At 43.2% G+C, this 144179-nt stretch overlaps 2 protein-coding genes across 8 annotated transcripts in view; both read right to left on the bottom strand.

Moving 5' to 3' along the window:
• The window catches only part of LOC130117541 (dolichyl-diphosphooligosaccharide--protein glycosyltransferase subunit STT3B-like), an 87200-nt gene extending 70734 nt beyond the window's left edge, over positions 1-16466 (bottom strand). Inside the window, exon 1 of the mRNA XM_056285643.1 lies at positions 15893-16466. Within this exon, the coding sequence (XP_056141618.1) occupies positions 15893-16164 (272 nt within the window). The 5' untranslated portion in view covers positions 16165-16466. The remainder of the gene's footprint in view (positions 1-15892) is intronic.
• Positions 16467-65293: 48827 nt separating this feature from the next.
• On the bottom strand, positions 65294-132234 carry ubr5 (ubiquitin protein ligase E3 component n-recognin 5). Of its 7 annotated transcripts, none has more exons than XM_056286006.1 (58): positions 132033-132234; positions 126720-126764; positions 126530-126611; positions 119924-120000; positions 118132-118251; positions 117204-117477; positions 113127-113286; positions 109737-109886; positions 106070-106281; positions 105760-105876; positions 105414-105524; positions 105029-105183; positions 104576-104693; positions 102537-102721; positions 100972-101081; positions 99855-99967; positions 98367-98513; positions 98015-98126; positions 97763-97917; positions 96481-96678; positions 95854-96064; positions 95462-95588; positions 95066-95217; positions 94837-94932; positions 94436-94559; positions 94172-94269; positions 93731-93888; positions 93386-93477; positions 93100-93246; positions 92361-92479; positions 92121-92247; positions 90759-90888; positions 90202-90362; positions 89797-90036; positions 89348-89471; positions 88713-88824; positions 88381-88512; positions 84504-84761; positions 83826-84094; positions 83498-83709; positions 82852-83085; positions 82467-82540; positions 81521-81693; positions 81073-81222; positions 80422-80639; positions 79803-79923; positions 79258-79630; positions 78979-79066; positions 78728-78872; positions 78512-78642; positions 70906-70966; positions 70492-70673; positions 69046-69130; positions 68774-68929; positions 66788-66901; positions 66390-66534; positions 66140-66225; positions 65294-66028 (listed from the first exon to the last, which is right to left on the bottom strand). In XM_056286006.1, exons 1-58 carry the CDS (start codon positions 132092-132094, stop codon positions 65816-65818), a joined length of 8541 nt encoding a protein of 2846 aa, XP_056141981.1. In that variant the 5' UTR covers positions 132095-132234; the 3' UTR covers positions 65294-65815. The 7 variants fall into 7 exon arrangements, with proteins under 7 accessions (XP_056141981.1, XP_056141982.1, XP_056141984.1 ...); XM_056286007.1 differs by having other exon boundaries at positions 70492-70670; XM_056286009.1 differs by having other exon boundaries at positions 79285-79630.
• Between the last annotated feature and the right edge of the window lie 11945 nt (positions 132235-144179).

The following is a 144179-nucleotide window of genomic DNA, read 5'->3' as shown; positions in this document are numbered from 1 at the left end:
GCACCCCCCAACATCCTACAAGCCCCAAAAACTATAGATTTATGACCCACTAGTTAAAAAGAAATTGGTTTGAAAATCACCAACTTAGAAATTCCCAATTGCCATCGTTTCAATCTTTTTTCCCTGTTTGAGTAAGAACGCGTTTGCTGCTGCAACCCTGTCAAAAATGTCTTCTGCAGTATAAGGACCGTGTCTCCAAACACAGCGAAGATGCTAATTTATACAAGGTAACCTGACACACCAAGATCTAGATGGATAAAATAAGTAACTATTCATTATTAGAGAAAAATCACAGATTTCAGCTTTAAGAAAAAAATCCAAGAGTTTTGAGAATAATCTTAGAAGACCACTTGTGGCTGTGTTGAAAAAAACTGAAGTTTCTGTATGATGGAGTAGCCATGTAGACAAACTTAAAGCTCGAGTATGTTTAACAGAAATTATCTTTTGCCTAATGAATTAAATGGATCATCCCAGATGCTTTAATTAGCGAGCAACAGCAAAAGCCGCTTTCAAACGTACATTCTGTAACACTGTCAGAATGATTTTTTACCGCACCACTGCTGGTTTTCCCTACTCATGTACATAGTGTTTATCTTTAATAAGATTTACAGATGCCTTTTGTTCACACATGGCGTGACAGTGTCTTCTGTCTCTTTCACGCTCGAGCAGGGTGCCTTTTTTATCATTAACTACAGCATCCATAACTCTAACATTAATGCCAGCCCGTTCGAGTCTGCTCCTAATTCAAATTAATCATACAACCTTTTAAATAAAACTATGCGGTATTTTCGAATCGTCATGCACACATTTCCTGCTGCATGCACCTCACGTCGGTGGCACACAGCAGAAATGGCAGATGGTCAAAACATATTGTAATAATGGCATGGCAACACCAGCAACACCATGGAATAAGCCACAATGTGACATAAATAACATTGATACAGAGAAAGTGTTACCCATACCTTTTAAAGATGTATTTTCAATGTAATCTGAGTAATTTACTCTTTGAATATTGTAACTGAATACATTACTGATTAAATTAAGGCCACAACAATGACTCGATGAAATCCGATTATAAAAACAGCTACCAAAAAATTTCCTTGTTGACTTGTAGGGTCTATGTTTGTGCATGCTGTGTTGCGGAGCTGGCTACGTCACTTCAAGAAAAGAAAAACAAAGAACATTTTAAACATGGCGGAGGTGGAGAAAAACTGTTTGCCCAAAATCATCAATAGTCTTGGAGCGCTTCACATTAAATTCGAGTAAAAAGTGTGTTAGCTGCAAACTATGTAAAACCGATCTTCCATGGAACGGGAGCCCCACGGTAATGAGAGAACACCTGAAAGGAAAACATGTCGGCGCCATGGATAATGGGTACTCCACAGCAGGGTAAGTTACAATAAAATGTTAATTAATTAAACGAGTTTAGACCCATGACATGCGTTGAGTTTTGAAGTAAGATATTGTTCTTCTCACAGCAGGTAGTTCTTCTCGTTTATCTAATAACCAGTGTTTGCTTGGGACCCAGCTTGAGTGGTCTGTGTCAAATTTCAAAGAAGAGAGCTAGCCTTAGCCAGGAGCATGTCAACGTAATAACATTTTTGCATTGCAATGTAAAGTTCCTGCAGAAACAGAAACAGTGTATGTGTGTGTGAGTGTGTGTAAGAGCGAGAGAGATAAAGTTTGTGTGAGTGTTACTACAATGTTACTGTTGTTAAAGCTATTTGATGTTGCAAAGCTTGTTAACACCGTTTGTGTTTCACGTTTTTATTTATTATTCATAATGTATATATTTATATGATATCTTTTATATAATATCTTTTGAACGTATGGTATAGCATACATTTAGGTCTGTTATTTATGTTAACATTGTCAATTTGGAATAACATTTTGTTTTTTAATAAAATGGAAATAAAATTACTTTTGGTGTCTTTATCCAATTCATCAATCAAAGCGATAATCGACAGATTAATTGATAATCATAATAGTTGTTAGGTGCAGCCCTAGATTACATTTAGGAATCTGTATTGAGATTCAGGTACAGAATCTCTCTTTTTTTTTATCCCCCCCCCCCTATTTCTCCCTAATTGTATCTGGCCAATTACCCCACTCTTCCCGGTCGCTGCTCCACCCCCTCTGCTGATCTGGGGAGGGCTGCAGATTGACAATATTAAAACAAATAACAGACCTAAATGTATGCTATACCATATGTTCAAAAGATATTATATAGATATTATATAAATTATAAGTAATAAAGAAAAATGTGAAACACAAACGGTGTTAACAGGCTTTGCTACATCAAATAGCTTCAACAACAGTAACACTGTAGTAACAGTTTCTCACACACACACACATACACTGTTTTTCTTTCTACAGGAACTTTGCATTGCAATGCAAAAATGTTAGCACGTCGACATGCTCCTGGCTAAGGCTAGCTCTCTTCTTTGAAATCTGACATAGACCACTCCAGTTGGATCGCAAGCAAACACCAGTTATTAGATAAATGAGAAGAACTACCTGCTGTGAGACGAACAATTTCACACTTCAAAATGCAACGCATGTCATGAGTCTAAACTCATTTAATTGACTAAGATTTTGTTGTAACTTACCCTGCTGTGGCATACCTTTCATCCATGGCTCCAACATGTTTTCCTTTCAGGCGTTCTCATTACCGTGGGGCTCCTGTTCCATGGAAGAGCTCATAAGCTACACCAATAATAGTGTGAGTCAAATGTAGAAATCTTGAATTTGAGTTCATGAAAATAATTAAGTACTGTGCTTTAACAGGGTCGTAAAGGTTGGCTCAACCCTGTAAGTAGTTGGGGTAGAAGCAACCATTGGCTCTCAATGTGATGCTAATGGTGTCAAACTAAGACTTGTCCACACATGGAAAAAAATTCTCCAGGAGACGTCAAAAGGAGCTAATTAGCTGCTGACAGTGGAAAACATGGCATAAAGGAAAATGAGATGGGAAGTAAGTTAGAAGGGGTCAAATTAAAAAAAACAAGCCGAATGACATTCAAAACGATGCGAGTTATGTTCATGATGCATCTTCACGTGCATTTTCTGAAGCTGAAACACAACTCTCCATCACATGCCTCCACTTCTCACAATGGAGTTCAACAATCAAATATCTTTTCTAGGTACAGCCAAATGATTATGAATCCATCTGTATGTCTGTGTTTATAGGTGGTATCATGGTGAGATTTCAGGTATGAATAGCAGAAATGAAAAACACTCAAGACTTTACATTTAAAAAAAAAACATCTTAAGCAAGTATCTATGTAGACCTCCACCCTTTCTAGCTTTTCTGCATGTTCAGTATCACTATATTCAATCATTTCTCAAGCTGTTAAGTAATTTGCCAAGGAAAAAGCAGAGCCTCAGTCTGTTTTAGTATTGTTCATCAGGAGAGATGTTTTAAGAGTCAGCCTAACAGAATAGGCTAAACCGAAAAATAAGGAAGAAAGTCCTTTAGGCCAATGAGGGTTTAAGGCTGGGCCAGCTCCATAGATAAATCAGGATACTTTGGTCTGGAAATAGGAAAGTTAAAAAGGAATGTAAAAAGAAGGAACAGGATCACAAGGTGCAATTAAAAAGAAATAGAGACAGGACGAGGGGTCAGAGAAGATCACACGACTCAATAAAACATAGTAAACAACCACAAGAAAGCAATAAAACAGTTCTTTGACAATTAAAATTAAATCAAATTGATCAAGTATCTTAGCCCAGTTTTACATTAGCTGCTTGATGAAATCCATACTGTCTGGCATTGGGAGTGAGAAAAAAAAAATCACCCTAAGGACAGTTAGAGAGGTCTGACATACAACCAAACCCAAGTAGTCACCTTACATTCTGCAGCTGTAGGCTCCTCTGACTGCGCTAATGCCACAGCCTGTCAGATAAACCTGGAGTGACATTGCAAAGACCAACCCAGAAGAAATGATCAAGAGATGTCTCACAAGAACATGAGGATTTATTGCACAGTTGTTTCATCATCCCTACCGGTCTGTATGAGTATATATGTGTACATGTGTATTTCTGAGACTGGAAGCTCATCCACATATATACTCACTTCATAGCGCAAGGAAAGAGAGAAAGAGGGAACCAAAGAAAGACATGGCAAAAGGCAAGAGAGAGGCATGTGGAGAAAAAAAAAAACAAAGATGGAGGGGAACTGTTAAGAGCGATAAAGACATGTTCACAGGTTCACAAGGGAACAGCCAGGCCATGGTACTGATAGATCAACATTCACATGCAGAAATTTAGCATCAAATAAACTGTGTTGGCCCAGCCACTGCCAAAGACACAAGTTTCATACTTCAACGGGTGCAGACATTTCTGAAAAAACACAGGTCAACCCTACTGCATAACCACCTTGGCACCTCAGCCTCCCAGGGCTATGTGTATCAGCCTCTGAACTTGAACCAAAGCAGTGTCTTGATATAACATGAAATGTAGCTAAACCAAAGGGAATATTCCAAGAGTTGAATCTACTGAGATGGTGATAGGGCTGCCTTGAGTCTCCTTCTCCAGTCCTATAGTCGACATATGGGTCAGTCATACTAAAAGGACCATGGCCTAAGGTTGTGGGCAGACGAACTAATGCTTAGAGTTAGTTTAATAACGTATGCTGGAGTCTATCAATTACGATTACTTTTGGCTGCTCCCATTAGGGATCGTCACAGTGGATCATCCATTTCCATCTCCTCCTGTCCTCCGTATCTTCCTGTCACGCCAGCCACCTGCATGTCCTCCCTCACCACATCCATAAACCTCCTCTTTGACCTTCCCCTGATCCTTCTCCCAAAATACCCAACATCTCTCCTCCGCACCATATCAATCTCACCTCTCTTGCTTTGTCTCCAAACCATCCAACCTGAGCTGTCCCTCTAATATACTCATTCCTAATCCTGTCCTTCTTTGTCACTCCCAATGAAAATTGTAACATCCTCAACTCTGCCACCTCCAGCTCTGCCTCCTGTCATTTCGTCAGCGCCACTGTCTCCAAACCATACAACATAGCTGGTCTCACTACCATCTTGTAAACCTTTCCTTTCACTCTTGCTGCTACCCTTCTGTCGCAAATCACTCCTGACACTTTTCTCCACCCACCCCACCCTGCCTGCACTCTCTTCTTCACCTCTCTTCCATACTCCCTGTTACTTTGAACAGTTGACCCCAAGTATATAAACTCATACACCTTTGTCACCTCTATTCCTTGCATCCTCACCATTCCACTGTCCTCCCTCTCATTCACACATATATATTCTGTCTTGCTCCTCCTCACTTTCATTCCTCTTCTCTCCAATGCATACCTCCACCTCTCCAGGCTCTCCTCAACCTGCTCCCTACTCTCACTACAGATCACAATGTCATCTGCGAACATCATAGTCCACGGAGACATCTGTCTGAGCTCGTCCGTCAACCTGTCCGTCACCATTTCAAACAAGAAAGGGCTCAGAGCCGATCCTTGATGTGATCCCACCTTCACCTTGAACCCATCTGTAATTTAAACCCCAAACCTCACCACTGTCACACTGCCCTCATACATATCCTGCACCACTCTTGCATACTTCTCTGCAACTCCCGACTTCCTCATACAATACCACACCTCCTCTCTCTGCACCCCGTCATATGCTTTCTCTAAATCCACAAAGACAAATCCAAAAAGACTAAAGGTCTTTTCTGACCTTCTCTATACTTTTCCATCAACACTAAGAGCAAACATCGCACCTGTAGGGCTCTTTTGTGGAATTACTGCTGCTCGCTAATCGTCACCTCTCCTCTTAACCTAGCTTCCACTACTCTTTCCCATATCTTCATGCTGTGGCTAATCAACTTTATACCGCTGTAGTTACTACAAATCTGCACATCACCCTTATTCTTGAAATTTGGTACCAGTATGCTTCTTCCCCATTCTTCAGGCATCCTCTAACTTTCCAAGATTGTGTTAAACATTCTAGTTAAACACTCCACCACCATCTCTCCTAAACACCTCCATAGTTATGTCATCTGGACCAGCCGCCTTTCCACTCTTCATCCTCTTCATAGCTGCCCTCACTTCCTCCTTGCTAATCCACTGCACTTCCTGATTCACTATCCCCACATCAGCCAACCCTCTCTCTCACCCATTTTCTTCATTCACCAACTCCTTCCACCTTCTCAACACACTCTCCTCACTTGACAGAACATTTCCGTCTCTATCCTTGATCGCCCTAACATGTGGCAAAAGTTAGGCTGAAGTCTATAATTTCCTTAAATATATAGGATTTATTTTGTTAACAATTTTGATGTCACTTTTTGTTTCTCTTCTGCTAATGTATCCTTGATTGAATAGTCATTTACTACATTTACATTCACTGTCATTTACTTTTTCTCTATCTCCACCACCGTAGCCTTTTCTTCTCATGTACTAATTTATATGCAGATTCACATGCAAATCATCTGATGACATCAACTAGAAACTTCTGATGACTTGGGCACTTCTGCAAAAGTTGAAATTGTTCCAACTTTTGACGCAACAAAAGTTAAGGAGGTAGCTTTGGTAGGGTTCGACTGTACCGATTCCAGCTGACCAATAACCAGATGGGTTAGTTAGTAAATGCTGTAGTGTTAAGTTACCTAATATTTACCTTAGAAGCTCAAAATACAGAGAACTTTTTTCTAAAATATGTTGACATGTAAATGGTCAAAAAATAAGTGTAACTGATCTGTAAAAATACAAAATGTCAAATGTGAAATAATTATTAAAAGCAAGTGTTTAACAAGAGAGAAACACTAAAGAGTTGTTTTCAGAAGGGGTTTGCCAAGGATTATAAAATCCTAGACAATTTTGATCCTCATGAAAGGATACAGATTAATCAGTTCTGTTCTATGGGGAATAAGATGAGCAGAAGAACAGGCTGTCAACACTTTCTTTTCAGAATCAACTGATTTAAAGTGTAAAAGTTGGCATGTTGAAACCGAAAAAAACTCAATTTTAAATGTGCTGATATGCCTCAGTTTTTTGAAAGGTCTGATTTGAACGGTCTTTGAATAAATGCTTAAAATGCATCATTTCTAATCCAGCAGTTACATAAGACAACATCTGATTGAAGATTATGTAAGTTGAATAAAGGAGATTCTCTGCATCAAAAGAGGGGAGGATTTCCTCGTAAACACAAGACACCATCATAAAAATAGATGTCAGAAACTGTGAATAACCCATACGCAAGTCCTAAAAATTGAAAACATCATGTGAGCTCAGTTTTACCTTATGACCCTCCACTTAGCTTAACACAACAGGTTTTTTTTTCGAAAGGTGATTCCAACTTGTCCTGTGCAGCTGGAGAACCAAACCAAACATGCCATAACCAGAAAGGATGCCGTTATGAAAAGATGTGGTTATGTATCCATCCCCACCCAGAGAAGACCAGGGCCTACAGAATTGCTAGGAAGATAAGTGGTGGTTCAAAAACCGTATAACAATAGGTCAGGTCACATGCTATATGACAGTGGAGACAGGACTATTTCAAGTCACTGGGATATGAAGATGTTTGATCTTGATTTTCAGACATAACTTTCTATGACTAAGCAATTGACTTAATTTCCATGTATGTGTGGCTACTTTAAGGGGACAAAGGTAGACAACGTCTAAGTCTCCACAGCTTCAACTATAAAACTACTTAACAGAAAAACCAAATTCCCTACTGCATTTTTGAACTGAACACAGAGCACCATTTATTATGGATGCCACTATGACGTGCTGCCACCCCCCCCCCCCAAATCCTATTGGGTAAGTGAGGCTCTTGCTTGCCTTTTATGTTCAACCACAGCTTTATTTGGGCATATTCTGTCAGTCCGGGTATAAAACAAGTCTTTCCCAAGGTAGATAGGCATGGCGACATACACAAGTCTTAAAAATGTCTGGCTGTACCAAATGAGAATAAGCACTTGGAAACTGATTTATTAGTAGGACTGGCCCCAAATATCAGGATATTTCAATACTCGTTTGGCAGGTTGATATTCATGATTTCAGTATTTGGATGCATGGTTTTGTTTCTTTTTCCACTTTTTTCATCTTTATAGACTAATGACTCAGGAGAGTAGATGATGACATGTATGCTGGGTCTTTGGTTTACTAACCTGCTAGTACATGTACTTAGGTTAACAGCACTAATGACATTGTTAACTTAGCATTATTATAAGAATATATGAACAACAATCAATTATCTCGACAGAAGTGCAGGACCTTGTCACCATGATGTCATTGTAATTGGGTCTATATGGGCCATTCTGTTCCTGAGGTTAATTTGTTTCATAAAATTTTTAAAAAAAATGCACTATGTTGTTGTCACATTGTTTTTTAACGAATATCAAAATGGAACAAATGACCACTTGTGGTGGTGTTCGTTATCCGTCACCTGTCGAATGCCTTGATTTGTTTTTATTGGCTCTTTAGTTTAGAACAAACATTCGAACACTCATTCAGAAAATATGCCAAATATCTGAAGCCTGAAAAAAGGTATTCTGGATAGCCTTACCATGTCTGCTATAGTTTACTTCTTTACTATATAAAGTTCAATAGCCACATAGTGACCAGTAATGTGTTTTGTTTTTTTAAGAACGGGTAGCACTCGCATGGTTAAACCCAGCTGAGGTGTCATACTGAGCAATGAATGGCTTCCACTGGCATTACTGAAGCTTGATTCCTGATGTAAACTGATGTGATACAATCTGGATTCTAAATTTGCTGAGCTTGCAATTTCAAGCCAGCAACCATGTCTAGTCAGACATATAACACCTTTTCGGTTGCATTTCAACATGGATAACTAAAGAATTTCTCTCCAACACATTTTCGAAGGCATTTTTAAGGCGGTATAAAAAAAATTGCGAAGACTGTCTAAGACAGTTAAAAGCAGTGATATCCTTTCCTGATTGCCAACTGGCTATGATAAAAACCTGGTTTTTCAACTATGTCTGATCGTCTGTGGGGAGTTAGTATAGGCATAGCATACCGCTTGCTCAAATGGGAAAATCTAAATCTATTATGCTGTAAATTTACCATATTCCTGTTTTATTACATCATTAAATTTCAAACCATTAAAGATCCAGTCCAATGTAAATCATCTTTTCCAGTCTCGTAGTACTTTTTAACAAAGGGTTTGTTAATGTAAACTTATTATAAATAACAGAATTACTGTTGTGAAAATATGACTAAAGCCCCTTGAGAAGCTATCCTCCTGGTTGTTAACGTCATCAAACCGTCAGAAAAAAAAATCTGCTTTTGGTAAAAAAATTACATCATCTAGTGATTTGATACAACAGTCAATGAATTTTCTTAAGTCTGTCAATCGGTCTATTTTCAAATAGTTGCCTAGCAACATACTGCAAGCTAGTGAACTAGCTAGCTATCAATAAAGAGTCTTGTGAATGTAGGACTACGCCCCCTCCACTCCTTGAGGATTGGCTGAGCCCAGAAAGGGCACACTAAAACAGTTATAAAAATCAAATGATATCCCTCAAGGTGAAAAAAAGACACTTATAATAATAACATTCCACAATAATACTTGCTTGACTGAAGTGAAATCATTGGACTGGATCTTTAAAAATATTAAGTTTGTCCTTTTTATCTTTATAATGACTACCACAAAGTCAACAGACGTTGATATCTTGCGATGGTGTTTTGATGCCAGCTATCTCCATTGCCCACTTCCCTAAATCACCAACTTGTTGCTCATGATTTCAGGTTCCACATAAAGAATTTGCCACTTGATGCTATTTTGGAGGATCACAGTCAGTGGAAGCCCGCTGCGCATCAGGTTGCTTCAAAACAGAACACCACCACTTGTTTCTTTCATTATCAGAATTTGGTAATGGGTTCAACCAGATCTTATTCCATGTGATGAGTATTATATAGGACTATTATGTGACATCAAAGTTTTAGCTGTAAGTTTAAGCATGGGTACAGAGTAGTGTGAAGAGTTTTATTTTGTGCAGAGAGCCTTGTTGAGTCTGCTGCATGCTGGTGTTGACTGGGGTGGCTCCAGGATGCTGTTAAAACTGTTGCGCCTCCTTGAGGTGTTGTGGGCCATACTCAAAACATAGCCCAACATCAGAATCAGAATCATGTTTATTGGTCATGTAGGTTTGCACATACATGGAATTTGACTCCAGTTTCCTGGTTCTCAGTGTACTTAACATAGAATAACAAGACTACAACACAACAATCTTCAGATATATATATATACACACACACACACACACACACACACACTATATACAAGGATTGACTATATACAGGCAAAATAAGAGGTGATAAAGTGCAGTGGTGCAGAGATCAGAGATGCTGAAAGAGATGTTAGCAGGTTAGTTATATACATGCCTGAGGTAGATGGACATGACAGAGCATACCAGTATCCTACATGATAACCACAGATAGATTAGTACGGGGTCAAGACAACTTATCTATAATAAACTATTACAAAGTTTGTCATAGATCACCAGACAGAACATTTTTAATACATTACCCAATTGTAAGACATAATAATTGTGATAGCAAATGTACTAGTAAAAGCTTCCTTGGGGCAGACGGTCACATCTTATCCCCAATCACGCTGTCCTTTTTGCACCCTTTTCATAACACGACTGGAGCCAAGAGAGAGAGCCACTTCTAGCCTTCTGTCATTTTCTGACTTTTGAACACATTCTGAAGAAACTGACTTAAATGATTCATGAGAGGGAGGGTGAAATCAAAATAGTGTTAAAAGGGCGTCCAGGTGGTGTAGCAGTCACTCCGCTGCCTACCAACATGGGGATCGCCGGTTCGAATTCCTGTGTTACCTCCGGCTTGGTCGAGCATCCCTACAGACACAATTGGCCGTGTCTGCGGGTGGGAAGCCGGATGTGGGTATGTGTCCTGGTCACTGCACTAGCGCCTCCTCTGGTCGGTCGGGGCGCCTGTTTGGGGGGGGGGGGCTGGGGGCAATAGCGTGATCCTCCTACACACTAGGTCCTCCTGGCGAAACTCCTCACTGTCAGGTGAAAAGAAGCGGCTGGAGACTCCACATGTATCGGAGGAGGCATATGGTAGTCTGCAGCCCTCCCTGGATCAGCAGAGGGGGTGGAGCAGTGGGGTAATTGGCTGGATACAATTGGGGAGAAAAAAGCGGGGGGAATTAAAAAAAATTTTTTTAAGTGTTTAAAAAAAATGAAATCCCAATATCGTTGCATTTATTGTGGACTGAACTACTTTGTCAAGGCACACTTTTGCACAAGTTCTCCGTCACTCAGTGGCGCTATCAGTCAATTAGTCACAGTCAGCTACTCAGCCTATCTGCCTTTCCATACCCCCTGCCCATTTCTACCAGTCGGGACACAGTTTCTGCTGCCCTGGCTGGTAAAAAAGTCAATGCCTGCTGAAGTGTTACTGAAGGATCAGATTGCAGACGGATGTCAACATAGCTAACCAGCAGTACAAAATGAGACAACCCCAGCAACCAAGCCACACACACTACCAATAGCACAGAACGACAGGTGGAGGTTTTGCTTTCACTCGGGAATGATTAGACAACAAGGCCTGACTTCAGACCGCTGGAATGGATTTTTTTCTTTTTTAGTTATTTATGAGGTAGGCATTACAGCTTTTGTAGTTTCGACCTGGGAACAAATGAATCAGAATCAATTCCCCTGCAGGCACCTCAAGTTGTCGGTATTTTAAATGCTGCTGATGCCAAGAGAAGGGAAAAATAAGTTTGAAAAAAAATCTGATTTGTTGAGGCAGCCGGTGTAAATGATGCCAACAGGGCTAAATCTGGGATCTGCTTTCCTATTCAGTTCCAAGTAGACATTTAATTTCTCCACCCATGCCTGCCTACCTTCTCAATCTAAACCTTCGAAAAGTGCCTTTTCCTCCTCCCCAAAAATTACAACAAGAAACTAGAACCTTTCATACAAGATGTAAAACAACAACACAGCTCAGCTTTAATGCCTGCTCATTACAGAACACAAAACACTCACTCCCATTCTCAGATTGTGCCGTGTAATGTGGAACAACTGATAACCTATTCAGCAGCCCAGGCGCAAATGTGGCCCACACGAACACACACACACACACAAATCAAGAACCACTGGGCCATTCTCAAATATCTTCCATGGTCCTTGAACTTTTTCCTATTACGGTACACACATACGTTTACTTTTACTTCCAAGACCTTCTCGATTTACATTATTACCATCAATCATGCTGTCTTACTTAACATCTATCCGAGTCAAATAAGCTTGGACTGCCACAAACAGGTAAAACACTGGTTACCTTGTCCTAACCAGCCGTCCAAATATCACCCACGACTAGGGGTGAGGTGGGGGGGTCAACTCTTACATGCCTCGAAATTCTCTCATAAAAGATTATGTCTCGATGCAGAAAACTCAATAACCGGAAATTTAAAGCTCAGTTCTTGACTGGGCTGTACGCTCCGCTCCTTATGGCTGCCGCTGAACCAACTGGATGGTGAAACGTAAAACATGTGGGTCGTGTTTACATTCTACGCTAAGCTACTTCTTCAGTTTTGGTGAGGATGCATGAGCGTGAGCTACTGAAGTTGGATACAATCCAACCGGCACCCTCTGGCTTAAAAGCCTGTGTATGGAAGCATTTTGGCTTCTATGAAGTTCTAGGGAAAAGGGACCTGGACAACTGTATGCAAGTTGTGTCTGACTAAAATAAAATATTTTGGGAACACAACAAACATGAGAAACCATATTTCACGGCTCCACCTGGAGGAAAAAACAGCCGGTTGTAGTTGCTGCCAACCAGAGAACAATTGAACAAGTGATATCAAAGCTTCTGCCAAACTCGGAAAGGGCGAAGCAAATCACAAAGTCAATCACAACTTTTGCCAACAATTTGCTGCACCCGTTGGAGCCGAGATACAACATCCCATCTCGACATTTTTTCCACCGACACAGCAATACTCACACTCGACAACGAAACCAAAACCAAAGTCATGGAATCATTGAAGGAAGCAGGTAGGATAGCAATAACATACAATGCATGGACATCCATTGCTACAGAATCTTATGTCACCGTAACTGCGTACTTTATTACGGATGACTGGCAGCTCGTGTCTCATGTGCCGGAGATATAGTTCCTGCACAGCGGGGCACACTTACACCAGCGCATGTAGACCAACTCCTGTTCTTACACAAAAACTTCCACATTCCAGCATTCACCAGCTAAGCACATTTGCTATGTTGCACTTCCATGATTTCATTGTGGCCTAATATTTGTATTTTCTCCATTACTTATTGTTTTACCGCATACTCCACTAAAAGCGTTAGTTTTGTATGAGAGCTGGTACAGAATTATATGTTGTTTTTTGTATGAAAGCTGTTTCTGATTTTAATATACAGCAAAATGTTTTGCTTTGTTTTTTGTCTGAAGGATTCTGTGCTCATTACCGATAACAGGAGGATTTCGGTTGAAGTCTTTATCATTTGTGAATGAGGGCAGCTTTTTATGTTATCACGTGATTGCTGAAGTCTTGCTGAAGCCCATGTTAATTTACAACAAGGATGCTGCTACAGGCACACTTTTGTTTCTTTTCTTGTTGGTTCTTTGCAATGCTGGGAAACGTGATCTTTCAGTTGACACATCTCTACTATTTGTTACTGTATTATTAAAAGACAATGGAAGTAAATTCATCGGTTTATTTTAACTATAGATCATTACAAATATGCAATATTCTAAAAGTAGCAAGTAGTCACACAGTGAGAAAAAATAAATCATGTATAGAAATCAAAAATGTTGATGCATCAAGATGCATCAATAATCGTTTTATGATCGCATAGTATCCCGCTGAATCAGAATCAAATCGAATCATGAGGTGCCTAGCCTAGAGATTCCCACCCCTACCCACGACTGAGTACTGAGATTATTAAATCAGCTCTAAGTCGAAGACTTCTTTTCAAATGATAGAATAGTGCCCTGTGTGTTGACACTCAGCAATATTCATTCCTGCTGATGGGAAACAGGAGGCCAAATAACACCAGATAAACAGAAATTACAAACCAACTGTGTAGTTCACCACTGTTTCAAAGGAAAAAGCAGTTCACGCTTTCCCATCAAATCCAAAAGCTCCACTTAGCTCTTCTAAGAAGGAGGACTATTAACTGGCTACGTAATAACACATAAGAGAGAGCAAGAAAGAGAAAACAGGGTAGCAGAAAGGTAGTAAAACTGTTTTCTTGCTCTCTGCTTTAACAAGATAATGACCTTGTGGTGAGATCCTAGGTTTGCAGTTGAGGGAAATGCTATCAAATGATGGTCAGAATAGGCTGTAGGCCGTTTCACAAGTGTTCACTGCCTTTCATCTTCCTCAATGCTTTTCAACCCTCATAAGTTTTTTTTCCGACTGCAACCTTTTAAAGATACCACTCCATCAGTATATTTTCAAGACTGAATTCAAACTAAATTCTCTTGCATACCTGTCAGTCACCCAAACAGGAGGCTATGTCCATGTGTATCCCCTCCTTACCAACCTCTGATCCACACAGAAAAAGAAGGAGGCTTATAAAGTGTCACACATCTACTTAACAATCAAAACATCTAGATTACAAGGTCCAATCTACGTACCAGTATGGAAGCAATATAGACGGACGGACAGATAGATAGATAGATAAGTGAATGGAATAAATAAACGGATGCATTTCATGCTATATTACGTTTTGACTAGGATGAAGACAAATTCTGGAGGAATTTCACAACACCTTGCCTGTTCCTCTGGGTTAACGGACAGACATGGTGCCAGTAGCTTTATCCACCATCCTGATCCCTAAATAATAAATCATTAATACTCCCATTGTAAGCAATGATGCAATGCAAGCTTCAGCAAGGCAACAAAACCTTTGTGCACATACAAACAATATGATCAATGCAATAACAGCATCAGCTCTGCCTACAGACAGTGCAAGCTCACTCAGCGATGCTTTTTTGAATCCTAATTTAGTTTTGTAAACTACAGTTTTAACATGGGCATTCCAACAATAACGATGTAAACATTTAGCCAAATTCCTTTACTCATGACCACTTTACATGCCATCACTTATCCTGCTGAAAATCTGTCAAACTAACTGTCCAGTAATTAGTCGCTGCATGCATGCAGTAACTGCTCAGGAAGCATGTGGAAACTCACTTCATGTGGGCAGTAAACTGATGACAAATATACATCTCGAAAGTCGTCTGGGTTGGTCCAATAGCCAAACCTTGTGATGGTTAAGGATGCAAGTCCAAAACGTGCTGTGGTGGCACAGTCTAAAACTGTACGAGTCAAAGATAAGCAATGGCGTGGAGATATATTTGAGCAGATATCTGCGGTTGGAAGAGTGACAGGCTGTAACTCCTACAGTTAAAAGCAATTTACTGTAATAAACATTTGAAATTAATAATAAAACATTCTGGTTGAGGCCGCACCTCTGCGCAGCGATAAACCTGATGTTTATTTCCATATGGAAGTGAAGTGTCTGCCTCGCAATCATTGAGGAGAGCGCCGTTATCGGAGTATTTCACCGCAAGTACTCGCTTGGCATCGTGGTTGCCTCGTTCCGGGTTCACTCCGCCGTCATCAGTATCCGAATTATCGCTTTTAGACCCCCCCAAAACAAAGCAAAGGAAGACAAATAGTCGCTACACAAACTATGACATGAAGCTCCAACTAAAACAGCCTATAACCTACATGTGATAAGTTAACCCTATTATTACGGTGAGTGGGTGAAATCTTCCCCACGGTCGTCCAAGGAGTCGCGGGCAGTTTTGTTGTTCCTGTCATGACTTTGTGCGTCCGAAACATCTCACGTCTGTCAAACAACTTAAAGTGTGGTAGCTGGTGCGAGTGGTAGAGGGAGGGGGACTCACCAGGGGTCAAACTCGTGTATGATGCTCTCGAAGCGAATGACAGCGAAGAGCCTGGAGCTGAAACCTGCCAACCAGGCCAGAAACAGGATGGTGAACGACAGCAGGGACTGCCACCCGGCCGGCTGCGCCAGCCCGCCCGACAAACCTCCACCGGCGGCGCCGCCTCTCTCTCCGGCCAGCGCCGTGCTGCTGCGACCGTTCCCCGAGTAAGATGCTCCTACGTGGAGGGAAGATTTGTGTTTGTTGTCGGAAATTGGGTGATGTTCCGCCATATTCAGTCCCCTTCGTGGCTAACAAGCAAGCTATCTGGTACACACAGGGGAAAAAAGCCCCCCTCCCCTTTCTCTCTCTCTCTCTCTCTCTTTTCAATGCCACGCTCCACTTCCGAGACCCCCTCTCAGTCCGTCCTAACGTTTATCTCCCCGATATTGCAAACACAACAACTATAGTCCCAATTTCTACCCTCTCTTCCCACCAACCAAAAAAAAAAAATCAACTAAGTTTTCTTGGCGAGTCACATAGCAGCGAGGTTTCGCAGCACGCCGATGATGACACATGCGACCGGACTGGAGCAGCTCCTCGGAAGCGGGTGATGGGGGCGGGGTTAAAGTGGGAAGCAGGAAGTACCATCAGCCTCTCACAACGAGACAGGTACGGCTCGAGGGGGGGCCGATGCGCTGGGTGTCAACCAATCCTGGGACAGAAGCCATTAGAGAGACAAGTAACCCAGCTAGTCAGAAGAGAGCATTCTGACACGGAAAAGAAAATATCTCAGAACAAACCGCCGATAGTAATGAAAGACGGAGAGAAAGATGACTGGGAGCCAATGGAAAAATACGAGTTTCACAGAAAATACAGGGAGCGAATATGAAAGTAGCACGGACCAATGCTAAATTATGCCCCAAATCAAACCCATCCATATTTTCCCCATTCACCGCTGGCGGGATATTTTTTTAGCTTATTGCTTTATTTATGAATGAATGAATGATGATTTATTTGGAACATGTAAAAAACAGGATATAATATACAGATAAACCATTGCCAATAATCTGAAGTGATCAACAAATCCACACACCAAATTCAGCGACCAAATCTCCGTATTGCATCAGATTATGTTACATGTTCAAAAAGAAGTAGGAGGAAGTATACACATTTTCCCCACCCCTTCTCACCTACTCTTAAGTTAATTCAGCTACTATACATTTCAAGCAATTCCCACTGTACTGTATAGTTCAAATTCAATGCAAATTGTGCTGCACAGTACAAACTCAATTACTACTACGACTTTCGGCTGCTCCCGTTAGGGGTCGCCACAGTGGATCATCCGTTTCCATTTCTTCCTGTCCTCTGCATCTTCCTCTGTCACATCAGCCACCTGCATGTCCTCCCTCACCACATCCATAAACCTCCTCTTTGGCCTTCCTCTTTTCCTCTTCCCTGGCAGCTCCATGTTCAGCATCCCTCTCACAATATACCCAGAATCTCTCCTCCACACATGTCCAAGCCATCTCAATCTTGCCTCTCTTGCTTTGTCTCCAAACCGTCCAACCTACTCGTTCCTAATCCTGTCCTTTTTCGTCACTCCCAATGAAAATCTTAGCATCCTCAACTATGCCACCTCCAGCTCCGCCTCTTTCGTCAGTGCCACTGTCTCCAAACCATATAACATAGCTGGTCTCACAACCATCTTGTAAACCTTCTCTTTAACTCTTGCTGGTACCCTTCTATCGCAAAGCACTCCTGAGACTATTCTCCACCCACTTCACCCTGCATGCACTCTCTTCGTCACCTCTTTTCTGCACTCCCCATTACTTTGGACAACTTACCCCTAGTATTTAAGTACAGTAAAAACTCAGTTACTGTGAACAATAAGAGAAAAAATAAAAAACCATAAAAAACATGAGCGAAAGAAGAAAAACAAAAACACATCCTAATGTCATGTACCAAGAATAAACAGATTTAACATAGCAAGTTCACAATCGACACAAGGCAAATTCACATACGTTTCCTACATGAATTGTTACAAAGAAAAACCTTACGTTTACAACACAAACTGTACGCTTTGACGTAAGAAATAACGTTAGTGCAGATATGTTCATATAATTTAAAAAGGAAGTAAAACGTGAGCAGCCTATGACAAGTTACGCCCCCTTCTTTCTTAAAGGTGTATGACCCTCCGAGGGGTATTCTGGTTTTCATCCTTGCTTGCGTCCAGACCCTTGAATCCGATCTGGCGTCGTGGCATGAGGTTTTCAATTGAAACAGCGGTTTCTCGGTCGAAAAAAACCCCGATTATCCAATGAGCGCCGCGCGGGCGGGGGGGTGTAAAGGTTAAGGCGGGACTAACGCCGTTGTAAAGTTGTCGTCAAGCATGCGACATCATTGTTTGTTTTTACTGTGCTCTGTTATGTTGTAAAAAAAAAGACATGACAGGCGAAGCTCTAGTCGGAGCGTACTCCATTTAATCAAACAACACAACTAACAATGTTCACTCGTTTAACCGGATCGGAACACGGAATTGTCGCAGCAATGCCAGACGTAACACTTCCCCCTTCACAAGAACCTAAGTGTGATACTCGGTCACAAAGTGACGCAGGTGCACAGGTTTGGCTCCATGACTCCTAGCTGGACAGGAGGGGCTGAGGTGTCGAGCTACAGAGGGACTGGGGATGCTGAGGTGTCAAGCTGTGAGGCTGGTAGGGCTACTGTAGGGGCCGTCCCCAATCCAGGCCCAAGAGGGGCCTGTACCTTATGCAGGCAGCTAGCATGCCAGCGCGTGCCATCCATGAGCCTGAATGTGGCTGGGCTGAGCTGTCGGCTGACCTGGACAGGATCTGACCAGAATGACTGTAGCTTATTGTCGCAGTGAGGTCGCCGGATCCAGCTCAGTCGTAAGTGGCAATGGCAGGAGGCCTGGCTCGTTGTGTCCGGTTGAACCGGTTCTTCATCTGGTCTGACATGTGTTGACTGTGGCTTGAACTGGGTGAGTTGGAGCGTGGGCCAGGGCAAGGCGGAGCCTTTCCAGAGGTAGCTGAAGCTCCCGTCCCAGCATGAGGGAGGCTGGGGAGACTCCAATGGTGGCATGTGGGGTGGCGCAATAGTGTACGGAAATTCAACAGGTACATCACATTCCTGACAACCAAGATGGCTGGACTGTGAGGGACACAATTTGCAACAACCACTTCAACTAAGTGCAATATCACCCCAAGCAGTTTTTTTTTATTTCTTTGTTTTTTTCTTGCATGAATACAGATTCATGAATGAATACAGATTTCTCATGTCCTCTTTATGTACTGCAAATAAAAATGAAAGGATGCACTTTAAATTTATCGACACCATGCACACCAATGGAAAAATAAAATCGTTTTATTAACCTACCTTTAACTTGTGCTCCAGTATTTCAATTTCAAGTTTGTTTTTTTGTTTTTTGTTTTTTGCAGCTGTATGTAGTCCATCTGGAAGTCACATTTTTTATTTGCTTCTCCAGATGGACTTTATAAAGATCTTTTACCAGCATCTGGGAAGAGAGACGACATTTTGTTAGAGGAGGTCATAGCGTTCTCATTTTATGATTTCACATGGGTGATAAAGAGACATTTGAAAAGCTATTCTTACTGTGCTAAGATGTTCTCTGAATTTGAATGGGGATTCCTCCACAGGGGAATGGGAACAGCCAGCCGTGGTATAACAGCACAATGACAAGCAAGATTTTAATCTGTGACAAAATAATTAGAAGTTACCCCCTCTCAGAATTTAAGGTATACCCCAGGCCTCGCTGTAAATTCTGGTCTCATCATGCTCATCCTAGAACAAAAAAATGTTTAAATATAGGCTACTTGAAACCTATGCATCAGGTAAAATCTGTTGAAAATGAGGCACTTACTGATGGAGGAATGTCTTGAAGATTGAGGACTCCACTCACTTGAGATTAAGTTACTTAGATGTTAGTTAGATGTTAGTTAGATAAGTGTTAATCAGTGATCAGCTTTTATTCAAATATGATAAACCTACCATTTATATAGGTGCTTGTGTCCTGCAGAGTAGTTGGCTCTGATGAGCTATCCCCCAGAATGCCATCCATAAATAGCCTTTCTGCATTCTGGCAGAGTTCCAGCTCTTCGGCCAGGGTGAAAGGCGGTACTGGGGGCCCTCCTCCCATTTTATGGTCCTCTAAATTCTTCCTATTAGCTACAAAGTGAAACTCAACAATAATGCGTATAGGCCTACATTTACAATTAAATAAACAAATAAGCTAAAAAGCAAATAAAATATTTCCTGATATAATCATATTTGTACTTGGCCTTTACCTGCTGCTAAGTGCATTTCACGCCACTGGGGTTACTTACATCTGATTCAAAAACATAAAATACATTCAGTATTGATCCGCTGTGGCGACCCCTAATGGGAGCAGCCAAAAGTAATAGTAGTAGTATATTGTAGTGTACAATGCAGGCAAAATTACATCCAAATTCTTAAAAGTTACTTTAAATATTGAATGCACCATAACTACTTTACATAACTTGGCAATCTTATGCATTAACTCTGTAAACAAGTTTTTCCCCCCACCCCATCTCCTTTTTCTTTGCTGCTGTCGCCATATTACTTCTCTTCAGAAATACTTGCCAGTAGTCTTGGAATACTGTCATTATATTAATGTGATTTCCCTCTGTCACAATCCATCATTTATCACATCTTCAGTGTGTGACAGAAGGGTACCAGCAAGAGTTAAAGGAAAGGTTTACAAGATAGTAGTGAGACCAACTACTATGTTGTATGGTTTGGAGACGGTGGCACTGACAAAAAGACAGGAGGTACAGCTGGAGGTGGCAGAGTTGAAGATGCTAAAATTTTCATTGGGAGTGACAAAGGAAGACAGGATTAGGAACGAGTATATCAGAGAGACAATTCGGGTTGGACGGTTTGGAGACAAAGCAAGAGAGGCAAGATTGAGATGGCTTGGACATGTGTGGACGAGAGATGCTGGGTATATTGGGAGAAGGATGCTGAATGTGGAGCTGCAAGGCAAGAGGAAAAGAGGAAGATCAAAGAGAAGGTTTATGGATGTGGTGAGGGAGGACATGCAGGTGGCTGGTGTGACAAAGGAAGTTGCAGAGGACAGGAAGAGATGGAAACGGATGATCCGCTGTGGCAAGCCCTAACAGGAGCAGCCAAAAGTAGTAGTAGTAGTAGTAGTAGTAGTAGTAGTAGTAGTAGTAGTGTTCGACTGATGATAAATTCCCAGCGAATGTGTACAATTCAGACTCACCCTATCCGAGGTTGAGTGAACTTAATCTCCGGAGTTGGAATCATCTGTTCTGGAACCATAACTTCAGCACATGTAGGGTTTCGCTAACTCAAATCAGAATTCAAGTTTGAGTTTACGATTTTTCAAACCTTCTTTCTGGAACATACCCAAGAAGGGTAATTAGCCAAAGTATATATAAATGACTGTCAATGATGTAAATGTAACCAACTAGCTTCAGAGAACAGAATGAAATTTATTTGCTCGGTTTGGACATATATATTAAGGACATACTTGGGAACTCGCGCAGTAATCATGAACCCATTGATGGTAGAGTTGAAGAGGTTACTCAGAAAATGCCATTAAGCCACTTCATCTGGAAAATTCTTAAGCCTGTTTGCATTGCTCTAGCTCACTTGATGGTTGTTTCCCCAGGTGCATTGCTGTACATGTATGGGGTTTCTTGGTCCACAAAAAGGTCTTCCGACAGCGAAAGTGCCTTATTATGCATTGGGATGGAAGATGGTGATTTGATGTTATATCTGTATTTGTTGATGAGTAAGTCGTTGTGGTGAAGAGGGAGCTTCTTCATCTTTATTTCAGATCCCCGTTAGCTCACTAAGCTGAGCCGGAAGGCAAAACTCTCAATTTACCAGTCAATCTTCGTTCCAAACCTCACATATGGTCATGAGCTTTGGGTAGTGACCGAAAGGGTGAGATCATGGATACAAGCAGCTGAAATTAGTTTCCTCTGAAGTGTGTCTGGGCTGGGCTCAGCCTTAGAGATAGGGTGAGGAACTCGGACATCTGGAGGGAGCTCGGAGTAGAGCTGCTGCTCCTTTGCGTCGAAAGGAGCCAGTTGAGGTGGTTCAGGCATCTGATTAGGATGCCTCCTGGGCACCTTCCTTTGGAGGTTTTTCAGACACATCCAACTGGGAGGAGACATCGGGGTAGACCCAGAACTTGCTGGAGGGACTACATGTCCAATCTCTTGGGATCCCCCAGGAGGAGCTTGAGGGCATTGCTGGGGAGAGGGACGTCTGGAGTACCTTACTTAGCTTGCTGCCACCGCGACCCGACCCCAGAGAAGTGGCTGGAGATGAGATGAGATGAGATGAGATGAGATGAGATGAGATGAGATGAGATGAGATGAGATGAGATGAGATGGGATGATGAATCAAGTCAAGTAATTTCTATAGTGAAGTCTTAACAAAAACAACAACAACAACAACAACAACAACTTAGTTTTGTATAGCGCCTTTCAATGAACCCAAGGATGCTTTACACTAGATAAGAAAGAATTTTTTTAAAACAAACAAAATCAAAGGTGTCCAGGTAGAATAGTCAGCTATTCCGTTGCCTACCAACAGGGGATTGCCAATTTGAATCCCCGTGTTACCGGCTTGGTAGGGCATCCCTACAGACGCAATTGGCCGTGTCTGCAGGTGGGAAGCCGGATGTGGGTATGTGTCCTGGTCGCTGTACTAGCGCCTCCTCTGGGGCGTCTGATCAGGGGGGAGGGGGAACTAGGGGGAATAGCGTTATCTTCCCATACGCTGTCCCCCTGGCGAAACTCCTCACTTGACAGGTGAAAAGAAGGGGCTGGCGACTCCACATGTCAGAGAAGGCATGTGGTAGTCTGCAGCCCTCCCTGGATTGGAAGAGGGGGTGGACTAGCGACCGGGACAGCTCGACCGGAAGAGTGGGGTAATTGGCCGGATACAATTGAGGAGAAAAAGAAGGGGGGGCGGAAACCCAAAATCAAAATACAGACCACAGGCCTTAGTAAAAAGGTAGGTTTTCAGTAGTCTTTTTTAGAATCATTTTATTACATTTTTGCACAGGATTATAAGACAAATAGAACAAAATGTAAACGTAACTGGACTGAGAAATGATAGGAGCCAGACAACCAGGATAAAATGGTAAGTAGAAATATTTAGTGTTGTAGTTGCAACACTCAAAGGTACACATACAATTATACAATGCAATATACAATAATCCCTCAATGACCCGGGTCCTAATACAGTAAGCGCTTTTGGTTCAATAAAGAAAATAAAAATAAAAGTGTGTGTGTATGTTTTTCAGAGTCCTACCACACCAGGCGTGTGGGAGATTTGTGGGGTTAGATTCAGTGTCCTACCACACCAGACGTGTGGAAGATAGTAGGTGGAGAATCTTCTCTTTCTCTTGGTTCCGAGCGGTGGCTCGCCAGTTCCTCGTCAGGAACAATCAATCACTCAAAAGACCCAACCTGTATTACAAACAGGGTTTAGTCACTATATCAATTATCAACTAACTGTACAGTAAATATTCTCACACAACTGTAACACTAACATTATGAAACATACTGACATGTAAAATAACCCAAAGTGAAGACTTTCTCTTCAACCGTTTTCAAGTAAAATGCTTTTTCCAAATTCACATTATGGTGAGGTTAGCTACATCTTCCAGGCCGGCTAGTTAGTTAGCTTTTCATGCTAGCTACATCGTCTGGCTCACCAAGACGAACGTTTCTCACGCAGCAACGATGCAGAAATTCCACCGGAGCCCCGGTGGAAAACAGGAATGCTGGTGATGTCTCTAACTTTTATCAACTCAACTTAAGACTTCTCTGATAACAAATCAACACAAAGACACGAGAAGACAGGACGATTGTCTCCCCGCTGATGGACAATGGCGAATTCTTTCGTTCACTCTTTTTTCCTCTCACTTTTAGCTCGAGAGATCGCATGTGTGTTTTCTGTGGCGTGTTCTAACAATCTCGCGCACACAGCAGCTGACTGCAATGGAGGCGGGACTTCCAGATAGGCAGACGCTTCTCATTGGCTAGAAAGCATCGCTCTACACAAATCAATCAAAACACAATACTGACCCTTTGCTGGGATAACTGGATCACACCTAACCAGATATTATTAATAACCCATTGTGTGACTGGGTTACATATATATATATATATATATATAAGCCTTACAATACAAATACAATACAATATATATCAATATTACAATTTATGATATTGTAGCGAATTCGGGGGCTAACCATAGGAACTGCCGCGGCCGGGACGCGAACCCGTATCGCCCGCACCGCAGGAGACATCGCTAACCGCTAGACTAAAGGATCGGATTCGCCAATTAGCGGCCAGCGTGTCTTCTTATCCATGCACGTTACAATATTAATATAATTAATAATTATACATTTAATAATTTATACAATTTGTAATATTACAATTAATATGAATATTACAATACATATACAATACAGTAGTCTTTTAAAATTGTCCAAAGAAGCAGTGTTGTGGATCTCTGCTGGAATAGGGGTCCAAAGGGTGGGGGCTGCCACACTAAAGGCGCTATCCCCAAAAGTCCGCAGGATGGTGTGGGGGATGGAAAGCAGGCCCGTGTCTGCGGACCGCAGATTCCAGGACGGAATCTAGGGGTTGAGGGGGTCTGATAGGTAGTGGGGGTAAGGGCATGGAGAGATTTATAGACGAGGATGAGGATTTAATAAGAAATGCGGGATTTGACCGGGAGCCAGTGAAGGTGGATGAGGGTCGGAGTGATGTGTCGCCAAGGCTGGGTGCAGGTGAGCACCCTGGCAGCTGAATTCTGCACATACTGAAGCCTGTCTAGGGCTTTGCTAGGTACCCCAGACAGGACTCCATTGCAATAATACAGACAGGAGGTGATGAAGGCATGGATGAGGGTCTCTGCCACGGAGTCTGAGAGTAATGGCCAGACTCTGGAGATGTTTTTGAGGTGAAAGAAAGCAGATTTGGTGACGGGTTTGATGTGTGACTGGAATGAAGGGTAGAGTCCAGAATGACACCAAGGTTGCGCACTTCCGGGGATGGGCAGATGGAGCAGCCATCCACATCGAGGAGAAGATCTCCAACCCTCCGGAGTAGCGCCTTGAAAACCACAATGTGTATCTTGATGTTTTTCTTGTTCACAGTCAAATTACAGAATTTACATGTAATAATGATAATAAATTATATATATATATATGTATAGCACTTTTCTTAACAATGTCACAAAGTAATTTACAAAAGAAATGAAACCAGACAGGCAGATAAAATGAGAATAAGACCAAAGGACATGAGCACAAGGAGGTATAGACAATAAATGAATAAGATCAAATAAATAAGAACAAAAACAGAATAAATAAAAACAATTATCAAAAATTTCCAAAAACTTACATAAAAAGAAAAGATTTAAGACGAGATTTTAAAGAAGCTAGAGACTTGGTTTGTCTTAGTTCAATAAGAAGAGAGGTCCATATTGTGGGGCTCTAACAGCAAAAAGCCCGATCAGCCTTTATAACAAACTAAGACCTGGGAATAACTAGCAGGGCTCCATCTGCAGAGCGTATTGCTCAAGAGGGCATATACCAGGACAGTAAATCAGAAATCTATGTAGGAGCAAGACCATTTAAAGCCTTAAAAGTGAGCAATAAAATTTGAAATATAACAGGGAGCCAGTGTAGGGAAGCGTGCACAGGGGTGATATGGTCATGCCTCTTTGTACCGGTAATGAGCCGAGCAGCGGCATTTTGTACCAACTGCAGACGGTGAGCATCAAATATTACCCCTCAATTCCTAGCAGCCATCTTAATACTATTTGACAGACCACTAAGGTTGCCACCAAAAAGGCCTAACGAAATTTGGGGGACCGAACAGTATGAACTCAGACTTATCATCATTCAATTTAAGAAAGTTCTGGGGCATCCAGGATTTAGTATAGTTGCCTGATTCAACATATCCTGCAAAAATTGATGAAGTTCACTTGCTGTAACATCATTGTTGTTTTATTTTAACAACCATACAACCCAAACTACTAATCAGCTAGTCTGTCAAAAGTGGCCCAGTTTGTCTTGCAAACAATTACTTTTGGATATACAATAGTGCTGCAGCAGTACAGCAAGTTTATTAAAAACAGTGCTTCTACAAACCCACCTTTGTACAACTGCAGAGGCTCACCTGCCCAGAAACACTGGACACTGCTTGTAAGATTTATTATGTGTATGTAAAACTACATTGCTGTAAATTGCTGTACCTCAAAGAAGAAAAAAAGGCGCTCTCATATTGCATATCATTTATCGAAACCACCTGAGGCTTAAAGTAACTAAAGTTTTGAATATGCAAAACCGTCTGTTCTGTTGAAAATGGAGCAGCATGCACATCCCAGTGGGTTTTTATGTTATTTAAATAGTGAGCATTATGTAACCAATCCTTTCTTACACTATCTTACTCTGACACTATTTTTCTCTCTTCAACTGCAAGACAGTTCCAAAGAGTGCAATGAATATTTTCAACACACACCGTGGGTCCCATTTCATGTTTATTTTTTGTATTGAAAAGAGTTAATGTGACCAGTTATTCAGATGTTTCACAGCATTTTCATTCTTTTTCAACCCTGCCAACATCAAGTATAGTGTCTGAAAAGGAGAAATAAAGATTATGTGTGACATTTTCAGAGGGAGCACTGTGGCAAAATGCACCCAAACATTGTGATACTCCAGGGGCCAGCATGCCTATTTTGTCAAATATGATATTTGTTGAGGTTACTGTATCATGGATAAGGTTCATTGTGAATAAGGCTCAGGCCTATGCTGCAAACCTACATGAGAAACATGAGTCTCTCTGAGAAACAATACTGCTTCTTTTAGAGTGACTGGCAAGTAAGTTAACCATCTTATGTGAAAAGTAAGACAAATCTTACCCCCCCTTTTTTCCCCTCCCCAATTGTATCCGGCCAATTACTCCAATCTTCCGAGCTATCCCGGTCGCTGCTCCCCCCCGGAGAGGGCTGCAGACGACAAACATGCTTCCTCCGATACATGTGGAGTCGCCAGCCGCTTCTTTTCAGCTGACAGTGAGGAGTTTCGCCAGGGAGACGTAGCGCGTGGGAGGATCATGCTATTCCCTCCAGTTCCCCTCCCCGCCCCCCGAACAGGCACGCCGACCGACCAGTGGAGGCGCTAGTGCAGCGACCAGGACACATACCCACATCCGGCTTCCCACCCGCAGACATGGCCAATTGTGTCAGTATGGACGCCCGCCCAAGCCGACGGTAACACAGGGATTCGATCCCGCGATAGTAGGCAACGGAATAGACCGCCACGCTACCCAGACGCCCCCACAAATAGTCCCCCCCCCCCCATTATTTTCACAAATACACTATACGTACAAGAGCAGCGAGGAAAATATATTAGTCTGTCAATATTTTTGATATCTTGTTTGATATCACGGTATCTATCAGTGATTCACTGAAATGGAGGGATATGAGGTTTGCAATATGCGATTTGGGAACTGATGGATCATCAGTCTTACTATTATTTTCTAATCTTTCTTCAGTTGACGTTACCCACAAAAATGTATCTGTGATGAATAGTTTATCCCCCTAAAAATTCCTTCTCCAGTATCAAAGTTATGCCTCAGTGGCCAACTTTATTTTGGTGAAAAACAAATACAAATGTTCATCTGCTGAAATTAGACTGGGGCATAAAAAACATTATACTTTATAGCTTTCTGGGAAACTCCTACCCACTTGTCCAACACTGTGTGTGTGATTCAATCAGTAGAGGGGCGAGGGAATTATATGTTTAAGTTGCTGTAGAGCATTCTGGATGATAAACAACTCGACTGCAACGGGTTTACAAATGATCTTTTTTATCATTTGATATTGTTTTCTTCGCTCAATCCCTCTTCTTATCATAGACAAGAATACGTTGCACTTGCAGAGAGAAGAGACAGTGCCGCTCAGAGTATTATGATGGGGCAGAAGGGCTGCATGTTGAAAATTTGAATGGAAAAGTGAAATCAACACCAAAAATGCATGTGTGCACAAATCTGTCCTTCTCCAAGCAATCTGTCGTGTGATGTTACCAGAAATTAGCGACGTCAGGGAAATACGACTTAGCCATGGGTGAACATAGCTCCACAACGTGAGTTGAACGGAAGATGTATTTCTGACACATCCATATAAACAAGATACAGCTTATTATCAAAAACCCAGTCTATCTACTCCAGGCACAGCATGTCCTGTTCTCTGCAAGTCTTCCTGTGGAATGATTTTCAGATTCTATCACAGGGAGTTTGTAGAACTGTAAAAGATTAAAATCCTACAGAACATGACAGACTGTGAGTTGATTGATTTTGCTACTGAATAGATAGCACCCACTACCACACGGATGAGCCCGCTTGGTTCGTTGTCACTAACTCCAAGGGACAAAAGCTTGACAATCAGGCTGAAGGCTCACTGCTGTCAGCCTTAGATGTAGATGGATAGTTTGCTATCCTGTGGGAGGAAATTCTTTTCCACAGCCAGCGGGTTACAGAGAATGGAGCAGACAGAAACCAAACACACTAGACTCAAACAATGCACAGAGCTCAAATACAGAACAAGAGCCAAAAACAGAAACACACAGATGTCTACGGATACATCCCCCACAACTGCATACCCATGGCTATGCCCGAATATGTTATCTAAATTTCAAGCTGACACATCCAGCATAATCATAAAAATGAGCTAGCTGCAAAAAAAAAAAGAAAAAAGAAAACTCAATATATTTCTTATTGGGGCGTCCGGGTAGCATAGCGGTCTATTCCGTTGTCTACCTACACAGGGATCGCCGGTTCGAATCCCCGTGTTGCCTCTGGCTTGGTTGAGCGTCCCTACAAACACAATTGGCCGTGTCTGCGGTTGGGAAGCCGGATGTGGGTATGTGTCCTGGTCGCTGCACTAGCACCTCCTCTGGTCGGTCGGGGCGCCTGTTCGGGGTGGGAACTGGGGGGAATAGCATGATCCTCCCACGAGCTACGTCCCCCTGGTGAAACTCCCCACTGTCATGTGAAAAGAAGTGGCTAGCGACTCCACATGTATCGGAGGAGGCATGTGGTAGTCTGCAGCCCTCTCCGGCTCGGCAGAGGGGATGGAGCAGCGACCGGGATCGCTCAGAAGCTAGGGTAACTGGCCAAGTACAATTGGGGAGAAAAAGGGGGAACTTTTGTATATATTGAAGCGTTCCGATCCATTGAAAGGTCTTGACTATGTAATCTCAGTTGAAACAGCCAGGTTTATTGCCCTTTTTGTTTACAGCCATGACCCGCACTAGCTGCTTGCCGCTTAGTCCCAATCATAAGACCCCCCTCAATTCCGCCAAACACCTGCCTAAAAAACCCTTAATAAGCCCACCCCGAGTGGTAGTCCGCCCCTAGTGGTCGCCCCGTTTCCATATAGAAAGCTGATATGCTACATTGCCCCCCCCCCCACCCCTTTTAAGAAAGCATTCGTCCCCGAATGTGAAAATCTCTGTGCAGCAACTCGCATTGATGGCTCTGGTAATCTCGAACACACCTGGCACCTCGAACCTAAGAGACAGAGATAGCCAAAGACATAGGAGAGTGGGAAAGAAATATGGAACTTTTTTTCTCTCTGGAACTCTCTTGTTTGTCTTCAAATCTTGGTGTCTTCAGCTATTCTTGAACAACTGTAGCATTGGGCTGGGTGACGCTTTCGTTTTGATCTTCTCAATGTCCCCCAGGTTGTCGTCTCCTTTTCCTCCTCCAAACTGACCCCTGCTGGCAGTTCGCCGTCTTCATCCATTTCCATCCATGAAGGTGACTCTGACTCTCTTTCATCACAAGCTGCCATCGCTCCTGCCCCAAGGTCCGCCATAGTATAGGGCCCTGGTGGGATGGATTCTGGATCTTGGTAGTTCCAGTCATCTCTAGGGACTGGGTCCACCCCTCAGTTATGCTCTGACTCAACTTCTTCCTCTGTATGGGGTTAGATGGTCTTGGTGAACCACCACTTTCTTCCGCCGTCCACTTTTCTGTACTCGGTACACTACATCGGACAGGGCTTCCAGTATAGAGCAAGGCCTCTCCCAATGACTCATTAGTTTGGGTAATAACCTTCTCTGGCGCCGAGGGCAGTGTAACCACACACGGTCACCTGGCTGATACAGCTTTCCATGAGTGCAAGTATCGTACTGTTGCTTCTGTCGTTTGGATTCTCCTTGGATGTGGCTTCGAGCAAACTCGTGAACTCTCCATCCGCTCCTGGATGCGCTGTACATACTCGGGCCCTGCTTCTCCCAGCTCTTCTCCCGGACGGCGTCCAAACAGGAGTTGTGTCGGAGTGCGCAGTTCTTGGCCAAACATAATTGACGCTAGAGTGCACCCTGTGGTCTGGCGCACAACACTTCGATAAGCCATAATCAGCAACTGTACGTAGTCATCCCAGTTGCGCTGGTGCTTCTGGATGAAGAGCGACAGTTGAACCAGGAGGGTTCGGTTGTATTGTTCTACCATCTCGTCTTGCTTGTCTTCTTGATGTGTAGGAGACGGCACTTCTCTTTGAAGACTTGACTCTCGAAATTGCGACCCTGGTCCCTGTGGATTTCGTCAGGTATACCAAACCTTGTGAAGAACCCATTGACCAAGACTTCGGCTACTGTGGTTGCTTCCTGATTTGGAATGGCATAGCTCTCCAGCCACGTTGAGAAGTAATCCTTGGCAACCAAGATATACTGGTTCCCCTTTTCTGAGAGAGGCAGGGGACCAAGAATGATGATGGCCGCTCTTTCCGTCCGGACCCCACATTATATTGCTGCATCTCGGCCCAGGGGGGCTGTGGTGGACCCTTTCTGGCGGCACATGCATCACATCTCCCGCACCAGCTGTCTACATCACTGCGCAGCCTAATCTAGAAGAACCTCTGTCTTATGTGTGCCAGGGTTTTGTTGGCTCCAAAGTGCCCTGCAGTGGGTAGGTCGTGAGCTAGCCTGAGTATCTCCTGTCTGAGGGCTTCTGGTGCTATCAGTTGCCACACCACCCTCTCTCCACTGGGGGACTCCCATTTGCGGTACAGTATGCCTTCTTTCACTCCCAGGCAGTCCCACATGAACCATAAAATCTTCACCAGCTGGCCCTGTGCAACCACCTCACACCTGGGTGGATGTTGTCTGTTGAGCTTCCACTCCAAAACAGGTGCGATTTCACTGTCGTCAGCCTGCATCTGACATAGGTCTTTCAGCGTTAAACTCTCTAACTCCACAGGGATGCCTTCCACAGCCCACAGTAAGTGATACTCTTCCTGTCTCTTTCCCTCTCTTTTTTCTGGCATCTCTGCCCATCTCTTTTCCTTTCTCTCTCCTTGCCTCTCTTCTTGCATCTCTTCCTGTCTCTTTTCCTGGCTCCCCCAGTGCCGGCAGTTGGTCTCAAGACATGGGCATCTGTGTTTCCATGAAGCCTCCCAACTCTGTGCTGGATCTGGAACTGATATTGGCTGAGCTGTTCCAGCCACCGGGCGAGCTGACCCTCAGGGTGTTTGAATTTGGTCAACCACTGTAGGGAGGCAGGGTCTGTCCTGACTGTGAATGCCTGGCCGTACAGGTAGGGGTGGAAATGTTCCATAGCCTTCACCACTGCTAACAGTTCACACCTCGTCACACAGAAATTTCACTCCGACTGGTTAAGGGCTTAGCTGTAGAATGCCACCACCTGCTCCCTGCTCCCTGTCACCTGTGAGAGTACTACTCCCACTCCTTTGTCGCTGGCATCCATATCCAGTATGAAGGGACAGTCTGGTAAGGGGTAGGCTAAGACTGGGGAGGTGACCAAGGCCTCCTTCCGTGCCATGAATGCCCGATCGCACTCTTCTGTCCACTGGAATGGCTTCACCGTCTCCGCCTAGTGTAAGGAGCTGGCCATGTCTGCATAACTCCTCACAAAACGTCGGTAATAGTTCGCCAGACCCAAGAAGCTCTTCAGCTGGGGGACATTCACTGGCTGAGGCCACCCTGCCACCGCCTTGACTTTCTCTGGGTTGGTGGCTATTCTGGCATCACTGACGATGTGCCCCAGGAATAGTGTTTGGTGCTGGAAAAGCTGACACTTCTGAATTCTACCCATCCACCTTGTGTCACTTAAAAAAGTAAAGAGTGCCTTCCTGGTGCTTTTAATCCCCTCTCCCTCTCCTTCTGTTCTCAGTATCCCCACCGGATTCCACTCCCGTCCCGCCTTTCGGCCCCCCCTCACTTCCCCAAACACCCACCTAAAAACCCTTAAAAAGCCCACCCCTCGAGGTAGCCCACCCCTAGTGGTCGCCTAGTTCCCATATCAGAAAGCTAAAATGCTACATAATGTATGTATGCGTGTTTGTCTGTGTATATGCATGAATGTGTGTGTTTGTTTGTGTGTGTGTGTTTGTGTGTGTGCACACGTGTACATGTATGCATGTGTATGTATATACATGTTTTTTTATTTGTATTTTAATTTTTCTATGTACAGATTTTAGTAGACATCTAAAAACTGAAGACCTCCTGATTCTGAGGCACCTGTACCAATACGGGATTGAGGCTAAAACTGCCAGGAAGTATATGGACGGTTTGGTAAAAGTTAGGAAGAGCTTGCAACTGTTTAATACAGTTGCTATCCAGGGTATGTTTATATGGGAAGTTTTTATTTTCTGGGGATGGGGGAAGGGACAGCTTTGCTTCAACACTGGCATTCAATTAGGTTCTTTTGGGAGATGTTGCAAATGCTATTACATGGAGTCAACACCACACTACTACTTTCCAATACACATTCCTTACAAAACACAATGAATAGATCTCTTAATATCATGAGCTGGAATGTCAAGGGGTTGAATCACCCAGTTAAAAGGAAGAAAGTATTCACCCACCTTAAGCAGTTTAACACAGATATTGTTTTTCTGCAGGAAACACATCTGCGTTCTTCAGAGCATTCCAGACTTATGGTAGGTTGGGCGGGGCAGCACTTCCACTCTGCTTTCCAGGCCAAGGCGAGGGGGGTCTCTATCCTAATAGCTAAACACATACTCTTCAAACCAACCAAATTCACAGCTGATAAGAGCGGTAGATTTATAATTGTTTCAGGGAAACTATTTAACACAAATGTTGTCCTCGTCAACATATATGCCCCAAACAAAGATGATGCCAGCTTCTTTAATCACCTTTTCTCTCTTCTTCCTGACCTGGGCACACACTACTTAATACTTGGGGGAGACCTCAACTGTTGGCCGGACCCGATGCTGGATCGTTCTTCCACCAAACCTGGAGTAGTGAGTAAATTGGCCTCACACATTCAGTCTTTTCTCTCTGAATATGTAAAATGATATTGATCCTGAGAACAATTGCTACATCAACACAGCCATAGTGAATACTATAAAGAGGAACAGTTTAACAGAAATGTAAAAATGAATGGAGTAATATCAATTATACATTTCAGTAGTAGGAGCCTGAATTCAAATCTTTCAAGGATCAAACACTGTTTAAGTCAGCTGAAGAACCAATTCACTGCAATAGCAATCTCTGAGACTTGGCTTAATGAGGAACAAACTGCCATGGTCAACACTGAGGGATATGAGATGTATTCTATGAATAGGAATCAAAAAAAGGGTGGAGGAGTTGCTTTATACATTGACAAAAACTATAATAATAAATCTATCAATAGTATGTCACAAGTAGTAGACAATACCATGGAATATATTACTGTAGAAATATAACTAGAGAAATAAAAAAACATACTAATAAGCTGTGTATACAAAACTCCAGGATCACGTATTGATATATTTAGGGAAAAGTTATTGGAGATGTATGAGAACATAAATAATAAGAAAATTGTTTCTGCTGGGATAGGCTCCAGCATCCCTGCAACCCTGAGAGCAGGATAAGCGGTTTGGATAATGGATGGATGGATGGGTTTTTGTTTGTGGGGTCTTCAATATTGATTTGTTAAACCCACTTGAACACAATACCACTACGGTATTCATTAATTCAATGTATAGTATGAGCCTGTATCCCTCAATCACACGCCCGACCAGAATAACAACTCACAGTGCTACACTAATTGGTAATATATTCATCAATGTAATTGATAGGAAAGTAATAAGTGGGCTAATAATAAATGACACAAGTGGCCATCTGCCACTGTTTGCAGTAATTCAGAGCTGTACAGGGACAAATAAGGACGTTACAGCATACAAAATAATTGGACAAAAACAGAAGAGGCAATTAATTCTTTTAAAAACGATCTGATGGTACAAAACTGGAATAAAGTATATGTAAACGAAGCCTATGACACATTTTTGTCAGTAACAACGGGTCTTTATGAAAAAACCTCTTCTAGTTAAGAAAGTAGTAAAACAGAAAATTGCTGAAAAGCTATGGTTAACTAAGGGATTAATAAACTCATGTAAGAAGAAAAATGTATTATAAAAATAATTTTTAAAGAACAGAACAAAAGAATCAGAACAAATATCAGACATATAGAAACAAACTGACAAAAATTATGAGAAGCAGCAAAAGGGATTACTACAGCAATTTACTAGAGGACAATAAAAATAGCATAAAAAATACATGGAAAGTATAGAATGATATTATTGAAAATGAAAAGGAAAACTGGATACCCAAATTACTTCCTAACCAAAAATAATAAAACTATCAACGATATGGCCTTAATTGTTCATGAATTCAAAGGTTTTTGTTTTTGTGTGCGTGTGTGTGTGTGTGTGTGTGTGTGTGTGTGTGTGTGTGTGTGTGTGTGTGTGTGTGTGTGTGTGTGTGTGTGTTGGCCCTGGTTTGGCTGGGGAGATTGCAAGCGCTGGCTGTAGAAATGATGTGGCAAATAAAGATGTACGGGTAAAAGAATCTTTGTTTTTAAAGGGAACAGATGAAAAAGAAATGATTGACATTGTTAAAAGATTTAAGAGTAAGAAGTCAACAGACTGCAATGGTATTGAAATGTCACTAGTTAAAGATATTATTGAGCGTGTGGTGAAACCTTTTACATATACAGGTGCATCTCAAAAAATTACAATATTGTGGAAAAGTTCATTATTTTCGGTAATTTAATTCAAAAAGTGAAACTTTCATATATTCTAGATTCATTACACATAAAGTGAAATATGTCAAGCCTGTTTTGTTTTAAACTTGATGATTACGGCTTACAGCTCATGAAAATCAAGTATCCAGCATCTCAAAATATTAGAATATTACAGAAGACCAATCAAAAAAAGGATTCATAATACAAAAATGTCGACCTTCTGAAAAGTATGTTCATTTATGCACTCAGTACTTGCTCGGGGCTCCTTTTGCACGAATTACTGCATCAATGCAGCGTGGTATGGAGGAAATCAGCCTGTGGCACTGCTGAGGTGTTATGGAAGCCCAGGTTGCTTTGATAGCCACCTTCAGCTCATCTGCATTGTTGGGTCTGGTGTCTCTCATCTTCCTCTTGACAATGGTTCAGGTCAGGCGAGTTGGCTGGCCAATCAAGCATAGTAATACCATGGTAGTTTTGGCACTGTGGGCAGGTGCCAAGTCCTGCTGGAAAATGAAATCAGCATCTCCATAAAGCTTGTCAGCAGACGGAAGCATGAGTGCTTTACGGCTGCGTTGACTCTGGGCTTGATGAAACACAGTGGACCAACACCAGCAGATGACATGGCACCCCAAATCATCACTGACTGTGGAAACTTCACACTGGACTTCAAGCAACTTGGATTCTGTGCCTCTCCACTCTTCCTCCAGACTCTGGGACCTTGATTTCCAAATGAAATGCAACATTTACTTTCATCTGAAAAGAGGACTTTGGACCACTGATCAACGGTCCAGTTCTTTTTCTCCTTAGCCCAGGTAAGACGTATTATAAATACGTATTATATATGTATTATAGACGTCTTATAAAAGCGTATGTATTCATATGTATTATAAATCCTTTTTTTATTGGTCTTATGTAATATTCTAATATTTTGAGATACTGGATATTTTTTATTTTCATGAGCTGTAAGCCGTAACCATCAAGATTAAAACGAAGATAATATTCTAATTTTTTGAGATGCACCTGTATATGCAATCAATCTATGAAAACTGGTGTTTTTCCATGTAAAATGAAAATGGCTAAAGTCATACCCATATACAAGGCTGGAGATAGACACACACTCTCAAATTACAGACCTGTTTCTTTACTTTCACAATTCTCTAAAATACTGGAAAAATATTCTATTCAAGGTTGGATTACTTTATCACAAAACAATGTACTGTGTGAGCAACAATATGGAATTAGAACCAATAGGACTACATCATTTGCACTCATTGATTTTGTGGAAGAGATAACAGCTGCTATAGAAAACAAAGAATATGCTGTAGGAGTATTCATAGATCTAAAAAAAAGCATTTGATATGGTTGCCCACGACTAGTTATTATTAAACCACAAAAATATGGAATCAGATGAGTAGCTATTTCTTGGCTATCCAGTTACCTAAATAATAGGAACCAATATGTGCAAATTCATAATTTTAAATCACAATTCATGAAGGTGTAGCCGGGTGATAAATCTGTTAAATATGTTAAATGATTTTCCACTTAAATTTAGTATAGTTTAACTGTTAATATATGTAATCGTTACACTGTCAAGCCTTGTAAAATGTCATTTGATGTATTTAAATTGTGAAGCAGATTGTGAGTGTATTTTTATAGTTTTGGTTGTCATTGCATGTTTTGACCAGTAAGTGGCAGTGTTGCGGACTTTTATTGTAACTCCGTGCAAGTTATCCAAGTGCATCTTGGGTACTCTTTCTTTTTCTTGTGTGAACCACCTGGAGATTGCGGTGTGACGGTGCTCTGACTCCGTAACGCTACTGGAGTTGATGTTCGGTGATTTTGGGCGCGAGCCGTCGACCACTGTTCGCCATTGCAGGCATGACAAGGTAACTGACAGAGTGAGAAGTTGCGCAATCTTCAGGAAGTTCCACATGTCTTTGTTAAACCCTGTTTAACATACATAGTCCACTGCCGTATTTTGCACCGTATTTTGCACCGTATTTTGTATTTATTATTTTGTGGTGGACACGTATTGGGGACAGAATTCAACCCAGGAACTAAGGGTTAAGTCAGGGTTGCCCTGGCAGGTTAACGCAGGGTTAAGTTATGGTTGTTTAGCCAGTTTTCTGGTTATCCTTGCCGCCTCCGCTCAGTCGAGCTGTGGTTTTGTTGTCTCTCTGATTTACCGTGGATTAAAGAAAGTTGCCTACACGGCTAAAGTGTGAACCTACGGTCTTCTCCGTTCCTTCGGCACTACACTGGTGACCCCGACGTCGGTTTTCGGATAAGTTTTCTGAAACCACACATTATGGCTACGAACGCCGTTGCAATTAAACTGCCGGAGTTTTGTGAGTCTTCCGCGGCTACGTGGTTCGCGCAGGCTGAGGCACAGTTCGCGCTCAGAGACATAACAGCAGACGAGACCAGGTACTACTACGTAGTGGCAGCGCTGGGGGGCGCTACGGCTTCCAGGATAAGCGGTTTCATAACCAACCCACCGGCCGATGGTAAATACGCCGCACTTAAACATCTCCTCCTTGAAACTTTTGAACTGTCAACAACGGAGAGAGCACGTCGCCTCTTCGCAATTCAGGGCTTGGGAGATGGCAAACCATCGGAGCTAATGAGCAGGATGTTAAACCTACTGGGTCAAGAAAAGCCATGTTTCCTGTTTATGGAGCTGTTTCTGCGCAACATGCCGCCCCACGTCCAGACTGCGCTCGCTAACTCCACCATCACTGATCCCCGTGAGCTGGCAAAGGAGGCTGACCGATTCCGCTACACAACGTTCCTCCCATGCCGGGGTGCTGGCTCCTACCTTCACTGGCCCCCCGCCGACATCGCGGGCGTGGCCCGACGGTGGCGCCACAGCATCAGACCGCTACAAGCCCTCTGGACTCCGTATGTACCACGCTCGATTTGGTGCGAAAGCTAAACGGTGCCGTTCCCCCTGCAACTACAGGCCGACGGGAAACGAGAGGACCAACACTCAGTAGTGGTCATGAGTGTTGGCGATACGAGCAGGCTACTCTTCATCCTCGACACCATCTCCGGTCGGCGATTTCTTTGTGACACGGGCGCACAGCGAAGCGTGCTCCCTGCTACTGACGTCGACATCATGGGCGGGGAGCGGGGCCCCCAGTTGGCGACGGCTGACGGCAGCCCTATCCACACCTACGGCGTGCGGTCTGTAGAACTGTGTTTTGGTGGACAACGTTTCACGTGGGAGTTCGTCATGGCCAATGTAACGCTTCCCCTCCTCGGAGCTGATTTTTTGTGCGTTTACGGTTTGCTAGTGGACATTCAGAATAGCCGTCTGGTCGATGCCTTAATCTTCTCCTCCTTCGCATGTACGCGGAGGGAAGCGGCCTATGCAGGTCTAGCCAACTCTCTCTCAGAGGCAGACAAGTTCAACCGCCTCCTCGCTGAGTTCCCTGACCTCACCCAGCCTACCTTCTCTGCACCCACCGCTAAGCATGGGGTGGAGCATCGCATTGCTACGAAGGGGCCCCCGGTCTACGCCAGAGCCAGGCGTCTCGACCCCGCCAAACTCGCCATTGCCAAGTCTGAGTTCGAGCACCTGGAACGCATGGGGATCATCCGCCGCTCTGACAGCCCGTGGGCGTCCCCACTCCACATCGTCGCTAAGCCTGATGGAGGTTGGCGCCCATGCGGGGACTACCGCCGACTAAATGACGCCACCACGCCCGACCGCTATCCTGTCCCGCATATCCAGGACTTTTCTGCAAACCTGTCTGGCAAACGCGCCTTCTCAAAAGTCGACCTGGTCCGTGGTTATCATCAAGTTCCCGTGCACCCCTCGGACATCCCCAAGACAGCGGTGACTACCCCATTCGGCCTATTTGAATTCCTACGAATGCCATTTGGACTCAAAAACGCGGCCCAGTCCTTTCAGCGGCTGATGGAGTCAGTGCTCCGTGGCCTTCCTTTCATCTTCGTCTATTTGGACGACATACTAATCGCCAGCGCCTCCGAGGAAGAACACCTGTCCCATCTTCACGCCCTCTTCACACGCCTCAGCCAGCATGGGCTGATCGTCAACCCGGCGAAGTGCCGGTTCGGGCTGACGGCCATTGATTTCCTCGGGCACCGCATCACCGGGGACGGGGCAGTCCCCCTGCCCTCAAAGGTGGAAGCGGTGGCGGCCTTTCCGCGCCCCCAAACAGCTCGTGCGCTCAGGGAGTTCATCGGGATGGTGACATTCTACCACCGCTTCATTCCCCGAGCCGCCTTTATCATCCGGCCACTGTACGAGGCGCTGAAAGGCAAGTCCCCCAACCAGGCGGTCGACTGGACAGCAGAGCAGGACCGTGCGTTCATCGAGACTAAAGCTGCGCTCTCCCAGGCTACCCTGCTAGCGCATCCTTCACCTACAGCGCCTATTTCCATAACCACGGATGCATCGGACTATGCTGTTGGTGCGGTTCACGAACAGTGGGTGGGGGGGGGGGGGGGTTGGCAGCCTTTGGCCTTTTTCAGTCACCAGCTTACACCCCGAGAGCGCAAGTACAGTACTTTTGACAGGGAACTCCTCAGTCTCTGGCTCGCCGTCCGGCATTTCCGTTTCATGCTAGAGGGCCGCGAGTTTACTGCATACGTGGACCACAAGCCCCTCATGTTTGCCATGTCCAAGATGGCTGAGCCATGGTCCACTCGCCAGCAGCGACAACTCTCCTACATTTCGGAATTCACTACCGACATCCAGCACGTCGCTGGTAAGTCTAACCAGGTAGCTGACTGCCTCTCTAGGGCAGTGATTGGAGCGGTCCACCTAGGCCTGGACTATGCACAGATGGCCGCTGACCAGGCCACGGACCCGAGCATCCTCCGTCTCCGGACCTCCGACACGGGGCTCCGCCTGCAGGACGTTCCTTTCAGCAACACAGGTGTCACCCTCCTGTGTGACGTCTCCACAGGACAGCCCAGGCCCATCGTCCCGCACAGCTGGAGACGCCCCATATTTGAAGCTGTGCACGGTCTCTCTCATCCAGGCGGTAAGCCATCCGTGCGCCTGACCTCTGCTAAGTTTGTGTGGGAGGGACTTAAGAGAGACGTGAAAGCGTGGGCCGACTCGTGTGTTGCCTGTCATCGGGCTAAGATACACCGCCACATTAAGGCGCCCCTGGAACGCTTCGCAGTGCCGGAGAGACAATTTGACCATGTCCACGTCGACCTGGTTGGTCCCCTACCCCCCTCCCATGGGTTCACCTACCTCTTCACTGTGGTGGACAGGACTACGCGCTGGCCTGAAGCTGTTCCCCTGGCATCCACGACGTCTGCTGATGTGGCCCGGGCTTTTATTGGGTCGTGGGTCTCACGTTTCGGTACGCCTTCCGACCTTTCATCTGACCGCGGGCCACAGTTTACCTCAGAGCTATGGAATGCTGTGGGTGAGGCTCTGGGCGTCAAGCTTCATCGCACTACCGCCTACCACCCTCAGGCGAACGGCCTATGTGAGCGCTTCCACCTGTCCATGAAGGCTGTGCTTTGGGCTACTCTCAAGGACTGCAACTGGGTCGACAAGCTCCCATGGGTCATGCTGGGCCTGCGGACCGCCCCGAAGGAAGCCCTACAAGCCTCCTCTGCGGAGCTGGTGTACGGCACGCCGCTGCGAGTCCCAGGCGATTTCATGCCCAACGCAACGCGTCCCTGGTCAGCTGTGGACCAACGAGCCTCCTTGCTGGACGGGGTCAGAGCTTTCACACCCGTCCCTACCGCCCAACACGGCGCTCCGGTGTCCCAGGTGCCCCTAGGTCTGCAGTCAGTGGACTACGTGTTCATCCGTCACGATGCACACCGCCCCCCTCTGCAACCCCCTTATGACGGCCCCTTCCGCGTCCTGGAACGGGGAACTAAGCACCTGGTGGTGGATTTTGGGGGCACGGCCGAGCATGTTTCAGTGGACCGAGTTAAACCCGCACACCTGGACTTGACGCAGCCGTTGGAGTTAGCCCAACCTCCTCGTCGCGGTCGTCCCCCGGCTCCGCCTCCTCCCCCCGTGGAGGCCCGCGCTGCCTCTTCTGCTCCTCAGGCCGACCTCCACAGGCCTGCGTCAATGCCTCCCAGAGACACTCCGGCCGCTGTTACCCGGAGCCGCCGCGGACGGCCTGTCGACCCCCGCGCCTGCCTGACTTCGATTACAAGGGCGAATTCAGGGGGGGCTCATGTGGTGGACACGTATTAGGGACAGAATTCAACCCAGGAACTAAGGGTTAAGTCATGGTTGCCCTGGCAGGTTAACGCAGGGTTACGTTATGGTTGTCCAGCCAGTTTTCTGGTTATTCTTGCCGCCTCCGCTCAGTCGAGCTGTGGTTTTGTTGTCTCTCTGATTTACCGTGGATTAAAGAAAGTTGCCTACACGGCTGAAGTGTGAACCTACGGTCTTCTCCGTTCCTTCGGCTCTACAATTTTCCTTTTAAAATCTTTTCTGTTAAACTTGCCACATCTGTGAACATTTATGAGCTGTTTGCTCGAAAGACACAGGAATTTATGCACTCAGTAAAACGATCTGCATTCGAAGGTTCAATCAATAAAATTAAAGCTGCAAGAACTCCGGAAGTAATTGTGTCCTGTGTGGTATCTAATTCCACGGGCTACATAATTTTGGTACCAGGAGTGGGGTGTAGCTAAAACATTTTTTTAAAAATTGGCAACAGAGTGGCTTATTTTTACTTAAAAAAAATACGGCAGTGGTGAAGATTGCTGGTGACGTCCGTTGGTGTTGAGTCTGAAGCCATCCTGCTGTGGAGGTGGTGACCAGCGGGAGACGACGTGAGGGGCTCTAAGAGGTTCTGGTGCTTCCTGTTTCACACGACTCAGCCGTACCAGCGCAGAGGACTCCAGCGCTAACTTCAGCTACAAAGACCAAGATCCAGCAAGGCTCCAAGTTAAAGACTGTCCTTGTAGTATCCTTGAACCAGGTTTTGAACTAAATATCCTCATTTATACTGGACTGAGTAAAGATTAATATATCATTATGTCTAGTGATTCTGGTGATGAAGGGAGTTCACGTAATGATAATGGCCACACCTCAGGTGGCATAACGGGTATAGGTGAAGGTGCTACAGAAGAAATGCAGACCACCATGCAAGAGCTCGCCAGACTGCGAGATGAGCTCACCAGGTTAAATGGTGAAGCAAGGGCTCAGAGAGCAAGTGATAACAGTGCACCCACACGTTCATACATCTACGTTCCAAGAGAACGCCAGATCCAAGCATTTAGTGGGGAGTGTGGTACAGACAGAAGATCTGTCGAAGAGTTTATTGAAGAGGTTGAAAGGGTTTTAAGATCCAGAGAGCAAACAACAGAATAACAATGTGACTATATACTATCTCTATTGCGTGGCCCTGCATTAGAAGAGGTGGTACTATGCATGAGGGTTCAGGCAGTGGGGCCCAGTGATTTATACTCTTACCTGAGCAATGCATTTGGGGAAAAGCGCAGTTCCACACAGCTTTTGCAGACCTTTTACAACCGTAACCAAACTGATGGAGAAGACCTCCGTGACTACTCCCATGCACTATCCCAGATTTTGAGCTCTGTAGTGAAACAGTCCACAGATGTAATACCTAATGAGATAACTGTGCTCAGAGACCAGTTTATTGAGGGTTTAAGAGAAGCAGCACTCAGGCGTGAACTCAGAAAAATGGTTAGGGACAAACCAGAGAGCAGTCTTCTAGATGTGAGGAACGAGGCCCTCCTGTGGGAGATGGAGGACAGCAGGTCTCATCATCCCAGGGTCATAAAGAGCAACCAAGTTACATCAGAAGTTCCAGAAACCCAGTGCTCTACTATTAAAACAAACAATGACCAAGGTACTGCATTAAATGAAGTTCGGAGAGCAGTAGCCCATCAGGAAAAACAGCTAGCAGAGTTAGGCAAAACACTCGCTGATCTAGCCTTTGCTGTAGGTGAACTGAGTAAGCGCAGCACTCAACAGACATTCCTAGAGCCCAAGCCACGACCTAGACCCCAGCCAAAGTTCACACCAGATGGTCAGCCTATCTGTTTCAAGCGTAGAGGCATAGGTCACATTGCAAGAAAATGCCCACAGGCCAGAGGGGGTCAAGGGGATGCAACACCTTTTTCATCTGTAGTGCAGGAAAACTCGCACCCTCAGTTGTCATGAGCCACACAACTCGAGGGGAGGAAGCTGGCTCACCAAAAGAGACACCAGACAGAAGCAGGATCGTAGAGCGTGCAGTCGGAGAATGTAAAACTGTTGAGGTGAAACTACGAGGTGTTACAGTGTCCTACTTACTTGACACTGGTAGCCAGCCAGGTCAGTACAATTTCTGAGAGTTTTTTCAGGGAACACCTGGCAGTGAAAGGCGAAGACATTCACCCGGCATTTGAGTGGTTAAAGATCACTGCAGCTAATGAATTAGACATACCCTATATGGGCTATGTGGAGCTTGATGTAGAAGCCATGGGTCTGACTATCCCAGAGCGAGGTTTTCTGATAGTTAAAGATTCTGAACACTCTTCCTCTGTTCCAGGTCTAATAGGGATGAACATTGTCAAAAAATGCAGAGAGCTAGTACACACTGAGTTTGACACCACACTGCAGGAGAGGTTTGACTCAAACTGAAGAGAGGCTTTTAATCATCTTCATGCAGTATATGTAACAGACAGACTCTCTTTCGCTAGGGTAGCTGGTAAGGATGTAGTCCATATACCTGCTTCATCTGCTGCTACAGTTATGGCTAGGGGACTCAGGACCGTGAGTGAGGATGGTTCTTTTTTGTTGCTGGAGTCTGTGGGTGTCCCCGTTCCTGGAGGTTTGGTTGTTGTGCCTACTTTGGTTTCATCGGGCAATCACATTTTTCCAGTCCGAGTCATGAACATGTCTGATGAAGATATCTGGCTAGGGCCACGGACTAGGCTATGGGTTTTGACTCAGGTAGACTGTGAAAAGTGATGAGCTTTGTGAGGTACAGTTCCAGAGAATCTCAGCAGACACTGAACAAGTGAGTATCAGTGAACACCCTGAAACACCGACAGATGTGCAGGAAATTCTCGGCAAGCTCAATTTTTGTGGTAGCCCAGAACAGCAAGCACAGCTGACTTTGTTACTGGAGAAGTACTCTTTTGTGTTTGCAACAGAAGATGAAGATCTAGGCCACACTGACAAAGTACAACATGAGATCCATCTGACAGATGACATACCTGTAACACAGCCCTACAGACGAATCCCACCCACACAGTACAGTGAAGTCAGGGAACATATTGGCAAGCTGCTAAAAAAAGGTGTCATTCAAGAAAGCTCCAGTGCTTATGCTTCGCCCATAGTACTAGTGAGAAAGGCAGATGGTAGTCTGAGGCTATGTGTCGATTACAGGAAACTCAACTCAAAGACAAGACGTGATGCATTTCCGCTCCCGAGAATTGATGAGAGTTTTGATGCGCTGAGAGGGGCAAAGTTCTTTTCGACTATAGATCTGGCGAGCGGATACCACCAGGTAGCTATGCATGAGAGAGATCGGACTAAGACTGCATTTACTACACCGTTTGGTTTGTATGAGTATGTGAGAATGCCTTCTGGTGTTTGTAACGGTCCAGCTACATTTCAGAGACTTATGCAAGTTACTATGAATGATCTCATTTTTCAGATACTCCGGGTCTACCTAGATGACGTCTTGGTTTTTTCAGAGACATTTTTAGCAGCATTTGGAGAGACTTGAGACTGTATTTAAGAGACTGGCAGAGACGGGCCTTAAGGTGAAGTTGCAGAAGTGTGCTTTTCTACAGCAGTCAGTAAAGTTTTTGGGTCATCAGGTGTCAGCAGAAGGTATAGGAACTGACCCCTCCAAGGTCTCTGCTGTTAAGAACTGGAAGGTCCCAATCACTGCCAAAGAGCTGCAGTCGTTCTTGGGTTTCTGTAGTTACTACAGGAGATTCATTCGAGGCTTCTCACAGATTGCCGGGCCACTGCATGACCTAGTCAACAAATGTTCAGGTGTGAAGAAAAAAGGGGAAGTAGGTCACCAGTTTTGTAATATGTGGACACCAGAGTGTGACTCTTCCTTTGAGCAGTTAAAGGAAAAACTTACCTCTGCTCCCATTTTGGGTTTTGCCGACTTCACACAACCATTCGTAATTGAGACAGATGCTAGTCAGCATGGATTAGGCGCTTTATTGTGTCAGCAGCAAGGTGACACCAGACGTGTCATAGCATATGCTAGCCGCAGACTACGCCAGGCTGAGAAGAATGACCGTAATTATAGTAGCATGAAGTTGGAATTGCTTGCCTTAAAATGGGCAGTTGCTGAAAAATTCAGGGGTTACTTGCTTGGTTCAAAGTTTGTTGTCCTGACTGATAACAATCCCCTCTGCCACCTCAAGACAGCCAAGTTAGGTGCTATAGAGCAGAGGTGGGTAGCGCAACTGTCTGTTTTTGATTTCAAGGTCAAGTACCGTCCTGGTTGCAGTAATGCCGCCGCAGATGCTCTCTCTAGGCAGGAGTTTGCAGGGGAGCCTGAAACAGACCCTGACTCAGATTTTGACAACTGTATTGCTGTGTGTAACCAGATTGAGCGAGGAACAGTTCTGGATCCTGGTCTTGTCTCTAGAGGTCTGGAGTGTTACAAAGTGAGACAGATCCGTGCTGGGGAGTCGAGGTCTGGTGAGACAGGTACTAAACAGGGCAACACCCCCACACTGCCAGGTTATACCAGAGAGGAGCTGGTAGGTTTCAGGCCGGTGACCCCACCCTAAAAAAGTTTAGGGCATTTTGGGATCGGGGGAGGAGGCCATGTCCCAGAGAGAGAGCAGGCCTGTCTAGTCAAGTGAAAAGATTATTGAAACAATGGAGATGCATACAACAACGAGAAGGGTTGTTGTACAGGGTTATCACAGACCCACGTCATGGAGAAGTGTGGCAGTTACTCGTGCCTAGTTGTTTGAGGGACCAAGTTCTAGAAAATGTACATAACAACATGGGACATCAGGGCATAGAGCGCATTGTAAACTTGCTAAGACGGAGGTGTTTTTGGGTAGGGTTATGTGAGGATGTTGAAAGCTGGGTTAAAAACTGCGAGCGGTGCATTTTGACCAAGATGCCTCAGCCAAAAATCCATGCTCCAGTTCAGGCATTCCTGGCCTCCCAACCTCTAGAAGTGGTGGCTGTTGATTTTACAGCGTTGGAGGCAGCTTCAGATGGCCGTGAAAATGTCCTTGTTGTGACCGATGTGTTCACAAAGTTCACACACGCGTATGCTACCAAAGACCAGAAGGCTGACACTACAGCTAAAGTTTTGCTCAGGGAGTCATTCATGAAATATGGGGTCCCAGAGAGACTGCACTCAGACCAAGGTCGAAATTTCGAGAGTGAAATTATAGCAGAGCTGTGCAAACTCTATGGGGTTAAAAAGACACGGACAACTCCCTACAGGCCACAGGGAAACGGTCAGTGTGAAAGATACAATCGCACACTCCATGACTTGTTAAGGACACTCCCACCAGAGAAAAAAAAAGCATTGGCCAGAGCATCTGTCTGAAGTAGTATATGCCTATAATGTCACTCCTCATTCCACCACAGGGTACTCGCCTTATTATTTGCTTTTCGGGGTACAGCCACATCTCCCAGTAGATGCTTTAATAGGGCGTGAGTGTGTGTCAGACAGGAAACAGGATTGGTTGTCTGTTCATCAGGAGAGACTCAGACAGGCACACGAGAGAGCCAAAGAGTACTCAGAGCAGAAGGCAGCTGAGAGGATCTCACTGCAAAATGAGAAGGTGTATTGTCCTCCTGTAGACATTGGTCAGTTGGTTTTCCTACATCACAGACCCCCAGGTAGACATAAGATTCAGGACACATGGACCTCAACAGTCTACAAGGTAGTTGACATCCAGGGTACCACACACACCATTGAACCTTTTGAGGGAGGTCTCATTAAAAGAGTTCATAGGTCAGAGTTGCGACCTTGTGCAAAACCAGTTCCCAAACCCAGAACTAGAACTAGGTTACAGACCACTACACAGCCTGTAGCTGAGGATGAGCCTGAATCACCTGAGGCTGATTTTGTTATTGTTGAGGAAGTCATCCCTCGCCGGCTTGTGCAAGTACCTAATCTGCCTCTTGCAGCAGAAAGTGTTAGTTTACATGTGACAGCACCCACAGATGAGAGTGACAGTGAAGGACCTGAGGGAGGTTATTCAGATATGAGAAATTGTGGCACAGAAACAGAATGTGTTAATGATGTGCATCCAGACGTTAGCGACAGTGACTTGCCCATTATTGAAAACAGGGACAGGCCCGCACTAACAGATGATGCTGGTGGAGCAGGACGTAGAACCTATGCACCTAAACCTGCCGTTAGGAAAAGCAAGCGGGAAATGGCTGGATCTCATTCAAACCCATTTAATCTGCCAAAGTCAAAGCCTGTAATGCAGTCTCAGTCAGCACAGACATGGTCTCTAAGGTTTTGACAAGCCTGGGTGCTGCTCTCTTTGAAAAGGCCTTGCAGGGAGCATTTGAGTCAGTTCATGTTTCGTAGTCACCAAGGACGTTGACTATACTTGCAGGGGAGTATGTAGCCGGGTGGTAAATCTGTTAAATATGTTAAATGATTTTCCACTTAAATTTAGTATAGTTTAACTGTTAATATATGTAATCGTTACACTGTCAAGCCTTGTAAAATGTCATTTGATGTATTTAAATTGTGAAGCAGATTGTAAGTGTATTTTTATAGTTTTGGTTGTCATTGCATGTTTTGACCAGTAAGTGGCAGTGTTGCGGACTTTTATTGTAACTCCGTGCAAGTTATCCAAGTGCATCCTGGGTACTCTTTCTTTTTCTTGTGTGAACCACCTGAAGATTGCGGTGTGACGGTGCTCTGACTCCGTAACGCTACTGGAGTTGATGTTCGGTGATTTTGGGCGCGAGCCGTCGACCACTGTTCGCCATTGCATGCATGACAAGGTAACTGACAGAGTGAGAAGTTGCGCAATCTTCAGGAAGTTCCACATGTCTTTGTTAAACCCTGTTTAACATACATAGTCCACTGCCGTATTTTGCACCGTATTTTGTATTTTGTATTTATTATTTTCCTTTTACAATCTTCTCTGTTAAACTTGCCACATCTGTGAACATTTATGAGCTCTTTGCTCGAAAGACACGGGAATTCATGCACTCAGTAAAACGATCTGCATTCGAAGGTTCAAACAATAAAATTAAAGCTACAAGAACCCCGGAAGTAATTGTGTCCTGTGTGGTATCTAATTCCACGGGCTACAAAGGTTAAGTGTGGGGTTCCTCAAGGCTCAGTGTTGGGGCCATTGCTGTTTATTTTGCCCATCAATAATATATGTGAGGAAAATAATTTTATTTGCAGATGACAGACCTGCTTTGCAGTGGGGACGACTTGGATCAACTTTTTGATACAGTAGGAAATTAATTGAAGAAACTTAAGAGTTGGTTTGATTCAAATAAACTAACACTAAATCTAAGCAAAACAAAATTTATGATATTTGGGAATCAGTCAACAAACTCAAACAAGAAGCTCATGATAAATGATGTAGAAATCGAAAAAAGTGTCAGAAATCAAATTTCTTTGAGTAATGATAGACAGTAAATTATGTTGGAAGCCACATGTAAAGTATATTAATGCAAAAATATCAAAGTCAATTGCAATATTATATAAAGTCAAAGATCTCCTGCATCAACCAGCACTATACACCTTGTACTGTTCCTTATACTTCCATACATCACCTACTGGGTGGAAGTGTGGGGGAACACATACAAAACAAACACAGATCCAATCTTCATCCTTCAAAAAAGAGCCATAAGAATTGTAAACAAAACTACTTACAGAGAGCCTACAGACCCACTCTTTATCAAACTGAAAGCACTAAAGTTTAAGAATTTGGTTGACTTCAAAACTATTCAAATCATGTACAGAGTAAAAAAATCAACAGCTACCAAACAGTGTCCAAAAGTTGTTCCAGATGAGGGAAAGTAAACACGATCTCAGAGGAATGTGTATACTCAAAAAACAATTCGTGAGGACAAATGCAAAACTTCATTGTATAACCATCAAAGGAGTTAATCTATGGAACAACCGTAGAAAAGAAATGAAGATGTGTACATCAATAAGTAAATTTAAACAATTCTTTAAAAATAACATATGAACAGATATAGGATGGATGAACAAAGAGGTGGACTGGAATAACATGACATAATACATGACATGTAAGGTGCCTTGTTTGACTTGTGCTGTTTGGTTTATTTTGAATTCTATGCATTGATCTTTGTTTTCTTTTTTCACTTTTGTTTTGAAAGTTTGTTTTGGTTCGACTTGATTGATATTGTATAAAAAAGGGGTAGCACCAGAAAAGTTCTTTACTTCATCCTACACCCTTTTCGAACATGGACTAGTTATTACTTGTGTTATTACAGAGTTTTCAAAATATGTTTACTGTTATTTCCATTTGTTTTTGTATTCCTGCCTATATATTTTATTTTGTTATTTTATCATATTCGAAATAAAAACAATCATTCAGTCATTCAAAAATCAATCAATTTCAGATACATGGCGGTTCCTCCACCCTAACGAGAGAGAGAAAGTACTCCTTTTTTTCCAATGTCCACCATACATACTCAATAATAGACTATATTTTTACTGACACCAGACTAATTCCCCAAGTCCGTTCCGGTACATATCAAAGTATTGTTATATCTGATCATGGCCCTGTTGTGATGTCACTGCTGCTTCCCGGTACCCCACAGCCCATAAGGCACTGGCGTTTTAACTCAACCCTACTTTTTGACGATGAGTTTGTAAAATATATAGAAGAAGAAAAAAAACCTTTTTCTTGAAACCAGATGATGATAATCAGATGTCTCTGCTCTTGTGGTCTGGGATACACTCAAAGCTTACCTGAGAGGGCAAAGTATATCATTCCTTGCAAACAAGAAAAGACATTCTCAGAAGGAATGGCTAGATTTATCATCTAAAGTTCTAGATATTGATAAACAGTATGCATTAACTCAAACTCCAGAACTATTATCACAAAAGACTAGAATTAAAAACAAAATTTGACCTCCTTACTACTCACCAAATGCAAACTCTTTTATTAAAAACCAAAAGTACTTATTATGAGCATGGCGAAAAGACAGGGAAACTGTTAGCTAACCAACTAAAGGGACAGGGGGCAAAGCAATTTATACCACATATTGATACAGATAGCGGCGATATCACTGTAGATCCTATTAAAATAAATAATACATTTAAAGATTTCCACTCCCAACTATACACCTCTCAATTTGATGGAAACAAAATGACAATTAAAGCCTTTCTTGACCCTCTGCCCATTCCAACTATTCCCCCAAATTTGGTGGAGAAGCTGGAAGCACCTCTAACCCAAGCAGAAATAACCCTAGCCATATCATCAATGCAATCTGGAAAATCCCCAGGGCCGGATGGATTTCCAGCCGAATTCTTTAAGAAGTTTTCAGCGCTACTCTCCCCACAGTTAACAACTGTTCTACATGAATCCCTCAGGCTGGATTCACTCCTTCTTTCTCTAAATGAGGCTTGTATAACTCTCATAGCCAAGAAAGGGAGAGACCCTGTAGAATGTGTCTCGTATAGGCCTATCTCACTTCTGAACACAGATGCTAAGATTATAGCAAAGGCTCTGGCACACAGATTGGAAGAAGTTATCCCCCAAATAATAGCAAATGATCAGACAGGCTTCACTAAGAATCATCACTCCTTTTTTTAATGTCCGGCGTCTTTTTAACATACTGTATTCATCTTCTGAAAATGTCCCTGAGTGTGTCGTATCATTAGACGCGAAGAAAGTATTTGATTGAATCGAGTGGAAATACTTTACAGTTTTGGGAAATTTGGATTAGGGCAGTCGTTCATAGCTTGGATTAAAATATGATATACATCTCCCACTACAACAATTCAAACTAACAGTACAGTTTCTCAACCTTTCGCCCTAGGCTGTGGAACCCGTCGGGGTTGCCCACTAAGTCCGATCCTCATTGAGCTGGCTATTGAGCCGCTTGCTGCTTGCAGTAGCTCTTCGTAGCAGTGCAAACATTGCTGGTATTTGGAGGGGTGACATGGAACATAAAGTGTCTTTATATGCAGATGACCTTCTGCTATATGTCTCAGACCCAACAACCTCTCTGCAAGTAACACTTTCTCTGCTTAACCAGTTTGGATCACTATCTGGATACAAGATAAACTTGCACAAAAGTGAATTGTTCCCAATTATAGCAAAGCATTCGACCTAGACTATGATGACATACTATTCCACATTGAAGAAAGACAATTCACCTACTTGGGAGGAGCAGTTACACAGAAATTCAAAAATCTTTGTAAAGAAAATTTCATGACTCTACTAAATCAGGTTAAAACATTGTTACTGCAGTGGTCCCATCTTACACTGTCCCTTGCCGGATGAATAAACACTATAAAAATGAATATACTACCAAAGTTTACATATTTATTTCATTGTGTACCGGTGTTCATCCCAAAATCATTTTTTGTTTCATTAGATTCTATTATTTCCTCATATATATGGCAAAATAAGAGGACACACGTAAGCAGGATCTTACTTCAGATTCAAAAGAGGCTCCCTGATATGTGTCACTACTACTGGGCTGCTAATATTCGCTGTCCTGCTTTTTGTAACCACTTTTACCTTCAGCCAAACAGCCCAGAATGGACATCTCTGGAGCTGAGATCGTGCCAGGATATTTCACTTCCAGTACTCCTTGGCTCACTGCTCAACTACTGTCTGACTAAACAATCCGGTTGTATGTCATACACTTAAAGTGTGGGCCCAGTTCAGGAAGACTTTTGGTTACAGAGACTTCTCTCTTCAGCAGAGCTGGCCCAAGGCATAAGTGAACTAAGCGGTCGCTTAGCGCCCCCACGCCAGCAGGGGGCAAACCATTAGCACACCTTTGAACACCATATTTTTCCAAAAAACGTTTTTATTCATATTCTTTAATCTTTATTGTTATATTGTTAGATGTTAGAAGTTCCTGTGTTCATTGTATGCATTATTTAAGTTTCTACTTATTTAATATTTTCTGTTTTTGCATTTGAATTTTATGTAAGAAAATAATTTATTTCTTTGTTACTGTTCTGCACTTTTGCACAGTTCAAAAGCAATTAAAATAGTTAACTTGTTCAGTAAATGCATTGTCTGCTGGTTTATTTTAACACTTTCCAGCACAGCAATAAGTCATGACAATGGTATGGTAACACTCAAGCATGGACATAATGTTGTCGGTGGTGGGAGGTGGGTTTAGCGTGAGCAGAATCAAATTCTGCTTAGGGCCCCATAAATCAGAATACGTTATTTTTCTCCGGGGGGAAATTGAGTTCTATTACAGACAATCACGCTCTAATAACTAAAAACTAACAAGATACAAGATAAGAAAATAGAAACAGAATCAAACAGAAATATTAGATAAATAAGAAATAGAAATAAGAACAAAATATATCAACAAGCATAGTGAACATAACACACTATCTATACTGCACTACCGCAGCACAAACAAAACTCGACAGGGCCAATCCAATGACCATTAACTCGGTGTGTGACAGTCTGAGTCTGAGGGAGGAGTTGTTAAGTTTGATGGCCACAGGCAGGAATGACCTCCTGTGGCGCTCTGTGGTGCTTTTCGACAGAATGAGTCTATTACCAAAAGTACTCCTGTGCCCAACCAGCATGTCATGGAGTGGGTGGAAGACATTGTCCATGATGGCACGTAATTTCAACAGCGTTGTCCTCTCAGAAACCCCCGCCAGAGAATCCAGTTCCACCCCAACAACGTCACCGGCCTTGCGAATCAGTTTATTGAGCCTTAGGCCAGCTCTGCTCTTCAGTCCTGTTGCTTCCAGTCATCTTTTCACACCATCTCGACACAACTCAACCTCTCAGGATTGGCACAGGAAAAGCATGAGATTTTTTAAGGACATGTTCAAAAACAACTGTTTCATGTCTTTCATCCAGCTGTCTGAGAAATACGACTTACCCAGAATACACTTCTTTTGATATTTACATGTCAGACAATATATGCGTTCTATCTTACCCTGTTTTCCTGAAAAACCTGACACTAACCCAGTCGACACATTTCTCTCCTTTGACCCACTATCTACAGGTGCATTGGGGGGCGAACGGGTTCCCGACAGTATAACTGGGTGGGTCGATTGGACTTGTTAGCCTTGGTTGGCAGCCAGTCTAGGAGAAGGACAACTCTGATTTCAAACCCAGGTAGATGAAGCTCATTAGCCTTGACAGGCAGTTCATCTAGGAGAAAGTAAACTCTGATTCAAAACCTCTGCTGCCTTGCGGGTGTACTTGTCTACGGGAAAGGCTTCGGGAAGAAACCCTGAGGAAAAATCTGCATCCATCTCCATTGCCAGTTGTCTCACTAGTCTTGCCACTGGTAGTAGGTGATCTCGGATGAGAGAGTGGGGTTGATGATGCACAACTCTTCCTCACTTTAATCATTGCGTAAGTCATCAGTCATCTGTCACAGGATGACTAGATGGTCCTTATTGCTGCGACGGACAAATAACACCTGGGCAGCATTTTTTCTGGGGGCTGCAACACTGATCACGAAACTCATAATAGAATCAAACAAGCCTCTGTAGCCTTTGGCAAACTCTGATGTAAGGTCTTCCAAAACAAACACCTCCACACCAAAATTGCCATTTACAAAGCTGTCTGCATCACAACTCTCCTATACAGCTGTGAAGCCTGGGTCTCATGCAGCTGCCACCTAAGGTTGCTGGAGTGGTTCCACATTAGGTGTCTGCAGCGAATCATGGGAATCATGTGGCATGACTTTGTTCCTCATGCTTAGATTCTTGCTAGGACAAACTGCAAGAGCATGGAAGCCACGGTCACTGAACACCAACTGCGCTGGCTTTGGCATTTCATCAGGAGGCCTCAAGAACGCCTGCAACATCAAGTCCTGTATGGACAGCTTCACCTGGGCCACCGGTCCGCAGGTGGTCAGATGAAGCCATACAAAGACCAGCCATACAAAAACATCGCTGAAGAAGTGCTGTATCGACCCCTTGAGACTGGAGCAAGTTGCCATCAACCGTTCCAACCGGCAGGAGACCTGCCACAGAGGTATAGAACAGCTGGAAATTGAGAGGAATGTGAAAAAACAACAAAAAAGACTAAGGAGACACACAACCATGCCTGCCCCCACTAACTCAGACTTCAGATGCCCAACGGGCAATAAAACTTGTGGAACAAGAATTGGACTTTACAGTCATCAAGAACACACCATTAATGAGGAGGGATGTCATCATCGGACTCGATGGACTACCAACAAGCATGTGTAATATATATACGTATGTGTGTGTGTGTGTGTGTGTGTGTGTGTGTGTGTGTGTGTGTGTGTGTGTGTGTGTGTGTGTGTGTGTGTTGAATTACCAGATGGCAGGATAACAGCTTGGTGAGGAAGTGAGCCAGGTCCTGCAGAGCCAGCTCGAGAAGAATAAGATCCAAGCCATCAACACATATGCCCTACCAGTCATCAGATACCCAGCTGGAATAATACGCTGGCCAAAGAAGGAGATAAAGGCCACAGATACCAGGACACAAAAACTCCTCACAATGCACAGAGGGAGTGAGTGAGTACCTCAGGCAGCAGAAGACAGAGAGTGGGGAGGAAGAGGAGGTATCATGGAAGACCAAGCCCCTCTATGGGATGTACCATCGACAGATAGGAGATGTTGCTGATAGAGAAATCCCACCAGTGGCTAGAAAAGGCCTGACTGAAGGACAGCACAGAGGCTCTGATCATAGCAGCACAAGAACAGGCACTCAGAACCAGATCAGTTGAGGCAAGGGCCTACCACACCAGACAAGTCCCAAGATGCAGGCTGTGCAAATGCGCCCCTGAGACAGTCCAGCACTTAGTAGCAGGGTGTAAAATGCTTACTGGGAAAGCGTACACTGAAAGGCAGGGCCAGCCCAAGGCATATGCTAACTAAGCGGTCGCTTGAGCCCCCGCGCCAGCAGGGGGCCCCCAAGAGTGCTTGAAATGTCAAACACGGCCAGCTGAAATTGATAAAAACATATTTATGATCTTCCATGGCTCAAGAGAGATTGAGTGGACTGGCACATATAAGTATTAACAATACAGTTGGCCGTGAGATCTCCTACAGTGGCGTAATAAAAGACTTTGCCTCCAGAAAAGCCAGGAAACAAAGATTTTAAGTTTTGGGATATTTTCTGAACCATTAGCACACCTTTGAACACCGTAGTTTTCCAAAAAAGTTTTCATTCATCTACATATTCTTTAAACTTTATTGTTATATTGTTAGATGTTAGAAGTTCCTCTGTTGATTGTATGTCATTATTTAAGTTTCTATTTAATTTATTTAATATCGTCTGTTTTTGCATTTGCATTTTATGTAAGAAAATAATGTATTTCTTTGTTACTGTTATGCACTTTTGCACAGTTCAAAAGCAATCAAAATAGTTAACTTGTTCAGTAAATGCATTGTCTGCTGGTTTATTTGAAGACTTTCCAGCACAGTAGTAAGTCATGACAATGGTATGGCAACGATCAAGCATGGACCTAATATTGTCATGGTGGGAGGTGGGTTGAGATGGGGGGGGGGGCAAATCAAATTCTGCTTAGGGCCCCATAAAGCCTTGGGCCAGCTCTGCTGAAAGGCATAACAAAGTGGCTGGGATCATAGGCGCCAGCTCTGTGGGTGCTTTGGAGCTCAAGCACCCCCAATATTACAGAGTTCAACATATAAAAAATGAGCTAAGATTAAAATATATATATACTGTATACTGTATGCATTGTTGCTAAAATACGTGCTTCCTGGAATGCCCACGCGAGCGGGTGCTCTTGGTCTGGTATCTTCTTGTCCTAGCTCTCGGTTGGTCAGCTGTCACATGACGGTAAATTACGTGACGCCTGACGTAGGTTAGACTAAACAGAAATGACTTGGCGGCTAAATTATGTTAGCTAATGTTAATAACATCAGGTAACGTAGCTTTGTGCTGCGCCGGCAATGAAATTATATTGTGGTGGACACGTATTGGGGACAGAATTCAACCCAGGAACTAAGGGTTAAGTCATGGTTGCCCTGGCAGGTTAACGCAGGGTTAAGTTATGGTTGTCCAGCCAGTTTTCTGGTTATTCTTGCCACCTCCGCTCAGTCGAGCTGTGGTTTGGTTGTCTCTCTGATTTACCGTGGATTAAAGAAAGTTGCCTACACGGCTAAAGTGTGAACCTACGGTCTTCTCCGTTCCTTCGGCTCTACACTGGTGACCCCGACGTCGGTTTTCGGATAAGTTTTCTGAAACCACACACATTATGGCTACGAACGCCGTTGCAATGAAACTGCCGGAGTTTTGGGAGTCTTCCGCGGCTACATGGTTCGCGAAGGCTGAGGCACAGTTCGCGCTCAGAGACATAACAGCAGACGAGACCAGGTACTACTACGTAGTGGCAGCGCTGGGGGGCGCTACGGCTTCCAGGATAAGCGGTTTCATAACCGACCCACCGGCCGATGGTAAATACGCCGCACTTAAACATCTCCTCCTTGAAACTTTTGAACTGTCAACAACGGAGAGAGCACGTCGCCTCTTCGCAATTCAGGGCTTGGGAGATGGCAAACCATCGGAGCTAATGAGCAGGATGTTAAACCTACTGGGTCAAGAAAAGCCATGTTTCCTGTTTATGGAGCTGTTTCTGCGCAACATGCCGCCCCACGTCCAGACTGCGCTCGCTAACTCCACCATCACTGATCCCCGTGAGCTGGCAAAGGAGGCTGACCGATTCTTCGTCGCTACACAACGTTCCTCCCATGCCGGGGTGCTGGCTCCTACCTTCACTGGCCCCCCGCCGACATCGCGGGCGTGGCCCGACGGTGGCGCCACAGCATCAGACCGCTACAAGCCCTCTGGACTCTGTATGTACCACGCTCGATTTGGTGCGAAAGCTAAACGGTGCCGTTCCCCCTGCAACTACAGGCCGACGGGAAACGAGAGGGCCAATACTCAGTAGTGGCCATGAGTGTTGGCGATACGAGCAGGCTACTCTTCATCCTCGACACCATCTCCGGTCGGCGATTTCTTTGTGACACGGGCGCACAGAGAAGCGTGCTCCCTGCTACTGACGTCGACATCATGGGCGGGGAGCGGGGCCCCCAGTTGGCGACGGCTGACGGCAGCCCTATCCACACCTACGGCGTGCGGTCTGTAGAACTGTGTTTTGGTGGACAACGTTTCACGTGGGAGTTCGTCATGGCCAATGTAACGCTTCCCCTCCTCGGAGCTGATTTTTTGTGCGCTTACGGTTTGCTAGTGGACATTCAGAACAGCCGTCTGGTCGATGCCTTAACCTTCTCCTCCTTCGCATGTACGCGGAGAGAAGCGGCCTATGCAGGTCTAGCCAACTCTCTCTCAGAGGCAGACAAGTTCAACCGCCTCCTCGCTGAGTTCCCTGACCTCACCCAGCCTACCTTCTCTGCACCCACCGCTAAGCATGGGGTGGAGCATCACATTGCTACGAAGGGGCCCCCGGTCTACGCCAGAGCCAGGCGCCTCGACCCCGCCAAACTCGCCATTGCCAAGTCTGAGTTCGAGCACCTGGAACGCATGGGGATCATCCGCCGCTCTGACAGCCCGTGGGCGTCCCCACTCCACATCGTCGCTAAGCCTGATGGAGGTTGGCGCCCATGCGGGGACTACCGCCGACTAAATGACGCCACCACGCCCGACCGCTATCCTGTCCCGCATATCCAGGACTTTTCCGCAAACCTGTCTGGCAAATGCGTCTTCTCAAAAGTCGACCTGGTCCGTGGTTATCATCAAGTTCCCGTGCACCCCTCAGACATCCCCAAGACAGCGGTGACTACCCCATTCGGCCTATTTGAATTCCTACGAATGCCATTTGGACTCAAAAACGCGGCCCAGTCCTTTCAGCGGCTGATGGATTCAGTGCTCCGTGGCCTTCCTTTCATCTTTGTCTATTTGGACGACATACTCCTCGCCAGCGCCTCCGAGGAAGAACACCTGTCCCATCTTCATGCCCTCTTCACACGCCTCAGCCAGCATGGGCTGATCGTCAACCCGGCGAAGTGCCGGTTCGGGCTGACGGCCATTGATTTCCTCGGGCACCGCATCACTGGGGGCGGGGCGGTCCCCCTGCCCTCAAAGGTGGAAGCGGTGGCGGCCTTTCCGCGCCCCCAAACAGCTCGTGCGCTCAGGGAGTTCATCGGGATGGTGACATTCTACCACCGCTTCATTCCCCGAGCCGCCTTTATCATCCGGCCACTGTACGAGGCGCTGAAAGGCATGTCCCCCAACCAGGCGGTCGACTGGACAGCAGAGCGGGACCGTGCGTTCACCGAGACTAAAGCTGCGCTCTCCCAGGCTACCCTGCTAGCGCATCCTTCACCTACAGCGCCTATTTCCATAACCACGGATGCATCGGACTATGCTGTTGGTGCGGTTCACGAACAGTGGGTGGGGGGGGCTTGGCAGCCTTTGGCCTTTTTCAGTCGCCAGCTTACACCCCGAGAGCGCAAGTATAGTACTTTTGACAGGGAACTCCTCGGTCTCTGGCTCGCCGTCCGGCATTTCCGTTTCCTGCTAGAGGGCCGCGAGTTTACTGCGTACGTGGACCACAAGCCCCTCACGTTTGCCATGTCCAAGACGGCCGAGCCATGGTCCGCTCGCCAGCAGCGACAACTCTCCTACATTTCGGAATTCACTACCGACATCCAGCACGTCGCTGGTAAGTCTAACCAGGTAGCTGACTGCCTCTCTAGGGCAGTGATTGGAGCGGTCCACCTAGGCCTTGACTATGCACAGATGGCCGCTGACCAGGCCACGGACCCGAGCATCCTCCGTCTCCGGGCCTCCGACACGGGGCTCCGCCTGCAGGACGTTCCTTTCAGCGACACAGGTGTCACCCTCCTGTGTGACGTCTCCACAGGACAGCCCAGGCCCATCGTCCCGCACAGCTGGAGACGCCCCGTATTTGAAGCTGTGCACGGCCTCTCTCATCCAGGCGGTAAGCCATCCGTGCGCCTGACCTCTGCTAAGTTTGTGTGGGAGGGACTTAAGAGAGACGTGAAAGCGTGGGCCGACTCGTGTGTTGCCTGTCAGCGGGCTAAGATACACCGCCACATTAAGGCGCCCCTGGAACGCTTCCCAGTGCCGGAGAGACGATTTGACCATGTCCACGTCGACCTGGTTGGTCCCCTACCCCCCTCCCATGGGTTCACCTACCTCTTCACTGTGGTGGACAGGACTACGCGCTGGCCTGAAGCTGTTCCCCTGGCATCCACGACGTCTGCTGATGTGGCCCGGGCTTTTATTGGGTCGTGGGTCTCAAGTTTCGGTACGCCTTCCGACCTTTCATCTGACCGCGGGCCACAGTTTACCTCAGAGCTATGGAATGCTGTGGGTGAGGCTCTGGGCGTCAAGCTTCATCGCACTACCGCCTACCACCCTCAGGCGAACGGCCTATGTGAGCGCTTCCACCGGTCCATGAAGGCTGCGCTTCGGGCTACTCTCAAGGACTGCAACTGGGTCGACAAGCTCCCATGGGTCATGCTGGGCCTGCGGACCGCCCCGAAGGAAGACCTACAAGCCTCCTCTGCGGAGCTGGTGTACGGCACGCCGCTGCGAGTCCCAGGCGATTTCATGCCCAATGCAACGCGTCCCTGGTCAGCTGTGGACCAACGAGCCTCCTTGCTGGACGGGGTCAGAGCTTTCACACCCGTCCCTACCGCCCAACACGGCGCGCCGGTGTCCCAGGTGCCCCCAGGTCTGCAGTCAGCGGACTACGTGTTCATCCGTCACGACGCACACCGCCCCCCTCTGCAACCCCCTTATGACGGCCCCTTCCGTGTCCTGGAACGGGGAACTAAGCACCTGGTGGTGGATTTTGGGGGCACGGCCGAGCATGTTTCAGTGGACCGAGTTAAACCCGCACACCTGGACTTGACGCAGCCGTTGGAGTTAGCCCAACCTCCTCGTCGCGGTCGTCCCCCGGCTCCGCCTCCTCCCCCCGTGGAGGCCCGAGCTGCCTCTTCTGCTCCTCAGGCCGACCTCCACAGGCCCGCGTCAATGCCTCCCAGAGACACTCCGGCCCCTGTTATCCGGAGCCGCCGCGGACGGCCTGTCGTCCCCGCGCGCCTGCCTGACTTCGATTACTAGGGCGAATTCTGGGGGGGCTCATGTGGTGGACACGTATTGGGGACAGAATTCAACCCAGGAACTAAGGGTTAAGTCATGGTTGCCCTGGCAGGTTAACGCAGGGTTAAGTTATGGTTGTCCAGCCAGTTTTCTGGTTATTCTTGCCACCTCCGCTCAGTCGAGCTGTGGTTTGGTTGTCTCTCTGATTTACCGTGGATTAAAGAAAGTTGCCTACACGGCTAAAGTGTGAACCTACGGTCTTCTCCGTTCCTTCGGCTCTACAATATGAAATTTTAGAAAGGAACGACGAAAATTGATAAATTTGTCATCAGAAGACCAAAATCAGCACCTGCTGACCTGAGTACCGATGATAATGAACGCCACAAGGAGGATCGAAATGCTAGTCAGCCGCACCTGGTGTCCACAGAAGCCAGAGCAGAAGCTAATGTACATTACGGACCTCCACCGCGCAAATAAGGGAGAACATTCCAGCAGACATGGGTGAATACATATCCTTGGCTTGAGTACAGCAAAGAAAGTGGAAAGGCTTTTTGCCAAATTTGCAAACAAGCATACCAGAAGGGACTTATTATTTTTTCAACAAAACTCGAAATGGCATAGTATTGTAACGTGCATGGATAAGTAGACACGTTGATCTTTGGCTAACGGGTCTGACCCTTTAGTCGAGCGGTTAACGTTGTCGCTTGCGGTGCAGGAGATACGGGTTCGCGTCCCGGCTGTGGCGACGGTATTTCGGACTGCCCCCCGAATTCGCTACAGTATATTGATAGTGGTGTAATCTACTAATAAAACACGACTTCGTATCGAATCTCGCACCGGGCAAGAAAATAACCGGTTACATTGGTGGCAGCGCTGGGATCCGGAAGTGTGCACATCCTCAAAAGTCTCTTCGGAGCGCGGGAATAACAAAGCGCGAGGGCGCGCTTCCGGGGAGGGTGACGACTGTAAACTACTAATAAGACACGTTTAGCCCCAAGCTAACGGGTCTGACTCTTTAGTCGAGCGGTTAGTGATGTCGCCTTGTGGTGCAGTACACCCCGCATCGAATCCCGCACCGGGCAAGAAAATAACCGGTTACAGTGGGTTTGACGCATGGCAACATGCACTGGAAAGGTTCAAAAAGCACCAACAACCAGACTGTCACCGTGAGTCTTCAAGACAAAGGTCTAGCACTCAAAACGTCCTTGCAATGATGAGTTCAAGCAAAGAGAGCGACATGCAAGTTGCACGTGTCGTCTTGACAAAAGCATTTACCTCACTTCAGTACCTTGTTCGACAGCAGGGACCAGCTATTCGCGGACACACTGACGAACGGTCAAACTTTCTAAATTTGCTCAGATTAACAGGTGAAGATGTGCCTGAAATAATTGCATGGCTGGAGCAAAATAACTTCAAATGGCTGTCACATGATTCCACAAACGAAATTGTTAATATTATTTATCAAGATGTAATGAGGAAGCTGATCGAAAACATACAGGACTGTGATTGTTTTTCCATTACGATGGACGAAACCACAGATTTAAGCAGCACCCATGAACAGGTCTCTATTTGCATCCGCCGGGTCAGCAAGGATTTACAAATTCACGAAGACTTTCTCGGATTTTACGAAACACGCGAAACGACAGCTGAGGGGCTTTTTAAAATAGCCAAAGATGTGCTGACAAGATGCGGCTTAGACATAACAAAATGTAGAGGACAATGCTTTGATGGAGCTAGCAATGTAGCAGCAGGCAAACGGAACGGAGTTCAAGCTAAAGTGCGAGAGGTAGAACCACGAGCAATATTTGTTCATTGTATGGCATATTCCCTAGATTTAGTCGTGCAGGATTGTGTGTCCAATGTTCCCAGTTGCAGAGATGTTCTGAATGAAATTCGGGAATTAATCACTTTCGTCAGTGCATCACCAAAACGTCTGGGAAAGTTTCAACATCTGACGCAGACAAACAGCCCAAACCTTCGCCCATTTGCGCCCACCAGGTGGACCCTTTGCGCCGCTAGTTTGAAATCCGTAACAGAAAATCACAGTGAACTGATGGATTGTTTTGAAAATATGGCAAATGAAGAAACCACTGAAATTGGGGCCAAAGCAGGCGGGTTCTGGTCAAGATTGGGGACATTTGCTGTGTTTTTTATGCTGCACGTTGACGCAGCAAACACAGCACTACAGTCCAGTGCCCTCGGCTTCAGACAAGGGTCGATTATCACTGCGAATCTGAAAACCACTCTTCAGCATTTGAGGGGCATCTTTGACAGGTTTTGGACAGACATAACAGGCAAGGCAAGCAACGGAGGTGTCTCCGAACCAGAACTGCCACGAAGGCGACGAGCGCCAAAGCGAATTGAAATTGGCAGTGGTCCCAATCACACGTCACATACTCTACACCTGAGGACTTTTACAGGCTGCGTCACTATGCTGAGGTGTTGGATAATGCACTAGTGGCTCTACATGACAGGTTTTCTACTGAAAGCGTGGAACTTTTGGAGCAAGTGGAGAAATGTGTTGTTGGTCAGCAAATGGGAGAAGCTGTTTTTGATTTTTATGGAGATGATTTGGATCGTGAAACGTTGACAACGCAGCGTGGTGATCTTATGCTGGAGAGTTCACAGGCCCGTCAGATCAAAGTGAACAGCAGCGTGCAGGACGTTGTATCAACTTTTGAAAAGGATCCAGCCTCCTCCGCACTTCTGTACCCAGACCTTTTAACTTTCATTAGGCTTGGTCTAACTATACCAGTTACGACATGTAGTACAAGCGAGAGGTCTTTTTCTGGACTCCGACGTCTGAAAACGTTCCTGAGGTCAACGATGACTCAGACCAGGCTGAACAGCAGCATCGCTAGTATCACCCACATTCACTGCGGGGACGTACAGGTGGACATTGAAGGATCTGTAAATGAGTCCATTTCACGGAGTACTGTGCGGACAAACACGTTTGCGATGTCAAAGTAACTTGGTAGGCAATCCCCTTTTATCGTGCCCATGCTAAGATTGTATTTTGTGTCTGATTATAAGGACAATGTGCAGGGTAAATTGTGTGTATTTTTTTTTTAGCGGCAGCTAGTAGGCCTATAAGCCACTCTGTCGGTCGGTCTGTCGGTCCAAAATAGTTGGTCGCAGCCTATCACGAATTACGTGCTTGTTAAGAAGACATCAGAATTCTTAATATTCTTTTCCTTTGTAAATGTAAACTAATAATAAGACACGTTAGCCCCGAGCTGACGGGTCTGACCCTTTAGCCGAGCGGTTAGTGATGTCGCCTTGTGGGCAGTACAACTCGTATCGAATCCCGCACCGGGCAAGAAAATAACCGGTTACATTGGTGGCAGTGCTGGGATCCGGAAGTGTGCAGATCCTCAGCAGTCTCTTCGGAGCACGGGAATAACAAAGCGCGAGGGCGCGCTTCCGGGGAGGGTGACGACTGTAAACTACTAATAAGACACATTTAGCCCCTAGCTAACGGGTCTGACCCTTTAGCAGAACGGTTAGTGATGTTGCCTTGTGGTGCAGAACACCCCGTATCGAATCCCGCACCGGGCAAGAAAATAACCGGTTACATAAATATGGACATTTTGTGCAAGAACTGAAACGCAACCCTGTCATTGTGATTTGTTGTGATTAACATAAAGGCAGGACATTTTCTTCAAAACGAGCACCCCCGGTCATTTTGAAAAGTTGGCGCCTATGGCTGGGATAGTGTACAGGAACATCTGAAGTCCAAATGGGAGACACCGTCAAAGGTGGTTAAGAATGGTAGAGCTAAGATGCTGTGGGACTTCGAGTTCCAGACTGAGAAGCAGGTGCTGGCTAACCAACCAGACATTGTGGTGGTCGACAAAGAACAGAAGATGGCAGTAGTGATCGATATAGCATTCCTGAGCGACAGCAACATCAAGAAGAAAGAGCATAAACTAGAGAAATACCAAGGGATGAGGGAAGAACTAGATCGGATGTGGAAGGTGAAATCCACAGTAGTCCCAGCGGTAATCGGAGCAACTGGGAGTGGCTCCAGCAGAATGCAGGAACAACATCTGAGGTCTCTGTCCAGAAGAGTGCAGTCATAGAAACAGCTAAGATACTGTGCAGAACCCTCAAACTCCAAGGCCTCTGCAGAGGACCCGAGCTTGAAGAAGACACACACCACTCCGGGGGGAGAAAAAAAAAAGTTAAGAGGGATTTGTTTTACTTAAATTGTGTGCCAGATGGACGAATAACAAAAAGATTTTCTCCAAGCGCTCCACTGTTTTTTGATGGCATAATGAGGAAAAGCATACATTGTTTGAGCATTTTCTTTTTCATTTTTCAACTCCAAAGTTTTGAATTTTTCTAGGCCGAACAACAAAAAGCTTAAACAGCAGCTTAAATGTCTGCAAGTTTTTGAGAACGACCTTTAAAGCCCCCCAACCAAAATAAAAATGGCAATGGAGACAAGTCCTCATTTTTTGTTTGACTGAATGTGCTGATATTAAGGATTGATACTGGAGAAAAATTCGTTTAACTTGTATTTCTCATATTTTTGCTGTGAAAAGTTTACCACATATCATTTAAGATTGGCTGCATTCAACTTTTGAAAAAGCCGTTTTCATTTTGAGCCACTTAAGTCACAAAATTAATCTCAGATCTTTAAATTTCTTATAATTGGTACCCAATATACATTAACACTATATGGATAAGACCCACTACTTGCTGTTTCACCGATTTGCTTTTTTTTTTGGATGTTTAAAGTTAAAAATCTTAAGTTTCATTAACAGAAAACATTTAAATTTTTACATATATAACACCAGTGAAATAGTCAAAAGTACATAAAAAATGCTTTTGACAAGAGGCAGCCCCACTATTAGACATTTCATTCAGGTCTGGATTAGAAGCCCGAGTGTGAGATTCAAAAGATTCCATTTGATAAAATTATCCATAAAATTAAAAATCTGAAGGACCTCCACGAGCTTCAAAAATATTTGTATTCTGTAGTCAAAACCACCATCTCTCAAAATCTAATATAACAAAGTGATTCCCTTCCTACATTTTTTTAATACAAAATTTATAGTCCAGCTATGGCAACTGAAATAGTTAAATGTGAAGAGTCAGACAGATATGATGAAAAATAAGACCGAATACATAATTTGCGTCCAAGTTTATTTTGAAATTCCCTACTCCCCCTATACAAGAAAAAAATGACTTTTCCACAAAGGCAGCAGTGAACTGTCAGTGATATTAGGTATTTGTTTTTCAGGGCAGGGGAAAGAAATCATAATCACAGTGTGTCTTTTCTTCTTTTATGTTAAATACTGCTGTTATCTTTGGCTGGGTTTCGGCAGACAGTTTGCTGTCGAGCCAAATTCCTGGGAAGTAAAATGTTTCAGCCAATAGAGCAAAGCTGTGGGCTTTACATCTTTACAATGCCAATGCAGGAATGTTCTGGACTGTATACCTCTTCATAAACACTAAAGAAAAAAAAAAGAACAAGCCGTCTGTGTTTACAACACAAACAAATATTACCGCCAGGAGAGATAGCGACAGTATGTCAATTTCATAAAATTGTATTGACAAAAAAATCTACAAAAATGGCGCTAAGTAAATATTACACAACAGTAAACATGTTTTGTGTTTTGTACTGTCTTTTGTCGAACCGCTACACAAAACCAAAATTCTTGGTCTTAATGGCTAGCAGGAGTTTCTGTTTGAGGATCTGTTTGGAAGAATACAGTGGCACGTAGAGTCGGGAGATACAGGTGTTGGCTGTGGGCAGGTGCTGGTCATCTGGAGGGCGGATGGTGATGGAAGGCATTGGCTGGAAGCCCTCCTCACTGGCAGGCAGAGATGGGCTGGAGGTCCAGAAGTACACCTAGATGTGGGAGGGGGGTTAAGTAGGGTCATACAGAGTCATCATTGGTGGTTGATTTGTAAAAATGTAAATAAATAGTGTCACAGTTGCATAGAGGTGAAAAAGACTTACCAGATCTTGTCTCTCAGTCATGCTCATCTTCTCGACGATGGACCAGAACCAGCGTTTGAATTGTAGCAGCTTGTCTGCATTTTCCCCTGTTGGATCAATCAAATACAAATCATTTCTCAATGCATTAAAGCACAAATTGCACATCAGAATGAACATCAAAAGAAAATAATAAAAATAAACATCCAAAAAACTACAAACTGTGAATATAAACAAATTAAGAGGCCTCAAAAATTCAAACAAAGCAGCATACCGGACTCATCATTAAAGGAGGTGAAGCTGATGAGCATCTGCACGTTGACCTCTCCACAGCCATTAACAAGCAGCCTGAAGTCCTCTGCTGTCAGATCTTCCAGGGAGTTTTTGGGGAGTACATCCAGCAGACCCTTTCTCATCGCCTGGTAGTGAAGACGCAAAACATTTGCAAACAGTCATTGTTGGGTATACAACAAGAAATATTTTGTGTGCAGGAAAACAGATACAACACTCATAATTGGTGTGAGGAGAGGATGCTGGGAGAGTAACCGTGGCAGTAAGTAAAGGCAGAACAGACAAAAGCTTTGTTTAGTTGCAGCAGGTCCAAGAGTGGATGGGGAAAGAGGGAAAATGCTATTTCAACTAACAGCAAATGCAAGGGTGTTCGATACTTACATGAAGAGGTTGCTCGGCCACAACCAGCATCCTGTGCTCTGCATACTTCCTCACATACTCATAAACATTTAGAGGAGTCACAGGCATGTTGACCCCACCAGACAGCAACTCCACCTGCAGGAATTATAGATCAGGATGTTTCATCATTCTGTTACAATGTGTAAATTCATCTTCTCTATGGTTATATCAATACTCCATGACAAATGTTACTTGTACAGTGCATCCGTAAAGTATTCACACCCCTTCACTTTCCCCACATTTTGTTATGTTACAGCCTTATTCCAAAATGGATTAAATTCATTTTTTTCTCATCAATCTACATACAATACCCCATAATGATGAAGCGAAAAAGGTTTTGTAGAAATTTTTGCAAATTTATTAAAAATAAAAAACTGAAATATTGCATGTACATAAGTATTCACACCCTTTACTCAGTACTTGGTTGAGGCACCCTTGGCAGTGATTACAGCCTCAAGTCTTCTTGGGTACGAAGCTACAAGCTTGGCACACCTATATTTGGGGTATTTCTCCCATTCTTCTCTGCAGATCCTCTCGAGCTCTGTAAAGCTAGATGGGGAGTGTCGCTGCACAGCTATTTTCAGGTCTTTCCAGAGATGTTCAATGGGGTTCAAGTCTGGGCTCTGGCTGGGCCACTCAAGGACATTCACAGACTTGTTCCGAAGCCACTCCTTCGTTGTCTTGGCTGTGTGCTTAGGGTCGTTGTTGTGTTGAAAGGTAAACTTTCGCCCCAGTCTGAGGTCCTGAGTGATCTGGAGCAGGTTTTCATCAAGGATCTCTCTGTACTTTGCTCTATTCATCTTTCCCTCGATCCTGACTAGTCTCCCAGTTCCTGCCGCTGAAAAACATCCCCACAGCATGATGCTGCCACCACTATGCTTCACTGTAGGGATGGTATTAGCAAGGTGATGAGAGGTGCCTGGTTTCCTCTAGACGTGACGTTTGGCATTCAGGCCAAAGAGTTCAATCTTGGTTTCATCAGACCAGAGAATCTTGTTTCTCATGGTCTGAGAGTCCTTTAGGTGCTTTCTGGCAAACTCCAAGCAGGCTGTCATGTGCCTTTTACTGAGCAGAGGCTTCCGTCTGGCCACTCTACCATAAAGGCCTGATTGGTGGAGTGCTGCAGAGATGGTTGTCCTTCTGGAAGGTTCTCCCATCTCCACAGAGGAACGCCGGAGCTCTGTCAGAGTGACCATCGGGTTCTTGGTCACCTCCCTCACCAAGGCCCTTCTCCCCCGATTGCTCAGTTTGGCTGGGCGGCCAGCTCTAGGAAGTCCTGGTGGATCCAAACTTCTTCCATTTACAAATGATGGAGACCACTGTGCTCTTCGGGACCTACAAAGCTGTAGAAATTTTTTGTACCCTTCCCCAGATCTGTGCCGTGATACAATCCTGTCTTGGAGGTCCACAGACAATTCCTTTGACTTCATGGCTTGGTTTCTGCTCTGACATGCACTGTCAACAGTGGGACCTTATATAGACAGGTGTGTGCCTTTCCAAATCATGTCCAATCAATTGAATTTACTACAGGTGGACTCCAATCAAGATGTAGAAACATCTGAAGGATGATCAGTGGAAACAGGATGAACCTGAGCTCAATTTTGAGTGTCATAGCAAAGGGTGTGAATACTTATGTACATGCAATATTTCAGTTTTTTATTTTTAATACATTATGGGGTATTGTGTGTAGATTGGTGAGGGGAAAAAAAGGAATTTAATCCATTCTGGAATAAGGCTGTAACATAACAAAATGTGAGGAAAGTGAAGGGGTGTGAATACTTTCCGGATGCACTGTATGTAGACTCAGCTTTAAAGAGGCAGATTTTCATATTGGATTTAGAGCTGTGAGATTTGTTTTTGACTGTATACACAGTTTTTATTGCTGCTGAAATGGACATTTGGCCACAGATACTATACCAAGGCACCCAAATGGATGTTCCATGTGGACATGTGGAAATGGTTGATTACCTGTCCAGCTCCTTCCTCTTTGCAGAGGTCAATGGCAAAAGCCAGGTCCATGGCAGCAAAGACAGCGTCCGCCTCACCAGCCTGTGAATGACGGATAAGCTGCCGCAGACTCTCGTACATCACTGGGTCGAAGAATGCAAAGTCGTGCCAGTTCACCTGTAGTAACAAACATATATGATAACTCTCAGTACACTACAACTTCATTTTAAAGGGCCAGTATAATCTAACAGCATCTATTGGTCGTGAAGAAAACAATACTAGGAGTCTCCTACCTTTCTGCCAAGCAGCACCTTGATGACATGTCTGTTCAGTGTGATTGGACAGAGTTCATTTTGGAGCAGGCACAGACCAAGTATTCTGGATGCAAAAATAATTCACAAACACATCAAGACTTCACATCAAGCAGGGGATCACATTTAAAAAATTCGTCAAGGCTGAAGTTATATTGTATTTTCATAAATTAATCAAATCAAATCAGATGTTTCACTCCATGCTTATTCCCTTAGTAGAGGCACTGTATAAATACACCTTAGACTTCATTATAGTACTTCAATTAGTATAAAGAACATGTAACTGTCGAAACTTTATTGTAAGAATTTAAAATCCATTGATACATGAAATTTAAAAAAAAGTTTGAGAAGTGAATTAGACTGAGCTGAGTAGTTTAACATTAGAACAACCGGGATTTCACTCCTATCGAAAACGACCATGGGCGGTCAAAATGGCCGGCGGTTTTTAAACTCTATATTCTGTCAAGATAAATACCCAATAGAGATATTAATGCGTTGCATATGTTAGTATGTCTGTTAGGAAACGACTGACACCAAAATTAACATTTTAACCATTATAGTGCTATTTCTAAAGAATTTAAACTTCAGAGAGACATGGTCGAACCTGAATACCAAAATTGAAAAAGTGAAAATATTAACTGAAAAACAAAATGGAAAACACATATTGCTAATCTAACAAATGTAACAAGGTCTATAAAACATGAAATGTAAAAAAAGAACTGAAAATAACAACTGAAACAGTCGCAAACAATGACAGGAACTTAAAAACTACTAGAACGGCCATGAGCGGTCATTTTGACCGCCGCAGTTTTTAAACTCTATATTCTGTCAAGATAAATACCCAATTGCGATATTTATGCATTGCCTGTATTAGTATGTCTGTTAAGAAACGACTGACACCAAAATTAACATTTTAACAACTTTGCTACTATTTTTCAAACAATTTAAAATCGCCGCTGTCCAACATCTGTAAATACTGCAATGCCTCAGTGATAATCATGATGCGTCTGAAATGGCAGCTATACCCAGACATATTGGAAATAATCAAAAATCAAGTCTAGACTATTACTCCGCACTGGAGAATGCTAGTGTGTTTCTAGGACAGTGTTTCAATGAATGGCACGAAGGAAATGACGCGACCAACACACAACATAAATAGTGACATTATGCGTGGTCATTTTGACCGGTCATGGTCGTTTTAGGTAGCTCTTATCGTAACTTTTTTCTGCAATTGATCTAAAAGTCATTTCAATGCAAATATAGACAATTTTAGGAGCATTTAGGGAGTGTCGGGTCTGTATCTTTTTTTCTTCACAAAGTTATTAAACTTCGAAAATCCAAAATGGTCAAAACGACCAACTTGGTCATTCTAGTGTTAAAATTTGTATGCATGAATGTTTCCCATTTGGAGACAGCTGTTGCTCATACCTGCCGATATTACGGAAGCAATTGAGCCTGGCCTCTGTGTTCTTGCCAGGTCGGGGGGAGTAAAAGCCTCGCTTGCCAGGTTGGTAGAACAAGGGGGCATTGTCATCACCGTCGTCTGGGTCGTCCAGCTCCATGTCAACCACACTGCGGGTGGAGCCATGGCGCTTCCGGTTCTCCTGCTGCTAAAAACGCACATTGGGAGGAGAGGGGTGTGAGCTGGTGTTAACTTGGGTTGGGTTGTGCAGAAGCATCTGTGTGTCATAAGTAAAAGGGAGAGAGATTGCCTTTGTAGACACATCTGTGAAATCCAGCCAAGCAGATTGAGCTTTATCACAAAATGTCAGTTATTACCAAAAAGACAACATACAAGTCACCATGATGAGACAGTATAGACTAGAAACAAATTTAGTTTACTTGTGCTTTCTCTGGAGCCTCCAGCAGACCCAGGTCCAATATACTGTCTGCACCATTTTCCCTGAGAGAGATAAGAGACAGGAGACTTATAGTGTGCCCAAATAACTGCAGAGTAGGAACAAAATCAGTACAGTGCTGCAAACCAAAGACTCTCTGGAATGCAAAGACAGCGGATTCCAAATTTATTTGGAGAAGGTGGTATCATCTATTGGAAATAGTAAAATTTCATACTGCTGGTATCAATGTTAGAGTTGGTACTGATCTGATCCAATATCAGATATCGGACTGACGTTACTGATCCATGACGTACCGAACCAGATCCCATTGTCTGATGTTTTTATGAATTATAAACATGTAATAATGCAATTTTAAGCTCATAGCCAAAATGGTATATGTAAGTTCAGGTAGTATGAAGTGTTTTGAGTGCGGGGACGTGGGATACAAGTGCCTCACTTGCCTGCACAGAGAGTAAGTAATGAGGTCGATGGATGTGGGGGAAAAAGTAAAACCCCACAAAATTTAAACTTGAGTCTCCTAAACACCATAGTAATTCAGAGAAAGATAAAATGTTCGTCGATGACGTTGTAAATGTATCAGAGGGACCCAATGTGCGTGGAGTTAATGGTGCTGCTGCATGCGTAATCTCCCTGGCAGCTGCTGCAGCCGAGCCAGGACAGAGGCACAGAGTGAAGGGGAGGAGGTGGCGGTGGAACTGTCTGTCACCGAGAGCCAGGACAAGGAGAATGACGATGAAATTGAGTACGATTCTGACTCAGAAGGCACGGTAACGGATTCCCAGCAACCAACCAGTGTACTGTACACTCGGGAGGAAATCAATGTTTGTTTGGATGAAACTTTTGGAAAGTCTGTAACATTAATGGAGGGAGAGATAGGCAGACCTTTTGATTTTTGCATTCAGACATTTAGATATAATTTTTCTTCTGGAAACACATAGACATAGGTGGGGATTGGAACCGCACTACAGATTTCACACTGGACAGAACAAGTGAAGAACTTTGGGTTACTTCCATAACCCCGGTTCTCTGAGTAGCATGAGTGAGATGTCTTACTATGGAATACGCCCCCTCGCGTATTCACAAAAGCACTTGTACCATTACGCCAGCCCTGATTGGCTGGCAGTCATGATGTCTGTGTCAGGGCCCTGCGCCTTATATATGACTGACGCAGCGGCACTCATTATTCAAAACAAGCACACCTCTTCTCGCTTGACCCCAGCAGCAAAACGGGCTGTCTGATGAGACATCTCACGCATGCTACTCAGAGAACCAGGGTTATGGAAGTAACCTAAAGTTCTCTTTCATGGCATTCGTTTAGATGTCTCACTGTAGGGATATGGAGACTCTCGTATTGCCAGACAAGCTTACCCCATGACTGACCACCAGCCCCCCCGAAGAGGTGTGGATAAGGCAGGTCCACTGAGGAACCCACGCTCAGGACAGCAAGAGCAAGGCTTGAAGATGTAACATCCAACTTATAAAGCCTTGCAAATGTGGGGGGCGATGACCAGCTAGCTGTAGCACAGATATCCTGGATAGAGACCCCCCCGAAACAGGGCCCAAGACGTCACAAGACCGCTAGTAGAGTGTGCCTTCAACCCAGCTGGAACCTGAAAGCCTGAGCTGGAGTAAGCCAGTGCGATAGCATTCACTATCCAGTGAGAAAGTCTTTGTTTGGTGATGGGCCTGCCCCTGTGGGGCTTAGCCCAGGACACAAAAAACTGATCCCCTTTCCTGAAGGCCCTTGTTCTCACCACATAAGTGTATAAAGCGTGAACTGGGCACAACATATGCAGCCGCTGCTGCTCTGCAAAGCTGTGATGAGGTGGTTGAAAAGCTGTCAGGACCCCTGGCAAGCATGGATTGACCACTTTAGGGACGAAAGAAGGATTAGGCTTCAAGGTCACCCCAAGGTTCCCCGGGGTGAACCACATACAAGCAGGATGCACAGACAGTGTGTGAATATCATTCACATGCTTAGCTGTAGCCAAAGCCAACAACAAAGCCACCTTAAGACACAACATTTTCATATCTATGTGTTTGAGTGGTCAAAGGGATGACTGGTGAGGGCCTCCAGAACTACAGTCAAATCCCAGGAGCGTGACATAGGCTTAGAGCTGGATAACAGTCTCCGTGCACCCTTCATTAACCGAGGAACAAGGGGATACTGGCCTGCCAGCTTACCATCAAAACTGACATGGAAAGCAGAAATAGCAGCCAAGTAAACCTTGACAGTAGAAATGCCTTCTTCTTGTCAATCAGGTCCTGTAGAAAGGACAAAATTGCACCAACAAAACATTGAAAGAGAATTTCCTGTGCACTCGGCACCATTCCTCAAACACTCTCCACTTACAGTCATAAAGGGACCTGGTGGATGATGCTCTGGCATTCTGAATCATATTAATGACACTCTGTGATAGTCCAGTATGTCTTAAATTAAACCACCCATTGGCCAGGCCCACAAGGCGAGCCGCTCTGGGTGGGGGTGAAATATCTGCCCGCGCGCCTGAGAGAGGAGGTCTCTGCCAGTGGGACGGGCCACGGGCGACTGCTGAGGAGCTGCTTCAATTCTGCCAGCCAATGCATGGACGGTCAGTGAGGAGCAGTCAAAATCAGGGAAAGAGGATTCTCCCACACCCTGAACAATGTCGGGGGAATCAAGGCCAGTAGAGGAAACGCATATAGTGGAATGCACGGTCACTTGTGCGCGAACGCATCCACTCCCAGTAGTGCGCTCTGGTCGTGCAGGGAGAAAAACAGTGGGCACTGCTATGTGGCCGGTTGCAGTTTCCATTCTGCGTAAAGGGGATTCCCTCTGGACAAAAGGCCTGCACCCAAACTCTGAATCCCAGGGATGTGCGTCGCTCTCACAGATAGGAGATACGCATCGCTCCACAATATCAATTCGCGTGCCAATATGTGCAGCTGTTGGGAGCGCAGACCTCCCTGGTGGTTGATATAGGCCACCGTGGTCGTATTGTCCATTCTCACCAGCACATGACGCCCCTTGAGAAACAGCAGAAAATGTTTTAGCGTTAGAAACACTGCTAGAAGCTCCTAGTAGTTTATATGGCTGTGATGGAGCTGTGTGCTCCAGACCCCATTTACTGCCCTGCCTTCAAAAACACTGCCCCAGCCCGTTAGGCTGACATCCGTTGTCACTACTTTTCTGGCCGATATCGTGCCCATATGCACACCCTCTGTCAGAAGAGACGGCCGTTTCCGAGGGCTAAGCGCGAGAGCACATGACGCAGATACCGTAACCCTGCGGGGTCTGTGGCACACGGGGTCCAGTTTGACAGAAGCCACCCAACGCTGGAAATCTCTCATGTACAGCCTGCCCAGCCTCACCACCAAGAGCACTGACGCAATCAGTCCCAATAACCTGAGACACAGGCCGCATGTGACCCGTTTCATTATGACAAAATCGGCTGACAGGCGGGCCATGTGGGTGAGCGAATTCAACGTGAGACCCAGAAAAGCTATGTCCCGTCTCGGGTGTTAACACACTTTTTTCCTTGTTCAACACAAATCCCAGCTCGGCCAGGTTCACCACAAATCCCAGCTTGACCAGGTGTGTCAACACAATGCCTGTGTGCGTAACAGCCTCGTGCTCCAAGCGTGCCAGCAGCAGCCAGTCGTCCAGATAGTAGGTGGCTAAACGGATGCCTCGCTCCCTGAGGGGAGCTATAGCCACCTCGACACATTTCACAAACACCCTCGGGCTCAGTGACAGGCCAAATGGGAATACTAGTTACTCTTATACAGTGTCCTGAAACGCGAACCTTAAATATTTCCTGTGTGGAGGATAAATGGGGATGTGAAAATATGCGTCCTTCAGGTCAGTCGATGTGAACCAATCGCCCAGGCGCACCAAGCGTATCAGGGTTGTGTGTGTGTGCATATGAAACTTGTATCTCCTGAGATAGTTGTTTCAAGCACGTAGGTCCAGAATGGGACGAATGCCGTTCCTCCCCTTCTTTGGGACCAAGAAATACCTCGAATACAGACCCTCTAGCCTCTGCTTGTGTGGCACTATTCATATGGCATTTTTGTTTAACAAGGCAGATATTTCTCCCTGTAACACTCAGGCTGACTCTCCTTGAGCACGGGAAGCATGACGCCATTGAAATGAGGAGGCGCTGCGGCGAATTCAAGTCTGTAGCCCCTGGCCAGTGTCTTCAACACCCATTTTGACGCCGTGCATGTTTTTCAACTCTCTAGCCGTGAAGATAGAGGTGAGTGACCCTCTGTCTGATCTACACGATCTCTGGGAACCTCTTTTAACTGTACGACACTGCCCCTTAGCGGCTGACAGTTGTCGGTACATCCGGGTGCTATTGCGCATGTGCGAACTGATAAGACTTCGTGACAGGTGCCCTGGGTTGTTTCACCCCAGGGAGGGCACTGGTCCCTTCTGGTGGTGTTATATGGGGAAACACTATGTTTTGCAACTTTGTGTTTATCTTTTTCCTTTTTGGAAAAAAAAATGCAATACTGCGCCCTTGGCTGTGTGCCTGGACGCATCAGTGAATGAACTTCCTTTTTCTTTTTTTTTACAGTGTGTGTGTGTGTGTGTGTGAGTGCTCATGAGACTTGAATGTGGCTTTGAACAATCCCACATTTGAACTGAGTCTCGTCTCTCCTTGGCTGGAATGCACAGACTGAGCTCCGAGCCCGCATGCCGCCAAGCGAGAGGGTTGGCACTGGGGGATTCCTCCCCGGATTGCTGGACTGTCAGGGAACAGGGGACGGCTGGCATGTCCACTTTCCGCGGGAGACAAAGAGCTATAAGCCTTTGTCTTCCTTTTTCTTTGCCTCGCATCTCTTTTGCATGGAAGCGAGAGCGGAGCCAAATATGCCATCAGGAACAACTGGGATGTCCAAGATGTATCCCTTTCTCTTTACCCGACAAGTTTGTCAGATTGAGCCATCTTGCCCTCTCCTGCAGCACCAACATCAACATGCACTTCCCCACGGCCTGGACAGCGCATTGTTGGACACACAGACAGATATCCGCAATCGTGGTAATCTCATCCTACACGGAAGCGTCGGGTACCTCGGTCATGTCGTCAAAAAGCTCCGCTTAGTAAACAGACAACATGGAGGTGACGTTGAGTGCTCTCACCATCAGGGCTACCACCTTGTAAACTCACTCAGTCATGGGGGACTGGAAGCGGTCGGCTTTGGCGGGGAGGGTGGGTGGTCTGGATGATGTAGACGACAACCGCGGGTGGAGGTGGGCTGCCATCAGCGGCTCCATGGGTGGCATGAGGGCCATGGCATGCTTATCCATCCCTTCAAAATCCAGGGATGACGCTCCATGAATGGGGGGGGGGGTGTTCTTGCTGGAGTACGGATTTTCTTTCAATGAGATGGTGGCTTCTTCCAGGAGCTCGGGGAACACCGGGAGAAGCTGTCTCGCAGTCCGCTTGGTCTGGGGCAATTTCTTCCCTTCGTAGCGAGACCGAGGAGCCTCCGCAACGACAGTGGGCCATGGGATTCCCAGTCTCTCCACGGTGCGTTTACACACATCGTGCAGGTCAGCGCTAGGTGGAGGCTGTGCAACCTCACCCTCGCTTTTAGCAGCGGACAGGCATAGAGAGCTGGGAGACTGTGCCAGGGGAACGCATGCCATGGCATGCTTATCCATCCCTTAATAATCCAAGGAAGACACCCCTTGAATGGGGGTCATGCTGGAGTATGGATTTTCTTTCCATGAGACAGTGACTTCTTCCAGGAGCTCGGGGAGCAGCTGTCTCACAGTCCCGCTTGGCCTGGAGCAATTTTTTCCCCTCGTAGTGGGACTGGGTAGCCTCTGCAATGACAGTGGGCCATGGGATTCCCAGACTCTCCGTGGCGCATTTACACATGTCGTGCATCTCAGCGCTAGGCAGAGGCTGTACAGCCTCACCCTTGCCTTTAGCAGCGGACAGGTATGGAGAGCTGGGAATCTTTGCCGGGGGAACGAAGGAAAAACTATCCTCGTCGTCCTCCTCCAACACCAGAAAATCTCCTCAACCACACCAAGATGGGGTTCCTCTGGGGTGGGACCGGTAAGAATAGGGTCCTTATCCGAGAGGCTAGCCTGACGGGCTAGTCTTCGGCGGAGGTTCTTAGCCGTGAAGCGAGTAGATGAGCCGGGGTTGTTGACAGCGACTTGGCCGTGTTCTAGCCCAAGACACGTGGAGCAAATCTGGTGTGTTTTTTTGCTCGAAATTTTCTTTCTGCAGGTACACAGGCAGGTGGAATCAACTTGCTCCAAGGTGGGAAGCAGCTTGGCAGCTGTATCCATTTAGATGGTGTGCTCAATTTAAAATAATTATCTGGCGTGATAATCTCATTAGCTGGCTCCAACGGTGGGCAAGCAATGAGGTGACCACAGGTTCCCGGTATCGTTAGCTTGCTTGGAGTAGCAAAGTTAATGTGCTAGCTAGCTTGTAGAAGCAGAAATACCCTGCTGTTTGGGGGCAGGCCAGAGTAAAATAATCTCATTAGCTCGCTCCAACAGTGGGCAAGCAGTGAGGTGACTGCAGGTTCCCTGTATCATTAATTGTTTGGAGTAGCAAATTTAATGTATTAGCTAGCTTGTAGAAGCAGAAATACTCCGCTGTTTGGGGCAAGGCCAGAGTAAAAAACTACCTATGGTGAAGGCAGTAGTACCAGTCTAGCAGCGGTTAGTGTCTGGTGACAGAGGTGTTCACTCCAGTTTGAGGACAGTTTAGCTAGTCAGCTCAGATACGGGTGAGAGTAGCTTGCTTATGAAGTGAGAAGAGGTGACTGAATGATGAGTGATGCTGTGTCAGTCATATATAAGGCGCAGGGCCCTGATGCAGACGTTATGACTGGAGTACGGATTTTGTAATGGTACAAGTGTTTCTGTGAATATGCGAGGGGGCATATCTCATAGTGAGACATCAAAACGAACGCTATGAAAGAGAACCACATTTACAATCTTCCATCACTTTATCCAGGCTATTGTCACAATTTGATTTGATTGATGCTTGGAGAATAAAAAATTCAAACATCAGACAGTACACATGGGTAAAGGTTTCAGAGAACAGGGTCAGTGCTGCCAGGCTAGACAGGGTGGGTATCACCAGACACCTTAACACCAGCAACATATTTCCAGATCACCACTCAATGTTGCTTTATGTCTTTCACCAACAAAAAAAAAAATATAAACCTTTCTGGCACTGTTCAATGTGAAATGACTACAGGATTGGTCTTTTTGTAACAAAATTTAATTATTTTAGGTAATCTGGAGAGGGGAAAAAAGCAGTTTGACCCTGTCAGATGCCATAGCAATTTGCACTCCTACACCTGTTTGTATGTGAAGCCTAGTGAAACTACAGTTTAAATAAATTACTTTGGAATAAATTTAATGCCTTTTTGCATGTTTTTGCTCTTTTAATAAGAAGTGCCGTTTGGTTTACTAAAGCCTCATGTAACCTTACACAACGACAACGATAATAATAATAATCAGCAAAAGAGAGCTCTGGTATCAGTAGACATCCAAATTCAGGTATCGAAACTGAAAAAAAAAGTGGATCAGTGCATTTCTAATGTGATGGAGCGGGTAGCTATACCTTCCATGTGCGATAAGAAGCTCCATGGCCTCCTCAACCCTGGCTCTGAGAGAGTCCTCACTGGCCAGAAGCAGCAACAGCTGAGCTGGAGACAGTTCCAGCAGCATGCCTGTGATTTTACTGGCAAATGCCTAAGAAACACACAGACATAGAGATGAGGTTACATTCCCCATTCTGCATTTCACGTAAACAAATGGACAGGTGAAGCTTTGTTACCGGTTGCATTGCGTGCACGCGTGGGTACAGCCGCTCCCCTAGGGCTTGTCTGTGTGCAGGTAGGGGGTCCGGCTCGTCACTGGGATTGCCTTCTGAAGCAGGCCTGAAGGGCCGAGTGTCAATGGAGAGCTGCCTCCTTGAGTCCCTATCAAACAGACAATAACGCGGCTGGGCATAAGTCTTAGTCACCGAATGTGATGGGAGAGGTTTACATCAGTGGAACATTTAAGGCTTCAGTATCTCAAGTTTACCTGTCTCTGTCTCTTCGGGAGCCGGCACGAAGTCCTCCACTTCTCCTATCTCTCTCCCGATCTCTGTTCCTCAGCCGCTGCATCAGATCTAAGATCATACCAGAGCGCACACACGTTTGGCGAACACACACACATACACATTTAAACAGGTTAATCTTTGAAAATCAGCAACATTATCGTTTCATCCAAGTTACTGCAAGATTTAACATTGTGCAAAACACCATCTCATGGATCAATAACATTAAATGCCATGTTATAGTTTTCTATGCATCGTCATACTTGAGTTGTAATCGTGCTGACACGTACTGCTGGCCTGCATGCCCTTGCTGACACTCTGAACACAATCCAGGTTGGGCAGCTTGTCGTTGGAGAGGAAGGCCAGGGCGATGGCCGTGTAGAAGCTACGTGCCACACCGCTGCCCTCGCCCGGCTCATCTTTGAATGTGACCTTCACACGGTGCACAGCCATAGGGGTGGTGGTACAGCGGCGGCCAAAGTGTGTGTTCAGTTGCCGCATGGTCTGCTGTATGAGCTGGTCCCGGTCTCTGTCCACCTCCAGGGCCAGGTCACGGGACTGTAGGTTCCGCAGCTTTTCCATCTCCCGGCGGAACTTGGATTCCTTCACCTCAAAGCCCCCCAGCTCTGTGAGGATCTGGGGAATAAAAAAAGGATTAGAAAAAAATTACCAAGAGTTATCCTTCTATTTTTCTATTCAAATTTGCATTCTTTCTTTCTCAGATGACACATTCAATTAAACTTCAGAAGACTGCAGGGAGTGGGGGGGAGTTTTTTTAAAATGTGCTTGTCGTGTGATTTTAACGTACCGATCCAGGCTCAGCTCCAACATCCTCCATGAAGACACGACCAAAGAGCTCCAGCGACAGACGCCAGCGGCCAAGCAGCATGTCGTGTGAGATCACCATCCCCATGAAACTACAGTGGGGTCTGGAGAGACATAGAGAAAAGGTAGGGAGGAAACCCTTTTTAAGTCTTCCAATACATTCTACAAAAGTAGATGATTTAAGGCTACTGTCAGGAATGCAATGTACTGTGGACATTATATAAGTATCTACGACAGCATCCTTACACCCTAATCCAGAATACCTTATAGGAGTGGTAGTCTTTTTTGATAATATTTCCTGTATATTTTTGTGTGCATGTTGGGGACAATTATGATTCTGAAACCCAAGTTTTCTCCTTGGCAAATTATGTTATGAGTAGGTTTTACATTTCTGGAATGCTTTTTATTTGAATAAAATATTTCAGAATTTGTCTCATGATATTTGGACAGTTTTGCTGTGATTACTACTACTACAGCAGGTATCTTTTGGAAGGCTCACAGAGCTATGAAGCGTACAAAAAAATCATTTTTTGGGGTTTTTTTTTAGCTGTGGGTGGTCCTTTAAGGTACATGTGTGTAAAGAAAACACAGATGATCTCTACCTAAATGATGGCAAAGGAGGTCCATCACTCTCGGTTAAACCGATCTCAGCCAGTAGGCTGCTCTTAAGCTGGGCGGCAAGGTCATGCGGCGAGGGGCCTGGCTTGGGAGCCTCCAGCTCCTGCTCTGCCAATGACTGGTCCTCATTGCTCCGCTGGCAAGTCTCCATACTCATCACATTCTTCAGGTTGGCTGAATAGGACATCTTGGTGGGCAGGATCTGTTTTATATGGAGTCAGGGTATTTTCTTTAGTGGTGTGAAATGCCATTTTTGGTGAGATGGCGATTTTTGATGATGAAGGAATGGAAATACATTTAATGGGCCAGAAGACTGGCCATGTTCCAATGTACACACTTGCATAACTTGGCGTATCTTAAAAAACTAATTATCAAAGTATCCATTATTTCATAATATCCATTTTTTAAGCTCACAAAGCACAAAGGAGGTTGAGGTAGGAGGGGAAGAAAAACCAAAGCTTTCCAAAGCTCTTTGAGAGGACAGGAGAGGATATGATGAATCCTGGATAGCCTTTACAGTTTAATCCTGATAATACATGGCCATTTCATCTCTAAGCCATATAAGTAAGCTGTTAGCCAACTGTGGATATTAGAACATAGATGCCAGTGTGTTTGAACAGTGAGGGGTGGTATACCTGAGAGGAGGAGGGTAGAGAGGAGCCCATGTTTACCTCCAGGCAGTTCCTGTCCATGCTCGCCTCAGCCAGGCCTTTGGTTGCCATGTAAGAGGAGGAATACAAGCCCTGAGAGGGACGGCCAAACAGATCCTCCTTTCTGGCATTAGGCTGCAAGAGCAAACATTTTTGGTATAAATCCACCTAGGCACTTTGGCAGTGGTGATATATCATCATATCGCTGTTGTTACTATTGTTTAAAGACTTTTCTTTTAAGATTTAAACTGATCTACACAAATGTAAAGTACATTTCATGTGAATTTTGTGAAAGGATTTTAAATACTTCATACAATGGAATTTGGATCAATGTCCAGATCTCAATTATGGATTCTCAACTTGTCAGTTATTAAGATCAGGACTTTTTCTGTGTCCTTACACCCAGCATGGGTGTTTACCAGCAGAGCCTAACCTGCAGGAGATGGGGCTGGTCTGCCAGAGGTATGGCCTCAGCCAAGGGGACCTCAAAGGGGTTGGGGGGAATGCAGCCCAGGAAAGTCATGGAGTCTGAACGGCGGAAAAATGGGTGGTTTTGGCCTGTTTCAGCAGGAACAGGGTCCTCATCTTTGTCCTGCAGAGTTGAACCTAAGGTGAGAGGAAAACAAAGCAACTGTTAATACAGGTAATTTTAACTCTGGCATGACAGGTAACGCAATGTTATATAATGAAACAGGAGTTTCTAGCCTGAACTATACCTTTGCAAGCAGCCATCTTGCTTTTGCCTTTCTTTTTTTTGTAGGATTCCCCCACCCCTCTTTCTCCCCAATTGTACTTGGCCAACTACCCCACTCTTCCGAGCCGTCCCAGTCGCTGCTCGACCCCTTCTGCCGATCCGGGGAGGGCTGCAGACTACCACATGCCTCCTCCGATACATGTGGAGTTGCCAGCCGCTTCTTTTCACCTGACAGTGAGGAGTTTCACCAGGGGGGGACAGCGTGTGGGAGGATCACGCTATTCCCCTCCAATTCCCCCTGCCCCCTGAATAGGCGCCCCAACTGACCAGAGGAGGCGCTAGTGCAGTGACCAGGACACATACTCACATCTGGCTTCCCACCCGCAGACACGGCCAATTGCATCTGTAGGGACGCCCGACCAAGCCAGAGGTAACGGGGGGTTCTAACAGGCGATCCCCGTGTTGGTAGGCAACGGAATAGACCACCACGCCACCCAGATGCCGCTTTGGCCTTCTTTCTGTTTATCTACTTTGCTTCTTTTGATGTCTTTAGATCGAAATCTGACAGTTTGTCGCACACAGTCATACTCCAAATAACTTGAAACTCAACAGCACTAGCAAAGCATCAGAAGGCACAAACTCTTGACTCAAAAAGACAAATGAGTGGGTTAATTCTTTGGCTTACTTTGATTGGTGTCCTCATCATTCTCATGTTCAGAATCCTCATTGTCCAAACCCAGCTCCAAAATCTCACGATTCCTACCAACAGAAGAGTGAGTTACATACACAAACTGCAAACAGAATATGAACAAATCAACAAAATATGCAGTCCTTCGGATGGCAAGTCATATGGTACTGCTATATTACTGCAAAATAAATAAAAAATGATTTATCACGCTTTTTTTCCCTTAAGCATTAGATAGGGGTGCCTTACATAAACAGACAATGCTGTAAGTCATTGCGCAAGGGGCTTTATCTTTTCGTGGTCAAACTGAAAACCATTCTGTTTTTGTAAATCATCTGTTGCTGATTTTGACTCAAAGCGCACTTCTCATAATTTTTCTCTTTACCTCTTCCTATCCATCTGTGGGGTTTCCAGAGTGGTCTGCTGATTCATGGCCTTGATCCAGTAGATGAGAGCCTGGAAGACGTAAGCCACATGTTTTAGCGAGCAAACATCCAGCACAGGAAGCACGTCTGAGTGCTCATCATTGTGGGAGCGCATCAGGGACAGAGCATAGTTGAGGAAGTCGCCGCGTGCTGACATCATGCCTTGGCGAGCCGTCAGCAATGTGGCAGTTCTCCTGAAAGGAAAACATAATAAGTGAAGATGGTTATTAGGGAATGTGAAGCATGACCATTTTCTTTTTTCACATTTGGAGTTTAGACTGTGTGGTGTTTGAGGACAAAAATTAAGTTTTCACTATTTTTCACTCAGACATTTGCAGATGAAGTCATCTACTCAAAAGTACTTCAGGGACTCTCCCACAAAATCACCGCAGGGTTGGAAGCTTTTTTTCAAGGTAGTACAATTTATTCCGTTTTATGTAAGCATAAATCAATATCAAATCTATCCATTCCATCAATGCAGGTTAAGTATAAATCAATCCGCCCTCATCTCAAATCATGAAGAGTTAGAACTCTATTAGAAAATGCTTAAAAGCCCGTAAGGCAGTGTGACATGGAATATGATGGCAAAAAAAAAAAAAAGATTACCTGCGCCCTTCCAGGGTACGAAGGCTGGCCTCCTCACGAGCGGTCATGCGTTCCCTACGAGCTGAGTGCTGAGAAGCATGGAGTGGGTGGCTGGGGTGACCGGGGTCACCTGCGGAGGACAGGGCAGAACCGTAACGCAGCTGAGCCTCCGTGGAATCCATGATAGACACCATCCAGTTCCAGGTGGGGATCAGTTTCTCTTCAACATAGTTCTGGTTTAACACATAAAAGCAAAATACATTTTAAGATCAAAGTTAACAACAATCTGCCATTTCTTTAGGCAGCAGAGTGCATTTTTTTGTAGCTGGGGGATGGCAAGCTATCTCACCTGCAGACTGACGGCATCCGGGTAGGTCAGCTTAACAGCAGCAGGGTACTGGGAGTAGACCAGGTGGTTGTACTTGGGAATCAAGCTCATAAGGTCTGAGATCTGCCTGATGACGATGCTGTAGGCTCGGGCCAAGCTGCTGGCGGATGTAAGGTAGCTACTGGAGTTACTGGCCTCCAGAGCAGCCGCTGCTGCTGCAGCACTAGAGCTAATGGCGCTGGAGCGACGAAGGTTGGAGGGGTCAATGTAGATCAGACCTGTGGAGCTTGCTATGAAGGAGAAAACACACACAAAAAAAAAAAAACATACCAAAAAATTCACGCCATCTGTTGGAGTCTTGCATCTACATGTCAAACTAGTGGGGTTTTTTTTTACTATGAATGTACTGTGCAATTAAACTTAGCAGTGTTAGTTAACTCCTTTTCTTACTGAGCAGTTCACCACTATCGACCGACTGGCAGTTGAATTTTGCTTTTTTTACCTTATAAAGAAATAATGAATAAACAACTCATCCAATCTTTAAAATTCACGAAAAGATATTTTTCAGTTGACACTTTGCTGTGGAGTGACTGCTGTAAATCAACAACACGTGGAAGGCTCTCACAGCATGCCTAAATAATACAAGACATGACACCATGAATCGAAACAGTCGAAAAATTATTTTTTAGCTGCACTGACCGGCAGGCGTGGAGGCGCTGGAGGGGGTGCTGCCAGTGGCTCTCTGGCTGGGTGCATTGCGTACAGCCCACTGCATGGAGCGGGGTGCCTGGGCTGCGCTGTTGGCGTGGGAGGAGCTAGTTGTCCTTTCTAGCGGCTCATCCAACAGGAAGGTCTCCTGGTCAACATCATCACTCTGACTGCTGCTGCTGTCTGAGTCGCTGGAGTCATTGGACTGGGAGTCGTCCTCTGAAAAGAAGGCAGGGACACTGCTGGCACCTTTGGAAGAAGAGGCAGAGGAGGGGTAAAGAGGAAAAGAGACAGTTTTATTGGGCTGTTTACCGCACCCTCCTCCGACTTCACATTTCACATCAGCTCTCTCCAGGCAGGAGTACAGGTTAATGAACCACACCACCACAAGGCCAAACAACAGTAATGACGCACTAAAATCGCTGGGACTTCCAGTCAAATAATAACTCCATTTTAGTATGTCAAATTGGGCTGAATGAATGTATGGTGTCAACCTTTTTTTTCCCCACATTAAATTTTAACACTTACTGCAAGATACTTTGGATGGACAGCAAGAACACTTTAATAATTGGTATTCAAAAGTGGACTTGAAACAAAAACCAATAGAAAATGCAAACTAGATAACTACAGAGCAAAACAACACACCTTTAGGAAAAGTTAGATCTTTTGATTAGTTTGTTATTTAGGGGAAAGAGCATAAAAGGTTACTAGACTTACACTGAATGATAGCATTAGTTAATGACAGCTATGATAAAAGCGAAATGTGAAGATGAGGAAATTCACATAGGGAAACTCTGTGCACTTTGCAAATTCACTTTCTCCCTAACATAATGTATATACATTAGAGTAAAGAGGAGCCCATACCAAAAATAGGAAAAGCCAGGGATACCCTACTGCCTGCAAATGAGATACATTGAGTTTTGAGCCATGGACCATTTTGCCTGTCATGTCATTAGCTCACAGACATGTCCACGTTATGACTGTTAAGGCACTAGTGACTACACGATGACTGAATTAGTCCGACTGAAAAATTACAGTGTGGCATGACAGATCACCCAATATTGCAAACACCCTCACCAACACCAACACTATAGAGTACCAGAGGTCTATCTGGATGGATAGTTGAATAATTGCAACCAGAGAGGTGAAAACATTTCCAGAGAAGGTCAGGGAACACAGTTAAGAAACTGGGTATAGCGCCGCGGTGATATGGCTGAAAGTAATTGAAAATCAGGATTAAAATTCTCATATGGAACTAACAATTTTTAAATCATGCTATTTACAATATAACCACTACTGTCAAATTTAAATGGTTAATTGTGCCCCTGAATGAATGATCAATAATTAACAAGGTTAACTGCCCCTTAAAGCGTTTTCTTTTTTGAAGGACAGACTACGCCGTTTCCCTAAGCATTAACTGCATGATTACTTAAAAAAAAACAACAGTCAACCATGAAAGACAACAAGCAGGGATTCCGTTTCAGCCTTCGTTTCTTCACGCAACAACATTTTTATTTATCTCAGCAAAGAATAGGTTAATAAAAACAAATTAAATATCATTAAACCAAATCTAGTAGCATACTTTCATATATATCTATAGTATTTGTGATTGTGGTATTAAACCCCAAAGAGGACAAGTTTAATTAACCTCAAACTGGTGATTTGACAGTTAACAAAAGTGGCAAAAACAATAAGTAGCGAAAATAAAGTACTTTTGTGATTTAGAAATAATAGTCAAATCGCTTTGACTGTGAAGTCAATACAAGTTTCGCAAATACATTTACTTCTCAAATGATAACTGTAAAAGTTATAAGAAAGCCAACAGTCTCTGATTTCAGGATCAGAGTTTTTCCTCTGGCAGCCACATTAGCTGTTAGGCCTGCCCATGAAAATCGATACAGCTCAGTATTACAATATTTTTTTCACAATTTGCTGCCCCTCATATTGATACATTAAAAAAATCATGTTTTAAACGGATTCAAAACATGATTTGAATCCCTCAAATCCCTCTAATCAAATAGCCAATGACTTCTCCACCAGTAGCCAATGACTACTACTGCTGTGGGCTAGTAGTAGGCTAGTTGCCTCCTGGCAATTCCAGCAATGTTTCAGAAGCAAGCATGGCAGAAAATATTAGAGCAGCGCCTTTGTCTTTCAAAGCCGATGTTTGGGTGCACTTTGGGTTTAAAGACAAAACGGAGTAACAATTTGGATAAAACTAATGCCGTTTGAAAGCTCAGTCATACTACACAATATTCAGGGAACACAACCAACTTACAATCTCACTTAAAAAGACACCATGCAGACAATAATTTTAACAATTTAAGAATTAAAATGTAACCATTTCATAGGTAATCTCAAGTATAGTGGACAGCTGCAAATAATCAGTTGGATTACAGTATGTTAATGTTTACAGTTCATTTACAAAATATTGACTATTTCAGTTTTATGAGTTTTGTTTATAAGAATACTTAATATGCACTTTATTTTATGTTACAGCATCTACATTGCAGTTCAGTGTTCTGTGACACAACAAGGATATTTAATATGCACACTATTTTCATATGATATGGCATCTACATTTCATTTCAATGTGTTCAGTGACAATAAAAAATACTTAATATGCACTTTATTTTATGGTGTTATGGCATCTACATCTACATTGCAGTTGAGTTCAGTGTGTTCTATGACACAACAAGAATACTTATTATGCACACTTTATTTTCATATTATATGGCATGGTGATACGTATTATAAGGTCCTTGCCAATACCCAGCCCTGTTAGCTGTGTAGTAGTTCCTATCAATTTTCTTTTCCAGCGAATTTTTCAGTTATGAATAAAATCCAAAAATTTCAGTCTTAATTTTCACTTGATGGTAAAAATTGGGCGTGCTGAGAACAAGATTATGCAATAAAAAGTGTTGGAAACTGATTTTCAGAATTTCAAGAACAGCATGTATTGGGATAACGTAGTGTTAGTTCTGCACAAAGGGAAATTATTTAATCATTTAAAATATGCCAAAAGAAATTAAACTCATGAAAACTTCCGACTTTTTAAAAAGTTTACTCAAAAAAATGCATCTATACTGATATCGGATTTCGGGCTGATACCAGTCTAAAATGGAATATTAGTATCAAAGAATTTGTCCAAGGCTAAAATCTGATACCAAAATCCATGAGTAAATTTTCATAAATAAAAGCAAAGTTGCTTAATTAACTGTATTTCCGGCATACAAAAGCCTGTATTCCTTTAAGGGTGGGGGAAAAAAAACTTTTTTGCCCATTGACCCCAAACTAGCAGCCTAGGGCTGTGCTGCTCATCAAAATTAATAGATTGGATTGGTAATCGGTGTCAGCTGATGCTTAAAAGATTTATACTCAGAATCATTATCCGCATTGAAAAAAAGTCACATCTGCACATCCCTAACTTGGATAGAAACATGGTCCATGTTTCATTCTATGCTGAAAACTCTCAAAGGGTTAATTAACTGGTGGCGGAGCTGCATAAGGAGTACTTTGCCATTGGGCTCACTCTGGAAAAACTTGTGAAACAACTAAGTGCTTAAGTATTGCAACTATCGTATCTCCACCAGTGTAGTGTGTAGTGGCTAAATGACTGGCGGTTCTGTCATTCATCTGCTGGTTGTCAAACATGAGCAGAACGCCACTAGTCATCATCAAAAGTAATTGGGCTGTGTTTATTTCAAACTCCTGGAAAATGTATTTGAGATAATCATCAATATCACTATATCACCTAGTATAGATTGGGGACACAATTTTTAATGAGTCAGAGAATAGGATTTTGAATTTCTTATGTTGATATCTAAATTTAAGATACGATTTCAGGTTAATGAAAGATTTGACTGACCTGCTTCAGACCCAGCTGTGGCTGCAGTGACCACACTCCTGCGGCCACTGGCGTTGTCCTGGTTGCTGTGGTTACTCTCACTATCGCTCTCAGTCTCTGCTGCTGCTAGGAGATCCAACTCCATGTCACTCCCTAGCACCAGGGAAAGAAACAAATAGCATAAAAAAACAAAATAAAAGAGGAGAGGCTCCAATTACTGCTTATTGCAGATTCTGGGTCAGGAAATGTTTAGCATAAACAAAAATAAACCAACAAGAAAAAAATTCGATGACCAACCCTACTTCACAGCTGTCATATTTAGCACTACAGTACAAAGGATTGCTGTCTCTCACCATCCTCATCATGTTCATCATGCTGCCCCTCTGCCTCTGCATTCTCCTCTCCCTGCTCCTCCTGGTCATCATGGTGATCTTCCTCCCCTGCCACACCCTCAACAACCTCAACCTTGGAGACAAGCAAGAAAACAAGCCAATAAGACAGCTGATAAATGATTGAGGCAAAACTGCAGCTCATCTGCTACTAAACAAATTATTTATTAGAGGTAAACCAAATGCACATCTACCATCAAGGTGATGAGCTAAACAAAAATTTAGGTTAGTTGCTAAAGACAATGGAATTTTATCATACCGTGAGACATTTGTTTTTTCATATCTAAATTAAAAGTAATCATGAAAATACAATGCTGTTGATCTATGTCTATGGATGGACTAGAGCACAAATTTCCCTTTCTAACAAAATTTGAACAGTAAAGCTTTAGGAATAAACTCAAAAATATGTCACATTAGAAAAACCACTTTGACTACTTCCTTTAAAATTGATGCAAACCTAGACAAAATACTGCCTTGCTAACAGACCCATACACTGAGTAATTACACTTAAGATGCATTCTTAGAATTTCACCACTGAAATGAACACTGACATCCAAAGGTCATCATCCGCACAATTATTCTGTAATGAGACTCCCCACCTCTTCCACATCTGCTGAGACAATATCATCCTGTTCCTCATCTCTGCCTCTGACAGGCTGGGATTGACTGCTGCGCCGGGGCTGAGGGTTCCTGATGATGTAGGAGGAGGCTGCCTGACTGGAGCTGGGAGAGACCGAGCAGAAGCTTTGATTAATTCCTGACAGCACATGGAAGATCACAACTGTCAGAAAGACCAACAGTTTTGTAGTATGGATTAAGACCGTTTAAGGGATGAAAATTCGAATGAGAATTTTGACCAATTTTTACCAGTGATGTAGTGGGAGGTTCACTAATTAGTCTTTATTAATTCATGGGTGAGAGTAGGGGAAAATGGAGAAATGTGAAAAGAAAACCCCAAGAAGGTTGAAAGGTTTCAAATCCATTTGTATAAATTCAAAAAATCCACTAGATGTCCCGACAAGAAAGCCCTGCATGTAAAACTACTGACCTGCTAGACTGGTCAGGTGAGGGTCTTGGTGGAAGAGGCTCCACAGAGAAAAGCTCCTCGCTGCCCTGCACTGCATCAATGCTGGTACTGGCCAGGGTGAATGGAGCTGTGGGTCTTGCAATTCCCATACGCACTGGGACAATCAGAGACTCTGCCACGTTACAAAGCTCCTCAACAGCATAAGGTAGCAGAGCCTGGAATACACGCCGGCACTTTCCAATTGGCTGGGGAATGAAGTTGCTATGTGGAGGAAAATCAAGAAAAATATAAAAATCAACATTTGTTGCATACACTTCACCAGATCATGTTATAATTGCTACACTTCAATTGTGTACTGAATTCCAGCTTTGCTCAACAAGTGGCACAAGGTCAGGGGAGCAAAACACAATTGAGTTCCAGCCTTACTTTTTCTTCTTTGAAGAGGCCATCTCCACACTGAGGATGACAAAGACCCGAGCCACAGAGCGCAGAAAGCGTCTAGTGACATTGATTGCCTCCTCTCTCCGACCAGGAGTATACTTGTTCTGCAATTCCTTCACCAGTGTCCCCAGGAGGGTGTCTATAAACTAGTGGGAGATCAACGGGGGGGGGGGGGGGGGAGAGAGAGAGAGAGAGAGAGAGAGAGAGAGACAAAACCTTGAGTCATGCAGTCTGATCCTTATTTTGAGTTTTTCTTCGAATAGCACAAGTCCAAGGGTGAAAAGAAGAACAGGAAAGCAGAGAAAATGACCGAGTAATTTCAATGACGATTCCCTTGTAAACCCTGTAGTTATGCACTTTCCTCAGTTACTTTTTATAAGATGGTATCCATTTTAACTATACCGAAGCAAGATTTTTAAGGTGGCTTTACTTTATAAGACACTGCACCGTGTCATGAAAGGAAGACTACAGTGAGAAACAGAGGGCACCAACCACCCCTGCTAGATGCTGTCTGGAAGTCAAGAGAGACCAAATAGACTCACCGTAATGTCAGGTGCACATTTGACAATGAGGCAGTGGGTGAAACAGTCAAGGCGGATAGTGCCACTCTGCTGGTTCAGGTAGACCTGCTCCTCAGGCAAAAGGTGGGCAATCCTGCTGCTGGCACTAAGTCTAGAGCACACAGACCACATAGTAGTCACATTAGCAACATCTCCATGGTGCCTAATATTTCACCCATAATCAGACTGATAACCAAATCTGATCAATATTACATCATGTGAACACCTCCTGTGTAAATAGACCAAGTGCTGAAGAGACAAACATTAAAAAAAAAAAAATTCTTCAAATTTTCCCCCTTTTTTCTCCCCAATTGTACTTGGCCAATTATCCCACTCTTCCCAGCTACCCCGGTCGCTGCTCCAGTCCCCTGCCGGTCCAGGGAGGGATGCAGACTACCACGTCTCCTCCGATACATGTGGAGTCGCCAGCTGCTTCTTTTCACCTGACAGTGAGGTGTTTTGCCAGGGGGACGTAGCGCGTGGGAGGATCACGCTATTCCCCCCAGTTCCCCCTCCCCCCGAACAGGTGCCCCAACTGACCAGAGGAGGCGCTAGTGCAGCGACCAGGACACATACCCACATCCAGCTTCCCACCCGCAGACACGGCCAATTGTGTCTGTAGGCACGTCCGACCAAGCCAGAGGTAACACGGGGATTCAAACCGACGATCCCCATGTTGGCAGGCAACGGAATACCCAGACGCCCCTGAATGGACAAACATTCTGATAATATATTTAACAAGAAAATGTTAGTTGCCAAAATAATGTAACTACATCTCATTTGATGTGCATGTGTATTCACCCAGAAGTGACATTTGCATCGTTCAGGAAAACACCAAGTTTGTGGGGAACAAAACTGGTCTGTGGGAGATACAACTCTCTTTTTTGGCTTTCAAACTCACTTTCAAAGATTTAACAATTCCTGAATGCCTGGTTGCAAGGTTAGAAACAACAAATTTAATAGATCTTCGTTTTGGAAAAATAGCATCCAAATATGTTCAGTTGATGATGTGAGTTAACCCTAACCTTTGAGATATGCATTTGGAGGGCATTCATTTGGAGTGAATGAAAGGTTTACTTGTAACCACACCAACTGTAGCTCAGAATTTAGAGCTCTAACAGTGAATCAGTTATGCCTCTGCTGTGTATCAGACTGCATTATTCTTTTGCTTTCACAAATATAAAACTATTGCACCAAACAAGACTCCTAATACACCTGAATGACAAATCTAATACCAGAACCTTAAGGATTGATGTTGCTTTGCTAAAGCATCTTCATCAATTTGCCAGTGTCTTGCAATGTAAAACTGGGACACTGACTGTGCTCCTAGTTGGTTTTACTCACGGGTCTTTGTTCTCCTGGGAACCGAACATGATCATGGACTTGAGTGCATTCCAGTCCTGCAGCACCCTCTCCAGAGCCAGCTGGGCAAATCGGGGAGGCTCAAGGTCATGGTCCGGCATATCAGAGTCTGGGGGGAGGGTTTTTCATATAACAGTTGTCTTGGGGGGATAATAACCACTCACTTGCATGTGGCTGGTGATAGGTGAAGAAAAAAGACATGACAAAAGATCCGGTGCCTACCTTCTGCGTTGGCAGCCTTGCGGTTCCTGTCCTCTCTGATGCGCGGTGGTCGGTACTGACAGTGCTCAACGCTCTGCCTGGCAACTGTCTGCACCAGAAAGAGTAATATATGCTCCCCCCTATAAATGGGAAAATACAATTGGGAGAAACATCACTTATTACCCAAAGAACCAGCAATTGTGCCCACATTAAATTTTTCCTTTCAAGTTACACTTCTAACAGTTCAATGGCTCCATTTGTCTTTATAAAGAGAAAGCAATCAGGTTTTTTAATAGTTTTTTTATATAAAATTATTAGGTTATTAGTCGTCTCACTGGAAAAGCCCCCACTGCCCTACAATAGATTAAAACACAGGGCAAGTTGTAGTTTCAGTACTAAATGGTACAGGAGAGTGCTGTATATAATAATAATAACAATAATAACAATAATAATAAAAAACTTTATTTATTTATATCGCACCTTTCTAAACAACTTTACAAGGTGCATTGCACAACAGGATAAAATAATGCATAGTCTAGATAAAACAACAAAATACAAGAAAAAAATAGGACAAAATGCCAGATCCGCTCCACAGAACAAGGTAAACCACAGTCAGGATAAAATTACAAGAGGATAATTAAAACTTAGAGAATTAGAGCCGATAAGATGAGGATTATGATAAAAATAAGGGAATGAAAGAAAAATATAAAAATATAGAGAATTAAAAATGTAAATGTATATGGTCTCACTGGGATCTTACCTGCTGTTTGGTGTGGTAACCAGGTTGGTGGTGGTGAGTAACCTGTAAAGCAGATCCAGGCGAGCAGCCTTCTGTCCAGCTATCAGTGTTTTGCACTTACATTTTTCCCAGCAGTCACAGTATGCTGTGGGAGAGGTCCTTTTAAGCCTAGAAGAGAGGGCAGCACCCATACAAAAAGATTATTACCAAAATTAGGACCCGGTTTGACATAAGGCTGATCAAAAGTAGTGATAAAAAATATTCTCTAAGCTTGGACATGGCTATAAGGGTAAAGGCTAGCACTTACTTGCAATCGTGTCCCTTGTGGCACACCCTGGCACACTCGGTGCAGCAGCAGAGAGACTCAAGCAAACCACAAGTTCTGCACTCGAAGATATCCTAAAAAAGCCGATGACATGATACCTTTCAGTGTGTGAACACTTAATCAAAACATCATCAAGACCAATTTGCAAAACCAGTCGATTTTGCCCACACCCAAAATAGCCTGAAATATTGAGTAAAAGAAAAAAAAAAACACATCCTTAAAATAGGCACCCTTGAATTTGGTTTGATGCAGCTTTAACAAATCTGTTTTTTAGTGAACAGGTGTTTTTCGTTTAGACTATAGTGTGTAGCCTCCTGTGGAACTGACCTGGTTGATGTGTTCAGCTCCAGTCCAAGTGAAGCTGCAGGTGTCGTTACAACAAAGGACATAGAGAGGAGAATCATCCGGGTTGGTCCCCGAGGGGCAGATCATCTCCATAAACACAGAGTCTGCATCCTCCTTCTCTGCAATGCCGGGGTCACCCACTGTGTTATAAACGGAATTGAGGGTGGAAAAAATAATAAACTGAGGAAAGGGGGACGCTGGTTGTAAACAGGACAGTCAAAGTCGGCCTCCATACTTTCAAATTATGGATAAGTTCCTATGCTCAGTTTCTTTTTTACCCAACCATTTCAAATTACATCACTTTCACAAAAAAATGAAACAAATTGTTGTGCTGTTTCATCACCTACGAAGCACAACAGACAGTTTCCTCCACATGCTGACCTTGTTTAGGACAGCCAGTTGTGAGCTGACTGAGTGACCTACCCTTGGCCATTTTCTGAGCAGCCTCCAGTACAGTGATGGCTGCAGGGTAAGCTCTTCCACTCACAGCAAGCATGAACGGGGTCATTCCACGGGCATCCCTGTCAAATAACAACACAGCCACACACTTTAGAGACCACAAGAATAATTTTTTTTTTAAAAAAACACAAAAACAGTCATCCAAGAATTTATGTCAATTTGCCCAATTATTTTAACATTTTCTGTGACTTCAGACAAATATTCTCATATATAAATTAAGGGATGTACTTGGCAGAGAGCAGCTCCCGAAGGTGTGGCCTCAGAACAACACTGTCACACATTAGCTTGAGGATAAGGTGGGCATTGGCCTTCCTGTCTTTAGATTCAACTACAGTTGGCTCAGTGGATGGACCTGCTCAGACAGTGAAGAGAAAATCCATTTGATATCAAACTCAATTCCATTTGTTTTTTACAGAATGCTGAAGTACCTAACTTGTATATGGCTAAGTAAAAAAAACCCATGACTGAAGAGGCAACGGGATCAAATGAAAAACAAAATATTATGACGCTTCAGCTACTCTCAAATACCTCACACATTTAAGATAATACAAATGCATCCCTGAACCCCATTATTCATATAAATCAAATTCCAACTGGCTTTAAAGAAATATGGTCTCCTTCTTTCTGACCTGCTATGGTGGAAGTGCTAGGTCCCTGGCTGGCTCCCGTGGCGGCAGTGGTCAGTGAACCAACAGCTGGAGCGAGTATGAAATCAATGTCACCGTCTATTGGGGGAAAAAATCATTGGTTGAAGAAGGGCAGAAATAGAAATGTAATGATCTTAACTCTCCTTCAGCAAAAATCAAATTGTAAAAGAAGACATGTAAGAATCCACAGATGGGGCTTTGCTTTACTGACCAGGATCCATGGGTGGGGGGTCTGGTACCCAACTGGGAGGGGCGATAGGTGGAGACACAGGGTCCTGGTGGTCACTGGAGGATGGGCCAGACTCATGACGGCCAAGGCCTGCCGCTCTTAGAGACCGTCGCATCATCTCTCTCAGACGAAGCCTGGAGACAATGCACATGACAAGACGGGATTAACACCGAGTCCATGCTTGACAGTATCTGTTTTGGTATTACAAGAGTAATGCAAACTGATTTGCGCATTTGCTGGACTTTACTGAAGGACACCTTTCTCAAAAGAACGGAATCTGGAAACTTTATTTGGTTACCAGCATAGACAGACTATTCTTTTTCATGCATTTCCTTTAGTGCAACAACAACACAGCACTTTATATCAGCTGCTTATTACCCTCTGCTACTAGAAGAGCCAGTCCTATTCCCAGAGCTGTTGCTGGAGACCACAGAAATGGCGTTGGCAATAGCCTCTACAGCAGACAGACGCTCTGCAAATGTGTTCCTCTCTGAACGTTCAGCTTCTGAAATAACACAGCACCAACCGTTACCATGGAGACAGAAGCTAGGCAATCAATAGATACAGATGAACAGAACAGAATGCAAGTTGGAATTCAATGTTAAGTGAAAAAGTGATCTTCCACGCTTGCATTTATTTTTAAATTATGATAACAAAGGTAATGGCTGGGAGGAGCTGAGAAAGAAATGGACATCAGAGCTATTATCTCTCTGTTATCATCTGCCCATTTCAGAGAGATCTTCACACAATCTGTTATCACTCTAGTTTACCTTCTTCCTCCTTGGTCTCCTTATTACTGACAGGGAAGCAGACAGATACAGCAGCATGGAGAATGTTGCGGTTGCCATCGCAGCGGTGGCCAAGCAGGGCTCCAAGAGCCTGACTGCTATGGTCCAACAGGAAGGCCTGCTCTAGATTCACAAGGTACTGCCGACATGCCTCGTAGTCACAGCGCAGCACATGCTGCATCAATGTCTGCTTCTAAGATGCACAAAGAAAAGGAGGACCATTTAGTAATGTCTGTCAATTCCTTTGGATGTGCTTGATTTGTAGAACAGCCACTTAGCATATTTCACTGTGATAAAGACGACAAAGGCGTTTTCTGGTCTTTTAGGAAGTACTGGGGCGAGTGTTATGACATGGGGGAGCTGAGGATTGATATTTAACAACTCAAGGCTGTTGGGCCACTTGAAAGGTCAAAAGGCAGGAAAAGCAATGCCATCACACAAAGGGTAGTTTGTTCTGTTGTATGATCATTTATTCAGCCATTCTTAGTGCCTTGGATACAAGGTAATATACCTACAAACATTTTACTTATCACTCTGAAATAATTCTCCTTTGAAGATCTTACAAACAAAACAGTTTTCTATATTATGTGTATTACTTTTGACTTTTACCTCAACAGCCATGATAATAATAGCAGCTTTCTTTTTAATGGTGGAGTTGGAGGGGAGATTAGCTAGAGAGTGCACCCCCATGCCAAGGCTAGCGATGGGTGGTAGGTCCAGCCAATCAGGATCTCGAATTCCACCCATGCAGTCTTTGGCCATTGGGTAGATTGTGCCATTTCCGTCCCGGAGAATGATGGGAGATTCCTAGAAGAAATATTGTTTAAATGTCAAGAGGTTTTACCACACATCAACTCTACTCTTAAAAAAACTACAGCCCTATTCGAGCTGGATTTGACAGTGGGAGGTTCTGTAATTTAAACGATAACAAACAACATGCAGGATTTTTATGCAATACAAATCTGCAATGTTTGAAATTTTTACTAAAATTTTTTAACAACATTGAATTATCTTTCATTTCACCAAACTTGAGATGTCCTTCAATAATAGCAATCCGTTTCAAATCCAGCCCACAGTAATATAATTGCTTAAACGGTACTTTTTGGCAACAAGAACACCTGCAATCGTCTACCTAAAGTAATTATAGAGTCTGTGGTTGGATTTGCAAAGGGGATAGTTTATCCAGCGACATACTCACCGCCGGACTCATGTAATTCCTTTTAGGTCTCTTTGTGGCCAGAACACCCAGCAGAATTCATGTTACAACCCACATTCAGCCCTATGGAGTCTGTTACTGAGGTAACAGGAGATTTCCAATCCTGCAAATGTATCATCTACTACCAGTACCACACTGAGGAGACCCATGCGATAAACCCATTAAAAGTCTTCCACAAACTGAAATCTCACAAAGTGATGCACTTTATCTGATTTGGCAGAATAATATTTGTTTGGGCCATCCAGCATTGCTAGCAAAATTGCAACAGTAACTAGCAGGTTCCATTTCCGATACATTCCATGGAATGTACCTTTTGTTCTTATATGCTAAAATAATTGCAATTGTGATGTTTTACATCCAGGCTTTGTGTAGCAATGAGAGAAATTAAAGAGATCCTTTGTCTCATATGAATGGACCGCTAGAATTATACACATAGCACTTGACATTTTCATTACAGGACCTCCCTCAGTAAAACTAATCCAGTTTGAAAAGGGCTCATGTCCAAGACAAGTATAGATACGTTCTGGAGAAAATAAGACAGGTGTCAGTATTTTCTAAGTTTTTACTAGCCTGCATCAGGATATTTTACCACATTAAAGGAGTAAAAAAACACTAGATTAACACAATTTCCCATCCATACAAATGTGTTGCCAACAAAAGAGGTGGTAAACTCACCTGTCCTGCAGTGAAGATGGCGACATTACGCTCACTCTGCCCCAGAAAGGCCGGGTTACTGGTTGGGAAGTTATTCTCCTGTTCAGCTTTGCCTGTGGCCAGATCAAAGACACAGTACCTTACCCAGTTACCAGTTTTCAGCACTGCGTGAACTCCTGGAAGAGAAAAAAAGAAGGGTAAAGGGCCAGAAAGACTCTCTTCAAATTATATAAATCTATTAGAGAAAAACAGAATATTTTTTAGCTGACATACCTTTGGAGTCAACATTTACAGCAAGAATCTCAGCCTTTTCTGGGATGCAGAGTTTTTTAGGTGTGCGCTGAAAGCAATCAGGAACTTTGGGAGTTCCACCTGATTTCACCACCTTTTGGAAATACAAAAAAAAAAAAATCAGAAAATCAACTTTTACAACCACACTCTGGTAGTACACACTGGATCTTTTTAATCCAATATTTGCTGTACTTGACAAAGAACATTCGAAAAATCTGATATGATATACGCAACACCACAATATTAATCTGCTTATTTCACACAAATTGGATCATTGGACTTCATATATTACTATCTAGAACATGTATTTTTAAATGAGCAATTGTGTCCATACCTGTAACTCATCTATTCTGAGGAGCCTACAGTCTTGCAGCAATGATGATGGATCAGAGTCAGTGGGGGCACCAGCGCTCTGGCTGCTCATGCTGCTGGAGGTCCCTGGAAACTTCACAGCAACATATGCACCATCCACCTTAAGCACCTTGGAGGCAAAACCAAAGGGGATGTTAAGAATGTTGGATCAACGTTGCGAGAAAAAAAAGGCCAGAAAAGCAAACTAAGGCCTGAGTGATGGGTGGTCTATGGGTTGCTGGGTTGGATATCAAGAGATTTATTTAGGTGGACTTTATTCAGAAAGGCAACATGAATGGTCGATATCTAGTTATTCACAGGATATTTGACACATTACATTACAGTCATTTAGCCGACGCTTTTATCCAAAGCGACTTACAATAAGTGCATTTAACGTAGGAAATCTATGCTATTACTTCTGTTAAAAGTGACTGTATAGATGGTATATTAAATTATAGTTAAAATAGAATTGTAATACTAAAAGGAAGTTGTAGTAATCTGAATGCAATTGCAACGCTATAAACCTCAAATACTATACTGTATTTAAATGTTTCCATTTCTTCCTCAAAAATTATGATACATATTGGAACCGAGGTTCAATAAGAACTAAATTTGATAAGCAGAATCAGAACCCAACTCTAATGGATTGAGATAGTAGCATTTTAAGCCATCTTTCTCAGACTGTTCATTTGATGTGTGCACAGGAGATATTAGACATAAATTTGCTTACACACAGGTTTATTTGAAACTTTGGCCATTTGTGTCACCCAGTGATATAATGGAAAACAAGACTGTGGTTACTGGACCTTATCATGACTTATTTACAAAGTACTATATTAATCAGATGAAAATGAATAAAAAATACTGAAATGAAATACTGAAACTGAAATGTTAAGATTATTCTCTATGTTTTGTTAACACAATCAGTTACTTTTATTAAATATTTGATATGTTATGTATGAAAAGATGAGCTCCACTGCAGCAAATGCAACAAGCCACTGTTCCAACTGTATCATTTATTAAAACTTTTTCTTTGTGGTGCCATCCTCTTGTACTCTCAGGCCCCCCCCCCGTTTAAGGGATGTTAACAGAGGGGGGGCCTATGAGTACATCTGTCACCATCTTACAATGCTGTGATTGCAAACATTCGCAAATCCTCTGTGAATAGTACGGACGGCCATATGGTCACGCCCATATTTGCATATGAAACCGGTCGTTGGTCTCGGTCATTATGCAACTGTATTGTTTATAAGGGTGGGGATACCTGCAGTCAGTTTAGACTGAAGCAGTCACTTAGATGAAGTGATGAAACGTATCTGTCAATAAACGTTGTGTCCAGATGAACTGATTCAACCTTCTTTAATTTTCTTACCTGGATTATTGAGCATGCATAGACATTTATTATAATGAATTAAAAAATATATTTGCACCAGCTGGGTGAAATAGAAAGGTTCGACTGCAACCCACTCACCTTTCCTACGGGAACATTTTTAACATCTTCAACAAACACCACCTCCCTGAGAGGCCACTGCTCCTCATTAACCTTCTCCTCCTCTTTTGGCGCTGGCGTCGAGCGTCTTCGTTCTGTAAGGTGTCCAAGAAAATAATTAGTCTTCCACAGAACAAAATACGAGGATTAAACAATATATAGTCACAATCATTTACAGCTTCAGCAGCCATACCAGTGCAAAATATGACATGTAATTTAAGTGGCAATCTCAAGATTCTCACTTAAATGTCCATTAAGTTACTTTCTTTTGCCAAACGAGGTGACACAATGACAATTCAGTCTCTCGGCCAGTGATAAAAGTCCTTCCATACGCAGCAATAAAGAAATATAAACGTGTTCAATAGTGAAATTTGCTAGCATTGCACATGTTTTACATCTCCCAGCAGTGGTTGGTCCGCCAGAGAGAATAGGTGCAACAAGAGAGGATAGGTCCAGTACATCACTATATTCCAGTGTTGTACTTGACCAACTAGCTAGCGGATTAAAGTGACTCCAAGGAAGCGTATACCAAAAAAAGAACGCAACCGGAATCTTCAAGATTGCCACGTTAAGGTTAGTTTCTGGTGAGAAAAAGAGGAAAAATTATGAACATTCATTTTTTTTCCCCATTTGCCTGATATGATAAGTGGAAAAGAGAAAAAGAACAGCAAAAAAAAACAAAAAACAAAAAACAAAAACACTGACCCAGCTATACCCCCTTCACAGGGCGCAACCGCCGGAAAAAGTAGCTGACAAAAAAGAAGGGGTAAAAAATAAAATAAAAAAAGAAACCCTTTGCAGTACGTTTCTTTTTATGAAAGCTTTTATGAATGTTTGATATTTGTTTTTATTTATGCTGTTTTTGTTTTTGCTCTTACTTGTTTGGTCTTACTCTTGTTTTTGCCTTTGTTTTAGAAAAGTGCTATATAAATAAAACTATTATTATTATTATCTGTTTCAAAGTCAAAAGACTCATGAAAGCATAGAGAGGGTGTTAAAATTAGGGTTTGCGTCTGGGAGACAGTGAGGTAAAATCAAGACAGGGTGCAAGAGAGCTAGACCTGAAGAGATAGATATGAAGTGAGAGAAGCTGGCATACTGTAGGGCAGCGAGGCACTGCTAGCGATGGAAGAGGTATCACTACAGGTAGACGCTGGGGAGGGAGGGGGGCCCATCTCAGTCTTCACCAGCTCTGGCTTGCTCTCCATTCTACAGGGAAGAAATAGGACGGATTTTAATTTTACACCTAAAAAAAGGTTTTCATAATGTGACAAGTTAGTTTTTACACATAGGCATAAAACAAGCCACTTTTTCAATTTTCTTTTATTTCATTGTAAAACAAGAAACATATGGGGGCAGTTCACGTATAAGCTGGGTAACCAAGCTATGATTAACACTAGAACAATCATTTTGACTGTTTTGGATTTTCAAAGTTTAATAACTGTGAAAAAAAGATACAGACCTGATGCTCCCTGAATGCTCCTAAAATTACATATATTTGCATTAAAATGAGATTTAGATCAATTGCTCAAAAAAGGGATGCTGTACCTAAAACGATCATGGGCCGTCAAAAGGACGGCTCATAATTTGCGCGTGAACATGTGCGTCATGTCAATATTTATGAAATGTGTTGGTCACATCATTTCCTTTGCAAAGTACATTGCTCCATCCTAGAAACACACTAGCATTCTCCAGTGCAGAGTAATAGTCTAAACTTAATTTTTGATTATTTACAACATGTCTGGTTACAGACACCGTTTCAGACGCACCATGACTACCACCGAGGCATTGCAGTATTAACAGATGTTGAACAGCAGTGATTTTAAATTGTTTGAAAAATAGTATTAAAGTTATATATGCAATGCATTAAAATGCACTCAGCTGGGTATCTATCTTGACAGAATATCGAGTTTAAAAACCATGGGCATTCAGTTTGACGTCCCATGATCGTCCTAGTAGTTTTTAAATTCCAGTCATTGTTTGGGACTGTTTCAATGGTTATTTTCAGTTCTTTTTTTACATTTCACGTTTTATAGGCCTTGTTACGTTTGTTAGATTAGCAATATGTGTTTTCCGTTTTGTTTGTCAGGTAATATTTTCACTTTTTCAATTTGGCTATTCAAGTTTGACCATGTCTCTGAAGTTTAAATTGTGTAATAATAGTATTATAGTTGTTAAAATGTTAATTTTGGTGTCAGTAGTTTCCTAACAGATGTACTAACATACTATGAAATGCACTAATGTCTCAACTGGGTATTTATCTTGACAGAACATAGAGTTTAAAAATCGCCGGTCATTTTGACGGCCCATGGTCATTTTAGGTAGGAGTGAAATCCTGATCGTTCTAGTGTTAATGACTGCCACATAAAGTAGATTGGTTTCAAATTTCTTTTCAAAAAGAACATTCATCCAAATTGGACAAAGTCCTTGAGGCTCCGTTTTTCTGTTTTTGTTGATTCTCTGACATCTCATACAGCAGCTTTCTTATGCCTATCACAGTTACTGGCAATACAAACAGCTGTTTTTTCTACACACATAAGACTGGACAAAGGTTAAAATGCTCCTTTTTAATGAGCGGATAACTAATTTATTGAAGACTGCATTGAAAAGGAAAAAGCCAGAAATCAGGTTTTGTTTTTGTTTTGTTTTTTTAATTGTACTGACTTTATTTCCTGGGTCTTAGTGGTCTTTTCTATGTTTTTGAGGCTCTCTGGTGACCGCAGCTGGAACCTGCAGCTGTCGTTCATGTTCCAGACAGACTCCAATAGGACGCCGACCTTGGGAATTCCAGCGTTGACAGAAAAGGCCACCGCACCAGCATGGTAGAGGGGGTTATTCCTCAAGCACACCTAAAAGAGGACAAAATCAATACACTTTAAGTTAGGGTTGTAACAGTTAGAGGGTGTCTATATGCATGCTCAATAATCCAGGTAAGAAAATCAAAGAAGGTTGAATCAGTTCATCTGGATATGTTCACTGACAGATACGTTTCATCACTCAACTAAGTGACATCTTCAGTCTAAACTGACTGCAGGTATCCCCACCCCTTATAAATACAGTACAATACAGTGCCTAACGACCGAAACCAATGACCAGTTTCATATGCAAATATGTGTGACCTTTAACTAGAGTTTCAAAGGCCATGTGTACTATTCAGAGGATTACGGATTGTTGCAATCACAGCATTGTAAGATGGCGACAGATGTATAAAGACCGAAACCAACAACAAGTTTCATGATCAAATATGGGTGTGCCCAGACTTGCCAACCCTAAAGAATAAAAATAAGTAGTCCTTTTTGTGTGCATGCGCATACATTTTTTTTTCGTGTTTGCGTGCATGCCAAAAGTACATGCTGAAAAAAAGACATCACACAGTACATTGTGAAAAAACACTTATTTATTGAATACTGAAATAAAAAAACAAAACTGCCAGTCATTGGGATTCATGACTGTTCACCATGTTAGTAGGCTTGCATCTGGTAAAAAAAGAAAAAAAGAAAAAGAAAAAGAAATCAGTTTGAAGCCCAAAATAAACTGAAAAGTTTTATGGAGGCCTAAAATCACTCAAGCATTTTTTTAATATAAATTTATTTCTAGTTTTGTCCCTCATCCCACCCGATTAACCCAATGGGATATGGCCAGAACTCTTGTCAAATAACTCCCCTGGTTCACATTTCCACAGGAAGGAGATAGTCGTAACACCAGCTTCCTTCAAACTCGTGTCGTCTGCTCTCGCTCTTTTACACGCTGAAGCCTCGCATGGATTACATTACCTTCAGGCCGCGAAGGAGACGTAGGGAGAATGCTTTCGGTTGCTTGGCTGCAGGCGCCCAAATGGGCCAGAGGGGTCACTGGAGAATGACGAGTCCCCAAACACTACACCGATCTACACCCACTATCCCTCGGGTACGGGTTGCCTAATGAATGCCTTACCCCGTGGATGCTCGGGCCGTGACCAGTTACAGCGAGTCTGGAATACGAACCTCCCAGCCACATGATGAGCAGATTGTCAAGCATTTATTTTAAAGGCAGCTCTTTTGCATATTTTGGGCTATCAACTCGTCGCGTATTTTGGTCTCAAAATACGGAGTGCCTACGCAAGAATACGTAGAGGTTGGCAGATGTGGCATGCCCATTAACTAGAGTTTCGATGGCCATGACCATCCCTGAACCGAGGGGGGGGGGGGCTTAAGAGTACATCTGTCGCCATCTTACAAGGCTGTGACTGCAACTACTCCCCAATCCTCTGTGAATAGTACACATGGCCATCGAAAATCTAGTTAATGGGCACATTCAATGTTGGTTTCGGTCTTAATACATCTGTCGCCATCTTACAATGCTGTGATTGCAACAATGCCTAATCCTCTGTGAATAGTACACATGACCTTTGAAATTCTAGTTAAAGGTCATACCTATATTTGTATATGAAACGGGTCGTTGGTTTCAGTCATTATGCAATTGTATTATTTATACTAAGGGGTGGGAAAACCTGCAGTCAGTTTAGACTGAAGTTGTCACTTATTTGAATGATGAAACGTACCTGTCAATAGACATATCTAGATGAACCGATTCAACCTTCTTTGAACATTTAAAGGGATTTCAACCCAGACTTAGAGTGTGAAGATATGAAATGAGCCTCTTATAACCAAAAAGCCATGAATATTAAAAACATACAGCAAACATTTCCATTCCACTGTTCTCACCTGTGTTCCTACAGTTATGTTAGGTATTGAGGAGATGCCAGCGCTGGACTTTGGTTTCTTGTTCTTGGCTCTAGCCTTTTCCAGCATCTTTTTACGTTGACTAAAAGGCACAACACCCCTGTGGAAGCAAGCAGTCAACTGTCAGAATGAGACTTCTACACATGCCAATCTCTTTTGTATGTGAGAGAACAAAGGAAGGAAGATTTTAGGGATAATTTCAATAAAAAAATTATTAGAAAAACTGCTGTTTGGTGGATCACACACACACACGCGCGCGCGCGCGTGCGTGCGTGTGTGTGTGTGTGTGTGTGTGTTGAACAGGTCAACCTACTGACTAGGAAAATATCTTGAACTGTATCAAGTGAGGTATTTATGTTTTCCAATAAGCATTAAACACAGTGGAGTGTTCTCCCACACAGTCTGGTTTCATACAAAAATCTTCTGAATACTCACCACCAGTAGAGGCTACTCTCCAGCTGTGCACAGGTGTAGAGAGCACAACAATGCAGTGACACAATGCGTTCCCCCTGCAACTCAGGGAAGGTCTGGGTGCTGTGCTCCAGCTTGGAGGCCACTGTGCTCAGTGTGTCATCCACCCAAGTTGCCACCTATAGGGAAAAAGCAGGAGAGAATACACCTTGATAAGGTAAAAAAAGCATGAGCATTAAAGACAGGGTATGACAAACAGATGAGACATCCATTTAACTTATAATCTTCACTACGGAGACATAATCTGAACCAAATGTTATGATCACATATTTTTACAATTAACAGAATATTTTTTACAGACTTAATAATTATAGTTAAAAAGAATATGTGCAAGTAAAGTTTTAGCTACTTTGTTGGTTTCTGTGGCTACAGTCGCTCTAATGCTGTTGGCGGACAATAGGGTGATCTTCTCGTTGCCTAGGCCCAGGAAGGATACACGGGGGTGATGAACTGAAGGATTCTGAGTAAACAAATATCAGAAGGTGAAAGTTAGCAACTCAACTGACAGATTATTTAGTCCTTTTGGTCCAAGAAAGTAAGAATTGTGATAGAAAATTGATTGTGATAGAGAACTGATTCTTTCCTCTGCGTTTCTTATTTACTACTTTGCTACCCAATTTATTGTTGCCTAGATGATAATGCTCATTTAGTGGTGCAGAAAAAGTAGTATTGTGATTGGAAGTGTTGCTCTATACCTGTGCATTTCTGTAGGGTTCCGGTTCACTCCACTTCCACTGGTATAGCTCTCCTTTAGAGCTGACAGCCACCAGCTCTGAGAACAAGGCCCCAATGCTCACAAACTTAACACCATCCTGGGGAAGAAGTTAGGTCTCAGTAAAATGTGCTGCTTTAGAAAAATATACTCATCCACATTTGCTTGGGAACATGAGTAATATATAAATCTTTGGTATGTCCATTATATGGTTACAAAACACATCCAACATAAGCAAGGTACAGAATAGGGATCCCTACAAATTGGACCAACAGGTCTATTTGTTTTCCCACCTTGTCAGGCCACCACTGGAGCTCTTCTCCTAGGGAGACTGGGCTCTGCACTGGGATGCTCTTCTTGTCCAAGCTGGGTTCTCCCTCTCGGCTGGTGGAGCCTCGCTCCGTGTCAAACGAGGCCCCATCCAGCCACCGCCGTTCACGTAACCTCAACACTGACTCACGCTCGCGCAACAGCTCTGAATCACGTTCTAAGGGAAGAAGGAGAACTGGTATGCAATAAGGTCACACCAGTGGGATAAAAGTAAGCCACTCTCTGGGAAAGACCCGTCAACAGATTTTTTAAGAGTAGAGAGAGAGATAGATGTCTTTTTTAGATCAATATGATGCAAATCAAAATTGCGCCATTAAGATTGAGTGGGAATCTAAAGAACACTGTGGGTAAGTCTGTTTGCACACTCACATGTTAAAATGTGAGGTGGAAAAGGAAGTGGATAGACAGAAAGAAAGCATGCACATGGGCTACGAGTGGGCTAGGAAAGTTTTTAAAACAAGCTGCCGTAGAGGGTTCCTGTTAAGACAGGTGGGCCTAGCGGGCCTTTCTCAGAGGGCTCACATAACATACTACAGCCATGCAGTACATAACACCAAACATTGAAGGCTGCACCATCAAACATTCAGACTATAAAACCAGCTGCACAGACAGAAAAGAAAAGGAAAACTGAATTTTGTTTCCTGTAGCATACCTTAACCCAATACACTATTTTTTCAACTAGATTAACCCATCAAAATCTGTAACCATCAGCTTGTACCAAACTACATACCAGAAAATATCTGCATCATGATTACTGTTCACATGACATGACTGTTCCCTGCAGTGGCCCCTACTGTTGCTGCTTTCTGTTAGAGAACAACTTTCCTCATAAAAACATGTCTATTCAACTCTTAAATGTTCAAACAAATCTTTTCTTTTCTTTTTTTGTTTGGAGGAAACATTTAAATAGTTCAGTTATTTAACATTTTCCCTTTCCTTTAAGGGTAATATAATACATGATTTCAGTTTGTCTCCACCCAGTATAAAGTATGGTTACACAATTAATTGCACTAAAATTGTGATATCAATTCATTTTTAAAAGCAGTTTGACTCATATGGGCATCAATCCTGCAGTATTTGCACTTGGACAACCCATTCATAACCCCCCCCCCCCCCCATATTTGCTGTGACCAATGACACTGTGTTATGTAAACACAAGCATGCAACAGGAAAATGCAACAAAACCACCAAGTTCCATACAAGAAAGCCTCCAAAGATACTATCTCAGAAACCACATGACAGGCAAATCCTGTCAGTTCATTCCCACCGAACTGGTTGAAAATGTCATGCAATAAAGACATACTCAATAGTTGATGCTGTTGATGCATATTGTTTCAATTATTAAATTTAATGAACCTAAATACAGTGGAAATTGCCATTTGTTGCAATAACTCTAGGCTAATAGTAAAGGTAGCATTAACATACAGATCAATTCACTGACCTAAAAAAACAAAACAAAACAAAACAACAAAAAAAACACTTTGATAAGATGTAGTTTTAGCTGTGCTGTCCAATTGTTGACAAAAAACACTTTGATAAGATGTAGTTTTAGCTGTGCTGTCCAATTGTTGACCTCATATCCATTTTAAAACTGGAAGACAAAGATCTGGGATAAATTCAATCTCTAAAATTGATAAGTAAACAGTATGGGAAATATTAAAATATATTAACGTGACCTTAGATCAGCGTTCAAGAATAGTCTTTCATCCCATAACGCTTGACATTTGCTGACATGTTTCTATTCCAGAGCAGACACATTAGTTAGCAATTAAATGAACATCAAGCTGGGATAGGCTCCAGCATCCCCGCAACCCTGAGAGCAGGATAAGGGTTCGAATGGTGGCTGGATGGATGGAAATTTTAAACTAAAAAAATAAACATTAAATTGAGGTGTAAACGTTAAATTGAGGTACTACTTTACCCAGATATTTGTGTGATAGTTTTTATATTCCCTATCTTATAAATCACTATAATGCACAAACTGCGTGTTATGCAAAAGAATGATAGTACATATCTACTACTACTACTACTATGATAATAATACGATAATAATATGATGATAGTATATATGTTTTTTTTTAAATCACTGTTTCTAAAAATGTGAGTGAGAAGCTTAATCTAATTTCCAAAGAAAATAATTGTAATTCCCATTTAATCCAGAATCGTGCAGCCCTAGTATAAAGCAATAAAAAAAAACGATGATTTAGAGGGTAAAGGGCAAGGTGGCAGAAGGGACTGTGTCTCTAGAACTGAGGATGTGAAGTCACACATCTGATTGACAGTTAAGTCAATCAGTAATCTTGTTTTTTGCTACTGTCCACTGACTACCTCAAATGTTTTGGTACTATATCACCAATGAGGGTTGGGGCTGGTAGTGCTGCAGGGGATAAAACTCAAAAAGTTTAACTTTTGGCTAATGCTGAAATGATGTGCTGTATATACAGAGAGGGAAGTGTATGAAGATCTGGAAGCTATTATCAAGAGTGCCACCTACGCAATTGTACTGGATATCCACATTGCTTAACTGAAATACCAAATGAAACACTAGGGAGCACACATTTGAAATGCTGCTACAAGGCATTTTGGGGCCCATAGACAGATGGGTAAAAAGACATCACTAGAGCAGAGCTGTTGCAACAAGATATCTGTGCCAAGGTTTCCATGTGAGGAAAACAACCAAGTGGAACCTACTTTATGCATCAGTTCTCAGATTTTAACTGTTCCTTGAATATGTCATGTCTACACTTCTGTTGCAATAACTGAAAGCATGAGCTCAGGGAAAAATAATAAAGCTAATCCAACATCATATCTATCTATTCGTTTGGCAGGACTCATTACTGGAGAAAGAAAATGGAATACATTAATAATTTGACAAGTATTTAATAGACTGCAAGTGGAAAGTCGATTTCATTGAGATTGACATCCAATCACAATTGTCTAACATCTGTTATCACAAAATCTTTTTATAAAACGAAGCAGTCGCTGTTGTGCTTCATGCCAAAGTTTAAGTAAACTAACTCCCATAACTCCTATGAATTTCTCTCAGCTTAATTTAGTCTTTAGCATCACCATGCATTGCCGTATTGTTTAATAGCTACGGTCAAAGAGCCACAATCAAAGTTTTTTTTTTTTAAAGTATTCAGCCCATTTCTAGGCTACAGATATGCAATCAACCAGGAGGACCAAATCAAACATTACTAATGAATTTCGGGACCAATCACTGGCATCAAAAGCAAGGTAATGCTTGATAGATGTTATAGGATGTTGATTTTGATTGCAGTCAAGGACAAAAGCGCCTATTTGGGCCTACCACCATGGCTGTTTTTATTTTTATACTTCACCCCTTAGAGAACGGTAGATCCCCTTTTGGCAGATGCATGTACACTGATTTAAGGTTTATTACACTTAAAGACCAAATAGGTTCCAATATTGTCTTTTCGTTGCTTCAAGTTTCAGAATGAGTCCCATTTGTATTACATTTGCCACTGACGTTTGTGTGGTCTTTGAAAATAATAAAAATCATCAAAACGCTATCCAAACACAAAGAGCCCAATGCCGACTATCAGTAACACCACCTAACCTTGCTTAAGCCCCTCCCATTTATTGATTACAGTTGAGTTGGTGAGTTACCTCTGGAAGATCCTAGGCGAGACAGTGAAGACCTTCTGAAAGAGGGGTAACCAAAATAGCTGATGTCCTCAGAAAACATAGCATCAGCATCAATAATGACACTGGGATGGGCTGAGTGGATATCAGCATCCAACAGGGACATCAGGTCCTCTGCAGGGGACAAAACACAAAGGGATAAAGATTCTTAAACATTGTTAAGACCATGGATTTTTTTTCTTCCTACAACTACCACAAATACTGCCTGCAAAAGCTTTTATTTGTAAAGTACTGATATGATTCAATGGTATTGCAATGACATGACGTTGGGGCAAAATAATACTTTGAACCAATAATTCATATACTGCTTAGTCTACTAAATGTGGAAATATGTTGAGCAATGACCAAACCTGCAAATTAATTCATCAAATAGTGTTATGTAGGTGAGACAACTACCAGCTAGAAAAGGGGTAGGCGATATTACAATCTCACCTGTTAAAATCTAATCATGGTTAAACATCACAGGTAAATGGTGGGCATCATGATGTTACAGCAGCCTACATTCCTTGGACAATTTCCACATATACACTACCGTTCAAAAGTTTGGGATCACATTGAAATGTCCATATTTTTGAAGGAAAAGCACTGTACTGTTCAATGAAGATAACTTTAAACTAGTCTTAACTTTAAAGAAATACACTCTATACATTGCTAATGTGGTAAATGACTATTCTAGCTGCAAATGTCTGGTTTTTGGTGCAATATCTACATAGGTGCATACAGGCCCATTTCAAGCAACTATCACTCCAGTGTTCTAATGGTACAATGTGTTTGCTCATTGGCTCAGAAGGCTAATTGATGATTAGAAAACCCTTGTGCAATCATGTTCACACATCCGAAAACAGTTTAGCTCGTTACAGAAGCTACAAAACTGACCTTCCTTTGAGCAGATTGAGTTTCTGGAGCATCACATTTGTGGGGTCAATTAAACGCTCAAAATGGCCAGAAAAAGAGAACTTTCATCTGAAACTCGACAGTCTATTCTTGTTCTTAGAAATGAAGGCTATTCCATGCGAGAAATTGCTAAGAAATTGAAGATTTCCTACACCGGTGTGTACTACTCCCTTCAGAGGACAGCACAAACAGGCTCTAACCAGAGTAGAAAAAGAAGTGGGAGGCCGCGTTGCACAACTGAGCAAGAAGATAAGTACATTAGAGTCTCTAGTTTGAGAAACAGACGCCTCACACGTCCCCAACTGGCATCTTCATTAAATAGTACCCGCAAAACACCAGTATCAACATCTACAGTGAAGAGGCGGCTGCGGGATTCTGGGCTTCAGGGCAGAGTGGCAAAGAAAAAGCCATATCTGAGACTGACCAATAAAAGAAAAAGATTAAGATGGGCAAAAGAACACAGACATTGGACAGAGGAAGACTGGAAAAAAGTGTTGTGGACAGATGAATCCAAGTTTGAGGTGTTTGGATCACAAAGAAGAACGTTTGTGAGACGCAGAACAAATGAAAAGATGCTGGAAGAATGCCTGACGCCATCTGTTAAGCATGGTGGAGGTAATGTGATGGTCTGGGGTTGCTTTGGTGCTGGTAAGGTGGGAGATTTGTACAGGGTAAAAGGGATTCTGAATAAGGAAGGCTATCACTCCATTTTGCAACGCCATGCCATACCCAGTGGACAGCGCTTGATTGGAGCCAATTTCATCCTACAACAGGACAATGACCCTAAACACACCTCCAAATTGTGCAAGAACTATTTAGAGCAGAAGCAGGCAGTTGGTATTCTATCGGTAATGGAGTGGCCAGCGCAGTCACCAGATCTGAACCCCATTGAGCTGTTGTGGGAGCAGCTTGACCGTATGGTACGCAAGAAGTGCCCATCCAACCAATCCAACTTGTGGGAGCTGCTTCTGGAAGCGTGGGGTGCAATTTCTCCAGATTACCTCAACAAATTAACAGCTAGAATGCCAAAGGTCTGCAATGCTGTAATTGCTGCAAATGGAGGATTCTTTGACGAAAGCAAAGTTTGATGTAAAAAAAATCTTATTTCAAATACAAATCATTATTTCTAACCTTGTCAATGTCTCTACTCTATTTTCTATTCATTTCACAACATATGGTGGTGAATAAGTGTGACTTTTCATGGAAAACACAAAATTGTTTGGGTGATCCCAAACTTTTGAACGGTAGTGTAACTCTCACCATAGCTGTTTATATTCACTTCTTTCACCAAACTTCCACCATATAACCTTCCTATTAAACCATTCTGTATAAACAAAAACAGTGAATACATTGTAAACAATTAGAGGCACCCCCCTTGCCTTAAAAGCCATACTGCCACCAAATGCGCATGAAAATAAAGTGTGCTGCTTTTGTTTTATCCCCCCCCCTTTTCCTCCCTAATTGAATTTGGCTAACTACACCACCCTTCTGAGCCATCCCGGTCACTGCTCCACCCCCTCTGTTGATCCAGGGAGGGCTGCAGACTACCACATGCTTCCTCTGATACATGTGGAAACGCTAGCTGCTTCTTTTCACCTAACAGTGAGGAGTTTCACCAGGGGGACGTAGCACGTGGGAGGATCATACTATTTCCCCCAGTTCCCCCTCCCCCCTGAACAGGCACCCCGACCGACCAGAGGAGGCACTAGTACAGCGACCAGAACACATACCCACATCTGGCTTCCCACCCACAGACACGGCCAATTGTGTCTGTAGGGACACCTGACCAAGCCAGAGGTAACATGGAGATTCGAACCCGTGATCCACGTGTTAGTAGGCAACGGAATAGACCGCCACGCCACCCAGACACCCAGTGTGCTACTTTTGTAAATAAAGAACTGAAAATGGCTAATGTGTTTGTGATGGAAGAAATCAAGTTTTAACTGTTATTTGAAACTGGTTTGGAATTCGTAAATGCAAAGATGCATAAAGGAAAATCCTTTCTAAAGGTTACAAATAGGAATGTTTTACCTATTATTGAACTAATGAATGTTAGTAATCTCTAAAAGGAAATGCCAGCATTTGTGCACGTTTTATGCATTTTTTTTTTACACATTTGTAGTTAATGGGCTAAAACACACAAAAACAGATATGTCCCATTCAAGGGAAGAAATGGCTTAACATCTTGCTCATGTAGTTTGAGGGACACACTCCATATAATGAAAATCAAGCTATGGCATTTAGTTATGGAAGCCACATATCTAGCATGGATTATATTGCCTAGCTACCTAGTTGTTAGTTATTTGGAAATTGTTAGCAACTAGCCTTAGCAAAGCAAAATGGAAATATCTAAAGTACACTGGTGAATTTTGAAAACTAAAAATATTGTGATAGCTTATACATAACGCCAACTCCTGCATATAATGTCCTCCTTGTCACAACTTTCAGTTTTCAACAGACCTCCAGGCAGGTAGGACTCGCTGGCAGTGTCATCGCCATCATCTCCGTCTTCATCATCCCGGCTCAGCAGATTGTTGACAGCTAAGTTGACGTCGAGGTTGGTCCTCTGGAGCTCCCGAATGATCACACTTCTGGACTTGCCCTGGAGGACAACCTGGGCCTGGGGAAGAAGAACATGGGAGCAGGGAAGGACAACTGGCATTAATGATCCATTAGCGATTGCAGAAGCAACTTTTCTGTCACTCCATCTCTCATCTATTATATGTATGAAGATCTACAGAAAGACTAAAATCTGAAAAGAAATTATTTTCAATCAGGAGAGGCACTGTGTGAATACAAGATAGGGATGTGATGGTACACATATTCGTACCGAACATTTTGGTATTATCATTATTACATTTTCAGTATGAATTCAGTTTGGTTCGGCACCCATGTGTACCGAACAAATGCAGCATTGTTTTAACCACTGCACGTGCGGAAGTTTTGTGAGCGGAATTTAATTCAAAACTCAGAATTTTCTCCCTAGCAACTTTCCCAAAAGGCCAGATGTTGTACATTCATCCACCCACTAAGCATGTGCACACACACGCACATGTCACATAGAGATTGCCAGTAATAAAGCTCAGCACAGCCTCATAGTTATGGTGAACGCAGACAAACCAGTTTAGCAGATCTGTCCTTTCTGCGAACAACGTAGACAAGTTAATTTTACTTTTTAAAAAAATCTATATAGGAAAATACAATGAATCTCAGTACAAACTGGTACAAGTACAAGTTTAATACAGGTCAAGTACAATTAATTTTCTAAATGTCTATATACATGCTCAATTATCCAGGTAAGAAAAATCGCAGAAAGTTGAATCAGTTCATCTGGATACAATGTTTATTGACAAATGTGTTTCATCACTTATCTAAATGACCTCTTCAGTCTAAACTGACTGCAGGTATCCCCACCCTCATAAACAAACAGTTGCATAACGATTGAAACCAACGATTACTTTCATTTCATTGGAACACAATTCATTATTGCTGCCACCGCGACCCAACCCCGAAAAGCGAGTGAAGATGAGATGAGATGATTAGTTTCATATGCAAATATGGTGTGACCATTAACTAGAGTCACAATGCCATGTGTACTATTCACAGAGGATTTGGGAATGTTTGCAATTACAGCATTGTAAGATGATGAAAGTTGTACTCTTGGGTCCTCCCCTCAGTTCAGGGATGGTCGTTCCCTCTTCACATAGATGGCCTCGACTCCCCGTTCAAACCAGTGTTCTTCCCTATCAAGGATGTGCACAACCCCATCCTTGAAAGAGTTGCCACTGGCCTGTAGATGGGTGTAGACTGCGGAGTCCTGGCCTGACGCGTCGGCTCTCCTGTGTTGTGCAATCCTCTTGGCCAGAGTCTGTTTAGTTTCCCCAATATACAAGTCACGGCAATCCTCCCGGCACTTAACAGCGTACACTATATTGCTGTTTGTGCCAAGGGACCCAATCCTTGGGGTGGACCAATTTCTGGCACAGTGCGTTTTGGGGTTTGAAAACAACCGAGACGCGGTGTTTGGAAAATACAAGTCTCAACTTTTCCGACACTCGCGTCACATACAGAATCCCCACTCGTTTATGCTTAGGCAGCTATTGTTCTTCTCCTCGCCTCGATTTGCTGGACGTCTTCCTGGATTTGACAAACGCCCAGTTAGGATAACCACACTTAACCAGTGCCTGTTTAATGTGGGATTTCTCCCCTTCCCTGGCCGCTGTATCGGTGGGGATGTTGTCAGCTCGGTGGTACAGCATCCTGATGACTCCTAGTTTGTGCTCCAGTGGATGATGAGAGTCAAACCTTAAGTACTGATTAGTATGTGTTGGTTTACGGTAAACATCAACAATCCAATGTCCCCCCATCACCAATTGCAATTTGACAGTCTAAGCAGGCTAACCTGTCATTTTTCACATCCTTCCAGGTGAACTTGATGTGGTTGTCCACAGAGTTAATGTAGTTAGTGAAATGTGGTATGTCCTGAGATTTAATTTTAACCCAGGTACACGGTCAATTTAGACTGAAGAGGTCGCTTAGATTAATGATGAACCATATCCGTCAATAAACGTATTCAGATGAACTGGTTGACCTTTCTTTGATTTTGTCTTGATCCATGCTCAATAATCCAGGTAAGAAAATCAGGAAGGTTGAATCAATTCATCTGGATACAACGTTTATTGACAGATACTTTTCACTAATCAACTAAGTGACATTTTCAGTCGAAACTGACTGCAGGTATCCCCACCCCTTATACAAAATACAGCTACGTAACGACCGAAACCAACAACCAATTTCATATGCAAATGTGCCAACATGGGTGTGACCATTAACTAGTGTTTCAATGGCAATGTGTACTATTCACAGAAGATTTGGAAATGTTTGCAATCACAGCATTGAAAGAAAGATGGCAACAGATGTACCCCCCCACCCCCCAGCTCAGGGATGGTTGAACGGGGAGTCAAAGAGGCCATCTATGTGAAGAGGGAACAACCATCACTGAACCGGGGGGGGGGGGGGGGGGGGACAAGAGTATATCGGTCACCATCTTACAATATTGTGATTGCAACCATTCCCAATCCCCTGTGAACAGCACACATTGCCATTGTAACTCTAGTTAATAGTCAAGGCAATTTGCATATGAAACCAATCGCTGTTTTCGGTCGTTATGCCACTGTATTGTTCATAAGGGTGGGGATACCTACAGTCAGTTAAGACTGAAGCGGTGACTTAGATGAGTGATGAAACATTTCTCTTAAACTGAGAGTCTCAGAGAAAACTTTCTGTAATTTTCTAAATGCTGCACCTTAATGGATGTTTATTTCATTGTGTTGTTATTTATTTGAGAGAATATTTACTTTGGTTTACTTTCAAGTAAATGTTCGAGAATCAGGAAGCAAGAACACTCTTTGTCATTTCACTTCATGCACTTACGTACATAAAACGAAACGAAATGCCGTTTCCCCCAGCCCACAGCAGTACAACACAAAGACAAAAACACATTCAGAAACTACAAGAACACATATATCCAAACTAAAAAAAAAAAATCAATGTCCAAGGGAATCAACACCAGCCAGGATGACTGTCAAAACCGCCGGTCTGCATGGGTTAGCATTTAGCTTAGCCCACCCCGCTTCCGCATCCTGTCAACCACCCTCAGTGTTTCCTCCTCGGGCGCAGCTCTAGGCAGGGGCCGTGGTCCCCGGGCCCACTGAACAAAGCAGACCAAGCTCTCCCGGCTGATCCAGCACCAGCTCTCCTAACCAGACACCCTCGACACACCTCCCCGCACTCCTCACGACAACATCAAAAACACCACAGTCAATGCCAGGTGAGGCCGCCGCCAGACCGCCCTCAGTGTTATCGGAACTTCCGGTCTGCATGGACTAGCAGTTAGCTTAGCTTGCCCCGCTCTCCCAGACATCAAATGAAGACAAAACTTAGACGCAGACTTGGACAAAGACACTGCATGGACAGTACTGGATGAGGCCGCTGCAAATGTGAACTCGCACCACCTTCCTCCAACACCGCCACTGGGTGAGGCCACTGCAAACGTGAATTCGCAGTCATCGTCTCACACCGGAAGCAGTTGCAGCAGTATTGACAGACTTTTTTTATTTAAGAAAGAAAGAGCCATAGTTTGTTCAGTAAACCACTGTTTAATAATTAATAAAAAAAAGAATCAATTTTGTTTTGATTTTTTTTCTCTGCGCTACACCGAACTGTGATTTTTGTGTACCGTTATACCCCTTGTACAAGACTGGTTTTTGAGAGGGAATGTGCAAAATAAATGACTGCACCTCCAACTAAGAACATCAGAAAACAGTGCATTGGAAGATGCTAAGGTAACTAGGGTATGTGAAAATTACAGGAAAGAAAAAGGTTGAGAAGATATGTGCAGCATGCATATTCTGCATTTGTTTTCTTCACTTAAGATGTCGACATCCAACGGTATAATTTGTTTCAATAACCTAAACCATTAATAAAAAAAATATAGTCAGAAAAAATATATAGTGTAAGTGGGATATATTTTTTTACCTGAGAGATAAGTTCTTCAGGAATGACAGAGGCTGGGATGACTGGCTGAGGCTGGCTACCAAGAAGGCCAGAGCCACGGTCCCTCCCTGTGCGTATCACCCTGGTCTGCCGACGAGAGTCTCGGGCTGCTGTTGACGATCTGCCAGAGGTACCACCTCCTCCCCCGCCTCCTCCACCTCCTCCACTGCTGCCACCTCCTGCTCCTCCTCCCCCTGTACCTCCACCACTCCCACCTCCTCCACTGCCTCCATTTACACCAGAGCTCCAGCGACTCCTGTTACAGAGAGCATAAGGCCGGTCAGATCAGCCTGCCAACGAAGTCATCTAACTAAGAGAGACTCAAACACATATAGATAGATACACAGAGCAGCGGAGAGGAGAGAAAGGATATTTTGTATTAGCAGCATTACAGGGAAAGCACCAAACTAGTGAGCGACTCCTCAATTTTACCAGATAATTAAAGAGAGAATGTACTGAAAGACTGACTAAATTGCAAGCACAATTTGATATTCAAATCACTACATCAAAATAGTCAACATTACAAGCAGATTGAGATGGTTATTCTGAAGCTCATTAGTTCTGCACCACCTCAGTATGAAAACCAACTTCGCCATTTCCAGATATTGGCTTAAAGGGGGAATGGGTTCTCCTGTGGTTATCAGTAGCCATAAACACCACTATAAATGCAATAAAAGAGGCTGCAAATTACAATTGGCCAAGAACAGCAACTTTTTTTTGCTTTTTATGTATGAATACATGTATTGGACACATTGATACAGTTCACAGTAACCTGTTTGTTTACTATTTTAGGATGGGTGGCATTGGCCTGAGGGGGAATCAACACCTAACCCTTGCAGCATCAGTGCCATGCTCTGCACATAGAGCTTTCACAGGACCATTTTTTCCTGTCAACCCTGCCAGAACTTACCCAAGGGTGTTGCCTGCCAGTCTGCCCAGTGTGTCAGAACCAGACAGGAACCAGGGCGGATCACTAGTCCTGCCTGGCCTGGAGCTCCTTCCTGTCCCTGAACCACTGCTCAACTTTGAACTGAAAACAAGAGATGGAAGATCAGTTACAAACCTACAGAAGTCCCACACAGGACCAAAAGAACTTTTTTTTTTCTACCTGGGTGAACAAGATAAAATTAACCCAGGTTTGTTGGAAAATGAGCCCCCCAGTTGGGGCTATATTTCTTTTGAATATTAGATTGCAAACAGGACGGAGTACGGTGGAGACTAGCATGGCAACACCCTTGGGAATCTGAATTGGCTGCAACTCGTTCCTCCTTCAAGACTTTTCCCTTTTTTAAAGGTGCTTGGGGTTTTAGGGCTGCAATTGCTTTCTCCTATATGAAGATAAATCTATATAATGTAAATTCCTGAAACTAATTATCACTAGGTTAACATTTATTCTCGATATATGTAGTTTAACTAAACTGTTTGTATGAATTGTTTCCTGTGCGCAAAAGCAAAGTGTCATAATAATTAAATTTAATTGATTGAAAAATCTAAAGTACAACCGAGTTGACAACTTTGCAAGCAGATATAGTACACCAAAATCACAGCCAATTTTGAATTGAGCTATTTCCCACCAAAATTATGCATCATTTTCCATGACAATGAAATATACAAACAGGCTTATAAATTATTCACAGATAAATAGAAGAAGAAATTTAACAGAAAACAAGCCAGGACACTAGATGCAATTTAGTTGCCATTCACAATGTAAGAGTATATCATGTAGGCTGAAAAACTTGCCCAATAAAACAGTCTACAGTGCTCTCTTTCATATGCTTCCCTGCAAGCCACAAAGATGCTGAATACAAAACTATTACCATTTAAAAATGTCTCATTTTATTTTGCAAGTTTGTGCAAGGCAACAAAACATTTATTCTGCAGAAAAGCTGAAAACATAGTGGCTCCATTACCCCTCAAACTTTCACGGCCCGATTCACATGCAAGTAACAAAGCTAGAAGAGTTTTGAAAATTCTGGAATGATGCTTGATTACTGCTTTGGAGGTAAGACCTATAGGACTATCCATGAGACAGTAACCAAAAACACAGCTAACAGGCGACAAGAAACCTAGCAACTAGAAAAATACTTTTATAGAACATTATGCACAGAGTTATAAATGCAGTTGGTTTTCAGGCGGCTACATGTAATGAATATATTGGGAATAGAATAGCCTTTGTTTTTTTATGTTTTCTTTTTTATGTTTTATTAACCTGGGGAATAGTGGAGAAGCCAGCAACAATGCTATTTCTTAAACTGAAAAAAAAATCTTATGGGAGCTACAATGGCTGCATCAATGGAAAAAAAATCAGTGAAAATCAGCTCTGCCATGAGAATCACAGCATAATTAGCACTATAACCTCAATAAGCATGATAACAAAGCTTCCTCCAGTCGAACAGAAGTCTCTTAATGTGACTTAAAATGTAGGAACAGAACTAGTGTAGAAGACATACAGAAAACCTTTGCAGTGTGCAGTCATGACATTTTATTGAAAGTACAACCATGCACATTTAAGAAATAAAAAAAACTAAGTCAAAAAAGGGCACAAGCGCTAAACGGAATTCATGTCACTGCAACCACTAGCATAAGCTCAAAGCATGCTCCATGCATCTTAAAAGTCATCATCAATGGGCATAGATTTTCTAACGCCTTGCTAAAGATAAAAAGGGTTCATGGAAAGAGCCAAACATAAAAACTTCACTCACCCATCACTGCCATCTGGTTTGCTAAGCTCCAGTCGATCAGGCTGGACGGCAAAGCTGATTCTACACACACGCCCATCCTGAAAGAGATACATCATCCATGCTGCTCAATGTGACGCACTTGAATGAATAAAGTTGATTCTGAAGTTGCTTTACAGTTTGACTAACAGTATCATTCCAAAATAGGGAGAACACTGTACCATAAAAGACTCAAAATCCTGTCTGAAGGGCACAACCTAGTGTTTAGTAAATACCTTAAAACTAGTTACACAAATGGAAAAGCTTCAGAAAGTCTTTCAACCTCTGCCTTTCAGGCTTTATTATAATAATAATAATGTAAAATGCTACGTTTCCTAAATTTTTATTGACCGGATTGGAGTTTATCTAGGGCTGACCCCAAGTGCTTTGAAGCCTTCGATCGTTGCCATGGTAATCAGCACAAAATCAGTACCTGATTTTTTTTTTTTTCCCCAGGAGACGTTAAACAGCAGTTGGCAATATGGAATGGGAAAAACGTCAAAGAAAGTTGAATCAGTTCATATGGACACAACATTTATTGAGAAAGAAACGTTTCAATACTCATCTAAGTGACCTCTTAGACCGTCCCCTGCTCGGTTTAGGGATGGTCGTTCCCTCTTCACATAGATAGCTTCTTTGACTCCCCGTTAAAATCAGCATTCCTCCCTATCAAGGATGTCCTTGAAAGAGTGGCAACTGGCCTGTAGATGGGTGTAGACTGATGAGTCCCGGCCTGACGTGTTAGCTCTTCTGTGTTGTGCCATCCTCTTGGCCAGCGTCTGCTTAGTTTCCCCAATGTACAAATCACGGCAATCCTCCTGGTACTTAACAGCGTACACTATATTGCTCCATATGAAATTACTAAGGGCTAAGGGTTGCTCCATACAAAACTCCTCTCCCTGGGCATCCGGGTGACATGGTGGTCTATTCTGTTGCCTACCGACTTGGGCATCGGCAGTTCAAATCCCTGTGTTACCTCTTGCTTGGTCGGGTGTCCCTACAGACACAATTGGCCGTGTCTGCGAGTGGGAAGCCAGATGTGGGTATGTGTCCTGGTCGCTGCACTAGCGCCCCCTCTGGTCGGTCGGGGCACCTATTTCTATTTCGGCGGGGGGGAATAGCGTGATCCTCCCACAAGCTACGTCGCCTGGCAAAACTCCTCACTGTCAGGTGAAAAGAAGTGGCTGGTGACTCCACATGTATCGGAGGAGGCATGGGGTAGTCTGCAGCCCTCCCTGGATTGGCAGAGGGGGTGGAGCAGAGATCGGGACAGCTTGGAAAAGTGGAGTAAGTGGCCAGATACAATTGGGGAGAAAAAGGGGGGAAATTTTAAAAAAAAAACCTTCTCCCTAGTGTTTCTCTCAAAAAATTTAAGATCACTCGCCAACAAAATGGATGAGCTCAGACTGAGTATCGCTACACAGAGAACTACAAAGGACTGCTGTGTTCTAATTTTCACAGAGATGTGGCTGAATCACAACATACCAGCTGCCATAGTTGAGCTATCAGGCCGCTCACTCCATCGCGCCGACAGAACATCTGACTCTGGTAAGAAATCAGGTGGTGGACTTTGTGATTACATAAATGAAGTATGGTGCACAAACATGACTATAATTGATAAATTCTGCTCTCTAGACCTGGAATATCTAATGCTTAAGTGCTGACCATTTCACTTGCCCAGGGAATATACAGTTTTTGTTGTCATGGCAGTATACATACCACAACAGGCTAATGCTAAGCTAGCGCTTGCATACGTGTGACGCCATCAGTAAACAACAGAACACACACTCTGATGGAGTTTTCATCATTCCTGGGGACTTCAACCAAATGAGCCTCAGAAATGTTCTTCCCAGATTCTATCAACATATCAAATTCACAACTGGGGGAAAAACACCTTAGATCATGTCTATACTAACATAAAGGACGCCTACAGGGCCATACTCCACCCCCACCTTGGAGAGTCAGACCACCTCTCTTTGTTTCTTGTCCCAGCACACAAAGCCCTTGCTATCAGTGCAAAGCCAACCTGTAGGACAGTTAAGGTTTGGCCTGAGGGAGCCATCTCTCAACTTCAGGACTGTTTTGAACCATAGAATGGAGTACAATTGCCCATCAGATAGACTTGGAGGGGTACACTTCATCTATATTGTCATACATTAAAGAGAGACTGACATGCCCATTATGAATACATTTTTTAACATTGGGGGTTTCAATCACAACCAAAAATAGGTGTGGTTTTAAGAATTTAAAGCTACTGGCTACTGTCCTCCTGGGTGGGTGGGGCTCGGTACTGCTCGTCACTTGTTATTTACAAAAAATGTCGGATAGTGAGAGCAAGATCCTCTGTAAGGATTACAGTTTCAAGGAGGATTCGGTGATACAAATATCTGTTAGGTAGATAGATGATAGATATTTAGACAGACAGACAGACAGACAGATAGACAGATAGACAGATAGATAGATAGATAGATAGATAGATAGATAGATAGATAGATAGATAGATAGATAGATAGATAGATAGATAGATAGATAGCAATACGTCGTAGCAAGATCGATAATAAAGTCTCAGAAAAATAGCACAAACTCGAGCCAAGTAGCTAGCAGGAGGGGGTGAAAGAACGGCTTCTCCGTGGTTTTATAGCATCTCGCTATGGACACACCCTATATGCAAATTGACTGGTGTCTACGTATCCACTGGCACAACTTGACATTGGACACCATCTACAGTCAATCACAGATCTCTCTCGAGTGGCCGCAGATGCGCTGTTTTGGCCACTGAATTTCTCCATGGTCACATTCCAACTCGGAACATAGCCTATCAATTGTAATTTTCAGATTTTGATGTCAGTATCACTTTAACTACTGCATGGACAATGTCACTGTTAGCAAAAGGCTCCGAGTGTACCCAAATGAGAACCCACGGATGATGAGCAAAGTCAAATGGCTGCTCAGGGCAAGAGACAGAGACACAGCTTATAAATCAGGAGACACTTCAGTCTACGGTGTTGTCAGAGCAAACCTTAAGAGGTATCAGATCTGCAAAACACAACTACAAACTACGAATAGAGGAGGGCTTCAACAGTAACTCCAACTCATGGAGGATGTGGCAAGGCATCCAGGCGGCCTGGATAAACAACACAGGGTAAATAACACACAGCATAAGGGGAAATAACACACAGCATACACCAGCCAACAACACTGCCAACCTAGCGGTGGAACTTAACTTCTTTGCTCGGTTTGACAAAGACAATAACCAACCTCCAGTCGGTTTCAAACTGTTGGGAAATCCACAGACCCTTGTTCTACACACTCCAGAGGTGTGGTGCAGTGGGGCCTGATGGTGTACAAGGGCATGTACTCCAGGCCTATGCAGACCAGCTAGCAGAGGTATTTACACACATTTTCAACCTCTCTCTATCCTTATGCACAGTCCCCGCATGCCTCAAATCCAGCACCATCGTGCTCGTTCTCAAAAAATTTGTGGTAGCCTATCCCAACGACTATCGGACAGTCGCTCTAAACCATCATCTCAAAATGCTTTGAACAGCTGGTACTCACCCATATCAAAGACACTGTCCCAGCTGATCTAGGCTAACACCAGTTTGCCTACCGGGCAAACAGACCGACTGAGGATGCCATGTGTGGCTCTAAATAAAGCCCTCTCTCACCTGGAAAAACCCAACACCTACGCCAGGATTCTCTTTGCTGATTACAGCTTGGCGTTTAACACCATAATACCAAACAAGCTGGTTGACAAACTCCATAAACTAGGATTAACTCCCTCCATATGCAACTGGATACTAGACTTCCTCACCAACTACCCTCAGACTGTAAAACTGGGCAAGCATACATCCTCCACATTCACACTGAGCACCGGTGTCCCTCAGGGTTGTGTGCTGAGCCCCCACCTTTATGCACTGTTCACACATGACTGCCAATCCATCCACAACTACAACACTACTGTTAAATTTGCAGCTGATATGACAGTTATCAGGCTCATATCAGACAATGATGAAGTGGCATACAGGGAGGAGGTTCAGAACCTGACAACGTGGTGTGCCAACAACCTAGTCTTAAACAACAAAAAGACCAAGGAGACTATCATGGACTTTAGGACCTCCAAGAAGATCATAAACAGTCCTGTCCACATCAACATATGGTCCCTAGCTCCAGGTTCCTGGGAGTCACCATCACGGAGGACCTCTCCTGGGCTGAAAAGACTTTAACAGTGATGAGCAAGGCACAACAACACATTTATTTTCTGAGGAGGCTAAGGAGAAAAAGCTGCTTGTCAACTTTTATAGATGCTCCATCGAGAGCATCCTAACAAACTACATGACAGCTTGGTACAGCAGCTGCACCAAAGCTAATAAAAAAGCCCTCCAGTGTGTTGTGGAAACAGCACAGGACATTGTTGGCATTGAGCTGCCTTCACTTGAACATCTTCACAGCATTCGCTGTGTGAGGAGGGCTAAGAACATCATAAAAGATATTACACATCCTGGACACCATCTGTTTCAGCCCCTTCCATCAGGTAGGCACTTCCGATCAATACACATATGCACCAACACTGAAAAAAAGCTTATTTCCAAAAGCTGTGGCACTAATGAACTCAGACATCTCCTCAGTCCGACAAGACTGATGTGCTGCCACCATTGGGCACATGCAATATTTGCAATATTTACTGACACGTCACTTTAAGCTACTTCATATCTGTCCACTGCACCTTTGCTGCATTTTTGCTAATGTTTTTGCACCTCGTACGTTGTATTTTATTAACTGTATTGTATTTTATACCTTATACTGCTTATATTTTGCATTTATATTGTTTAGACTGTTTTTTTTTATTGCTGACATTTTATATTTTCTTATCTCTTATGTATGCACCCTTTTGAGGTTGACACAACTGCAATTTCGTTGTACTTAAATGACAATAGGGTTCTTAAATCTTGAATCTTTTGGTTCAAATAAAGGCATTAACTGTTAAGGATTCTATTATATACAGTACTGTTGTTTGTATTGTTATTTGTTAATAAAAAACTTTTTCCAAAAGGTTTGGTGTTTTTTTATGCATGTTTGTAATCCTGAGGGATTTGGTTGAACAAGGTCCTCTCTATGCACTTTTTGTGACTTCCTGTGACAATTTTTCTTATCATGGATAAATTATAGACCTACATAAATGCTCATAATAAGAGGCTCTGAATCAGAGACAACGCCCGACAAAGTGCTGTGAAACAGAACCGCAGAAACAGCATACTAGCTCCGACAAATTTAAGATTTGAGATTTATACTTCATTTATAATTTTTTTATTGTCATGTCTCAGTACTCGCATACATTGAGAGGAAATTCATCCTCTACATTTAACCCTTCCTATACACTAGGAGCAGCGGGCAGGGACCAACTCCAGTTCCAAATTCCATCAGCTATTTGCCTAAGTCTAGAACGTTTTACAACCTGTTATAACAACAATACTTTAACGAGATAGCCATAACAGCAGGCTTAACAGTGTAATACTCACGACATTTTTACAATTTTTTTTTACCTATTACCGACAAAGTAAAGAATGAAAAATAAATGAACGAACTGTAATAAATAGAACAAGGTAGCGCATTTATAACAACAGCAGCACAGTTGAGCTCTTCCAGCATTTCGTCCTCCCTTTAACAGCCAACATGTACTGACGCGTGACGTCACTGCTGTGCTTGAGAGGGATGTCACGCGCCCAAGCTGAGACGGTATATATTTCCACATGCAATTAAAAAGCATAAATAAAAAATAAAATAAAAAAAGCATAAATAAAGTGCGAGAATGTGCCGACAAAATGTATTGATGCAGTTCACCTCTATTATTAAAAAAAAGAAAAAAGAATATCCGAATCCTAAAATTGAAAACCGAATACCTAACGAACAAATATCCAGATAGCTGAAAATTGGGGTCCAGCCCTATGATTTTCCCAAATCGTTCAGCCCTAACATGAACGCAGCACGCTAACTCTCGTTAATTATTCACGATTTCATGTAAAGGTACACTGACAAAAAGCCTTATTTCTTTTCATGAGCAAGTGATTTCACTTTGAAAGTGCAATTTAGTTTTAATAGTCTATGGCTGTAATTTATCACAGCATCATAGCTAAGCTTTGAATGCTTGCTGCTGAATATTCGAAGTCCCAAAAAATAATTTAAGTGATAAAATGGGAACCACTGCCAAGCCAATTTGAATTGAGGCGAGGACATCCATCTAAAAGGCGCCTTCCAAACATGTCATAACTTCATAAACCAAGCGGAGTGGCTTCTCCATAAAATAAAATCCGGATTTCACCGAAACATCAGAACCGAAGAATCAAATCGGATGAGCGGCAAAAGGTTTTCAAATCTAAAGTAACAGTCCTGTATATGTTGTTGCTTCGTTTTGACACACATTCCTGGATGACTGATATGAATCTACAGAGACACACCACTAATCTTGCAAATAAATTCCCCTCTACACATCTGAGCCGCCCATCGAGTTTTGAAGATCAGATAAGAGGCATGAAGGGGTTGAATACTTTGTGCCAGATCACTCTTGCATGTGCCTACAACTTCTAGCATTACCTCAAGTAGAAATCCAGCATGGTTTGGTCCAACCACACATTGTTTCAGGTTTGCCTGCTCCAGAAGACTAAGGTGTGGATGACTGAATTGGAGAAACAAGAGATTCAATTATGAATTGAATAGTCACTGTTTACAAACACGAATCAAAATTAAGTGCCTAAAACTGGTAACCATGGAAAGAAAAGCTCACCTGATGTAGTTGTATTTGTTGAGCTTCTCTGAGACTTCTCTGAGCCTGATAAGAAGACAGAGCAAATTAAAGCAAATAAAATCAATTTTAATATAATGTAACTTTGTTTCACTGGAAGGAAAAAAACCAGGAGATGAACAGTTGCTTCCATCTTAAACTTGCTGAATTTCCTAGAAAAATTAGATGAAGGGTTGTTTTTTTTTTATTACCCCCCCCTTTTCTCCCCAATTGTACCCCCCCTTTTCCCCCCAATTGTACCCGGCCAATTACCCCACTCTTCTGAGCCGTCCTGGTCACTGCTCCACCCCCTCTGCCAATCCGGGGAGAGCTGCAGACTACCACATGCCTCCTCCGGTACATGTGGAGTCGCCAGCTGCTTCTTTTCACCTGGCAGTGAGGGGTTTCGCCAGGGGGACGTAGCGCGTGGTAGGCTCACACTATTCCCCCCAGTTTCCCCTAACCCCCCGAACGGGCGCCCCGACCGACCAGAGGAGGCCCTACTGCAGCAACCAGGACACATACCCACATCCAGCTTCCCACCCGCAGACACGTCCAATTGTGTCCACAGGGACGCCCGACCAAGCCGGAGGTAACACGGGGATTCGAACCAGCAATTCCCATGTTGGTAGGCAATGGAATAGACCGCTACGCTACCCGGACGCCCATAGTGTTGTTTTTTTCCGGGCAACCAAGTAACAATTTCACAGTCAGTGTGCTAGATAAGAGAACACAAATTGTCATGTGCGTTTTTCCATGAAAAAAATCGAATAATTTCACTTTGACTTGTGTGTTTACAGTCCATAACTTCAAAAAAAAGTCCAAGACAACATTGTTATACAAATCAAAAAAGTAGCATGGTTTGTATGTAACAACATTAACCAATGCAGATTACATAAAGCACGAATTATGCCAACAGTTAAAAGACAAAGTTGGCTAAAATGTTTAAGTTCTACTTTCAAGGCATAATTTATCAGGTTTTAAGCTAGGTAACACACTGCTGCCTAGCCCACTCTGATTTAACAGACAGATCATAGCACTGCTGATAGGGACCTAGAAAACTAAGGCTGGAGATATACTTGTTTTTTTTACCACGCGTTTGCGTAGACAACCGGCTGCGTTGTGAACGGAATTGTTCACGTACTTGCCTATTTGCTTTGCATGTTTCTGGAGGATTCCACTAGAGGGCACAACAAAGAACTAACACCAAAGAACTAAGGATATGAATTAAAGTCTTTATGCATGCTCAATAATCCAGCTAAGGAAATCACAGAAAGTTGGATCAGTTCATCTGGACACGTTTAATGAGAGAAATGTTTAATCACTAATCTAAGTGACCTACCTCTCTTCAGACTCAACTGACTGCAGGTATCCCAACCCTTATATAAAAATACAGTGGCATAATGACCAAAAACAACAATCGCTTTCATATGCAAATAACTCTAGTTAATGGTCACGGCAATTGAAATATGAAACCTATCGTTGATTTCCATCGTTATGTCACTGTTTGTTTATAAGGGTGGGGAAGGCTGCAGTCAGTTGAGACTGAAGAGGTCATTTAGAGGAGTGATGAAACGTTTGTGTCCAGATGAACCAATTCAACTTTCTGTGATATGAATAACATTTCTGGGGTGCCCCAGTGGCTCACATGGTAGAGCGCGTAAGACTGAGACTCATAAGGCTGAGACTCATAAGGCTGAGTCCTTACCGCAGCAACCTGGGTTTGAATCCGGCCCGGGCCCTTTGCTGCATGTAATCCTCTCTGTCTCCCCTGCCTTTCCTGTCTCTCTTTACTATCGCTATCAAATAAAGGTGGAAAATGCTAAAAAAAAAAATCCAGGATTTGCATGATGTAAACAATAAACATGATGACACTTGAGAAGGTTACTATTTTGTTAATTCTGAGATAACATCAACTTACAAAATGGTTACTGATCTCACACCAGCTATTCTTTTCTTTTTTTTGGGGGGGGGGTTCCTCCTTTTCCTCCCTTTCCTACCCAATTGCACTTGGCCAATTACCCTATTTTTCGAGCCGTCCCGGTCACTGCTCCACCCCCTCTGCCGATCCGGGGAGGGCTGCAGACTACCACATCCCTCCTCCGATACATGTGGAGTCACCAGCCACTTCTTTTCACCTGACAGTGAGGAATTTCACCAGGGGGACGTAGCACGTGAGATGATCATGTTATTCCCCCCAGATCCCCCTCCCCCCCAAACAGGCGCCCTGACCGACCAGAGGAGGCGCTAGTGCAGCGACCAGGACACATACCCACATCCGGCCTCCTACCCACAGACACAGCCAATTGTGTCTGTAGGGACGTCCAACCAAGCCGGAGGTAACACGGGGATTCGAACTGGCGATTCCCGTGTTGGTAGGCAACGGAATAGACTGCTACGCTACCCGGATGCCCCCCGACCCAGCTATTCTGAGAAGCATATTTGTCACTGTGAAGCGACAATGACACATTGTCCAGATGCAGGTAACTGCGGACTTGCTCTATTAACTTGTCTTCAAAACTGTCCGCCATTGTTGTTGCTGCTGACATGCCTACTGACCCCTGACCCTGTCACATCCCTATACTGCCCCTACCGTTCATGTGCGTACTGCATCTTGTGGGCGCATACCGTCAATATCTGAAGACGTGCACAACCAACGCTCCAAATGGACGCAGGACATGCAAGGCCACCATCATGCACACGTTAACACATAGTTCAAAGCAAGTATATCTCTGGCCGTAAGTGCTGAGGTGCATCTGACTACAACAGCAAAGTCACCACTCTGTAGCTCAACATTCCAATGCACTTGAGTGTCTTGAGAATGCCACCCCCAGGCAAGAATGTTTATCTAGCTGCTGTATAGTCAAAGGATAAAAGTACTGACAAACTGAAATGTCACCAACCCACCGATTTCTTTATGATTACTGTGTGTGCTAAAAGTACAAACTATCAGCCAAAATTAAGAGAAATTTCAAGGATTATACAACTTTCAGACTGAGACCAAACTATGCTGGAGCCAATCAGACATTTACTGGTGACAACATTTCACATTCTCCTGTAATACTCAGCCTGTCAATCTCAATAGCATCATTCACCACAGGTTCAGCTTGTGATAGTGTTGTACATCTTGCATAAAAAAAGAGGGACAGCAGAATTTCCAAAACAAGTTTTCAGAAATGTAAATGGCCACCTTAGCTTTTGAATCCTGTTAACAGGATTCAAAAGCTATTGAGTAACCTCTATAATTTAATAACAATTAAATTATAGAGGTTAATCATTATGTGGCATGGTTTTATTTTCCATTTTGTTGTTCACTGTGAAATAAAATGGAAAGTTTAGACACAAAACTATATTTTTGAAAACTCCATAGTAGACGTCTTAAAAACTACCCAGTATTATATTTTAAGGAATACACATATTCCTAAATTACAAACACATACTTGATCAAAGTGAAGCAACAAAATATAAATGAGCCTGCGCTACAGAACAAACATTAATAATATTCCATGAATGAATCTGTGAATCAATCCAAACACTGCAAGGAGTTTGAGAGCCAGTAGTTCTGCCTGACCCCTCTTTCAAAGAAATAACATTGGCATGGTATAAAAAACGAAATGTATATTGGAAAAAAGACAAACAAATAATGAAGAAGAGTGTTAAGCTAAAGCTATTTAACTAAAAATCTAGAAATCTAAACTCCAAGTGCCAAAAAAATCAATTTGCTCCCCTATTCTATGCAATGTGTTAACACTGCCCTTAATTACGTCAAGAACACCACTATGATCAGATGGTTAACGAAATGGAAGGAATTGTCATTCATCACAAGCTCTTGTATTCACCCTGAGAAATATAAAGTTAAAATTCTAGATCAAGCAATTATATGCTTTGACCAATTGTAAATCGCTTCAGGGACAAGTAAGAGAATGAGAGCCTGCAGCACATGGTGTCCATAGCAGCACATGTGTGCAGGGACATACACGCATGGGGATTAAACAGCCAATGTCCTGAGGGGAGTAATAGTCTACAACAAGATGTTTGTTTTTTTTTAACTAGCTAGATTTTACTACAATAACTGTACTTTGGAGATAGTCAGGCCCATACAAGAACTAATGGAACATCCTGCACAAAGCTTTTAGCTCTCATTTTCATTGTCAAGGTCATTCTAAATAAAATTTACACTTCTCATCCACCTTACCTTAAAGTAGCATGGTCCATTAATCAGTTAAATCTCAATTAATGACAAAGATAGATTTACTACAAATCAATTGCAGTGCCAAAATGAATAGTGCAACCAATGCTCTGATCATAGCCTGACTATATTTTTTGACCAAGTTTACAATTTTAAAATAGAGTTGACCAGTGAAAACCAATCATTACAAGCGGTAACATTCAATATGCATAATTAAGTAACGAACTAGTACTGAAACGCGCTTCCTTTAGTACAGTAATTTACTCTTGATTATTCATATTTCTCAGCATGTCAGCGTGCAGGCGACTACAACCATCTGTGGTATGAACATAACTTATTGTTAGCCGAGCTGCGGTGATACTTTACTGTATCACACTACTATGGCACCATTAGGGGAAAACTGAAATTTCACTGGATGGCAACCCACCCAACCGTCATTGACATCAAAAGACCTTCAAGCAAACGATACCGACATGCAAATATTTAGGCTAGGGCAGGAGCGCAGAATATGGCTTGAGCTCGCTGTTAACTTAACTACTAGCATTAGCATATATCTATCAGCTGGCTGGCGTTAGCCATTTCACTCATCTCGAAAATCCACGATACACTCACAATTCAAAGATTAATACACACACACGAGGGGAGTCTACGTGAAAGTCTAACGAGAAAAGTTCACGAATTTCATCCATGTTGTGTTTTATGATCTGTATTATCTCTCTCTCTCTCTCTTCCCCCCCATCCCCCAACCCGCATTGTCCATCTCAACTTTGACTAGGAGCCAATCATTCCAAAGCGGACCGAACGGCTTGCTGAACGATCCGAACGATTCGCTGAACAAACCGAACGACTCGCTAAACAGAGCGGCGGCTCTCTTGAGTCTTAGCGCTAACGTTAGCCGCTAGCTAGCAACGCACCGACTGTTTAGCTAGTAACAAGCTAACGAGGATCGTCCAAGACGCCGGGCCTAATTTCAACCCCAGGGGAGGTCATTAACAGCATTTTAATTCGTATTTTCCAAATATGACAACGTCAGTATCGTTCATAATCTCAACATTGGACCTTGTGTACCACACCCTGCGTGTTTGTATTGATTTTAATCCTTCTTTTTCCCCGCTCGCAACAAATACCTGTCATTGAGCTGATCCTCGGTCCCGGGCAACGGGTGTACCACGAAGTGTATAGATGTCATGGGGCCAATCCAAAATCACACGCCAACGTGTGAAATTTGCGGAAATTGATATATATATGCTATTACTGTTCAAACGAGGATTCATAAGAATTTTGTGAGACGAAAAATCCCGAGTTTAGATCTACAGCCTCTTCACCCACATGCCGCCATCTTAACTCTACCAAGCTTCTCCTTTCTGTGTTGATGAGCGCACATGCAAAGGCTGCTCTGGTTGGACCCGGAGCAGAAACAGGAAATGTGTTAAACTGAACGGGATTGGCCTGCAGAAGAAAGGCAATGCCACTGTAATCAAAATACTGTACCTCTCCCCACCAAGGTCTTTGTTCTTATTGTTGTTCTTGGTGAATTATCGCATGCTTGTAATTTACAACGGTCTAAAGGAGAATATATATTACGCCTCTTATCGAGACACACCGGTTTATTCAGTCATTTTAAGGTACAATGATTTCACTAAGATGGGTAAGGGGTTAATTGAGACTGGCACTTCTATGCGGCGATGGCCATTATTTTAAACATTTTCTTTTTTTAACTAGTTGAAGACCAACTTGAATAAATCATGATTCTTACAATGTATTGATCATATCTTCTTAATCATAAGTAGAATTTGTCCCTGATAATTCATACTTTTTTCCCCGGTTACCATTCTGCCCTAGTTGTGGCAAAAAGGGTACATGACTTTGCAGGCTTATATGGGATTGACAGCATTGTCTCAAGACACATTCCAACAATAGGCTACACAAAAGAATCAGGGGATAATCCGTTATACGGGTGAATATCATCTTCGGGATCTTCACATAAAATATTTTCCAAGGCCTCGCCAAACAAGTGAATTACTGTTAGTTAAGTTTTCAGGCTTCCATCCTTTTCTGAACTAGACATACAAATTATTAGCTCAAAATTACATATTTCAATAAGTATGTGACAGCGGAGTGTGGAAAGAAAAAAAACATTTATCTTGTTTCATGATGTGAATAGCCATGGCAATAACAATGAAAGTACTTCTGCTATGACTTCCATTCTGCAGCTGACCATTCTTCAATAATGTTTGTATATGTCTCGTGGGAAAAAACTGTAGATATACTTTCCACAAAGCCAACATCACTGGGCATCACTGGACATATGTAAACTTGATGTAAGACCCCCATGTATGTTAACGCTCAAATTCTATTTGAACAGAACCTATATAGATCTAACCAGTTCAGAGGCACTTGCCAACTTGGGACAAACTATTTTAGGATCCTTGCAAGGAAACCTTTGAAACTTGCCTAGCTCAGACCATACTAGGATATATTTGGGCAAGTTTGTTTCCCTCATTGGAAATAAAGAAAAAAACTGAAGAAATGACATTCGGTTTAACACTACACTTTACTTTTTATGGATACTCCAGAACCTTGGTAAAATTGAAAGAAAAAAAAGATGTCTACTTTGAGCAGGGCTTGAGTCTTGGCTGTTGCCCTGGATATGAAAATAAGAGCTGGCCTAGATATGGTAGCCATTAGGGAGACTAGAGGCTGAGGACCTCATCACTCAGGATCAAAGCAAAAGCCAGGCAGGCATTCAGTATATTCAGAATATGCTGATAACCCACGCTCAGTTTTATATTCCTTTAGCTGATTTGAAATGCTGTGGGTACAATGTTTGCTGAGAAAAAATATATAGTTCTCATATTTAAGCTGATCTCACTTGTAATTCCTTTGTATAGAACATGTGGAGCCGCCTTTGCAAAAAAAAAAGATTAAAAATGACCAAATCTATTGCAAATCAAAGGGCACATAGTCAACATTTAGAGCTCTCGTTTAGTCTCATATACTATGGAGGAGTCCAATGCAAGCCTTTGTCTTTTTGTACCAGTAGATGTCAGGCTTTCTTCTAATAATGGGGTGAGTGGCAGTTAATTGAAGGAAAACTCAATTCCCAATTAAACATTTGTGCAGAGAGAAAGAAAGGTTTTAAAAAAATACAGACAGGCAGACATTGATAGTTGATAGATAGATAATTTATTATTTTATTATTGCCACGTAACGATGTTAGTGGTAATTGTTGTGGTACAGCATGGTAGCTCAGTTCCAGTGCAGAGAGAGAGAGAGAGAGAGAGAGAGAGAGAGAGAGAGAGAGAGAGAGAAACAAGCAGCACCATAAACCATTACGACAACACACAAAAAAAGGGAAACAGATTGATATGAGAATATGTACAGTGAATATATATGATATGCTCAGTTCAGTTTCCCAGCCTATCAAGTAGCCCAACAGGCAGAGAATACAATGATTGATGTACCAGTGCAAACAAATCAGGTCTGAGTTCAGTCCAGTGCTTAAAGTGCATTCAGGTCACTATATGGGGTCTTGTAGCAAGGGGGGCTAGCAAGGGGCATTAAATGTTCTGACTGCTGTAGAAAAGAAGCTGTTTTAGAATCAAGTGGACCTGTAGTGCCTTCCGGAGGGGAGAAGCTGGAAGAGGTGGTGATTAGCTAGCTAGATAGATATTTATAGAGTTTCTATAGGGACCTTTTCAAAAGTTTTGTTTTGTCATGATAGCTTGAATTAAAATATGAGTTTTCCAGGAGCTTTTCTTTGCAACACTGAGGTTAATGAAACCAGATCCATTGCCCCATAACGTCCTTTAACTTCTTTTCAGAGTAAACTCAAACATAACCCCGGAAAACTCAACAGCTATTTTTAAGTAGATCGCCAGTGTGTTATCACATGACCTCTGATGTTGTTCACTATGGGTACAATAGGCTCAATGTCAAGACACTGCAAAGACAAGGGGGGGTTATTGGGTTTGTGTTTTAGGTTAGACCAAATTTCTAATGTGATTGTGATACTGTTATTCTGTGAGACTATGTGAGAGACTATGTGGCGCATTTGAATCTCAGATGTGGTGAATTTCACCTAGTAATCGGGAATATTCCGCATTAACAAGCTAGATACTGTACACTAGATATAGGTTGTTCATGGTGGAAATGAATCTGCTGTACTGTATACATCAGTGGTGAGTCAAAGCTAGAGTACCTGCACAGAAATTCTGTTTAATCTTTTTTTTTTCCTTCCTGTGGCCCAGCATCAGCTCTTGTCACTCAGGACTCCACCAGAAGTATAGTGTAGGTAGTTGCCAGTGAGGTAACATGATAACCAGCTAAGTGGTAGGGCTTTAAAATAACTCTTCATAGTGTTGTTTATGACAAATCGTTACAGAAGACTAATACCTGTGTAGCCCGTGGAATTAGATACCACACAGGACACAATTACTTCCGGGGTTCTTGTAGCTTTAATTTTATTGTTTGAACCTTCGAATGCAGATCGTTTTACTGAGTGCATAAATTCCTGTGTCTTTCGAGCAAACAGCTCATAAATGTTCACAGATGTGGCAAGTTTAACAGAAAAGATTTTAAAAGGAAAATAATAAATACAAAATACAAAATACGGTGCAAAATACGGCAGTGGACTATGTATGTTAAACAGGGTTTAACAAAGACATGTGGAACTTCCTGAAGATTGCGCAACTTCTCACTCTGTCAGTTACCTTTAAACAGAATTAAAATGCATATAAAACCTTTACATTTCCCTTACTACCCAAATACAATGGCATGGTGTGGCTTTATGCATGCCAACATTACCTTGTCATGCCTGCAATGGCGAACAGTGGTCGACGGCTCGCGCCCAAAATCACCGAACATCAACTCCAGTAGCGTCTAAACCAAACCACCGTGTCAAATTACCGACATAAAATACTGTTTGGAATAATGTTACAGGTATATTTCACAAGATATTTACACCTACTTACTACGGAGTCAGAGCACCGTCACACCGCAATCTTCAGGTGGTTCACACAAGAAAAAGAAAGAATACCCAAGATGCACTTGGATAACTTGCAGAAAGAGTACCCAAGATGCACTTGGATAACTTGCACGGAGTTACAATAAAAGTCCGCAACACTGCCACTTACTGGTCAAAACATGCAATGACAACCAAAACTATAAAAATACACTCACAATCTGCTTCACAATTTAAATACATCAAATGACATTTTACATGGCTTGACAGTGTAACAATTACATATATTAACAGTTAAACTATACTACATTTAAGTGGAAAATCATTTAACATATTAAACAGATTTACCACCCGGCTACATACTCCCCTGCAAATATGGTCAACATCCTCGGTGACTACGAACATAAACTGACTCAAATACTCCCTGCAAGGCCTTTTCAAAGAGAGCAGCACCCAGGCTTGTCAAAACCTTAGAGACCATGTCTGTGCTGACTGAGACTGCATTACAGGCTGACTTTGGCAGATGAAATGGGTTTGAATGAGATCCAGCCATTTCCCGCTTGCTTTTCCTAATGGCAGGTTTAGGTGCATAGGTTCTACGTCCTGCTCCACCAGCATCATCTGTTAGTGCGGGCCTGTCCCTGTTTTCAATAATGGGCAAGTCACTGTCGCTAACGTCTGGATGCACATCATTAACACATTCTGTTTCTGTGCCACAATTTCTCATATCTGAATAACCTTCCTCAGGTCCTTCACCGTCACTCTCATCTGTGGGTGCTGTCACATGTAAACTAACACTTTCTGCTGCAAGAGGCAGGTTAGGTACTTGCACAAGCCGGCGAGGGATGACTTCCTCAACAATAACAAAATCAGCCTCAGGTGACTCAGGCTCATCCTCAGCTACAGGCTGTGTAGTGGTCTGTAACCGAATTCTAGTTCTTGGTTTGGGAACTGGTTTTGCACAAGGTCGCAACTCTGACCTATGAACTCTTTTAATGAGACCTCCCTCAAAAGGTTCAACGGTGTGTGTGGTACCCTGGATGTCAACTACCTTGTAGACTGTTGAGGTCCATGTGTCCTGAATCTTATGTCTACCTGGGGGTCTGTGACGTAGGAAAACCAACTGACCAATGTCCACAGGAGGACAATACACCTTCTCATTTTGCAGTGAGATCCTCTCAGCTGCCTTCTGCTCTGAGTACTCTCTGGCTCTCTCGTGTGCCTGTCTGAGTCTCTCCTGATGAACAGACAACCAATCCTGTTCCCTGTCTGACACACACTCACGCCCTAATAAAGCATCTACTGGGAGATGTGGCTGTACCCTGAAAAGCAAATAATAAGGCGAGTACCCTGTGGCGGAATGAGGAGTGACATTATAGGCATATAGTACTTCAGACAGATACTCTGGCCAACGCTTTTTCTTTCTCTGGTGGGAGTGTCCTTAACAAGTCATGGAGTGTGCGATTGTATCTTTCACACTGACCGTTTCCCTGTGGCCTGTAGGGAGTTGTCCGTGTCTTTTTAACCCCATAGAGTTTGCACAGCTCTGCTATAATTTCACTCTCGAAATTTCGACCTTGATCTGAGTGCAGTCTCTCTGGGACCCCATATTTCATGAACCACTCCCTGAGCAAAACTTTAGCTGTAGTGTCAGCCTTCTGGTCTTTGGTAGCATACGCTTGTGTGAACTTTGTGAACACATTGGTCACAACAAGGACATTTTCACGGCCATCTGAAGCTGCCTCCAACACTGTAAAATCAACAGCCACCACTTCTAGAGGTCGGGAGGCCAGGAATGCCTGAACTGGAGCATGGATTTTTGGTTGAGGCATCTTGGTCAAAATGCACCGCTCGCAGTTTTTAACCCAGCTTTCAACATCCTCACATAGCCCTACCCAAAAACACCTCCCTCTTAGCAAGTTTACAGTGCGCTCTATGCCCTGATGTCCCATGTTGTTATGTACACTTTCTAGAACTTGGTCCCTCAAACAACTAGGCACGAGTAACTGCCACACTTCTCCATGACGTGGGTCTGTGATAACCCTGTACAACAACCCTTCTCGTTGTTGTATGCATCTCCATTGTTTCAACAATCTTTTCACTTGACTAGACAGGGCTGCTCTCTCTCTGGGACATGGCCTCCTCCCCCGATCCCAAAATGCCCTAAACTCTTTTAGGGTGGGGTCACCAGCCTGAAAACCTACCAGCTCCTCTCTGGTATAACCTGGCAGTGTGGGGGTGTTGCCCTGTTTAGTACCTGTCTCACCAGACCTCGACTCCCCAGCACGGATCTGTCTCACTTTGTAACACTCCAGACCTCTAGAGACAAGACCAGGATCCAGAACTGTTCCTCGCTCAATCAGGTTACACACAGTGATACAGTTGTCAAAATCCGAGTCAGGGTCTGTTTCAGGCTCCCCTGCAAACTCCTGCCTAGAGAGAGCATCTGCGGCGGCATTACTGCAACCAGGACGGTACTTAACCTCGAAATCAAAAACAGACAGTTGCGCTACCCACCTCTGCTCTGTAGCACCTAACTTGGCTGTCTTGAGGTGGCAGAGGGGATTGTTATCAGTCAGGACAACAAACTTTGAACCAAGCAAGTAACCCCTGAATTTTTCAGCAACTGCCCATTTTAAGGCAAGCAACTCCAACTTCATGCTACTATAATTACGGTCATTATTCTCAGCCTGGCGTAGTCTGCGGCTAGCATATGCTATGACACGTCTGGTGTCACCTTGCCGCTGACACAATACAGCGCCTAATCCATGCTGACTAGCATCTGTCTCAACTACGAATGGTTGTGTGAAGTCGGCAAAACCCAAAATGTAAGTTTTTCCTTTAACTGCTCAAAGGAAGAGTCACACTCTGGTGTCCACATATTACAAAACTGGTGACCTACTTCCCCTGTTTTCTTCACACCTGAACATTTGTTGACTAGGTCATGCAGTGGCCCGGCAATCTGTGAGAAGCCTCGAATGAATCTCCTGTAGTAACTACAGAAACCCAAGAACGACTGCAGCTCTTTGGCAGTGGTTGGGACTTTCCAGTTCTTAACAGCAGAGACCTTGGAGGGGTCAGTTCCTATACCTTCTGCTGACACCTGATGACCCAAAAACTTTACTGACTGTCGTAGAAAAGCACACTTCTGCAACTTCACCTTAAGGCCCGTCTCTGCCAGTCTCTTAAACACAGTCTCAAGTCTCTCCAAATGCTGCTCAAATGTCTCTGAAAAAACCAAGATGTCATCTAGGTAGACCAGGAGTATCTGAAAAATTAGATCATTCATAGTAACTTGCATAAGTCTCTGAAATGTAGCTGGACCGTTACAAACACCAGAAGGCATTCTCACATACTCATACAGACCAAACGGTGTAGTAAATGCAGTCTTAGTCCGATCTCTCTCATGCATAGCTACCTGGTGGTATCCACTCGCCAGATCTATGGTCGAAAAGAACTTTGCCCCTCAGCGCATCAAAACTCTCATCAATTCTCGGGAGCGGGAATGCATCACGTCTTGTCTTTGAGTTGAGTTTCCTGTAATCGACACATAGCCTCAGACTACCATCTGCCTTTCTCACTAGTACTATGGGCGAAGCATAAGCACTGGAGCTTTCTTGAATGACCCCCTTTTTTTTCTTTTTTTCTTTTACTTTATTTTCCAATTTTCAAGTTTTTTTGGAACAGGTATACAAAGCACACGAACAACAACAACAACAACAAAAATAAACATGCAGGAATCCCCCCTCCCCCCCAAGGCTCCCAAAAAAAAAAGGACTACGCAGGGATTTCTTATTCCAATTCCACATAAGAACCATAATTTTTGAAGACAATATAAAGTTGTACACATATATCTATAAGTATTTTCGTTACAACCAGGTAAATAAAAAGTACATTCAATAAAAGGGAAACCCTTCAATAAAGTCTATGAAAGGACTCCAGGTCAAAGTAAAGTTTTTGCGGGTTTTACATATTTTATATCGGAGCTTTTCTAAAGGTAGAAAGGACAGCACCTCCCTCAACCACTGCAAAAATGATGGCGCTTTATTTGACTTCCAGTTCAATAGGATAAGTCTGCGTGCTAGTAATGAGGCAAATGCTAGAGCATTTGCCTGCAAAGTTGTGACCTTACAGTTAGGGGGTGGTATGCCACAGACGGCTGTGTGAAAATCGGGGTTTATGGTCTGTTTACAGATATGTGAGAATACATTAAATATCTGTCCCCAATAACTGTTGAGGGAGGGGCATGCCCAGAACATGTGTCCCACCGAGGCTGGAGTATGACTGCACCTCGGACAGCTAGGGTCTGTGGTGGGAAAGATTCTGGCAAGCTTGTCCCCCGAGTAGTGAAGACGGTGAAGCACCTTAAACTGAATTAACCCATGTCATATACACAATGAAGACATATGAATACGAGTTAAGCTGTCCCGCCATGCCTCTTCAGAAAGCTCTACACCCAAATCTCTCTCCCATGCAGTTTTTGTTTTGTCCCAGGATATCTGTTTCAATCCCTGTATCAGTGTGTAAATTATAGAGACCCGTTTTTTCCCAAAGGGATCCTTCTCTAGAATAACATCTAATTGGCTCCTGGTTGGCAGATACGGAAATGAGGGAAACACTTTCTTGGCAAAACTACGGATTTGAAGGTATCTAAAAAAAAGGGATCTGGGTATGTTATGGTCTTTGGTAAGTGTTTCAAATGAGGCGAATGTTCCATCTTTAAATAGATCACAGAAAAACACCAGTCCATTTCTATGCCAAAGTTGAAATGTGTTATCTAACACAGATGGCTATAAGAATTGATTATTTGCTACTGGAAAAAGACCGCTAGCATGCTTTAATCCAAAATGCCTCCTAAACTGGAGCCATATCCTAAGTGAAGCTTTAACCACTGGGTTTGTTATTTGTATGTTACGATTATGTGGTAGTGGAGAGGTGAATATCGGTAAAGGATTGGATAAGAGTTCCATGTGAACCCAATCTGTACCCTGTTGATTCTCATATGTAAATGCCCAATGTAAAAGTTTTACAATGTTCGCAGCCCAGTAGTAACAAATAAAGTTAGGCAAACCTAATCCCCCTGTCTCCTTAGGGACCTCCAAGTATATTTTCTTCATTCTGGGGTTTGAATTGTTCCAGATGAATGATGAAATTAATCTATCTAATTGTTGAAAAGTTGTCTTAGGTATGAATATGGGAATCATTTGAAAAAGATAGAGAAATCTGGGGTAAGACTGTCATTTTAACTATATTAATGCGGCCCGCTAATGAAAGTGGTAGCGTTGACCACTTTTTAAAATCTTGTTTTGTTCGTTCTATTAGTGTTTTAAAGTTATGGTTATATAACCTCCCCATTGTATGAGTGACTTTGATTCCGAAATATGTAAATACATTATGTTCAAGTTTGAATGGAAAGCTAGAGTAGTCTCTATCAGTGTGGTTAATCGGAAAAAGCAAGCTCTTTGAATAGTTTATCTTATAACCTGACAGGCGACCAAAGTTATCCAGGGTAAGTAATAGTCTTGGTATAGATTCTATTGGGTTGGATATATATAACAACAGGTCATCTGCATAAAGTGATACCTTATGCAATTTACCACCTCGTGAGATACCTTTAATGCCATCCTCTGCCCTAAGAGCTATAGCGAGTGGCTCAATTGCCAAATCGAACAAGTAAGGAGAGAGGCTGCAGCCCTGTCTGCAGCCCCTATGGAGTGAAAAATAATCAGAAATAATATTATTCGTCCGCACTGCGGCTGTCGGTGAGCAATACAATATTTTAACCCATGCTAGGAATGTGAAACCAAAGCCAAACCTTTCTAGAACAGCAAATAGATATTGCCATTCGATGCAGTCAAATGCCTTCTCAGCATCTAAAGAAATCACTACTTCTGTCTGTTCTACGGAATGTGGTGTGTACAGTACATTAAATAGGCGGCGCATGTTATAGAATGACTGCCTGCCTGGTATAAAACCAGTTTGATCAGGGTTAACAACCGTTGGGACAACAGTTTCAATACGGGTGGCCAAGATTTTTGTAAGGATTTTGTAGTCGCAATTCAACAAGCTTACAGGACGGTAGGAGCCACACATTAGGGGATCTTTTTCTTTTTTAAGTAACACTGATACGATTGCCTGTATCATAGTTGTGGGCAATTTCTGTTGGTTAAAAATTTCCTGATACATCAGGTTAAGTATTGGTGCCAGCTTGGTAGCAAATTCTTTATACATTTCAATTGTGAAACCATCCGGACCTGGTGCTTTGTTGCTCTGCATGGATTTAATTGCTTGTATCACTTCCTTGTTGATATCTCTCTGTCTATCTGTGCTCTGTCTTCAAGGGCAATTTTTAGTGTGGTCAGACCGTCTAAAAAAGTTTAAATATGCAACAAGTCGCTGGGCGGTTTTGAACTATAAAGGTAATATAAAATTGTTTAAACTGGTTATTGATGGTGTCAGGGTCGGCAGTCTTTACCCCAGCTGCTGTGCAAATTTCAGAAATAGTGTTAGCGGCTATGGACTGTCTAACCTGATGGGCTAATAGTTTTCCAGCTTTCTCTCCATGCTCATAAAATGTCTTGATTTAAAGAATAATTGTTCTGTTTGTTTAATGGAGAGATTGTCGAATTCTGTTTTTAATAATATTTTTTTCTTATAAAGTTCAGGTGTTGGGGAATCGGCATATGAACGGTCCACTTCCGCTATACTATGGGACAGTTCTGTTAGACGTTGTTTATGTTTCTTTCTCTCATGTGCTGTGTATGAGATTATTTGGCCTCTAAGGTAGGCTTTGAGAGCCTCCCAAACAATAGTTAGTGGCATATCTGGAGTATGGTTGAATTCCATAAAGACATCTATCTGCTGGGAGAGAAAATTTTTAAAGGAGTCCCTGGACAGTAATAGAGGATCAAATCGCCAGGTGCGTTGGGGTTTAGGGCAGTCTATGAAACCTATATCTAGATGTACAGGACTATGATCCGAAATAACAATACTATTATATTGGCTCCCCCTAACCATAGGAAGGACCCTACTATCCAGGAGAAAAAAATCAATCCTTGAGTAAGAATGGTGCACTGGGGAAAAAAAGGAGTATTGTTTAGTAGTTGGGTTGTTTCTTCTCCAGGGATCAAAAAGAGAGTAGGATTCCATAAATGAATGGATAACAGCACCTGCCTTCGAAACTTTACTATTAGGTCTTGGGTTTGATCTGTCCAAATATGGATGTAATACACAATTAAAATCTCCCCCCAATATTAATCGGTAATTATTTAAGTCTGGGAGGGCTGCTATGAAACTAGAGAAAAAAAAGTGGGTCATCCCAGTTTGGTCCATATACATTTGCCAGTGCCACAAGTGTACCATACAGGTTACCCGTCACTATCACATACCTTCCCCTGGGGTCAGAAATAGTCAGTAGTGGAACGAATGGGATACCCGTCCTGATCAAGATGGCCGTGCCCCGCGTTCTGTTCTCATTCCTGGAACAGAAAATTTGTCCAATCCAAGCTTTTTTTAGTTTTGTGTGTTCACTTGACCGAAGGTGGGTTTCCTGTAAGAACATGACATCAGCTCTCAAAGATTTTAAATGTACAAAAACCCTACTACGCTTTACTGGATTGTGAATTCCCTTTATATTCCAGCTCAAAAAACGAAGATAACCTGTATTCTGAGTGTCAAACATTTTTTCTAAAAATGAAAAGAGAAAAGAAAAGAAAAAGTCCTTGCCTACTAGCTACAAAACAAAAACAGAGCCTTGAGAACCCATGCTGATCTACTAATTCCCTAGAGATCGCATCCCCCATTTCTAGTATAACCTGGCAAATAACCATATAAAACCCCTCTAACAAGCCCCAACCAGGGCGAACAGTGGTCTTGTTAAGATTATATTAAATCCAAAAAGTATTTATATACCTAAGAACTATATATCAACACCCATATTTAAAAAAATTTTTTAAATTAAAATTAAAAAAAAGAAAAGGAAGGAAAATATATCTACACCCATATAACAGCAGTTATAATACAGTTCCTTTGTAGGTAAGTGACACTGACCTGGGTGTCGCCCTAGCAGTCGTCACCAAAGCACTGTTACGGGTCTCATAATAATTAGCATCCATACACACATATACATGCACACACACGATAATAATAAAACAGAAAAAAGCTTTTTTAAATGGGCAGCAGGTATGAGACATTCTTATTAAATGAAAAATGTAACATTATCTGTGAGTCTCAAATTACAAAAGTTAAAGTAAATAGATAAAGTTAAACCATAACGTTACCCTGTTGTCTTGGTGTCTTAGCTAGTTACTTC

Source organism: Lampris incognitus, chromosome 9 (assembly GCF_029633865.1).
Source record: "Lampris incognitus isolate fLamInc1 chromosome 9, fLamInc1.hap2, whole genome shotgun sequence".
NCBI classification, from domain to species: Eukaryota; Metazoa; Chordata; class Actinopteri; order Lampriformes; family Lampridae; genus Lampris; species Lampris incognitus.
This window is presented reverse-complemented; position numbering and strand designations above follow the sequence as displayed.

What these genes read in the sequence shown, in the direction of transcription:
- ubr5 (XM_056286006.1), bottom strand. Translation starts at nt 132,094, where the DNA reads ATGACATCTATACACTTCGTGGTACACCCGTTGCCCGGGACCGAGGAT. An exon ending in CGGGAGCTGCTCTCTGCCAA is followed by an intron (nt 94,270 to 94,435) that starts GTACATCCCTTA and finishes GTTATTTGACAG; the next exon opens with GGATGCCCGTGGAATGACCC. An exon ending in TCCCGAAGAGACAGAGACAG is followed by an intron (nt 78,873 to 78,978) that starts GTAAACTTGAGA and finishes TCTGTTTGATAG; the next exon opens with GGACTCAAGGAGGCAGCTCT.